General features: G+C 46.9%; 4 protein-coding genes and 2 long non-coding RNA genes across 10 annotated transcripts in view; 2 read left to right on the top strand and 4 right to left on the bottom strand.

The window, feature by feature from the left end:
* LOC135291232 (uncharacterized) overlaps window positions 1-2670 on the bottom strand; it is a 5563-nt gene extending 2893 nt beyond the window's left edge. Inside the window, exons 1-2 of the mRNA XM_064405263.1 lie at window positions 1680-2670; window positions 1236-1423 (exon numbers count right to left, since the gene is read on the bottom strand). Of these exons, the coding sequence (XP_064261333.1) occupies window positions 1236-1423; window positions 1680-2670 (1179 nt within the window). The remainder of the gene's footprint in view (window positions 1-1235; window positions 1424-1679) is intronic.
* A 23620-nt stretch (window positions 2671-26290) lies between these two features.
* On the top strand, window positions 26291-93811 carry LOC135290388 (uncharacterized). 2 transcript variants are annotated; one of them, XM_064404294.1, is made up of 7 exons: window positions 26291-26826; window positions 27456-27803; window positions 28646-28812; window positions 29804-29924; window positions 31015-31669; window positions 32026-32143; window positions 92765-93811. In XM_064404294.1, the coding sequence occupies exons 1-5, from the start codon at window positions 26316-26318 to the stop codon at window positions 31083-31085; spliced, it is 1218 nt and encodes a 405-aa protein (XP_064260364.1). In that variant the 5' UTR covers window positions 26291-26315; the 3' UTR covers window positions 31086-31669; window positions 32026-32143; window positions 92765-93811. The 2 variants fall into 2 exon arrangements, with proteins under 2 accessions (XP_064260364.1, XP_064260365.1); XM_064404295.1 differs by lacking the exon at window positions 92765-93811 and adding an exon at window positions 32495-32955.
* LOC135290662 (serine/threonine-protein kinase PAK 3-like) lies at window positions 42862-58499 on the bottom strand. 2 transcript variants are annotated; one of them, XM_064404597.1, is made up of 15 exons: window positions 58268-58499; window positions 57349-57386; window positions 56783-56905; window positions 52952-53086; window positions 52331-52675; window positions 51721-51888; window positions 51245-51416; window positions 49559-49622; window positions 49220-49268; window positions 48334-48446; window positions 47564-47681; window positions 46637-46736; window positions 45988-46184; window positions 44721-44858; window positions 42862-43367 (listed from the first exon to the last, which is right to left on the bottom strand). In XM_064404597.1, the coding sequence occupies exons 1-15, from the start codon at window positions 58344-58346 to the stop codon at window positions 43278-43280; spliced, it is 1929 nt and encodes a 642-aa protein (XP_064260667.1). In that variant the 5' UTR covers window positions 58347-58499; the 3' UTR covers window positions 42862-43277. The 2 variants fall into 2 exon arrangements, with proteins under 2 accessions (XP_064260667.1, XP_064260668.1); XM_064404598.1 differs by lacking the exon at window positions 48334-48446 and having other exon boundaries at window positions 47564-47683.
* On the bottom strand, window positions 69754-75577 carry LOC135290784 (uncharacterized). Of its 3 annotated transcripts, none has more exons than XM_064404721.1 (15): window positions 75219-75577; window positions 74917-74981; window positions 74759-74824; window positions 74336-74490; window positions 73889-74036; window positions 73508-73692; window positions 73281-73418; window positions 72726-72840; window positions 72181-72318; window positions 71740-71916; window positions 71454-71609; window positions 71216-71317; window positions 70707-70809; window positions 70373-70432; window positions 69754-70065 (listed from the first exon to the last, which is right to left on the bottom strand). In XM_064404721.1, the coding sequence occupies exons 1-15, from the start codon at window positions 75373-75375 to the stop codon at window positions 69917-69919; spliced, it is 1914 nt and encodes a 637-aa protein (XP_064260791.1). In that variant the 5' UTR covers window positions 75376-75577; the 3' UTR covers window positions 69754-69916. The 3 variants fall into 3 exon arrangements, with proteins under 3 accessions (XP_064260791.1, XP_064260790.1, XP_064260789.1); XM_064404720.1 differs by having other exon boundaries at window positions 69757-70065; window positions 73889-73994; window positions 74675-74824; window positions 75219-75576; XM_064404719.1 differs by having other exon boundaries at window positions 69759-70065; window positions 74675-74824; window positions 75219-75575.
* LOC135290786 (uncharacterized) lies at window positions 74797-79249 on the top strand. Its single transcript, XR_010353608.1, has 2 exons — window positions 74797-75791; window positions 77827-79249. It is a non-coding gene; the product is annotated as an uncharacterized LOC135290786 (long non-coding RNA).
* A 21370-nt stretch (window positions 93812-115181) lies between the features above and the next one.
* On the bottom strand, window positions 115182-117760 carry LOC135290950 (uncharacterized). Its single transcript, XR_010353781.1, has 3 exons — window positions 117551-117760; window positions 117098-117217; window positions 115182-115486 (listed from the first exon to the last, which is right to left on the bottom strand). It is a non-coding gene; the product is annotated as an uncharacterized LOC135290950 (long non-coding RNA).
* Between the last annotated feature and the right edge of the window lie 23730 nt (window positions 117761-141490).

Genomic DNA, 141490 nt, shown 5'->3' with positions numbered 1-141490 from the left:
TCTCCTGGCTGCCAGCACGGCTGTCAGCAAGGGCAGAGCTCGCTCCCAGCCCTGCCCTGTGCTGCAAACCCACACGCAAGGCACACATTTCTGCTGGGACTCTCACACCCCCACACACTGCTCAGACAACCCATCACACCGTGGTGCTTTTCGGAGCCCTCTGCTGCTGCCCCATGTGGAGGATCCAGGCAAGCATTTATGCACCTAGGCTCCTTCCAGGATCACATTCCTGACCAGTGGCAAAAATGTGTAAATCAGGAGGGCAGGAAAAAAACCAGCCCAAAAGACAGGAAAAGCCAGACAATCAAATACTGTTTCTATTCCACTGAGGAAGTCAATGTCCACAATGAAGCACCTGCAAATGCCTTTTGGGTAGACAGATATTCTCACTAGGACCAGTTCCAGAACATTCATCTCTTCTGCAATAGCCCGTCCATCAGAATCCTAAAGATTCTAAAGGTGGTTCCGAACCTGCAATGTTTCCTTTTGTTATGGAATAAAATGCTTCTGAAAGCTGCTATGTGTGAGTTTACAGAAGACAAAAGACGTCCCACTTGAGAACATGATAGTGGGAAATCCAAAAAATCCCACTCCCCTCCTTGAGTCTGCCCTGCCTCGATCATAAATGTACTGCAGGCACTGGGTCAGCCCATGAACAGACAGAGAGACATTCTTTGGCCAACACGTAGAATAATCTGCACAAGGACAGAGAGCTGCAGCTCCAGCCCAGCCCCACACACGGCTCTGGGAGCGCCCACACGCCCGGCAGGGCTCACACAGCAGCAGCAGCAGCTGCAGCCCAGCCCTGCTTTGCCTTGGCCTTCCCACCCAAAAGAGGCACAGCCCACATCTGCTGCTGGAACAGGCACCTCTGGCATGTCCCTCCCTGCACGGGACACTTGGCCTTCAGTGGCAATTCTCCAAACACTCTTCTCTTCCTTCCCAGCAAACAAAAATCCTGCAAACCATCACCGCAAATGCCCCTGTAGGAAGGATTCTTCCCAGGAAAAGGAGCACTCAAACTTGGCCAACACAGGCTCACAACGCTCATCCTCACTAAGGGGGGGAGACTTTTTCATTTCCTCTTCTTTTACAAATCTTTCTTTACCAAGAACAATTAAATAACTAAGTAATAACAAAATAAGTTCAATTAGAGAAGCCTTTCCTTCTCAGCTATGTAACAATGATCAAAAGCTCACAGTCCAGCCCCTTTGCTACCCATCCAATGGAGTTACCTGAGCAGAGGCAGACCTTTCGGGCAGGGATCTCCTGATCTCCTGGATCATTTGCAGTACAGCAAGGCCGAGATCTGCTGGTGGCCATCCCTCTGCCCCAGGTGCGTTGTGTCCTGAGCTGGAGGCCGTCGATGCTGCACAAGCAGCACTGCCAGCTGGAGCGCTGGGTGCAGAAGTGCCCGGGGTGGCTGCAAGAATCCAAACACGTTGGTCAGGCTCCACAATGTGGCTCTGGGACACAGATCTCTACTGCTGCCTTGGATCAACCATCATAGGTAGCATGCAGGAAAAGCAGGCAGAGAATTTTTTGGCAGCCTTCTAGGTGCTGCTTCCTAGCAGGCTTTACAATTTCTGACCGAGAAAGACAGAGCCTCGTGGAAAAATACTTCAAACAGTCACTTTTCAATACCTTTTGGAAAAGCAAGGCTACAACTGTTCTCCTACCTCGTGGGTCGAAGGCCGGGGGCTGCTGCTCCCTGTGCAGCTGATGGAAGCAGCAGGGCTGGAGCCGGAGCACCTCCCGGTCGAGAGGAGGCAGCTGCCCCCCGTACAGCTCCTGGAAGCGGCTGGGGGGTCCCTCCCGCCCGAGCGGCAGCAGCGGCTCCCCGTGGAGCCCGAGCAATTCGCAGGGCGGGATCCCCAGCACCTCCCGCTGGGCGGGCGGCGGCCGCTCCCCGTACAGCTCCTGGAAGCGGCTCGGCCCCTCCCGCCGGGCCGGCACCGGCCGGTCGCGGTGCAGCAGGTGGAAGCTGCAGGGCGGGCGCCGGGCGAGCAGCGGCCGCTCCCCGGGGCGCTGCTGGAGGCGGCCGGGCCGGGGGCTGCGCAGCTCCCGCCCGTCCGGCAGCGTCCGCTCCCGCTGCAGCAGCAGGAAGCCGCTGGGCGGGCGCCCGGGCGGCAGCGGCGGCCGCTCCCGGGGCAGCGGCTGGAAGCGGCCGCGCCCGTGCCGCCCGTCCGGCAGCGGCCGCGCCCCGGGGAGCTGCCGGGAGCCGCAGGGCGGGCGCCTGCGGCCCTCCCGGCCCGCCGCCGGCCGCCGCCTGTCGGCCGCGCTCCGGCGCCGGAGGCGGAGCAGAAGGTCGGGGCGGTCGCGGCGGAAGCAGGGGCTGCTGAAGTGCAGCCAGCCCCCGGCATCGCCCGGCGCAGCCGCGCCGAGCCAGCCCGGCACCCTGCGGAAGCCGTAGCGGTACAGCTGCCGGACGAAGCTGCTGAACTGCGTGGCCCTGAAGGGGCGCGGCACCGGCCCCGCCCCAGCGCCACCGCCCCCGGGGGCGGGGCCCGGGCCGAGCAGCTCCCGCTCGAAGAGGGAGCGGTGGACGAGCAGCCCCTGGGCGTGGCTGTCCCAGCGCACGGAGCGGACGCGGGGGCTGTTCACCAGGCGCCACAGCTTGGCGGGGAAGGCGCTGGCGCTGAGCCCGGCGGGCAGCGGCAGCTCCGCCATGGCTCCGATCGCCGCCTGTGGCCGCAACGCCCGCGGCGCAACGGCCGGAGGGGGGCGCTGCGCTCGCGCCCAGCGCGGCCCCGGCGCGGGCCGGACTTGGCGGGGACGAGCGCGGCGGAGCCGGGGCCGCGGGCACAGCGCGGGCGGGGCGGCTCCCGGCGCTGGCCGGGCTCCGCACGGCACGGCACGGACGGGCAGGGCAGGGCATGGCGCTGGAACATAAACTTGGAGGAATTTAGACATTTTAGAGGAGCTAAGATTTTACTTAGAGATAAGCTTGATTGGAGTTAAATAAAATAAATCCGGTAGGCCTTAATGAAGTTTAGAGTTAGTAGTCAACTAATAATTGATTGCTTTTCAACACAATGTTGGGTCAGCTGGGTTTATAATGAAGAATATAGAAACTGACAAATAGCTTTTAGTAACATAAGACAGTTTTGGGCCTCCTCTGTTCTGAAACCAATTGAAGACAGGGAATGGGAGTTCTGCCAAGGGTTCCTTTGTCATGTTTGCATTGAAAAGGTAGAAGGGTGGTCAGAACAAGGCAGAGTTAGTTTACTTCCTCATTTTGGGACCCCTCCACATGAAAGGGACCACTGGCCCATTTCAAGGAACAAACTACGCATGCTTAATAGCTTTTGAACTAACTAGCATATGAAGCAGCGAATGGGATGTACCAAAATTATGAATATGTATTGGTATTTTGGGTATTCAATACTTGTACAGATAAAACAGCTCTGTGATCACCTGTAAAGTGTGGTGTGTATTTGGGAGCTATCCCACACGCTGCCCAGCGTGGCAATAAACATACACTTTCTCATTTTAAACTGTTAGAGCGTCTGTGTCCGTCACAGTTGCATACCGGTACTAGATCAATATCCTTATTTTTCCAAGAAATCAGCACGACAGGCAGGGAAGGGCAGGGCAGGGCACTGGGAGCCCTCCAGAGCAAGAAGCCACTCCTGCCCAGGGCGGGCTCTGTCCCCACACTGCATCCCTGGGTCACCATCGGTGACAGAGAGGAAGGACATTGCTCTGGCTTGGCTGGGGAAAGGATGAAAAGGGGGCATTAGAAAACATTCATTTGGTCTCCTTTTCAGCAGACTGGCTCTTTTTATCTCACCGTGTCTGCCTGTCTTTGGCAGAGTTGGCACACTTCTCGTGATTTGGAGTCAGCTACAGCAGCAGGAAGGGGCAGCAGGTTTGTCAGCATTGTCATCCAAGCTAAAGTGCTGGCCTATGGATGGATGCTGCTTTACCCAAGGAATTATAATGCCTGGGCAAGAAGACAATGTTGCCCCATCACCCTCCCTGGTTTGCCCCCTCCTACTTCGCTTCTTTTTGGTGGCAAGGCAATGAGGAAATGCTTGAGCTATGCTAAAAGCTGTAGCTGTGCTGAAAGAAGCATTTCCTTTGTAACAGGGGATGGGAATGAAGCGCTTTCTAGAAATCAGCACATTTAGCAGAACAAGCTGACTGCAAATGGTAACCACTTGGTGTTTGAGCAGACAATCTCGTAGACTGTGCAGAAATGAGAGGTGAGAAGTTCAAGCCCGAGGAAGCCTTCTGAGCCTTCATCCAAAACGACCAGCAGGAGAGTGATGACCACCTCGTGCAGAAACTGCAAGTGTGCCACGAGGGCTTTTAAATCCTATAATTAGAAAATATGCTGCAAGATGAAGGTTAGGAAAGCTTAATGTGCCCATTAAGTAAGAAAAGTATAAATCTAGTACTGTGTGAAGAATGGGCGAGTGAGTTTGTGGTGGAGCTATCCCCCTCCCTGCTGGTGATGAACAAACCAATACCTGCCCTGTGGGCCCCACACTATGGAGCACTGTTTTAGTACCTACTTTTTGGGCACCAATTAATGGCCTAGAGTTGTGGGGGACTCATGCTGGTGTCTTCCCAGATGGTTTGCACTTTGCTTTCCTCCGGAATCGCCTCTTCTTCCCCCCATCTGGGGAGAGTTCCAATGCAAATGCCTCCTGCAGCCAGCTCTTGTCACTGTAGACTGACAAAGGAGACCTTGCAATGGAGAGAGACTCCCTAGAGCTGCTGTGGAGAGCTGAAGGGGGAAGCTTTGTCCCTCAGCCTTGAAGTCTTGTTGGGGAGCTGCCTGTGCTCTGGGGGACGCACACCAATGATGTTTATCCAAGCCCTGCAGGTTCATTCCTGAGCTTCCTGACTCGCCACAGATACTTTGGGGCTGTCACATTGGGACACAAATTTCAGTCTGGGAACTTTTTGAAATGCCCCATTGTTTTTTTTCCCTCTTCTGCAGAATTAGTGCCATAACCTTTTGTTTCCAGAGAATCTTTTCCATGTCTTTAGGAAACTTCCCTCTGCTGGGCTCCCAGATCAGGCCATTTCCCAGGGCTTCTTCCCAAAATGCAGAGTAGCCCATGGGCTCCACTCTCCAGCTGGAACAGAAAAAAGCAGAGAGTTTGCTGTTGTGGGAGAGGACTTCTCTTTCCTGCCTGCTTTCCCTTTGGTGTGTGTTCATTTGATAAAGGCAGGTTTAAACTCTGGAGGAGTTGTGTTCCAAACTGCTCCCTCCTCGAGCCCTTATGTGCGTATCCTTGGACAAAAGGCCACTTGGTGGGAGCTCCCAGTGTCAGGTTAAGGAAGGAGGTTGACATTTCAGGGCTGTGACTGCTGAAAGCAGCTGGTTTCCAGAGGTGTCCAGAGCTGGGAGTGGCTCCTTTTCTCACCCACCTGCAGAAAAGGAAGTTGCCAAGTGGGAATTTCATTTGCAGAGATAGCCATTAGGGGTGTTTTCCAAGAGATTGGCTGGCAGAGAGGCAGGTCTGGTGCTAAACTGGCTGTGTGTTTGTTTTGATGGTGGGGAGGGTCAGAGATGCAGACACAGACACCAGCTGGAGGAATAGTGTCATTTACTGTAATGCAAAAGTGCAAGAAAGTCAGAAGAGGAGAAGCCAAGCAATGCACCCCAGCATTATTACAAAAGGTTGCCTCTAGTGATTAAGAAAGATACATCAGCAGACACCCCAATGCTTTCCCCTTCATCCAGAGCCGCACATCAGCTGGGGGAAGCTGTCCCAGCCAAGCCCTGGAGAGCCACGGCCGGGAACTGGGAAATCCTGCGGAGCCTCCACCTTTGCCAGCCACGAGGCTTCCGACTGCGCTGTGAGAGCAGCCCGGCTTTGACAGTGCTGCACAGGCACCGTGACAGCTTCTGCTGGGGGACATCTGATTTCATTCTCCTCTTGGTTTTCTCCCCGAGCCTGCCCAGGGCTCAAGGAGGAGCCAGGGCCAGGTGTGGCCTTGTCCATTTTCCTACTGCAGAAAGGTGCAGAGGTGTTTCCCCAGTGCATTGATCCTTTTGATAGCAATACTTGGTTAAGGAGCAGATACACAGAACATTTGGTTGGAAGGGTCACCTAGAGGGCAGCTTTGGCTCAGGTCCTGTTGTTGAGGCTTCAGCCAGGGTCTGAAGTTTGGCCTTCAGTCCTTCAGTATTTTGTGGTGCAAATCAATGCTGTGCAGAGTTGGAAACAAACAAGTCTGTCTTTAGCACATTTGAGACAGGGAACAGGATTAGCCCTGCAAGGCCAGGCTAGGGCCAAGAGCAGAAGGCCAGCAGTCTGCATTTGCCCCCAGGGAGCCCTCCAGAGCAAGAAGCCACTCCTGGCCAGGGGCTGAGGTGCCCGAAGCTGCCTCCCCGCTGTGCAGCTCTGCAGAGCCCACGCAGCGCGGGGTCCTGGGCAGCTGGGACAGCCCGGCTGCCCTGGAGCACAAGGAGTGTCCCAGAGAGAAGCTGCTGCCCTTTGCTTTGCAACTGTTTCACAGAGTCCTGTCATTAATCCAGAGTCTGACATGTGTCACCATGATATTTTCTGAAAAATCCCTTTGCCAGGATTTTTTCTCCTGAGAAGCTGAGAAGCCTCAGAAAAGAAATGTAAACAATAATTATTGATTGCTTTGGAATGTGGCCTGGAGGTTGTTTACCAACAGGTTCGTCTTTGATTGGTCCCATGCGAATTGTGTTGACTTAATGACCAATCCCAGTCCAACTGTGTCGGGACTCTGGTCTGTCACAGGTTTTTATTATTCATTCTTGTCTAGCCTTCTGATGTATTCTTTTCTCTATTCTTTTAGTATAGTTTTAGTATGTAATATAATATAATATAATATAATATAATATAATATAATATAATCAGCCTTCTAAGAATGTGGAGTCAGATTCATCTCTTCTGTCATCATGGGACACTTGCAACCACAACAGACATGTTTTTCTTTCCTCTCACAAACTTAACACAGATTTTTGAGACAATTGACTGATGTAGCTTCTGCTGGTGGTGGTGCTTTTGTCTGCAGGTGAGGGCAGGTGATTTGAACCAAGGATGGAGACCACTGTTAACACCCCAGTTTGGCCAAGTAGAGGAAACCATTCACAATTGGGCTACTGATGCTGAGCAGTAGGATTTTTTCCTAGTTTTTGGAAAGCTATGACCTTAAGAAACCCAACAGATTTTCCTCCATGAGGATACCAGCAGTAGCATAATGCCAGTTTTCTCACCTCTTTTCTGTGTCTTTGGTGCTTTTAAGAGTTTCTCAGTGCCCAGCAGGAATGAAAGGACATGTGATAATGTGATTTGAGGGCTCTGTGTTGTTCCTTGCCACATGAGTGTTCATGAAAAGCTGGACATCCCACTTGTGGCTCTGTCGAGTTAAATTCATCCCAGTTCTGTGCAAACAGCAGCCCTGAAGTGCTGAGGAGAGCAAGGACAGTGGGTGGGTGTGCATGCACAAATCATGAACTGGTACAGGGGCTGGCACAGGGGCTGTCCTTGGGCAAGGCAGCTGTGCCGGCAGGGCCCGGGATCTGTGCCGGCTCTGCCGGGCTGCCGGGGCTGCGGGACGGTCCCGCCGCGGCTGCGCTCACCACAGCCCGGCCCGCTCGGCTGCTTTCTCTTTCTGACCCTCCTGGGGAGGCTCTGACATTTCCTCTTCCCTGATGGAAGTGCAGCTGCTGCTAAGGGAAACGTGCCCCTACTGACTCAGTGTTCCCTTTGCTTCCCAGATGTCCCATCTGCTGTCCCTGTCCAGGAGAGCTGCTCTGCCCGGGAGGAAGAGGCCGCAGGAGAGGCTTTGAAGATGGGGCAGCTGGGATCCCTCTGCTTGGAGTTCTCTTTAAAGATACGTGGACTTGCACGTGGACAGCGATTATTAGATAGACATGTACATATGTAGGCTGCTATTTGTAGGCTATCTGTAGGCTGCATATTTCTCTATGTCCCTTATATTTGTGGATGTATGCTATGTATATATATATATATGTTTCTTATTACCTAGATGTGTATATATGTATCTAAGTGTACTTGTAAGTTTTATATCTGGTTTTAGTTCTATTTCCTATGTCTACACTTTGGTTGCCATCTATGTCTATTGACGCAGTCATAGAGCTATGGCTCTTTATATAGGTGTATTGGTATTTGTATAGGTAGATATGTCTATTTTTATGGGGGTTTTTGTATATTGATCCATTTCTGTGTGTAATTATTTTTACCTATGTATCCAGATGTATAGCTGCACATTTGTATTGATGCATTTGTGTGAATATTTAGCTTGGCACAGTGATATTTGTATATTTATAAATAGGTTTGTGTTATATACCTGTTCATATATATAGTGTATATTATGTGTTATTTCATTTCTGTTGACATCTGTAGATTGTTAGATATGTATTTTATATATATATTTCTGTGTGTGTGTTTAGTTCTATTTAAACATGTATGGAGTCATATAGTTGTACAGTTCTATCAATAAGGTTCTTGGTACAAGGTTCCTTGGGAGGGAATGCATATTTTTGTATTTCTATATGGGCTGTACACTTGTAGTAATATGTGATAAATTAGGTTGTTGAAGTCCTAATTGATCTTAGTATCTAGTGAGTTGTAGAGGCTGGCAATAAATTAGGTTTTTTTAACTGAAGTTGGTATTTTTATATTTTTACATAGACTGGTTGTAGTAATCTAATAAATTCTTGTTCTTAATCCAAATTGAGATTTGTGTAGTTCTGTATTGTCAGCACGGGTGCAGCAATTTGAAATAAATGATGTTTTTCAACGGAAATTGATTCTCGTGAGTTGTAGCCGCAGCTCTCTTCACAGAGAGCAGCAGCTACATCGTGTGTTTGTCCATCAGCAGTGTGGCAATCTGCAAGAAATGCCATTTGTCAGCTGCGATGGGGGTTTTGTGATTTGTGCTACCCCAAGCCATGAGCAGATGGAAATGCTGCAGGATTTGGGCCATGGAAATCTCCGGCCATGGCCAGCACATGCCCCACCTGCACTCAGGCTGGGCAAGGGAAGCGCAGATTTGGGATGGCAGCAGAGCCACACGTTGGCTCAGCACTGGCTGCCAAGGCCTGCTGAGAAAGCTCCGGGACTCCACTGGGAGCAGAGCTCCTGCTCTGTGGATATGCAGATAATTCAGTCCATGTTTGGTTCTTTACAGACAGACACACACAGAGAGCTGTAGGCAGCGCTCAGTAACCCGTGACATACTCGATTGTGGGAACTGAAATGGATATTTCTCTGTTTAGAGATAGGGGCAGCAGAGTGGTGCCATTCTGCAGCCATCTTGTATCAGGCAGTGGTCGCTCTGTCTAAGCAGTGCAGTTGCAGCAGTCTGTAATGAATTTCCCTTTTCAACTGACATTGGCTTTGGGGCACTTCTCATTTCCGTGATGAGCGACCACATCAATGTTTGTCCCTATTTCTTCACTGATCCTGAAGCTTTGATGAGTGTGTGACAGGCCGTGGCACCCAATTCCTCACAGGTGTGTCCAGCTGTGGGTAAGAGACCTGTCTTGTCTGTGAAACATCCGTCTGAGGGTATTTGTCTGAGAGTTGTGGTCCATCTCCAAAACCCCCTCAGGCAGCACCCTGGCAAGGGAGGGGAGAAATGTAAGGGCATTTATGGCATTTCTTCTCTTTTAACATGTATTTGCACTAAGCTGTAGCCTAAACTTAGTAAAGCAAAGGATAGACTTTGTTTGGTCATGCCGTGTGGAGCAAATGGTGCAGGAACAGCCACAAGCCAAACTGCAGGAGCAGCTTCTTCTTGGTCCTAACAGGACATTGTGTACAAGAAAGCACCACAGTCTTACTGATTCACCTCTTAGGTAAAACCACAATGGTTCACCGTGTCAAACTAGCTGGGGATGGAAATAACAAACATCCCTGGGCTGGGGCAGAAGCCTGGGAGTCACACGCTTGGAAAAAGAGAGCTGGCAAAGCCAGCCCAAGGCGCAGGCACACATTTGGCTCCAGGCAAGAGGGAGCTTGTACTGCCAGCACGGCTCGGAGGGACTCCAGGCAGAGGAGCCGGCCGGCGGCAGGGAGCAGCTCCCGCTGTCACTGCCAGGGAAGGACTCGCAGGACGCAGGAGGAGCGGGCACATCGCGGATGGACAGCGGAGCCGCTCCTGAGCCCCGAGGTGACCCCTCCTGCTGCTGCAGTCACAGCACAGCCACCTGCCCTGCAGGCTCTCTTTGCCTTCCTAAGCCTCAAGCTGTGTCGGTGTTTTTCCTTTTCATGAACGGGCCGGGGCTGCTCGGGTACAAGACTTGAGCGTTATTGGCGGGATCAGCCTCGTTACATGGTTGAGACAATAGGCAGAGGGCAAAGCTCACGTACAGCCAGCAGCAGCCAAAGATTTCTTTCTTACAGAGCATCTTAAAAACTTTTTAGCCAATAGCATATTGCTAAAGCTTACAGACAGTTGTTTTAACCGATTACTAAAAGTACACGTACACCTGCTTCACACAGTGCTTGCGTGTCTTCTTTTTATTAACAGTACACAATGTTCCATTAGTAAGCTTAAAACTTTCTACTATTTTGCTAAGCATATTTTCCTGCTATCTTAAAGTCTATCTTAGCCAAGCCTAAGACTCAAGCTATTGTTTAATATCCTCACTTGCTCTACTATTGTAACATTTTCTACTTTCAGACTTTGCAGCTGCAGATAGCTCTAAGCGTCTTGGCTCTTTCTGTTTCCAAGGCCTGCTTTCCTGCTTTCTAAAGATCTTCTTAGCTTTACTAATTCCTCCACAACCCACTGCAGGAAGCAAACCTGATTACAAATGATAGCAATTATACCAGATCAAAACTTGTTGGCCCACTGCTAATACTGGATGTTTAATTTTTTAGACTGTCTCTGCATTAAGTACCATCTGTGTTTCCAAAGGTGGTGCTCCAAATTTAGAACCGTGCATTCTCTCCTTCAGCTGATACACACACATACACACACACACACACACACACACATATATACACACATATATGTTTGTAATTTTCTATGTTTGTAACATCTGTGTGAAGAAAGGGTAAACTTAAGAAAGTGTACTTGTTTCACAGCAGCACAGTTCCATAGAAATTTATTTGAATTTTTTTTCTGAGGTGCCCATATTATAAAGACACTTTGCTAAAACTAGTAAGGATGAGAGTTGCAGGGCTGGTTTAAAATCGAATCCAAATTTGATTTCATTCTCTGCAATATTTCCATTAAATCTGAATAATGCCCAAGACTAAAATACTAGAGTTCTATTTTTTAATTTTTTTTTTTTCCACAGGAAACATGGCATAGGTATATTTTTGATTTTTAATTTAAATAGAGTATTCCACTGGACTAATTGATACCTTGGAACTTCTTTATCATTTATAACTATCCACGACTCTCATGAACAGAAAGATTAAAGGAAGGGAGGAGAGCAAATATTTTAAAGCTATGACCTGAGAGTTATTGTACATCAATCTGGAGTTACTTTACATCACTTGGTTAAATACACCATTACCTAAAAATCATGTATATATGTACTTGGTAAGAAGTATCAACTTAATAAACGCTATACATAAACAAGTTCTCATCTAATTATTTTTTGCTAGCCTCATGTTCTCTTCTTATTTAGTAAAATCAGGAAGAGAAACACTGCTGTTCTTTGAAAAATTAATCTGTTAAAATATTGACAACCCTGATGTTTGATGTAGGAGTGTACAAGCAATAATTTTAATTGTCACCAAAGAAGAACAAAAGTGACACATCATCTGTGGTAAACACCAGACATTGTTGCCAGTAGGGTTGAACAAACTATCTGTATGATGTTGTACAGCAGTTAACGTGAAGATCTCATCAATGATGGAGATAAGAGACACTGACCCTTGAGGATTCAAAGAATCATTTGATAACAATAAGAAGAGCTTATCTTGCCCATCTTAGTTATACTTAAAATGTATTTTATATGAATCTGATTTATACTGATTGAAAACTCATCACTTCTTGTATGTTGCTGAATAATTAATGCTGATTATTTTAGTCTCAGCCCACAGACTTCAAAGATAAACACATTGCTAGAGCTTGAGTATGGAACCAGTATCACTTGATTTTGTCACTGAAGTATCAGGAAGTGTTGTAAATGACACAGACTGCCATGGCGAGGTTTTCCCAGGATTCGGTCAGCACTGCAAGTAAACATAGGTCTGATTTGCAGTCTGGCAGCAAATTTGCTGAGAGCAAACCAAATCTCTGAAATTGCCATGGCTATAAAGGAGAAAATGTGCCAGTAGAAAAAAGCTGGATAACAGATTCGGTAAGAAATCATAAAATGACACTTAAGCAACGCTATTGCAGAATTGTAAACACAAGTGGCCAGTATCATCATATCCTGTTTAGAAAGGCAGCAAAAGTCATAGTTAATCATTGCATAGTTAATTATTCTCCTCATTCATCTGGGGGTTGCTGAGGCAGCAGCAGCAATGCTGTTCCATATCAAAGACTTGTTATTGTTCAGACCACATTCTAAAATCTCTTGATTATCCACGTGCAGCATGATTTATTCTTTCAGCTTATATTTGTGCTCTTGGTAATAGGATAGTGCAGACATGGATCGGAAGAGACATTTTAGATCTCTGATTTTATGGTTTCCATCTAGGAAAAGTAATACTAAAAAAGCTTTAACATTCTTCACATTCCATTCTTTCAAGCCATCTAAACCAAGAATCACTTTTGCCTAAGTTTTTGTCTTTGCTCTTCTGGGTTGCTCCAAGATTTGCACATGAAGGCTTGCCAAGCCTCTGATAACCAGGCATCTAGAATTTACTCTTGTGGTCTCAGCACAGCCATCTAATACTGTTTTAAATGCAACATGTCCATAAAGAGCCTACAGATACCACCCAAGACCTGCAGAGCACACATGTCCTTTTGGACAGGCAAATAAAAAATGGCATCTCCCCTTAAAAATGCTCTCAAACACTCTTAGGCAGCTCCATAGTTTCTGTAGTGGGACTGCATGTTCTCTGCAGTCCTTATTTCCCCCACTAAAAAAGAGGTGTATTATTGTTGATATTTAATAATTTTGGGCTGTACTTTAGTTTCCATGTGCCTGTGCCTCCATAGGAGCTGGGTGTCCAAACTGCCTGTAGAGCTGGTGGAGATCTCATCCTCAGTTCAGGTGCCTTCAAGTGGGCATCTTGTTCAATTTAATCTACCCTGTGGGATATGTTGTGCCTCATTTGCTGCTCCAGAAGGAAAAAGGTCTCCCACACCACACACCCACCCATGCACACCTCTACAGACATGGGGTTCAGGGCAGGGGTCTCAGGTACAGGAGATGAGCTGCTGAGGCTGAAGGTACACTCATCTTCTTTAAACAGATAAATATTGATTAGATATAGATATAGATATAGATATAGATATAGATATAGATAGATAGATAGATAGATAGATAGATAGATAGATAGATAGATGATATAAATATATAAAGATATAGATAGATATATGAAAATCTAGCTCAGCTCAGAGGCATGAGGGGCTGCAGGAGATGTTGGCAGCTGCAGATGTGCTCAGCTGGCACTTCTGCTCTTGGCTCCCAGGATAAACCCAAGAGGCTTTGTTGAGGAGGTCTCCATTGGTGGAAACACAGCTTCATGAAGGGCACTGACTTTGGGAGTCTGACTTCTGAAACAAATGAATCCCTTTCCTGAATCACTGTGATATTTGGCAGGTATGAATGGTTATAGTGACACTCACTTAAGGAGAGGGTCACACATGGATGTGATGTAGCAATAAAAACAAAACAACCACACAAGTGGAATGCACTTTCTGACTCTTTCCTGTGAACTGTCAGCACTTTTGTCCCTACTCATGTGACTGCTAGAAGAATAGAAAGGAGAACAGCAAGTTCAATCTGAAGAGTGGTGTGAAATACCAAAATAAGACTTCCAGAGAGCAGAGGAATGATTGTGATTTATAAGCATGTATCTCATTTTTACTGGAGAAAACAGAGACTGATTACAAAGGATATCCAGATCACTTTAATGCTCTCTCTGTCATCTTTTCACAAAGCATGCAATTTCCAACCCACTGCAGTCAGTGAGACTCTTTTCACGGACCTGAACAGGACAAACATTTTTATCATAATAGAAGGCACTTATGCATGGATATTTAGAGATGATAGCCAGATGTGATAGCCAGACTCGTCTTTCTTACATTTGTTCTGGTTTTCCTACCATTCCTTTTGGTCAGCAAGTTACTAGCAGACTTCAGATATTGCTTGACATAGTTTGACACTATTTGATTCTGCCTGTATTTAACAGCACTCTGTGGACAATATTAACTGTACTTCGTGTTTTTCCCTACTTTATTTGTACAGCCTTATTTAAAAATAAATGTGAAAAAATTACATGAAAATTTGTACAACTTGGAATAAAAGTTACAGAGTCGTAGCCATTCAGTGTATCAAAAGGGTTAATGTTTGTAATATGTGTTTCTGTGTTTTTATTCTCAACTTACTCTAAGTTTCCTTTTGATCCCTAGATTGCTTCCTTGTCTTCTCTGAAGTGCAACTTTCTCAGGCAGGTCTAGGGAAATCCTCAATGTAAACACTCTTTTTCTCTTTAGAAAACGGACATTTTTCCTTACCTGCAAATCACAGATCAAGTCAGGAGAGGATGTTTTTCCAGTATCCTCTAACTGCTTTATTAAACACCGCTCAGAGTATTTAAGGATTGCCATCTAACACGTGAAATGCAAGTTGGTCCGTCCAGGCTTTACTCATTATGCAGCTCTTGAGGCTTAGAGGGATTATCCACCAGTTCCTGAGGAAAGCAGCTCTTGACCACGCCAATTTCCAGACCAAACAGCACCGTGGAAAATTATGTTCTCCCGTGTGTTTGGTATGTCTGCTTCCCCTGAAAGACACAAAATAAAAACGGATCTTTCAAGAGTTAAGTTTTAATAGAAGTGAAGAGCTGTTCATGTTGGTTATTGCTAATTTTGTCCATCCGTTCAGGATGGTAAGGGGAAGGATTTGGAGCTGCTGAGAGCATTCAGCTGTTTATTGCAACTTGCAGAATGAGCCGTCAGATGGGAGAGCAAATGTTTACGTACGCAGACAGGTACAACAGGCCGTTGCTACATTTTGTAACTTCATAACTCAGCTTACAACTATTTTCTGTTATATATATTTTTAGGCTGTGTTTAGTGGAACCTGCAAAAAACCCATGGATTATTAAATGTGGTAATATTACTTGTAAATTGTTTCCCTATAGAGAAAATACTTTTGTACTAGATTGGGGGAGGTTTGTCTCCTCAAAAATTATAATGCAAGAATTCAATTGGGATATAGGCAGGTTGTCGTAACGCAATTGTTTTGACTTCGTACTCTAATTTCTTATTTTTGTAATCCTTGAAAAATATTGATTGATCGATCAATCTATTGACTGATTGCAGAAACCTTTGAAATGCTTACCAGGCTGGCTGAGAATTCACAAGCACACCGCTCTGCAATGTGTGCACAACCACGGCTGCTGAGGCTGCTGTGAATGTGCAGGAGTTTTTCACAGGTGGTGGGCTCCTCCTGTCCGGCACAGCCCTGAGCACAGAGGAATTTGGGAAGGGATGTTGTGATGCCTGTTTGCAGCAGTCTCCAGCCCGGATTAACCCTGCTCTGACGGACAGGTCCCTGCAACGTGCTGGTGCCCGCAGGCGGCAGGAGAGACCCGGGCCCCTTTGGCATCGTTCCCAAAAAGGCCGCAGGACAACGGGAAGGTCGCTGTGCCCCGGGCGGCCTCTGCCGCGGGCTCTGAATTTGGGCATTGCAGGATCTCTCCAGCAGGTCCCCCGCCCTTCTCCGCAGCCGGCACGGAGCTTTGCTGAGAAGGCGGCGCTGCCCGGGGCTGAGCCGAGCCCTGCCCGGCCGCTGCCCCTGCAGCCCCGAGGCCGCCCGGCTGCCACAGCAGGAGCCGCTCCCCGCGGGCCGGGCCTGCTCCGGCCCTGCAGCAGCTCTCAGGAGCGCCGAGCGCAGCACACGGCATCGAGCCCGAGCTGCTGAGCTTCCATCCCTGCTCCTGACGCTCCGGGGCAGGCTGGGATCCGCGCGCCGGAATGAGCGCAGCAGCTGGGACGCCGCTTTTATCCGCGCTTGGGGCAAACGGGGCCGTAGGAAAAGTGTCACTGGCAGCTGTCATTTGTTTGGCCGTTTGGACCGTGAGGAACGCATTTGTTTCTAAGCGCAACCTCATTTGGCTGCGCCGTTTCTGGGAGATACAAAAAGTATTTTACATGAACCTAAGAAAATGGTTTGGGTGTTATCTGATGTGGACATGATGCTACATGTATGCAGTCCTTATTTTACATACCAGGGGCCTGCCTCAAAGAACCTATTTTTTGACTTTGCACATATTGTTTCCATAATTTTTTATCTTTCAGAGGAAGCAGCACAGTTCATCTCAACTAAGTCCTTCCTTACACTTAAGAGAAAAAACAGGTTGTATGAGAGCTCTGCTAGCTGGGAATGTGTGAAGGGAAGCATTTTAGGACACTGCTATGGAAAGTGCAGGCTGTTTAAGCACACTTTAGGGAAAAGAGCTGGTATATATGCTCATTTATGAAGGTAAGTACCAAAATCTGAATTTTTCCTGTATTATACTCAGCCCCCAATACGTTTTGTAATTGTACTTTTCTCTGTATCCTTTCATGCAGGCGTCACTGGCAGTGACATGTTCTGTGCTCAGTGCTGCTTTGGCTGGTTGGTTCGGGGAGATGCCTTTAGTTTTATGGCACACAGGGGTCTAAGGAGGGTGTGCGGGTGTCCCTGTGCTCTGGCACCAGCTGAGGTGCAGGAGCACTTCCAGGGCTGCCTCCAGGTGAGATGAGCTGGAGTTAAAGCTGTGCCTTCTGCTGAGCAGCTGATACGACCTCTGACCGTGAACAGCTGGGCCTGATATAATAAATAGAGGTCTCTTCCTTTCTTACTAAGACCCAGAGTCTGATAAAATGGGTTCTTCATCCTTCTGAGACCAGTGAATACCAGGGTTCATTTCCACAAATTCCCTGCTTTATCTGCTTTATACCTGCCAGCTACATGAGCCGTAATATCCTGCTGCTCAGCTTCCTCCAGAGACATGGTTGCTGCTTTGTGTGAGGAGCTGCGAATCTTGACTCCATGTTTCAGAAGGTTGATTTACTATGTTATGATATATATTATATTAAAATGATATACTAAAACTATACGAAAAGAATAGAGAGAAAAGGATTCATCAGAAGGCTAGAACGGACAGCAATGGAATGAATAACAAAAGCTCACGACTCTCAGAGAGTACGAGCCAGCTGCACCTGTGACTGGCCATTAATTAGAAACAACCAACATGCACCAATCACAGATGCACCTGTTGGTAAACAATGTCCAGACCACATTCCACAGACATCAGATAGTTAATTGTTTACATTTCTTTTCTGAGGCTTCTCAGCTAGAATAGGAGAAAAATCCTAGCAAAGGATTTTTCATAAAATATCATGGCTACAGAGAGAAGCTCTCATTTCTTTGGAGAAGGGCTCTTCACTAACAGTTTCACTCACAAGTGGCTCACTGATGTCTCTCTAACTCCCAAGTCGTTTCACACCTACAGTTGCCTTTCGGGGATATACCCTGATGCTCCTTTGATTTCTGTGGGATCCTCTTTGCCTACCACTTTCAGGAATGAGTTAGAAGAGGCACATAAAGGTTCAAGGTAAGGACTTGTGTTTTCTACTTCATCCTGGGTCATTTCATTTGAAAAGTTTTCGACTTGGATTTTCAACAGTGAATTGCCATTGGCCCAGACTTCAAGATCTCTCAGCACACTCCTGTTTTCAACATGAAAGTTTTTACACTCCAAAATAGTATCTTTCACTGAATTTTAATAAAAAATTGAATGGCTGAAGAACCCTCCACTTCATGGTTTTGGCTTCATGAAAATTCCATGTTGATCCAGAATAAAGTGGATTTATTTGGATACCCCTAAAAACTCCATGCCTTCCTTCTCCCCTTCCTTTGCTCAATGCAAGGAATATCACATTTCTTATGTCACGATATTTGCTGCCAATGTGTTTGTTTGAAGATCATGCATTTAGTAATGTTATGTCAAAATCATCTGCTCTGGAATCCCTGCCCAACTTCAAAACCCACACACTCCATTTTTAAGTCCAGCTGCACCAGACCTAGACAGCTCTTTCACCTGCTTTCTCGGTTCTAATTGACCAGTCCTTTCTCTCTTTGATCACCGATTTGGTCCAACAAGACTAAAATGCAATCATCCTTTGAAACATGGTGCCCTAGTCGGCATATTTCATGTTTTCCCATTTATTAGGTATCAAGACTTAATTCTGACATGGTATCAATACAGACCTTCAGCTTTAAGAGGCAGAGAACATGAATTCCATTCAAATTGGCTCATTAATATTTATTTTATCTTCAGAGTGACTCATGAACTGTTTGGAGTTTGGATAAGCAATTAATGTGTCAGTGACTCTGACAGACAAGGAAGAGATGGTTGTGAGCACGCAAATAATGGCTTGCTTAGCCATGCAGCATTCTCTGCAGTTTTAAAGAGAATTTCATTACATTTTGTGAGCTTTAAAGAAGCAAACGGAGGACAAAAGTCTTTAGATGTTTGGAAGTATCATGTAATTTTGCAAGCATTAATGTGAGAATCTACAGAGGATCCAGCTTAATGATACATGTAGTTGTGGATTTTTTTTATTTGTTCACCGGTATGTTTGTGTAAATAACCACATGTAAAGGAATGTTTTTAAGGCTTTACAGGAATATTTAAATCTGATGTATATTAATGCTCTAAGTGCTGCCTGCTGTGGAAAGAACACAAATGCCTACACAGCATGATTTCCTTCTACAAAACTCTTTTCCCCTACTCATTTCCAACTTGTTCCCTGCTCTTCTTGGGTCAGTCATGGTCTCGATACCTGTGCATTATTTGCTGCCATTCTACAGAACCCAGTGGAGATGCGTGGGCTGCACAATCATGGGTGGATTTCTCTATTTCCACACCTACATATTGTCATGGATTTAATGCTGCTTCTGCTCCTCAAGTCTCTCTATGTCCATTTATCTACTGCTATTGCTCAGGGCGCAGCGTACCTGGATCTTTTCAGCTGCAACAGAATTGTCTTAGCAAACATCCGTGTGAATGCTGGTGCAGATACCCTGTAGTAGGGGTTTAAGAGAGCTGCATCATACAAAACAAGAACGGTGTGCATTTTTAGGAGAATCTGAAGACGAGGGGATGTAGTTCTTGCACACTGGACAGCAGCTCAAAGCGCCTATTGTTACAGAGCACTCTGTAGATCGTCCTGTGCTCCTTTGTGCTCGGCCTGAGGTGCCACGTGCTGGTCTCTGGGCTTGTACGTAGCCGAGGAGATTCCCATGGAGGGCACTCTACAGCTTCATGAATGCACAAGAACTTTGGGACACAGTTCAGCCTCACACACTTGCAAAAAACCCCCAAACTAAAGTGAAACACCATAACAAACCAAAAAGCCCCAAGCAAAACAAAAACCCATGGAAATGTGTTTACAAGTTATAATCAATTGTCTCGTGAAACCTCCGTTCTGTAAGCTAAACCACTGCCAACGTTCAGACAGAAGGACAAAGGGAGGGTTTAGCAGGCCTGACGAAGTTTTGGTATGGATGGAGCCTACTGTCCCCCCATGAGAGCCTGCTGGCCCTGCCTTTCTGTGTGGATGGACGGCACACCCCGGCCGTGCGGAGCAGCCTCCTGTGCACCTGCAGTGGGCTCAGCAGCAGCTCAAGCCACCCTCCCCCTGCACTGCCCAAGGGCTGCTCTGGCAGCGTCCTCAGCTCTCTCTCGGCCCCTTTCCCTCCGTGCTGCCCTGGCAGCTGAAAGCCCAGCTGGCCGAGGGGGTGCCTGAGCTGCCAGCCTCAGCTGGGTTCTGCTGCTTGAAGACTGGAGCTGCCACGCTGGGGAACCCACAGCTGAGAGCTTCACTGGAGTGCAACAAACAGAGGGCCTGACAGGAGGGAAGGGGCCCTGAGGTCAGGCAAGAGATGAAGGAAAAAGGGAACGGAAAAGAGAGAAGAGAAAATTCACAGGGCTTGATACTTAAATCTTCCCTGCAAACTTTGCACGCAAGTATTGTCCTGGATTCCCAAAAGATCAATGGTGTCTGAGTTTATTATTAAACAAAAGAGATGAAAAAGAATATTGATTAGTTGTTCATTGGCTGTTCTGGGCACTGACCATGTTGGGATCTGAAGGAAAACGGAGTCTGTGACCATGATCCTAAAAAAAGATACATATGCATATAAAAATGTGGGAATCAGAAACACCACATAAAAAAGCAAAAGATCAAACAAATTCTGGCATTTCCTCATGTTGAAAGTAATGAATCTGTGCTACAAGTTTGCTAAAGTTCCTGTAGGTACGTGAATATGCAATGCAAGCATGAAAAACATCAGAATGGCATTTTCAAAAACACTACACCTTCACCGTGTGCTAACAGTTTTCCAAACAGTTGGAGACAACAAAAATATCAAAATATCCAAAAATTCTGGAAGCTCTCAGATCCTTTCATCTCAGTCTAATCCTGAAAGAAAATCTAAGTTATGTGTCTCCTGAAAAATAGGCATATTTTCATTCTAGTAAATGAGACTTTTTTCTTTTTTTTTTTCTTTTTTTTTTTTTTTTTTTGCCTAACACTGGAAAGAAAGCAAGATCTTTCTTGTGGCGTAGAATGATAGCAGAAAGAGGAGTTTAATAGACTGTATTAAGAGCTTAATTTTTCTTACTTTTTGCTGGAATTGCCTAACGAAACAGCCAGAATTGCTCTAATACGCTGAATGTCCTCAAAGAGAGTAAGAAGGACAGGAAAGTACAGGTCAGTCAGCCTTGCCTCCATCCCCTGGAAAGGTGAAGGAGTAACTAATCCTGGAAACTGTTCCATACAAATGGAGAAGTTGATTGGGAGTAATGGTTAACCTACCTGATGCCCATGCTAGGACAGGCAGATTGATGGAAATGGGTGGAGCAATGGATGATGCCCACCGCAGCTTTACCCAAGCCTTTGAGACACTCAAAGCCTACAGCATCCTTAAACACAAACTGCCAAAATGCCCAGACAGGAAGGCTGAAAAACAGATGAGGACTGTCATCAGTGGCACAAAGCAGAGCTGGAGGCAAGTCGCGTGTGCTCTGACGCCCAGGGGCTGCTCCTGGGGCAGATACTCTTTGATGTCTTCATTCACGGCCGGCCTGGAGGAGCAGTTTACCCTCAGCAAGCCTGCAAACAAAGCAGAGCCCGAAGGAGCAGGGGATAGCCCAAATGCTTGTGACATTCAGAGGGACCTCGGCAGGCTGAAGAATTGGCCTGAGGGGAATCTGATGGAGTTCATGGAAGAGAAACGAGAAGTCTTGGAGCTGAGCAGGGATAACCGCAGGCATCAAGAGCTGCAGGAGGCTGACTGCCTGGGAAGCAGCTTCTTTGTCTTCCTTGCCTTGCTGGTTGGGGGCGTGCTGCAAAGCAAAGGCAGGAGGACGATGGCAGCCAGAGGCAGAGGGGGTTTGCAGCTGGCCGTGCCGTGCGGAGCCCGGCCAGCGCCGGGAGCCGCCCCGCCCGCGCTGTGCCCGCGGCCCCGGCTCCGCCGCGCTCGTCCCCGCCAAGTCCGGCCCGCGCCGGGGCCGCTGAGAGATTCAGCTTCGAGTTGTATTAGAGTGGAATCCATTCACTGAAGGTTTCTGGTGCAAAGATTGAGGAAAAAAGGAGAAAAGTTTAATTTCTGAAAGCCATTTAGAGTCCTGGAAGCCTTGTCTAGAGATCTATAAAGCTAAAGCCTCAGAAAACCTGAACCTACAACATCCCCAAATGGATTGATAAGGTATGGTGGGCACACCTCTGCTGTTTTCAGAGTCAATGAAACTGACAATGAATGTCTGGGAATTAGGAATGCCAGCCCAGATTTTATCTCCATTACTCTAAGAACACCTTAATGAGGCACTTCAGGAACTGAGCACTAACATTTTCACTCTGCTCTATTTACTTTGCATTTGAATACAGGCTGGTAGGAGAAGAGATCTGACTTTAATTTCTCCCCAAGTTACCTGTTGCACTTTCAGGTTAGGAGTACATGTAAAATGCAGCTAATCACTCCATCTATCCATGAATGTTCCACTGCTGAACTGACACACAGAAACATCCTTTTTCCTCTTTGTACCTTCCCAAGTGGTGTCTTAACTAGCAGGAGATTTGTGTAAATCACACAGAAAATCACCAAAACTTTTGAAATTAACACTCAATTCCATGATAAAAGCTTCTGAGAAAACGCTTGACAGGATCACTGAACAAACTGAAACTCGGAAGAGAAACATGCATTTTAGCACTGATCAAAGGGAAAGAAAAAGAAATGCTGTAAAATTTCCAAGTGGAAGATAAGGAGAAAGACAGGAAGCACAGGAAGAACAAGGCCCTGTCAGATGAGCTGTGGAAGGTAACTTTGTGCCCCAGCTCTGTCAGAGGACGTTCCCCGTCATTGGTGCAAGCAGCTGGAGACAGAAATACTGCTTGATTTGGGGGCCACAGTCTTGGGAAGTGCAGAGGTGGTTCAATAACGTGACATGAGGGAGTTCCCCCAGAGCAACTGGGATGCCTGAAAGAAGTGAACAGCTCACCACAGCCCGGCCCCTCGGCTGCTTTTCCTTCTGACCCTCCTGGGGAGGCTCTGACATTTCCTCTTCCCTGATGGAAGTGCAGCTGCTGCCAAGGGAAACGTCCCCATACTGACTGAGTGTTCCCTTTGCTTCCCAATGTCCCATCTGCTGTCCCTGTCCAGGAGAGCTGCTCTGCCCAGGAGGAAGAGACCGAGGGAGAGCCTGGGAACATGGGGGGCTGCAATCCCTCCTGATCTAGTTCTGTTTGTGGATGGGTACAATTAGACTTGGATAGTTACAAGTGTAGGGATATTTACATACATTGACTGATATTTGTGTAGACATCTGTCTATGTGTATTGTTATATTGATGCATGTAAGTTGATCTGTTTACATCTGTAGTTATATTTACATACTTGTACAGTTGTGTAGCTGTGTAGTTTTATTGCTGGGGTTGTATGGATTTTTTTATTGGTCCACTGATATTTGTATATTTATAGATAGGTTTGATATGTGTATATTATATATGTCATATATGTAATGAAATATGTAATACATATCTACATCTATATATTCTTATGGATATATATGTATTTACTTCTACTTAAATATATATGGAGTTGCATAGTTCTAAAATTGTATTTATTTAGTTCTGGATCTGAAATTCTTTAGAGAGGGATATTGATGTTTCTGTATTTGTATATGGGTTGTACAATTGTAGTAATAGGTAAAAAATTTAATTGTTATACTTCAATTCATATTTGTGTACAGTGAGTTGTACAGAGTTGCAATAAAATATTTTTTTTAACTGAAGTTGGTGTTTGTATATATTTACAAAGCACAATTCTCGCAAAAAATTACATTTTAAACTTAAATTGATATTTGCATGTTTATACATTGGCAGCACAAGTGTAGCAATTTAAAACAAATTTCATTTTTAAACTTAAGGTTTTTTGCATATTTGTACATTACTAGTGCAGGTGTAACTATCTGCAAGAAATGCAGTGTTTCTATTGAAAGAAGTGTAGATTTGTGCTGCCCAAAGCCATGAGCAGATGGAAATGCTGCAGGATTGGGCCATGGCCAGCACATGCCCCACCTGCACTCAGGCTGGGCACGGGCAGCGCAGGTTTGGGATGGCAGCAGAGCCACACGTTGGCTCAGCACTGGCTGCCAAGGCCTGCTGAGAAAACTCCGGGACTCCACTGAGAGAAGAACTCCAAGCAGGAGCCACCTGGAGAGGACAAATCCACCCCCCATCCCACGGGCAGCTCTTTAGGAAGAGCTCCAAGTGTCCCCCTGAAGCTCATCCCAGAGCCCAGAAGCCAACAGGGATCCTGAGCCAGCTCCGCTGCCTTTGGCACCACTTGGGCAAATGAGCTGCAGCAAGGGGGAGGCAGCAGTGACTGTGACTGCTGCAGGCTGGGGATGAAGGAAGGGCCACGGACACAAGTGCTGAGATGCTCCAAAATCCAGAAGGAGGCTGGAGAACTGGGAAGGAACAAGTTCTGAAGGCACTGAAACGATGGAAACCCCTTGTGTGAAGTTCCCTGAAGGAACTCCCAAGGACATGGATGCTATAATAAGTAGTACCAGAAGACACAAATGCAGTAACACCAGGAGATGGTCTGTATGACCCACAGGCAATGGCTTAGAAAAAGACCAAGTATATATTTTATATCTTCTGTTTATTATAGTATCTATATTAAAATATATAATATGTAGTATATAGATGATGAATTACATTTATCATAAATTCATATGTGTTGTGTGATACATTTTGATATGTTTTGATAAATATTTTTATTTCATATAGTTTTGATATATTCCTCCAGCCTGGAGAGTGAAGATGTACAGCAGTCCAAAACCTTCTGCCCACACAGCAGTCAGCCCCGGCTGTGTGCATGCATACCCACCCACTGTCCTTGCTCTCCTCAGCACCTCAGGGCTGCTGTTTGCACAGAACTGGGATGAATTTAACTCGACAGAGCCACAAGTGGGCTGTCCAGCTTGTCATGAACACTCATGTGGCAAGGAACAACACAGAGCTCTTAAATCACATTATCACATGTCCTTTCATTCCTGCTGGGCACTGAGGAACTCTCAAAAGCACCAAAGACACAGAGAAGAGGTGAAAAAACTGGTATCATGCTACTGCTGGTATCCTCATGGAGGAAAATCTGTTGGGTTTCTTAAGGTTGTAGTTTTCCAAAAACTAGGAAAAAATCCTACTGCTCAGCACCAGTAGCTCAATTGTGAATGATTTTCTTGACTTGGCAAAGCTAGGATGTCAACAGTGGACTCCGTCCTTGGTTCAAATCACCTGCCCTCACCTGCAGACAAAAGCACCACCACCAGCAGAAGCTACATCAGTCAATTTTCTCAAAAAGCTGGGTAACATTTTTGAGAAGAAAGAAAAACATGTCAGACTCTGTGGATTCATGACAGGACTCTGTGAAACAGTTGCAAAGCAAAGGGCAGCAGCTTCTCTCTGGGACACTCCTTGTGCTCCAGGGCAGCCGGGCTGTCCCAGCTGCCCAGGACCCGGCGCTGCGTGAGCTCTGCAGAGCTGCACAGCGGGGAGGCAGCTTCGGGCACCTCAGCCCCTGGCCAGGAGTGGCTTCTTGCTCTGGAGGGCTCCCTGGGGGCAAATGCAGACTGCTGGCCTTCTGCTCTTGGCCCTAGCCTGGCCTTGCAGGGCTAATCCTGTTCCCTGTGTCACAAAAGTTCCCAGACTGAAATTTGTGCTCCAACATGACAGCCCCAAAGTCTGTGGCGTGTCAGGAAGCTCAGGAATGAACCTGCAGGGCTTGGAAAAGCTGTGCGTCCCCCAGAGCACAAGCAGTTCTCCAACAAGACTTCAAGGCTGAGGGACAAAGCTTCCCCCTTCAGCTCTCCACAGCAGCTCTAGGGAGTCTCTCTCCATTGTGAAATCTCCTTTGTCAGTCTACAGTGACAAGAGCTGGCTGCAGGAGGCATTTGCATTGGAACTCTCCCCAGATGGGGGGAAGAAGAGGGGATTCCTGAGGAAAGAAAAAGGCAACACTGTTTGGGAAAACACCAGCATGAGTTCACTACAACTCCAGGCCAGAAATCCCTTGAATAAAGCAGCATCCATCCATGGGGCAGCACTTTAGCTTTGAAATCAATCTGACAAACCTGCTGCCCCTTCCTGCTGCTGTAGCTGACTCTAAAGCACGAGAAATGTGCCAACTCTGCCAAAGACAGGCAGACACGGTGAGATAAAAAGAGCCAGTCTGCTGAAAAGGAGACCAAATGAATGTTTTCTAATGCCCCCTTCTCATCCTTTCCCCAGCCAAGCCAGAGCAATGTCCTTCCTCTCTGTCACCGATGGTGACCCAGGCACGGGATGCACAGTGGGGACAGAGCCCGCAACTGCTCCCAGTGCCTTCGCCACGGGCTTCCATTGCCCTGAAATGCCGTGCCGGGCGCTGCCCTTCCGTGCCGTGCCGTGCCGTGCCGTGCGGAGCCCGGCCAGCGCCGGGAGCCGCCCCGCCCGCGCTGTGCCCGCGGCCCCGGCTCTGCCGCGCTCGTCCCCGCCAAGTCCGGCCCGCGCCGGGGCCGCGCTGGGCGCGAGCGCAGCGCCCCCCTCCGGCCGCGCGCCGCCGGCGCAGCCGCGGCCGTTGCGCCGCGGGCGTTGCGGCCACAGGCGGCGATCGGAGCCATGGCGGAGCTGCCGCTGCCCGCCGGGCTCAGCGCCAGCGCCTTCCCCGCCAAGCTGTGGCGCCTGGTGAACAGCCCCCGCGTCCGCTCCGTGCGCTGGGACAGCCGCGCCCAGGGGCTGCTCGTCGACCGCTCGCTCTTCGAGCGGGAGCTGCTCAGCCCGGGCGACGCCCACGGGGGCGGCGAGGGGGTGGGGCCGACGCCGGACTCCTTCCAAGCCACGCACTTCGGTAGTTTCGTGCGGCAGCTCAACCTCTACGGCTTCCACAAGGTGCCGAGCCGGGTTGGCTCATCTGAGCCCGGCGATGCCGGGGGCTGGCTCCACTTCAGGAACCCCAACTTTCGCCGCGACCGCCCCGACCTCCTGCTCCATATCAAGCGCCTGACCAGGGCCAACAGGCAGCGGCTGGCAGCGGGGCTGGAGGTGCGCAGCCGCCAGCCCAGCCGCTTCCAGCAGCTCCGCACGGAGCGGCCGCTGGCGTCCTTCCCTGCCGGGCAGCCGCCCAGAGCCGGTGAGAAAGAGTGGGAGCTGTGGGCGCGGAGGCTGGCGTGGGCTGTGGCCGTGGGCCCTGCCCGTGCTGGGGCTGCTCAGCGCAGCTGCCCCGGCTGGCACAGGGGCTGTCCTTGGGCAAGGCAGCTGTGCCGGCAGGGCCCGGGCGCTGTGCCGGCTCTGCCGGGCTGCCGGGGCTGCGGGACGGTCCCGCCGCGGCTGCGCTCACCACAGCCCGGCCCGCTCGGCTGCAGCTGGCCCAGCCGTGCGCCGTGGCTGGCGCTGCTCCTTGCCTGGCCCAGAGCCCTGGCCCAGTCAAGCGCAGCTGGAGGGAGCCTCCTGTCCCTGTAGAGCAGAGGAGAAAGCACCGGGCAGTTGGGTTTCTGGCAGTTGCCTTCTGCCAAGGAGCAGCAGTGGGACAGTTTTCCCAGACAGTTGAACAAATAGGGCAGAGCTAATTAGACAAGGAATTGTTAGTTGAATAGCCCCAGAACATGTGGGGATTTTTTTCTTTCTCACCCTGTTTGGGAGGATGGGAGCTTTTGTCTTTCCTGATAGAAGTACAGTTGCTGCCAAAGGAAACACACCCAAAGACCAATAGTGACGCGGCCTTCTCTTTGCTTCCTTTCTTCTTCCCTCACTGCTACACAGTGCTCTCATACCAGGACCTCACTGCTGCCTCACCTGAGGGTTTACAGCTGCCTCCAGGCCCTTCCAGGCTAAGCGCAGGTGCTCAGGAGTCTGACCTTTTCCTGACATCTCCCAAGAAAGTCTTTGCCTCATCTGGATTTCTTGGGGTTTCATCAGAGGAACCAGGCACCAGCAAATTTCATCTCAAGCGTGAGCTCATCATTCCGCTGGTTCCCATAGACTGCAGATGCCGCCCTGAGCTCACCGTTTCTCTGCGTCCCATAGACCATCACAGCCCTTCCATGGCCTCTCCAGAGGGAAGCAGCTGCACATCTTCAGAGCAGTATTTGCCAGCCTGCAGTTCATCAGGTAGGGAAAGAGTTTCTACCCTTGCTTTCCAAGCAGGTCCTGGTTAGTGACCCTTTAAAGAGTTTTCCTGCAGTGCTCTATCATGGGTAGATCTCAAGCGAGAATCGGGTAGAAAGTGTCAAGTCGCCTAGGAAGAGGGATCTTGAAAACAGAAGGATTTTCTGCCAGCTTTTCCTGTCCTTGCTGCAGATTTGGAGGGTGTTCTGGGCATTTTCCAGACAGCCCTTCTGTAGGGGTACAAGGGCAAGGCAAAAGATATTGCCTAACAAGTCATCAGTGTTAGGTGCACTCCCCTCTTTCTTTGAATGAAGCCAGACTAGGATGGTGAGAGGATATTGCAGAGCTTTAAGACTGTCTGCCCTGAAAATCAAGCCAAACCACTGAAATGAGCTCTGCCTGCCCCAGAAGAGTTGGAGCTGCAGAATACAGCCTCACCCACAAGGCTGGTTTTAGAAAAAACTCACAGTTTAATTTCAGCATGTGTGTCTGAAGATCTGGGCTCTTCCTGGGTGAATCCACTTTCTGTGGTCTTTTGTGATGAGAAACCAAATGTAGCCAAATCCCAAAGCTGCTGGGAAGATGCAAAAGGCTGTGATTATAAAATGTGTGTGTGTGTGTCTATATCCCTTTTACAATCCATGCTTTAATCTGTGTACATGTGAATTAGGATAAATATTTTTTAAGAGGAGAACTCACTCCCCCACTCCCCTGGCAAGTCTGAATACATTTCTGGAACTGAGGTTGCTCTGTGCTTCCTGTGATGTTTGATCCAAGGCAGCACTAGAGCTCTGTGTCCCAAAGCCACATTGTGGAGCCTGACCAATGTGTTTGGATTCTTGCAGCCACCCCAGGCACTTCAGGCCCCAGCGCTCCAGCTGGCAGTGCTGGTTTTGCACCATGGACAGCCCCCAGCTGGCTGTGGAATACTCCTGGGCAAGAGGAATTGCCACCACCAGATCTGGACATGGTGCTTGAGACGCTGGAGGAGATGTTTTCTCCCTCTGCTCAGGTAACTGCATTGGACAGGGAAGAAAAGGGCTGGGAGCTGAGAGCTTGTGAATGTTGTTGCATGGCTGAGAAGCAAAGGCTTCTTGAGTTCAGCTCAGTGAATGGACAGGAAAAGATTTGCTTGGTGAAACAAGACTTCCTAAAGAAGAGGGAATGAAAAAGTCTCCCCCTGAATAAGGATGAAGAGGTGTGAGCCTGTGTTGGCCAGGTTTGGGTGCCTGTTTTCCTGGGAAGAATCCCTCGTGCAGGGGTGTTTGTGGTGAGGAAGTGGAAGCTTTGTAGGTTCTAAGAGGCTTTGTTTGGTGGGAAAGAAGAGAAGAGTGTTTGGAGAATTGCCAAGTGTCCCGTGCAGGGAGGGACATGCCAGAGGTGCCTGTTCCAGCAGCAGATGTGGGCTGTGCCTCTTTTGGGTGGGAAGGCCAAGGCAAAGCAGGGCTGGGCTGCAGCTGCTGCTGCTGCTGTGTGAGCCCTGCCGGGCGTGTGGGTGCTCCCAGAGCCGTGTGTGGGGCTGGGCTGGAGCTGCAGCTTTCTTGTCCTCTGGGTAACCTGGTGCCTGCAGCCCAGTCTCCATCTGGGAAATCCTCAGCTGGGCAAACTGGCCAGTCTTGCTGTCCATGTTGCAGAGCTCAGTCACCTTGCTCTTGGGCAGCTCTGTGGGAAGAGATGTGTGTTCCCATGCAGTCCCTGCCAAGCTGCAGCCTGGATGAGACTGCTTTGCTCAGGGTTGTGGAGGAGGAGCAAATCTCTGTGCCAGGACTCCTTCCTTAGCAGCCATTCCATGTGTTCAGTGTCACCCCCACGTTCAACACTGTCAGCTTTGACAGCTTTTGGACTGTGTTTGAGAAGTGAAATTGTTTTGACTCTTGAAGGGCTTTGGGGCCCAGAGTTCTTGTTAGGAACAAGGGATTAAGAGTGTGAGGCATGGAGTTGTTGGACCAGGTGTTTGGTGTAACTGGTGAGAAGGGTTTCTTCCTTTCTGTTTCTCTTTCAAGGGGAATATTAATGTTGCCCCTGAGTCTTCAGGAGGGCAGCCTGTGGACAGAGCTGAAGCAGAAGGAGCTTTGCCTGGCACCAGGAGGTGCGGGAACAATTCCCAGGAGCCCGAAGAGCTTGGTAAGGACAGAGTCCCCCTTGGTTTAGAGAGGTGTGAGATGGCTGCTCCGAGCCTGCCTCTGGCAGCAAGGGAGATGAGCAGAGTTGAGCTCCTGTCTGCAGGGCTGGTGCTTCCTGGTGCCTTTAGTTCAAATCCTGCACTGGCACAATCTCCCCGAGCCCTGCCCTCCACGCTTCTCCAGAGGCTCTGACACTGAGTCCTCTGCTGTGGCAAGGGAGGAGGGAATAAAGCTGACCTTGTGGAGTTGTGTCACCAACTCGGCTGTCCCAGTTTTGTGCTGAAGTCTGTGGATAAATTTGCTGTGGGGTGTCAGTGCTCTGGAGGCAACACTGAGTGACTCTTGAAGTGAGAGAAAAAAACCACAAGAAAAGGTCAGTGTAGAAGTCTGAGCTGTTTGTCTCCAAGCATTAAATCAATGTTGTACCAGTCTGCTGGTAGGTGTAGTGAGATACATTAAAAATACAAGCAGCAGAAGCTCTGAGGCCAAGCAAATCATCAGTCACAAATCCAGTAGCTCAAGGAAAACCTGAAATTACCCCAAATTAGTGAGAACTAAAGGAGAGATAGAGCACTTTGGATCTGCATGCTTGAGCAAAGCTGGTGCAGCCTGCAGGCCTGCTAGGAAGTTCTTTCCCTCCAAGCTGTTCATCCCAGAGCTGGTGGTTGTTTTGGAGGAGCTGTTGCTCACTGCAGAGGGCAGGTTGCAGACGGCAGGGAACGGTGCTGATTCATAGCTCAGCTTCCAGCAGCCCTGAGCTTCAGCCATTTCAGTGGGGACTGAGGTCTCTCTGTCAGCACAGAGAAAGAACAAGGCTGGGCTTCTTTGTGGCAGCTGGGGCTGCCTGTGTTTCCAGCTCTCATGGGTGCCCTTTGCACTGCAAGGGTTTTGACTTAATTGGGATTCTTCAAAACTTCAGAAATTTTCAATGCTTGGATGGATTCTGACTCTTTAAAGAGCAGGCTTCAAATTGCCAAGTGAGACTCTGCCTTTCAGGCCATCTTTTACAGTCTTTGACACAAGGACAGTGACTTCCAAGAGGAAAGATGCACAGAGGCCAATATTGACCCAGTGCTCCCTTTGCTTCTCAGATTTCCACCTAATCTACCTTGCCAGGAGGGCTGCCCTGCGTGAGAAAAAGGATCGGAGGGAGAGCCTGTGACCATCGGGCAGGTGGAATCCCTCCATTTATACATAGATTTATAGATTTCCATAGTTCTATTTATATATCCATGTAGTTACATTTATTGATTTATACAATCCTTTTTATATATCCACATAGTTATATTTGTAGGTTTATAGAGGACATATATATATATATATATATATACATCTATACAGTTAAATCTATATATAGTTTTTGATGTGATAGAATTATATTTATGTGCATGTAGTTACATTTATAGATTTTAAAATTGATATTTATATACATATAGAGTAATAATATATTTTTAATATTTTTATATTTATAAATCTGCATCGATATGTAGTTAGAGTTATATGGATTTATAGATGGATAGATTGATGTTAGTGTAGGTCTAGGCAGTATTTTTACCTCTTTCCCCCTCGGCTGCCTTTTTCACCTCTGGCTTTTCCCCCTGTGCCCCCTGTGTCCCCTCTCCCTGGGCTGGGTCCGAGCTGGCGGCCGGGCCGGGCGCAGCAGCAGTTCCAGCCCCGGATGTCCCTGGAGCGGTGGGAGCTGCCGGTGGCCCCAGGCACTGTCCCCTGAGGAGCTGCTGAAGGACGGTGAGACTGAGGGGGCTGAGGGGGCTGAGGGGGCGGTGGCGCTGAAGGGACGGTGACCCTGAGCTGCTGCTGGGGCTGAGGGCTGTGGGGCAGCCCAGGGCCATGGTGGCACTGAGGTGACAGGCAAGTGGCACAGACTGAGGGCGTGGCGGGTCTAAGGGGACGGGATGGGTCAGAAGGGACTGAGGGGGGTGAGAGGACTGTGAGGGGCTGGAGAAGCTGAAGGGGGCTGGGGGTTTGGCGAGAGCATGGCGGGGCTGAGGGGATGGAGGGGCCAGCAGGGAGCACAGAGGGCTCCGGGACTGCAGCTCTGCCAGGCCTTGGAACCAATTCCAGAGCCTCCATTTTTGCCACAGCTGCAATGAAGACCTCGAGGACCGCCGGAGACTGCCGGGAGCCAGCAGGGAGAAGCCAAGGGCCAGCAGCAGGAGCAGGGAGCGGGGCCCTGCTGCTGCCAGCCTGGAGAGAGCCCGGGTGAGGCCCCAGGGCCGGGGAGGCAGGGTGGGGCTGAGGCTGGCGTGGGCTGTGGCCGTGGGCCCTGCCCGTGCTGGGGCTGCTCAGCGCAGCTGCCCCGGCTGGCACAGGGCTGTCCTTGGGCAAGGCAGCTGTGCCGGCAGGGCCCGGGTGCTGTGCCGGCTCTGCCGGGCTGCCGGGGCTGCGGGACGGTCCCGCCGCGGCTGCGCTCACCACAGCCCGGCCCGCTCGGCTGCTTTCTCTTTCTGACCCTCCTGGGGAGGCTCTGACATTTCCTCTTCCCTGATGGAAGTGCAGCTGCTGCCAAGGGAAACGTGCCCCTACTGACTGAGTGTTCCCTTTGCTTCCCAGATGTCCTATCTGCTGTCCCTGTGCAGGAGAGCTGCTCTGCCCGGGAGGAAGAGGCCGAGGGAGAGGCTTTGAAGATGGGGCAGCTGGGGTCCCTTTTCTTTCCGTTATATATCTGTTCATATATATAGTGTATATTATGTAATATTTCATTTCTGTTTACATGTGTAGATTGTTATACAGGTATTTATATATATAACAATATATATTTTTTATATATATAAATATTTCTGTGTGTGTGTGTTTAGTACTATTTAAACATGTATGGAGTCATATAGTTGTACAGTTCTATCGATAAGGTTCTTGGTACAAGGTTCCTTGGGGAGGGAATGCATATTTTTGTATTTCTATATGGGCTGTACACTTGTAGTAATATGTAATAAATTAAGTTGTTGAAGTCCTAATTGATCTTTGTATCTAGTGAGTTGTAGAGGCTGGCAATAAATTAGATTTTCTTAACTGAAGTTGGTATTTTTATATTTTTACATAGACTGGTGGTAGTAATCTAATAAATTCTTGTTCTTAATCCAAATTGAGATTTGTGTAGTTCTGTATTGTCAGCACAGGTGCAGCAATTTGAAATAAATTTTGTTTTTCAGCGGAAATTGATTCTCGTGAGTTGTAGCCGCAGCTCTCTTCACAGAGAGCAGCAGCTACATCGTGTGTTTGTCCATCAGCAGTGTGGCTGTGGCAATCTGCAAGAAATGCCATTTGTCAGCTGCGATGGGGGTTTTGTGATTTGTGCTACCCCAAGCCATGAGCAGATGGAAATGCTGGAGGATTTGGGCCATGGAAATCCCCAGCCACGCCCAGCACATGCCCCACCTGCACTCAGGCTGGGCACAGGAAGCGCAGATTTGGGATGGCAGCAGAGTCACACATTGGCTCAGCACTCGCTGCAAAGTCCTGCTGGCTTAGAAAAAGATCAAGTATGTATTTTATATATTCTATTTATTATAGTCTAGATATTAAAATATATATTATGTAGAATATTGTGGGAATCCTTAAAATCAGAGGGTTTTGGGGAAGTTGCTCCTCAGTGAGGAGAATTTCTAGCTTAGAGGAGTATAAAAATAAAAAAGAAGACTGCGGACAGTGCCATTGCCAGAGGCCCAGGCTGTTAAAAGGAGGAAGGGATCATTCCCTTCATCGTCTGTAGCTGATATCCTTGTAAGTAATAAGTAGCAACTTTAGGGGCTCCTGGGCAATGAGACGGAAAACCATCTCTCTAGAACAGAATGGGATTTCTTTTACTGGCTTGAGACAATTTTACAGGATAAAGGACATTCACACATCTCAAAACATGAACTAAAAGATTTATTCATCTGGGTCAAAGCAAATACTCCAATATAGACTTGAAGTCTGCTTTTACTTTGATTCCTGGAACCAAATGAACTGGGAAATTTACAATCTAGTCTCTCTCAAAAAGGAAGAGACTTTGGTCAAACAAATGCCTGTCTCCAGAGCTTTAATGGAGAGCTTTGAACAGAATGATCATGACAGAGACTTTCTGAAACACCAAAACACAGCACCTGGTTCAGGGTTCTGACACTTTAATTCCAGTCGTGCTGGGTCTTCGTCCTCCTCTGGGGGGATCTCAGGTTTTGTTCTCCTTCCCTTCTCCTGGCATGCCCGGGGTTTCTCCAGGCAGTGAGGTTTCTCCAGCCACAGTGTGGACCCCAAACCCCAGGAAGGGGGAATCAGATCCATTTCCAGCTTCAGTCGTGTCCTCTGTTTCTTCCAGGATTCCCTGTGTCACTGGTGCTGTGACAGGATGTCCTCCCATTCTCCATGAATCATCCACCCCCAGAATTCCCGGGAAAGCATTCAGGATTTTCGTTGTGTTCCTAGAATTTGGGGGATCTGAGGTCACGTTCTGGGGAGGTTGGGAGTCAAATGGGTCCGGGAGATGAGAGTTTGGGGAAACATTGCAAAACAGGAGCTGCTGTTTCTGTGCCCTCCTCCTCTTCCGAACAGGATGTGTCTGGATCTTGTTCTGAAGTTCTGCAGGCGGGCTCTGCCGAGGGGGCTCTGGATCCGCTCTGCCTGGCCGAGGGGCTGTGGGGGTCACCCCTGCCACTGTTTCCTTTCCCGGGAAGTCCCTTGGATCGGGCTCAGGCGGGCAGTTTGCAGCTCTGAGGACTCTTTTCCTACAGATTCCTCTGCCAAGCCTCTTCCGGGATTTTTGCCACTTTTGGCTCCCCAGCCTCAGATTACAGCAGGTGGGGGGGCTTTGGATTTGGCTCTGCCTTTGGGAGAGCGGGCAGGGGGGCGGACAGAGGCAGCAGGCGGCAGCCAGGGGTTGAGCAGGGCAGGGATGGCTCTGCCCAGAGAGATGGATGGGGATGCAGGAGGGAGAGCTCAGGAATGTTGCTGTAGAGACACAGGCGGTTCATTTAGAAGCCTTGAAGCCTGTCTCGTTCACTGCTGCGGGGGGAAAAGCATGCTGAGATCGCAGCTCAGACCTGAGAGTTTTCCAGCTGTATCCCTGTGGGCAGGGATACTGTGTGGAACCTGTAACAGTCCATTGGAAAGTATTGCAAATACAAATTTGGCATCTGCAGCTCAAGAGCAGCCAGATTTCTAGGAATCCAAAAAGATCCAGTTTAGTGAATTGAGACGTGAGTTAACAGGCTTTAGCAGGCTCTGGCTTTCTTCCTGTCACCAAGAACTTGGAGTTCTCCTCCCCAGCCCTTCCTGGCAGAACTCCTGAGAAAGTTTGTTGCTGCAGCAACACTTCTGCCAAGGAGAACGTAGAGCTTCTTGGCAGGGTTCCTGAGACAGATGATGACCGTGACAACACTACCTGTTCTTCTGTATCAAAAACAAGAGTGATGAGAGAGAGAAACAAAACTCAGTCTAAATCAGAGGTCCTGAAGGAAAGGCAGTGACAGTGCATCCTTTTGTTGTTCAGAAGCCTCTCACTGTGTAGAGATGTCCTGTCCCAATGAAGAGCAAAACAGGAACCTGCCACTTTAAAACTGAACTAGAAAACTGATCATCCAAATGGAATGATCAATGGCCTTTACCAGAGATAAAATTAAATATCCTTAAAAGATTAGTAAGGACACAACTACAGCAAGGTCACATCACCCTCACGAATAGTCCCTAGAATTCACCAGTATTCGTCATCCATAAGAAGACATCAGACTCCTAGAAGTTGCTTCATGACCTGAAGAAAATCAATGAAGTAATTGAAAACTTAGACTCCTTTTTTTACGTTATGAATAAGTCGTCTTGCCCCAGAACTCCAAAAATTTGCCCAGTATCTGTCAAATCTTTGTTGATTGGGCACTTCAACCTGTGTGACAACACTGGTCACACGTTCTTATTTATCATTACTGGAATATTTTGTTTCGTACCAAAACTGCAGTATCTGATATTCAACTACAGTGGCCCATTGATCATCTACACTCTTGTAGTTTAACTGCAGCCCCTGAAAAAATCCAGCATTCTGTGCCGTAGAAATACCTAGGCTGGCTCATCTCAGATGCTCAAACCAAGCCTCAGAAAGTAACAATTACTGCCCAAATAACCAATCTACATGATGCTCAGAAACTACTAGGAGATCTGCAATGGATTTGTAATATTGTCGGCACCACCAATGATGACCTGCAAGCCTTCCAAGCCTGGCTACATGGCACTGAAGCAAACAGTCCCCAAAGCTGTTCACCAGAGCAACAAGCTGCCCTAGGTGTAATAACTCACAGAATTCAAATGAAATGGAGTAGCCGTCGGCTGGCAGGTCAGCCACTGTCTGTTACTCTCCAACACCAGGACTTCTCCTCTTGCCATTATTTTACAATGGCAAAAGAAAAAAGGGGAGGATACGGCGATCATCATTGAATGGGTGTTCCTGGCAATGCAACCAAAACATTGCATTTTGAGTCGTTGAGAAGCATTGGCAACCCTGATAAGGAGAGAGAGGGACAGAATAATCGAAATTGATGGAGCTAAACCTGCAGACATTAGTGCTCCCGTCCGAGGAGAAGATTATGAATGGCTCCTGAGACATTCAACAGAAATACAAGAAGCTTTGATGGGTTATGCAGGAACTGTCCATAACAACAGGCCAAAAGGACTCTTTGGAAGCTGCTAGAACACTACCAATGGGTCAAAAGGCCGCTGTGCTCAGAAAGACCAGTCGAGGGGCCAACAGTATTTACAAATGCAGGACAAAAAATGCAGAAAACTGCGTGTGTATGGCAATCTGATAATCAGTGGCAGAACATGCAATCACCGGAGAACCAAAGGACAGCCTCCAAACCTTGGAGCTGAAAGCAGAGTGCTGGGCTCTGGAAGATTGGAATGACACATCTGTAAACATAGTATCAGACTCACTCTGTAAAGCTGGGGCAGTGCAGCGCATTGAAGATGCCTTGCTAAGGGAAACAAAAAATCAACATCTTGGTGAACTGTTTATGCAACTGCACAGTACCCATCAGCAAAGAAAGCGTGAACTCTGCAGAATGCATATCAGAAGTCATCAGTGGAACATTGGTCTTGGTGAAGGCAATGCTCGGGCTGATGTGTCAGTCATTTCACAGTAACACCTCCAGCAAGTAAATTTGAAGAAGTCTGAAACAACGACGAGATGTTCCACCAAAATGCAAGAGCATTACATCAACAGTACCACATACCCATAGCAGATGCAAAGAACATTGTTCGCTCCTGTCCTCAGTGTAGTCATCATGGGCCTGGTACAGGGTTAGGCACCAGCCCAAAAGGACTAAAGGCACTTCAAATTTGGCAAATGGATGTAACACATGTATCTGAATTTGGAAAATCTAAATATGTACATGTGACAGTCATACATACTCTCATTTTGTTGCGTCCACTGCACAGAGTGGTGAAAAAGCATTGCATGTGGAAAGACACTTGACAGCCTGTTTTGCTGTAATGGGAATGCCAGCAGAGATAAAAACAGACAACGGTCCTGCATACAGCAGTCAAGGGATTGCTAAGTTTATGACAAAATGGGGAATTAAAGATGTTAGGGGAATTCCACACTGCCCTACAGGGCAAGCAGTAGTTGAGAAAGCTAATTGTACGATAAAAGAATACCTGAAGAATCAAAGGATGCCTATAGAGACTGATGTAAACAAAGGATTAAACAAAGTGTTGTTTACACTGAATTACTTGTCCCTAACAGAAGAAAGAGAAGGGCCCCCCATTGTTGTACATCATCAAACCATTCAGGGACATCAAAAACAAACCACTCCTGAGTTGCAAGTTCATTATAAAAACATGAGTACAGGTAACTGGGAGGGACCTCCACCAGTACCGTTTATTGGTCGAGGATATTTTTGTGTTTCCACAGGTAAGGAACCTCACTGGGTTCCTAGCAGATAAGTACACCCTGCAGGTCAACCCCAGAAGAACAGAGAAAATATAGAAAAAACAGCGCTACATCCACCCAGTCTTCCACAAACTTTGTGCAGAACTAGGGCCAATCCCATCATCCACAGAAGAAGTGCTGTTGACAGGAGCAAGAGGACAATCATTTGGAGCACGAGCTTGTAATGCTGTGTTTAAAAGATTTTGTAATACCAAGAATGCTGTTTGTGCAAATTACAAGGAACTAGCAGAAATAGTATTAATTTGTGGTAATTTTAAGGAGAGTTTTATAATGCCAAAACAGCTTTACTAATTTTACTTTTGAAGATGCTTGCAGGATGTTTTTGAACCTTAAGCAAAATCAACCTTTTCCAGAAGTATGGACGCCAGAAAGTATTGATCTCAGAAGAGATGCTATTTCTTGGTAGGTCTTGCCAAAGCCTTAACTGTTGTTTTAGCTACAAAGAAAACACAGGCTCTTGGCTTGTGGTGCTTATCTTGTCAGTTGGGAACAAGAATTGCAAAATAATGAAATTGCTTGATTTGTTTATCAGGCTGGTAGGAATGATCAGCATGCCCTCACCAGGGGTGGCGTGAGCTCCTGCCCAACCACAAGTGAACATGTGGGTCACCTGGGCCAGAAAAACAGGGCAGGATTCACTTTGCTTATGGTTAGCTACCCCCTCTAACCCATTTTGTAGCTCTTTGATTGGGGTCCCTTTAAACCAGTGGAAGAATTTGGGCCCTGGACAAATGAGTAAGATATACTTTGATCACCCAGACCAAGCAGCGACTGACTTTTGTACCCTCAATAGTAGATCTGTGCAAACCAATTGGTGCAAATCACTTGGTATTCCGAGAAACCCTTTAGAGGCTCAAGCGTTCAAAATTGCTCAGGGGCTGAATGCTATAGGCATGAAGCCAAAGGTGCTTGACATCTTAGGATCCACGCCAGGAAACTACTGTTTAGTTTTTTAGTTTTTGGGTTTTATGAGAAAGACATTGATTCAGCTAATTTCAGAATCCATAAACCAAGAAATGACAGTACTTGGATTGCCCCTGGGTCCCCTGGGTATGACAACACCACTGCTTACTGTAGCAATTGGACTTGGCCTATTCCATGGTATGGTAAGGCAGCAGAGAAAGCAAAAATGTTGCCTCCAGGAGTGTTCCTCATCTGTGGAGATGGTGCTTGGCTTGCCATACCTGCAAAAGCACAAGGAGGACCACACTGCTTTGGTAAACTGACATTATCTGCCCCTACTATCTATCAAATGCTCAACAGAAGTCACAAATTTAAACACATCAGATGCACTGCAAATGACTTGGGACCTGAGAGTAAAGACAATGTTGAATTGTGGGAGCGGCCATCTGTCATTTCAGCCTCACTTTTTACACCACAAATGCTTCTGCCAAAGTCCTCACTCAGTTAAAACAATTGGCCTGTTGGACAGGAAAACAAATTAACATTACCCCCAAAGTGTCAGATGAGCTCACCATGATGTTGACAGTGTACGACATGCTGTATCACAAAACCGAGCAGCCATTGATTTGTTGTTGTTAGCACAAGGACATGGCTGTGAAGATTTTGAAGGAATGGGCTGTATGAATCTTTCTGATCATTCTGAATCCATTCACAAGAAATTTTCCCAACTGCAAGATCATATGAAGAAACTCACTGTTATTGAAAATTCTTTTGACAAATGGCTTAAGGGATAGGGAATCACTGGCTGGTTGAAAACCTTATTGATAGAAGGAATTTGCTTTTTTGCTATTATTTTTGCTGTACTTGCTGTTCTTTGTAGCATTCTTTCTTGTATGGAAAAGAGTTTAGAATCAATTGTTAAGTGAGCCTGGGTTGTCCAAAAAGAAAAAGGGGGAGGTGTAGGAGAATTCTTGGCAGAACAAGGGCATGCTACACCCCTCCAGGGACTGGACAACCCTGGCCTGCAGATTACAGAGTTACTCTGAAGACCATGTACCATCCTCGAACAAGAACAAGATAGACCATGTACAATCCTGGAATAAGTACAACCAAGAAAATGAGCACGGTGTAAAGACGAAGCCAGATGCCAAACACAATCTGAGAGCTGCTAATTTAGCACACCTTAGCTTAAAACGCTAATAGCATGACAACCAATCAGCAAATAACATGTATGTATGAATGCAGCCACTTAACCAAGGAGCATTAAGCAGCAGTGGCGTGAAACAGTGTATAGAGAAGCATAAACATGCCAAAGTTGCTTAATAAAGTAGGACGACATGTAGCCATATTGGTGTGGTTGTTGTTACTCGGCCAACTCTCCGTGGGACCCTCTTCAGGTTTGTATTATGGGCATTTCTTCCATGCAGGCGTGCATGCAAAATTTTGGGTCTACGATGAAGTCCTTTTATAAGGGACATGGAAGAGACTAGCCTTGGGCAAGCAATATGTCAGCGAGAGACAGCTACGCCATTATTACCGAGAGAAGAACAGCCCTGCAACACAGGTGAGAGCCCTGGCTGGTATGCAGTAGAACCAGAACTTGGGCAGGATCAGTTAGAAGGTACTGAAGAGAGAAGGGTCTAATCCTTTGACACAGTACTGTGTGGGCTTTGGGATCACTACTCCATTCCAAATGGCTTCCCCTTCAGTCAGAAGAGGCTTCCATCTCTTCCAAAAATTGCCTACTGAAAGTCTTCTGCTTCCTTCCAAGTCAGTTCACTTCTCTAGCACAACCCTTGAAGCACAGACAGATGACTCTTTGACTAATTATAGTAGGAGAAAGGGTATTTATTGCAGTGCTGGACACGTATGAAATAGTTTCCAAAGACATGTGCAAGGAGTGGCAGACTCCTGCTCTCTATTGATACAGAAAAGGTTTTACATATTCACACAGTTTCTAAGGACACAAAATACATAATTATTACCTGCCCTCTTCATCTTATAATCAGCTGAGTATCTATTACAGCTGTGCAATTGTACTCCCTTAATTGGGTTGGTGGGATTTTGAAATGAGGGAGTGGTCATATAGGAGGTAGAAAATCGTCTTCCTCATGGTGAACTCTTCACCCATGGCCAGTTGGCAAGACCTTTTGACCTGCTGGTCACAGTCCGTCCAAGCCACTCCTAACTGTTTGATTATTCTTAAGGCAAGGTATTTCTGTGGTCTCTGCTCCTTCACAATTGCTTCATCTATCCCTGTCACTGCTAGCTTAATGTATTTGGTTACTCTTCAAGTAAGATACATGATTTTGGCTAGCTGTATTACTAACTTAGCTTCTGAACTAATTTTAAAATCTTACCTAAAATATGCAGTCTACTATCCACAAAAAATTCCAAGCTGGCCCCTAGACTCATCTAAAATGTAATTATGCTAATTACATTTTTGTAGCTCTCGCACGCTGCGGTCCCTCGGAGCGAAGGGGCGCTGGCTAGCTGCTCCCTGGATGGCCGCAGAGGAGCGCTACAGGACTGGCCACTCCCGGGCTCTCACCGAGACTGCCCAGGGAGCGGTGACAGCTGCGGCGTGGGTGACGCAGGCTGGCGTGGGGTACGAGGTCCTGAGATAAAGGAGCGAAAGAAGGAACACTGGTGTAGCTTCCGAGGAAACTTTACTCCGAGGAGGGTCTAGGGACAAGTGTCGGGCAAGAAGGGTCTGGCTAGCCCTTATAAAGTGAGTGGGCGTGGGGTGTGGAGGCATGAGGGAACCAACAGGTGAAGGCAAAGGAAGGCTTACGTAACACAAAAGGCCCAATGAGAAACACATGGGGGAGGGAGGCAGCCTTGAGGACAGATCAGGAGCTAGACTCGGGATGAGTGACATGGAAGTCTCTCGAAAAAAGGAGGGGGAGTTAGCATGACAGACAGGGGCAGGAGGCAGCACCATGGGGATTGATGTAACCACATAAGGGCTTAAGGGGAGGAACAAGGGACTCCTCACTTTGATGGGCAGGCCAGTGGCGGGAAAAACAGGGGAAAAACAACTTTGGAACAAACCATCATAGGGGGTTTACACGGGGGGAAAAGGAACAAACCATTACTTAAACTAAAAAAGAATAATTAATTTTCATAACAACTTCAACTTATACTTTTTAAAACACGCAACGCCACACATTTTCAGCTAACCCCCCGATTCTCTCTCTCCCAGTAGCTCAGAGCGGCATTGCACAGCGCTTGCTGTGCTCCAGAGAGCACAAAGCAGGCTGGCCTGGTGGCCATGGATATTTCTGTAGAACACTCTGCATTTCACACCTTTACTGTGGCTCAGGGCAGAACTCCAGGCCTGCAGGCGCTTCCTGGCAGAGCTGTGGGAGGCTCTGGCTCCTGTGGATGTGAGCTGCCAAGCTGTCAGTGCCTCCAGTCTGGGCTGTGCCCAGCACGGCTACGCTTCCCCTCGGGAGCAGCCAGCTGCCACCTGGGCTCTGAGAGCGGAGGATTCGCCCGCTGCCAGGAAGAGGCACCCAGGGCCCGGCTGCTGCCTCTTGCAGCTCCCAGGGCCTCCTTCCAGCCTGCCTCTGCCCAGGCTCAGGCTGCTCCGGGCTCTGCCAGGCCTCTGCTGGGGCTGCACCCCGGGCAAGGCCGGGCCCGCTCTCACCTCACACTCGCTGGCAGCTCTGCACCAGAGGAGACCTTTCAGAGCCTCCTCTCTGATCCTTCTGCTTTCTCACTTGAGCAAGGCTCTCCTCCAGCCAGAGATTGCACTTGGGGATATAAATCCAAGTGGCAGGAACTCAAATGTTCTTGAGTCACAACTGAAAGCCTATAACCACACAGGATATTGAGGCTGCCCCATTCTTCCTTTGGATTTTCCTGCAAATGTCATTTTCTGCCTCAAAAAGATGTACCACAGCTGAACAAAAACAGACCAGTGGGCCATATTCCAAAGGCAGAGTGGTCTGGATAGGATGAATGAAGAAGAGCCTTCCTTACTGTCACGCCGTGCCAAAGACACTGTAAGGGTGACTTTCCACCTCAAATAAACAACAAACAAATCAAAAAGAAATATTGAGCTTATTCACAGAGTGAAAAAGAAAGGAAATTTCAAGGCAAGTTGTGGTTTCAGAAACTTTATTAATCTCCAATCCTACTCTCAACCCCTATTAGACAATCTTACCCTAATCCTAGTCCTAACTCTAACCCTAGTCCTAACCCTAACCCTAGTCGTAACTCTAACCCTAGTCCTAACCCTAACCCTAGTCCTAACCCTAACCCTAGTCCTACCCTAACCCTAACCCTAACCCTAACCCTAACCCTAAACCTAACCCTCACCCTAACCCTCACCCTCACGCTAACCCTAACCCTAACCCTAACTCTAACCCTAGTCCTAACCCTAACCCTAACCCTAACCCTAACCCTAGTCCTAACCCTAACCCCAACCCTAACTCTATCCCTAGTCTTAACCCTAACCCTAATCCTAACCTACAATCCTACTCTAAACTGGTTGAGGAGTAAATGGTCCTGATGTGATTATAACTTTCTTGTCTCCTTCCTCTTCTTCACTGAAACAATCAGTGGCACGAGGCTGGACGCAGGCTCAGCAGATGTTACAAATGGATGCTGCCCAAAGGAAAAAAGAAAATCAACAAAAATCAATGAACCATGACTTTCCAAGCTCAGTGCTTCACAGGATTCCCCTGGCTCCTAGAAAGATCCAGAAAGATGGACCATCTGAGCCTCCATCTTTATGTGCAGGACCTTGCCATCACAGGCAAACCTGGCCCAGAATCCCACTCATCCATTTATTCTGGTTGCTTCATCTTGCTGTGATTTTTGCCCTGCCAGTGCTCTAGAAATGGTACTTTCTGTCCCTGGGGTTTCCTCCTTTCAGGAAACTCCACTGACTCACATAGGTCTCTACCTCTGAAAGACAGGCACTGTGCTGATTTCCACAGGGACACAGAGCAGTGTCTACCTTTCCATGCCCTGCCCCTCCTGTGCTGGATGGCACCTTCCTTCCCAGCAGGGACAGCCCAGTGGCACTGAGTGCTGCACTTCCCTCTCTGCCACACAACCTGGCAGTAACCCTGGGCCAGTTCCTGTCTGCTTGAGCGTGCCAGGCAGCAGATGGGGCTGGGACAAGTCCCTCTCAGCTCTCCCTGTTTGCGTGCCAGAAACCTGTAAGGGTGGGGTGGGGGCACAAACCAGGGCCCCTCAGAGGCTCACAGTGAGCCCCCACAGCCCCTCCTGCCCACAGCCAAATCTCCGACCACTCGGCCAGGCCTGGCTTCCTTGGGTTCCTGCACCACCTTTGCATGTCTCTGTACCCTGCATTGCTCTACTTCAATTATTTTGCCATTAGATAAAAGGGAGCACACCACCAAATTACAAAACAGGGCAACAGAAACAGTGGACAGAGCATCTCTCTTCTGAGGACAGGCTGAGAGACCTGGAGTTATTCAGCCTGGAGAAGAACAGGCCCCAGGGAGACTTCATTGCTATGTTCCAGTATTTCAAAGGGGATTCTCAGGAAGTAGAGGACACCTTTTTTAACAGTTGCAATAGGACATGAGATAATATTTACAATATATAATGGGGGTTGAGTCATATTAGGTCTAAGGAAGATCTTGTTTACTTGGAGCATGATGCAACCCTGGCACAGGTTGCCCTTAGAGCTGGCAGGTGCCCCATCCCTGGGCAGGGATGGGACAAACATTCCAGGGTAGGTGGGAAGGGGCTCTGAGCAATCTGATCTCTTTAAAGATGTCCCTGCTCATTGCAGGACACTTGCCCCAGATGACCTTTCCAGGGCCCTGCCAGCCCAGCTCAGTCTAGGATTCTTCACCGTTTTCATTTGAAGAGCACCAAGAGTGGAGGTGAGGAGGAAGGGGGCTCATCTGATGCCTTGGACTTGCGTGGAGGAGGAGCCCATCCCTCGCACCCTGTTTCACCTGCAGCCCCTTTGCATTTTACCTGCAGGAGATCCTTGGCAGACCAGCGCCGTGCCTCATCTGTCTGCAGGCAGCAGCTCAGAAAGTCACGCAGGCAAGGAGAAAACAGGTTGGGCTGCTGCAGCTTTGGTATCCCTCGTATGGCTATCAGGAGTTGAGGCTGGGGAAAAAGGAAACAGGAGGCTCCACCTGCTTCTTTCCTGCTGTAACCGCTCTCCCTGAGCCCATTGTTTAAGATCCACTTTGCAGTGGCAGTTTCTGCCTTGGCAGAGACCCAGCCCAGGCACCTGGCTGCAAGCTCACCAACTTGTTACATCCAAGGGTTTGGCAGACAATTCCAACTGCAGTCAGAGCAAAACACATCCTAAACTTCTCCAGGCCACCGACACACATGACTGAACATTGTACAGATTATTTGAAAGCCTGAAAGTTTTGGAGACCTATAGGATTTGCTAAAGGTGCTACAGTATGGAGGAAAATAGATGTGCTTTTGTTAATGAAGGGCAAAGCAAGCAGAACTGCTTGGGCATTGCTTTGGTGTTTTTCTCCTTTTTCTTTTTCTTTTTCTTTTTCTTTTTCTTTTTCTTTTTCTTTTTCTTTTTCTTTTCCTTTTCCTTTTCCTTTTCCTTTTCCTTTTCCTTTTCCTTTTTCTTTTTCTTTTTCTTTTTCTTTTTCTTTTTCTTTTTCTTTTTCTTTTTCTTTTTCTTTTTCTTTTTCTTTTTCTTTTTCTTTTTCTTTTTTCTTTTTCTTTTTTTCTTTCTTTTTTTCCCTTTTGCTTTTCTTTTCCTTTTTTCTTTTTTTTTTTCTTTTCATTTTCTCTTTCTTTTCATCTTCCTTTCCCTTTTTCTCCTACTTTTCCTTTTTTCTTTTCCATTTTCTCTTCCTTTTCCTCATCCTTTTCAATTTCCTTTTCCTTTTTCTATAAAATTGAACCTAGGATGATTTAATCTCCATTTTGAAGTGTATGTATCACACATCCAACTATTGCACTGAAAAATTTCTTTCCTTCACAGACAGAGTTCCAACATTGTTTGAAACACAAATGAGAAATGTCAGGCATGCCTGGAGGCCAAAATGACAGGTTTCTGAACTGTTTAGGTGTCTGAACTGCTTAGGTTTCTGAACTGCCACTTCCCTTCTGATGCAACCAACTCTACAGCAGGGACATTTTTAGGAGGGGACCTTGGTGGAAGTGGTGCCAGCAGATGGCAATGGGATTTTGTCCAATGGCACACAGAACAGGGGACAGGTGAGAAAGACAGCGGGATCAGTGAGTATTTGCTCCTTACCGTGCCAGGAGTTTCATTCCAGTAAGGAACTTCTCGTTCCACCATTTCAATGCCCACGATTCCAAAAGACCATATGTCCACTTTGGGGCCATATGGTTGACCTGTCACCACTTCAGGCGCCATCCACCCAGAAGTGCCGGCCATGGAGCTCCGTCTACTCTGCTCAGGGGGGAGCTGAGCAAAGAGGCCAAAGTCAGCTGTGGAGGAAACAACAAACCATCAAAGCCAGCTCCAGTTAGGAAAGCAAGCAAAAGAATTCCCCACTCTCAGTCTAAGAATGCACTGTGTCATCTGCTGGAAATCTGTCCCTCTTCTATTTCCTCAGGGCTTTAGCCAAGAAAATAAGGAATTGGCCACTTCAAAAAAAAACCCCATCTTTTTTTATACTACCTCCAGCACTGGCCTTTATTCCCCTGGAGCTTTAGACTGTAGTTCACTCCCTCAAGAAGGGACACACAAAAATTAACAATTAAAAAATTGATTGCTTGTGGTTCCTTGTCATACCTCCGTGCACATTGCAGCTGTGCTGTCAGCTCCCAGCAGGGTCCCTGCACTGCCACCAGCACCATTTCTGGGGAGCTGGCAGTCACTCAAAGCAGCCCCACACCCACATCCCTGGAATGCTGCACCTGACCAAGAATACACTGACCCAGCTTGACAGAGCCATCGGTTCTGAGAAGGATGTTGTGGCTCTTCACATCTTGGTGGATCACATGGTTTGAGTGAAGAAAATCCAGTCCTTGCAGGCACTGAGAGAGAAAACAGAAACAGGAGGGAAAAAATTAGCACAGTGATTTTGTCACTCAAGAAAGGAAACAGCTCTAAAAGATTCCCTTTCCCCGGGGGAATGGGGAGTAATGGCAGAACACAGTGCCACTGAGAGGAAGAGCTTGTTGCTGCAACACTTGCAGTGCAGGACCTTTCTGAGGAAAGGCATGTCAGCTTTTGAAAGAGCAACAGCACCTGCTGTTGTAGACTGTCCCCTGCACATCAGCCAGGATGACTGCTGCTGCAGGGGATGTGCTCTCTCCAAACAAGGGTTTGCCAAGAAATAAAAAGTCCCTGTGGTGTGAAGCGGATCACTTTTGTGTGGGAGGCTGCATGACAAATGTTTTATTCCTGGCCTCAGCACAGGCTTGGAAGAATCATATCAGTCACCTTCCTGCAGCAAACACTAATTTGTGTGACTACTACTCTTTTCAGCTGAGGACTGTGAGAAATGAGTCTCTTTTTCTTTGCTGTTAATTTCATAACCTGCCCCCAGCACCTTTGCTTTTAGAGGCAAGGAATGCAGCACAGACAGGCTTGAGGTAAAGGTTTAGAGAGGCAAGGTGGAGAACAGCAAATACAAATACAAGAGACAGAGCGAGAACACAACAGAAGGAGATAAGAGTACAGGAACACAGTACAGTGAGTGCAGGGGCACTGGCAGGCATTTCACTTGAGATGCTTTTGCTTGCCCATAGCATAGCAGCAAGATAGAAACAAATCATTATGCATTAAATCACTTCAGTTCCAAGCCCCTGTTTTCCAGACAATCCTGCCCAAGCTCTCAAGCACATGTGGGATCCCTGACCTCCCGACTGACGGCTGCAATCTCTCTTTCAGACATGTGAGTCTCATTGATGACATCGCTCAGGGTGCCTCCGTCCATGTACTCCATAACCAGCCAGAGTTGTTCATCCACAAGGTAGCTGAAAGAAGAAAACAAGGGCGTGGAGATAAACATGCGTGGCTACGTTGCTGTTTGGAAACAACAATGGTTGTTTCCGGGTGCCTTTGTGATGAGGCCAGAATCAAAGGAATAGACATTCCCTCTTGGCTCTGCATTGTTTGCAATCTGTTCAGTCTCAAGGAGAAAGGCACAGCTGTGAAAAAGGAGATGTTTTAGATGGCCTGCAAGTGAAAAGTGCAGTTTGGTAAAAGCCCTGCCACACATGCTATTTCCTGAAATAAACACCTAGTCTTCCTGGCATGCACAGCAATGGAAAAGGGACAACAATCCAAGGGAAATCCTCTATAAGGTGGTTTATCAGAACTTAAAAGGTGCTGAGAGAAATTTGAAAAAATTAAGCTTCAAAAGAATGTGGAGGCAGGGAACATACAGGGTATTGAATTGGTAAGATAGCGCTGATCCAAGTTTTGAAAAATTTTGAAATTGTGTTTGCCAGGGTAGATTAATGGAGACAAAACACTCTCTTCCCATCCACTGGAGATAAGTAGAGCAATAATAATTAACCAAAAATTACCAGCTCTATTTTCTGCCAGTGACCAAAGTGGGTTTTTAACTTTGGATACTTGCAGCATGTAAACAAACATTGCAGGAATAAAACAACAACCACTCACCTCTTTAAATAATTCACAATGTTTGGGTGCTTATTAATTTTCATGACCATGAGTTCATTAAAGTTTACTTCCTTTCTGATCAGTTCTTGAAGATTTATTTTCTTTATGACCACCTAAAATGATGTTGAAAATCAGTAACAGTAAAAGCTGGTGTCATGAGAACAACTTCTCACATAGAGTAAGTGATTTTGCAATGACACAGCTGAGCTGTGCCAAACTGCCTTGTGATTAGGCACTGCAGTGATTAGGAACTGACATTCCAACAGCCCATTTCTCTGTTCCCTTGGGGGGCAGTTACAGGACATGTGGGGCCATTGACATTTTTCCTTGACCATTTGGTAACAGGGGTGTGTCAACCATCAGCCACAAACCTCTGACCACACTCTCTGCTACTTTGGATGGGATTCAGAAGAAGTAATCCAGGCCTTAATACTCTGTGGATACATCTTGAGGCATGGGCAGGGCTTAGGGCTTTTAGGGACGCCTTGCAGATCCTTCCCTATGTGCAGTTCCCAAGTGCAGCACTGCAGGTGGCTAAGGAACTACCAGGAACTTTCAGATGTATTTGCTGGCAGCCAGAAATGAGAATTCAGGACTCTGAAGCTGTAGCCCCAAAGGGCAGTGAGGTGCTCTAAGGCACCACCTTTGTTTTAGCCATGGAGAGCGAGTGGGCGCGTCCTTCTCTGAAAGGAACCGCTGCCCTCCGTGCCTTCCTTCTGGCAGCTGACAAGGACAAAGCCCCAAATGTATTTTGCAGGCTGGCACCAGTCTGTGCTTCTTGTGCCTTTTCAGCACAGCTCTACCCAAAGCTCCAGCCCCAGCTGCTCACACCAGAGGGGAAAGCCCCTCAAGAGGAGCAGAGTCTGCAGGGGCTGTTGACATTTACCTCTCCTCCTGTGGCATTGTCGAGTGCTCTGCAAACATCTCCAAAAGTCCTAGAAACAAAACAGCAGCAAAGAAAGGAGAAGTCATTTAGATCTTGCAGTGAAAGCCAACCCACACAGGAGATCTCAGCTGTAAATGCCTAAGACCTGCAGGATGCTGGAAACAAGGAGATGTCTTTGACAATGCCTTCTGACCACATTTACAAATTCTGATCAGCACTGACAATCTAAGCCCAGTGTCTGATCACATTGGTAGCTTGTCTGAATTCACACATGATAGCTATTCCACCAGCAAAAAACGTGGTGCATAGTTTTGTAAAATTAACATTTCTTGGACTCACCCACTGCCAATATATTCCAGAGTAGTGTATTTCATAATGGGATTTTCCATCTTCACCATTCTCCCTGAGGGAAACAAAATGCAAGATGCTCACTTGAAAGAAGAGATCCTACCTTCTAGGGGATACAAAAGGCAGTCCCACTGCTTGGGGCTTTGAGCCCTCCCTTTGTGGACAGATGGCTAACAAGAACAGGAACAGGAACAACAACAAGAAAACAGATGTTCTGCAGCACAGGTGGCTGGCACAGAGACTGATTTTCTAGTGTCCTTTGAAGAGAGAGACCTCTTGACAGCGGACACACAGGGAAGCACAGGGAGATAGATTCAGAGGAGACAGAGACCAGAAGAGAACAGATACCAAGGCAAGTAAGTTTGTCATCTAGAAACATTAAGGAGACCTTGAACTAATAGTGCCTTTGTTTTCTTTGGAAAAACACTGTGAGATTCAACAAAATGTTTTCTACTTGCTAAGATTAAATGTACCTTGACATCTAAAATCAATTCCTCTGAACAGATGCCAATTTCAGAACAGAAGGAATATTGCCAAGTGTTCCTATCTTTTCCACCTTGCAGCAGTTTACCAGAAGAATGCCTCTGTGTTTGTAAACCAGAGCAGCTCATACTATTACCAATCCCAATGGGGCTTTCATCATCAGGACCCTCAGCCTTTATGAGCAGGCTGAGCTCAAAGATGTCTTTGCCTGTGCCCCCGTGAAGAACCACACTGCTTCTCTTCACCCTGACAGCGCAGATCAGTCACTCCCACTGCACTCGCCCTCTCGGCACTGCACACATCCCCATATTCCCAACTCGGCATGGCGGGCATGGGCAGAGAGGACAGCAGTGCTCCTGAGGCACCAGCATGACACAGACAGCTGCCAGAGGAGATGCTGGCCCTCTCCTGAGGCCAGGCCGTGCGATGCAGAAGCCGGCCCAGACGAGGAGCTGCTGCCTCAGGCAGCTCCGTGCTGCAGTGCTGGGCAGCAGCAGGACTCTCCCAGCTAAGGAAGGCTCCAGCCTCTGCAGTCCCACCAGCCCCCAGGGACAGGACAGCTACCACAACAAGGCTGGCAAAACCCAAGCAGGAGCACTGACAAGCAGTGGGAAGAAGCCACAGGCAGCCTGAGCCCCGTACAAGCTGTTGCCCCCATTCAGGACACAACAGGATGGGCTTTGAGATCAGACACAGCGAGGTGCAGATCAATGCTCTTCTTGTCCCAACAGGTGATGGTAGACACAGAATCCACTGGGCTCTGATCTCAGCCCCACCAGGTCTTATCTGAGAGCACAGCACTGGCAGCTGTTATGGGCAAGAAGCAGATTAAATGCCTTCTGCTGCAGAATCACAAAGGGCTTGATGTGTTCTCCTAGAGACTGTCTGAGCAGGGCTTCTGCCAATGGGTAGGATTCAAGCAGTCACAGCCTTCTGCTGATCCAAGAACAATCCCTGCTTCTGTCTTCGGCAGAGAGGGAAGCTCAGGGAAAGCCAAGCCAGTCTAAGCTGCCCTCAGAGGCAGCAGGAACAGCCAGGTGCTCTCTCGCTGCCTCGGAGCACTGCTGGCACTTCTAAATGTGGGCAGTCCTAAATGTCCTTGTGACACCAAACTGAGGAGGACCCTTTGGTGCAGCTATGCTGACACATGCACACAATACACTGTCGCTCAGACAAGAAAGACACCAGACGTACTCCATTGCTCCAGGGAGTCATCCTTGATCTCCTGTTGCTGAGCAGCACCTGGGTCAGCACGGGAGATGAACAAACTGCCCCGGCTCCACTTCTCAGGTTGGGGAGCAAAGGCTTCTTGGGGCAGCACTGCTGCTGCTGCTGCAGCATCTTCAGTGACAAAGCCAGTGTGGATCTGAGACAAGAAATGAGTTTGTGTCAGGAAAGCGGCTGGCAGAGATTTCCCTGAGATCCCATTTCAAATGCAAGCCCTTAGGAAAGTGCTGTCAGCCACATGCAGAGCTCTTCAACTGGATTGGTTTGGATGTCCACTTGTGCAACCAAATGGTCAAAACCAAAGGCTGGTTTAACTCAAGTTCATAGCCAGTTTCATGTTCTGAAGCATGACTGCAGCAATGACCACTCCACTTCCTCCCAAGGACTCCTTTCCCCCTTTTAGGCCTGCAGATGCATTGCAGCTCCTCGTTCTAATGTTCTACCTCCTGCTGTGGAATTCTTTTTTCCTGCACCATCCTTGGGATGTGCTTATCCTGCAGCATCTCTGGTTGGTTTGGTTCCTGGGTCTCACTCCAGCCTCGGGGCTCTTGGTCTCCTGTCATTCGCTGGAACTCTTCAAAGGCTGCCGGGTAGGATGGCGACACTTCCACCTCAAGTCAAACAGAACAAAGCAGTCAGAGACTACAGCTTGTCCCTGTCAGCCAGGAGTCATCAACTCTGAGGAAAGGGAAAGAACAGGACAGGAGCAGATTCACAAGGATTACAGACAGCTTGTTGCTCCTCTGATTCAAAATCTGAGTGACCATGTTCACCAGCAAAAACACCTCAAGAAACAAGGTGACCTGGAAGAAGTAACCAGGACTTCTTTTGGATGACTTCTGATCAAGATGTCAAAGGACTAATCCCACTGTCCAAGTCAACATCTGAGATTCATCAGACCAGGAAGTGTCCTTCAGAGCAGCTGTGACAGAGGCCTCAGCAGAGTGGCACTCAGAGGCATCACCCCACCCCTCCCCTGCTGGACAGAGGAAAGGCAAGAATGGCAGAAACCACCAGTTTGGTGACTGCACAGGCTATTGCTATTTCACTCACTTGCTTTTCTAAAGCGTTTTGCTCCTGAAGGAGGAGTTTAATTTTCTTTCTGATGATTTTAATTCTTTCTTCTGTCCTCTTCTCCCTTGCCTTGATCCTAGCCTCAGTTTCCTGCAGCTCTACCTGCAGCTGTTTCTCAATGTTCTGTAAACAACAAAAGAGAGGATGTTTCATGAGTGGAGTGGCTGCCACTCTTTCACTCACTTGGTTTTGTTGATCGCCCCTCTGTTGATGGAGGTTCTTCTTCTCTTGAATTCTTCTCATGTCTTCTTCGTTTCTCCTCTTCACTGCCATGATGGGACTCTGAGCTTCGGGCAGCTCTGCTTGCTGTTCTGTCTTGATGTCCTGTACACACAAATGCAGAGCAAGTGACTGGGAGCTGCCATCAGGCTCAGCTTTTCCCTCTTGCAGCCTCAAAATCACATCTATTCAGCCACTTCTTTCTGCTTCCTACCCACATCTGCTTCCACTGCAAACCTTCTGTCCCAGTGCTGATCTCTGCAGATTCCAAGGCTCTGTGCTTTCAGTGCTTGTGGGACTCCTGGCCTCCTCAGGCCCAAGAGCTCTGTTTTATGCCCCTCTTCCTGCCCTTCCCTCTGTCACCTGGCCAGTCAGGCTTACCTGGCCATTCTGCTGTGGCTCTTCCACCTGCTGCCTGAGCTGCTCTTCCTGCTCTCGGGCTGGGAACAGCTCTCCCTGAGCCTGGCATGGCATCTGTGATAAATCAATCTGCTCCTGCTCTTTCTCTAGAAAGGCCTGCACAGAAAGCAAGAGAAGATGGGTTTCAACTTGCCATACAACATTTGTGAGCCAAGACTCAAAGGCTGATGAGCTCACACATTCCCAAAGCTCTGTGCTGCTGCTCTCTTGGGTCATTCTCTGCCCGAGGGGAGGCACAGATTCCAAAGTGACCCTGGCACTACAATCAGGGGCCATCTGGCACTGAAGCTCCAACAGCCTGTCAGGCAGCTGACAGGGAAGGTGTGGCATTTCTCAAGGCTCTGGTGAGGGCCTCCCTCTGCTTCTGCCATGTCCTCTTTGTCTTTCAGTAGTGACTGACACCCAGCCCTGTCCCACAGCTGCATCCTGGCTCTGCAGGTGGCTTCCTGGCTGAGCTCACCCCTTGTGAGAGACACTTCTGGAGTTCACATTCTCTTGAGGCCTGCACCACCATCCCTGCCTTTCTGACATCTACACTCTTGTTAGAAATCCTGTCATTCAGGAGATAAGGATGCCTGCAAAGATCCTCTGATGGAGGTCACAGAGCCTCTATGGCCACCTCAGTATATGAAAGGGGACCAAGGTGTTTCTTCTCCCTCTTTTGTCAACTGAGAATTGTGACCAGCAGTAACAGAGACTCTCAAAAGGCCCCATTAATGAATGCACTTACACACCCCTGGGGATGCCAGTGAAGGAAACCGTGTGTCATGTAATGCATGTATGAGCAGAGTCATCAAACACGACCTAGAGCATGGGATAGTTCCACCCCCTTAGGACATGCAAAAATTTAAAGATAAAAAGGAGGCTTCAGTGTAGAAAAGGCTGGAGGAGGAAAATATGAGGGGAAAAAACTACCATCTCTGGAGGGGGAAACATCTCTGCCTGCTCAGGATCAGTCAATGGAACTTGCCTCTACTCCTCTCCTGAAGGGATGCCTTTAGGTGAACTTTGCACCTCCAACTACTTTGGAGAAGAGCCAGAAAGATTCAGATAGATAGACTGATAAATAGACAGATCTCACTTTTATAATCTCTCTCTCTTACTATACTTTCTGTTGCTACACACATCAACACTTGGTAGCCATTGCCCTGATCTGCAGCAATCCTGAACTTGCTGTCCTGTTGCTTCAAAAAAACACACTCTTGTGGAATCTGGAGCATGCAAGTCCTTATGGAATGCAATCAGACCCAGAGCATTGCACTGGGAACTGCACTCTTTGTGCATCTGTGCTCAGGCAAGTTCTTCCCTTGGACTCCACCACAGGGACGGTGCTAAAGTGGCTGTAATGAGAAATGCAGCCCAGCCTCTCCCAGCTCCTCTGATCTCTACCGATCAGCTGGAATTCAAGGGCATTGATTTCCTGCTAAATTCATAAACACAACACACACTGATTCCTGGGCTTCCAAAAGACACAGGAGCTGTTAACCTGAAAGTGATGTACAAGCCCTACTGGCTGGCCTGGCAGCAGAACAGCTCCTTCTGCACCAATACCTCTGAGCCAAACTATGTGTTCTTGTGCAAAGATACTGCATTTTCCAGAAGTGTCTCCTTGCAAACTAAAATACTAACAGAATCTCTGCCAGTGCTGGAAGAAAGCTGGAAAGGTTGAAAAAATGTTCCTTTGCTGCCTGGAGAAAGAGAAATTACACAGGGCTCCTCCTTCTAGCAAACAAACAAACCAACAAAGGATGAAAGTGTCACCCACTCCAGTGTCCAAAGCACTTGGATGCAGTGAGGGCGTGTTTGACAGGGAAACAGCCCTTGTGCTGAGCACTGTCATGTAGGGATGGATGGAAGTCTGCCTGAAGGTCCCTCACCAGCCTCCCATTGTCCAGACTAAAGCTCCCTCAGGACCTCCTCCCTGGCCTTGTGCTCCACACCCTTGGCCAGCTCCCGTGTCCTTCTGGGCACACGCTCCAGCCCCTCAAGGACTTTCTGCTTCACAGGGGCCCACAACTGCACACAGCACTCACTGCAGCTGTGGCCGCAGCGCTGCCCAGCACAGGCCGACGCTCGCTGCCCTGCTCCTGCTGCCCCTCTGCTGCTGACACAGGCCACCCTGCCCTTGGCCTTCTTGGCCGCCTGCCCACAGGCTGGCTCTTGCTCAGCTGCTCTGGACCGGCAGCAGCCCTGGCTCCTTTTGACCCACGCAGCTCCCCAGCCACCGAATTGCCCATTTGACTTCAGATACAGCATCCTCCATTTCTAGGTATACATCCTGGTTTTTGCATTACAAGACAGCACTCAAGGACTTGCAGCTTTGCTACCACTCCAGACTCCAATGCAGTTTTCAAATGCAGTTTTCAAAGCAGACTACACAATAGAAAGTATCAACATACACATGCAGGCTCTGTTTTTTGCTTGCGATGAATGGTTCAGAACTTTGCAGTTTTTTTCTTTTGCCACACAAGACAAGAATGGCCCCCTACATCTGCATGGACAGCACAGTCATCTCCTTGCAGCTTATCAAAAACCAAAAATCAGGCAAACTAAGAGCACCTGTCTGCTCTGCTGCTGACTGCTCTGCCTGAAGAGGTAAAAGAGCAACATAACAACAAAGGCACCAAAATCCCTGACTTCAAGCAGCAACTCTACATCCCCAGTGTGTCTCTGAAATACTCCTGTCATGAGTATTTTGGTAATTAGTGCTCATTGAGACTGTATGTGTATATTGATAATTTGTACATTATGAGTATTCTGTGAGATGTGGGATGAGTATTATATAGGATATAGTATGATTTCTAATAAAACAAATCATGAAGAGCACACTAGCCAGAGACAAGAAATTGCTACAGGGAGTGACAAAACCACAGCTGGCAGCAGAGAAAAGGAATCTGAATTAACACACAAAAAAGACTAGCCTGAGATAGGAGATGGGTGTTCTCTCTGGAATGAACCAGGAGCCACCCCGCGATGATGGCCCATGAAGATGTCTGACCTAGATAATCTGAGCCATCAGAAACTTACATCTGAAAGACATATTCCAGGAACTCTGCAGCGAAAATTCATCCATTCTGGGGACAAGCTTTGTTGGACTTTTGCACAGAGAAAAGAAACTACATGAATATGGGAGAGTCCTGAATGGAAGATAAGAGACTCTGCCTCAGGCTAGAGAAACTGTATTTAAGCAGGCTCTACCAGGCTCTCTTTGTGAACACTGGGGATTCGCTGCTAGCGAGCTCAGAGATCCCGGGGTCACTGCTGTTCCTTGACTGTTGGCAGGACTGTAAATCGATCTTGAATAAATTCTATTTTTATTTTTATTTTTATTAAATTGGCTGGATCAATTTTTTACCTATAACACTCGCAATTAAGCACACCCAAGAAGTCTGTGGGTACAAAGCACCACAAAGAACTTGTGTGGTGACATCAACATTTTTTGTGACTGCAGCTTCTTGGCCATTCTGTGGAGGGGGACAGGTCTCTCCATGCCACAGTGTCCCCTGAGTATACAATGAGGCTTTGAGCACAGTGTCTTTGACATGCTCCCTCCTCTGGGAACAGAGAGCCTTCATGCTTCAGGCTGGCCCCTATCAGAATGCCCGAAAGCTGGGACCTAAACATTACAGATCAAAGCCCATTTTCCAGCTGTCACAGGCTGGGGGCAATTTCTAGATCCTGGCAGGACTCCAGCACTCAGCATTCTCAGTCAGCAACAGCAAGTGCTGGCTGGCCTGAAACTTGCAGCTCTGCCTTGCACTAAAGATAGCACAACCCACAACTGGAACTTACAGGCTTGGAATATTCAGGCTCTGGTGTGACCACTGATGGAGGCTTGTGGTCATTTTGTTCCTCTTTGGCTTCTTCTCCAAAAGCAGAGGAAGCCAGGGCAGAGACTGCTGTTGCTTCTGTGGTCTGTGGACAGACAGCAGTGAGAGGGACAGAAAGTAATTATCATTTATAATCTTATTTCTATTCAGCTCTGTTTCTACAACCAGCTCTACTAAGGACAAGTCAGAAACTTTGATAGCAATGGGATTCTAAGTCACTGCAACTAAATTAAAATGGGCCAGCTCAACAGAACTACACATTTTTCTGAATTAGATATTCCACCCTGGCTACTATCAAGAAGCAGCATTCTCTCTGAAAATCTGGGATTTTACTTCTTTTAAAGACCTGAAATGGAAAATTAGGAAATAGCCAGCGATGCCTTTGTTATTGCTGCTGCAGACATGGAAATGGATTTTCTTTCAGCCTACCCAACTGGCCCTCTATACTCTACTGCCACAAGGCCAAGCTCACAGTTTGTTCCATGATTCTTAAACATGAGAAACACCAAATGTTCCTTTCTGACTCACCTCATGATCAGCATCTCTGAATACATGCCTCAGGTGACCTGTAGCGGGCAAGGAAAATTAACAATACGCTGTGAGAAAACTGCCTGGGCTGGTGAATCCCACAGAAGAGAACAAGCCAGCCCAAACAGAAAGTATTTTTCTTTCTCAACATCCCTCCAGGAGACACAGTTCTTTCACACAGCCAGCAAGAGAACAGGACAATAATCTTGTTTGTGCCTACACTTTGGACTCTTTAGCCACTAAATGACTAGAAACTAGATCAAGAAAATGCAAATCATTCTTTAACACTCAATGCTTCTGTTCTGTCCAACAGATAAAGCAGCTTTTGTTGTCTTGTCTTTCAGGTAGTTTTTTTAAAAAGAAGTTGCATGCACTAATTTCCATTAAGTTGTTGAAAACAGTCGCTCAGAAAAGCTCCCCCAAAATCCCCCTGAGCTCTGTCAGTTCTATTGTGAAACAGCACAGCAGCACCTCCAGGGTTCAGGAGCAGACATTCACTGCTTTGGAGTTTGCACTTCACTGCAAAGGGAATCACTATTTTAGCACTCAGTCAAGGGTCAAGAAAGACAGTCAAAATTTGGAATTAAAGAAGCTTTCCCTTAATTCTGGGGAAAACCACAAAGTCTTTAGAAGGCCTTCTGAGAAGGCCTCCCAGTCTGTATTTTGGAAGTTATCCTGCTTGATCCAGCAAACTGAGGAAATGACAGACCCTGCTGCCTCAGACAAGCCCATGGAGGGAACAGAATCCCTGCAGGTTCCCTTGCAAATGCTGCCCCTGTGGCTAAAGAAACCCTCCTTATACCTGAATGTGTCGACAGGAACCAGTGGCTCTTTCTAAATCAACTCAATCACCAAGAAAGAGCAGGAAGACATAAAAAAGCCATTGGTTAGGTTACACCCAGGGAAAACCTCTACTTACATGCCAGGTTACTCAGGTAATAGCTGAAATAAATGCTGCCGAAAACAGTGCAAACTGCAGCAGAAAGCTGCTGAATCATTGTAGCACCGCCATGCAAGTTTGCAGGCTGTGCTCCAACACTAGAACAAACAAGGCTCCTGTCAGTGTGCGGCTGCCCACTGACAAATGCCTCAACGCGCAGGGTGCTCCTGCTCTGAGCAAGCCCTAGGGCTGCTCTGACACTGAGGCCTTCCGTGCACCAAGGCAACCTTCTCATGTCACCACTATGATGTGGCAACCATGCCCTGACATCACAAAGCAAACGCTCCATGTTGGTCTGTGACTTTATGCAAAGCAATAACCAACCTTCACCACAGCAAACACAAAATAGCGTGGGAAGTTCTCCTTGGTCACAAAGCAGCACAAATTCCTCTCCTGGGCCAAACCCTGTTGTTCAAGGGATCCAAGAGCAACTCCAAGAGTGCCCCAAGCACCTACAGCCTGTAGCCCAAGTGAGCACTCAGATGGGACCCAAGCAAGGAAACCAGACCAAGAAAATGGCCCAAAGCATTGCACAGAACCAGGAGAGAAGCCAGTGTCGGCATTACAGCTGAAGTAATTCCTAACAAATCACTCCATATATTTGCATGTTTATTGGATGTTCCCAGTGCTGCTCTGTATGTACATCTCTTCCTCCGCTCTGCCTTTAATCCCCTTTGGAAGCAGTCACACTGGCAGCATCTGCCCACCAGCAGCAGCTGCTCCAAGCTGGGAACGTGACTGGAGGTGCTGATTTCCAGAGGCTTCTGTGTGCCAGGAGAAGGCAAGGCAGGAGGGGCTGAACGGGTGCTGGCGCTGCTGCTGCTCATTAGCAGGACATTGTCTTCCTGGCAGTGTCATTGTTCTTGAAAGAGATAAGAAAAACTGCCTAACCCCCAACAGATGGCAAAAAAGAATACATGCTTATTTTACAAGCCAGGACATTATATAGCCCATTAGCAGGACATTGTCTTCCGGGCAGTGTCATTGTTCCTGAAAGAGATAAGAAAAAACTGCCTAACCCCCAACAGATGGCAAAATAGAATACATGCTCATTTTACAAGCCAGGACATTATCCACCCCTTATTCTATTTCCATCTGTGTCACAATGAAATCTTATACTCAGTTTTCACTTAAGACCAGGTTTCCCTGTGGTACACAACGGGTTTCCCCATCTTTCTGCATTACCCACCAAGTGTAACCAGGTCCTTGAGCAAAAACAATCCCACGGATGGGTTTGTCTCTGCCTGAGGTGGGATTAATCCAGACAACTTTCCCTAAAATACCCTTCATATGTACCACAGGGACTTTATCTCCATCTATTGTGTGCAAGGGTTCAGACTGGGCAGGGCCAGCTCGATTGATGGACCCTCGGGTGTTGACCATCCAGGTTGCTTTTGCCAGGTTATTTTCCCAGTTTCTAAATATTCCCCCACCAAGTGCCTTCAGGGTAGTCTTAAGGAGTCCGTTGCACCGTTCAACTTTGCCAGCAGCTGGAGCATGATAGGGGATATGATATATCCATTCGATACCATGTTCTCTGGCCCAGGTGTTGATAAGGCCATTCTTGAAATGGGTGCCGTTGTCAGATTCAATCCTTTCAGGTGTGCCATGTCTCCATAGGACTTGCTTTTCCAGGCCTAAGATGGTGTTCCGGGCAGTGGCATGAGGTACAGGGTAGGTCTCTAGCCATCCAGTGGTGGCTTCCACCATGGTCAGCACGTAGCGCTTGCCTTGGCGTGTCTGGGGCAGTGTGATGTAGTCAATCTGCCAGGCCTCCCCATACTTGTACTTGGACCACCGCCCCCCATACCACAGGGGCTTCACCCGCTTGGCCTGTTTGATGGCAGCACACGTCTCACAGTCGTGGATAACCTGAGAAATACTGTCCATGGTTAGATCCACCCCTCGGTCTCGTGCCCACTTGTAGGTGGCATCTCTGCCCTGATGACCCGAGGCATCGTGAGCCCATCGAGCCAGGAACAACTCCCCCTTATGGTGCCAATCTAAGTCTATCTTTGACACTTCTATTCTCGCTGCCTGATCTACCTGCTCGTTGTTTCGGTGTTCCTCATTAGCCCGACTTTTGGGGACATGGGCATCTACATGACGGACTTTCACCGTTAGTTTCTCCACCCGAGAGGCAATGTCTTTCCATATATCAGCAGCCCAGATTGGTTTTCCTTTACGTTGCCAGTTGGCTTTTCTCCACCTTCCCAGCCAGCCCCATAGAGCATTGGCTACCATCCATGAATCAGTATAAAGGTAGAGCTTTGGCCACCTCTCCCTTTCAGCAATGTCCAGGGCCAGCTGAACGGCCTTGAGTTCAGCAAGTTGGCTCGATCCACCTTCTCCTTCGGTAGCTTGTGCAACCTGTCGTGTGGGGCTCCATACGGCTGCTTTCCACTTCCGGTTCATCTCTACGATGCGACAAGAACCGTCAGTGAAAAGAGCGTAGCGTGTTTCCTCTGCTGGTAGTTGGTTATAGGGTGGAGCTTCTTCAGCTCTTGTCGCTTGTGCCTGCTCCTCATCGTCAGTGAGACTAAAGTTTTCACCTTCTGGCCAGTTCGTAATTATCTCTAAAATCCCAGGGCGATCCAGGTTTCCAATACGGGTGCGCTGGGTGATGAGGGCAATCCATTTGCTCCATGTGGCGTCGGTGGCGTGGTGGGTAGTAGGAACCTTTCCTTTGAACATCCACCCCAGCACTGGTAGTCGGGGTGCCAGGAGGAGTTGTGCTTCCGTGCCAATCACCTCCGAGGCGGCTTGAACTCCTTCATAGGCAGCCAAGATTTCCTTCTCTGTTGGGGTGTAGTTGGCTTCGGACCCTTTGAAACTTCGGCTCCAGAATCCCAATGGTCGACCTCGAGTCTCACCAGGCACCTTCTGCCAAAGGCTCCAGGACAAACCATTGTTCCCGGCTGCAGAGTAGAGCACATTTTTGACTTCTGGTCCCGTTCTGACTGGGCCAAGGGCTACAGCATGAGCGATCTCCTGCTTGATCTGGGTGAAGGCTTGTTGCTGCTCAGGGCCCCAGTGGAAATCGTTCTTTTTGCGGGTAACCAGGTAAAGAGGGCTCACAATCTGGCTATACTCGGGAATGTGCATCCTCCAAAAACCTATGGCACCTAGGAAAGCTTGTGTTTCCTTCTTGCTGGTTGGTGGGGACATAGCGGTGATCTTGTTAATGACTTCAGTGGGAATCTGGCGCCGTCCGTCTTGCCATTTCACTCCCAGGAACTGGATTTCTCGGGCAGGTCCCTTGACTTTGCTCTTCTTGATGGCGAAGCCAGATTCTAGCAGTATCTGGATGATCCTCTTACCTTTCTCAAACACTTCTGCCGCTGTGTTCCCCCACACAATGATGTCATCGATGTACTGCAGGTGTTCTGGAGCCTCACCCTTTTCTAGTGCAGTCTGGATCAGTCCATGGCAGATAGTGGGACTGTGTTTCCACCCCTGGGGCAGTCAGTTCCAGGTGTACTGCACGCCCCTCCAGGTGAAAGCAAACTGAGGCCTGCATTCTGCTGCCAGAGGAATGGAGAAAAACGCATTAGCAATATCAATAGTGGCATACCACTTCGCTGCCTTGGACTCCAGCTCGTACTGGAGTTCCAGCATATCCGGTACAGCGGCGCTCAGCGGTGGAGTCACTTCATTCAAGGCACGATAGTCCACAGTCAATCTCCATTCTCCGTCAGATTTGCGCACAGGCCAGATGGGGCTGTTGAAGGGTGAGTGGGTTTTGCTGACCACCCCTTGGCTCTCCAGCTCACGAATCATTCTGTGGATGGGGATCACGGCATCTCGATCCGTCCGATACTGCCGGCGGTGCACTGTCGAGGTCGCAATTGGCACGAGTTGCTCTTCCACCCTCAGGAGTCCCACTGCAGACGAGTTTTCTGACAGTCCAGGCAAGGTGTTCAATTGCTTAATGTCCCCTGCCTCTACAGCAGCAATGCCAAAAGCCCACCTGAGTCCCTTTGGGTCTTTGTAATAGCCGTTCCGGAGGAAGTCTATGCCCAGAATACACGGGGCCTCTGGGCCAGTCACTATAGGATGTTTCTGCCACTCCTTCCCAGTCAGGCTCACCTCGGCTTCCACCAGGGTCAATTGCTGTGATCCCCCTGTCACACCAGCAATAGATACAGGCTCTGCCCCCACATGTCCCGATGGTATCAGGGTACACTGCGCACCAGTATCAACTAGGGCATCGTATTTTTGTGGCTCTGATGTGCCAGGCCATCAGATCCACACCGTCCAGAAGATCCGGTTTTCCCGTGCCTCTCCCTGGCTAGAGGCAGGGCCCCTCTAACACTGGTTATTATTCCTCTCCTGGGTATACATACTAGAGGTCCCTTCAAGGGGATCTGACAGATCGTACCCAAAAGCTTGGTCATGGGAGGTTGAGGCTACCTTCACCTTGGTGGAACTCCCCCGGTTAGAGTTTCCCTCCTTGAGTTGACGGACCCGTGCTGCCAGGACAGAAGTGGGTTTCCCATCCCACCTCCCCATGTCTTCCCCGTGGTCACGCAGGAAGAACCACAGATTAGCCCTTGGGGTGTACCCTCTCTCTCTAGCTGGGGAATGTTGGGCTCTGACTTTGGGGCCTGTGACTCGTACGGGTGCTGCATTAACCTTCCTCATTTCCTCCCTCATCTCTTCTTTGAACTCCTTAATCACAGCTGAGATATGAGCCTGCATTGGGCCATTAATCATACTCTCATAATTCCTAAGTTTGTTGGCAACAGAGCCCACTGTCTCTCGGTTAGTGTCAGCATCAATTGTTGCAATGAAAGTGGTGTACTGAGATGGCCCCAGATTTGCCAGACTCCACAGCATTTGCCCTGTGCACCTGACCTTGTCGGGGTCATTATTATGTTGTCCATCCCTCCCAAAGAGTACCTCTAATACTGCCACTTCCCTTAACTGTTGGATCCCTTCCTCCAGGGTCTTCCAACGCATTCTATGGTGGTGCTCCTGCATTCTCTCCCTGTGGACAAACCTCTCTCTGACACTTATTAAAAGCCGCTCCCAGAGAGAAAGGGATCCTGGCTCCCTTACAAAAATCTGATTCATACCTGAGTCCTGGGTTAAGGGTCCCAAGTTCCTTGCCTCACCACCATCCAGCTGCACGCCTGTACCCATAAGGTCCCAGACCCGGAGTAGCCAGGTAGTATAAGCCTCACGCCCTCGTCGCACAATGTCTTTGTGCAGATTACAGAGACTTTCGTATGTCAGGGACTCAGTGATGATCGCAACTTCTGGCTCCCCTGTGGGTTGTGAGGTTCCTCCATTCCTATCTCTATCTGGGTGCTCTGCTTTCATCTTAGACCTCCTTGTTTCTACCGGGGCAACTGCTGCTGGCTGTGACTGCCTTTGTGGTTCAGCTGGAACCTGGACAGTTGTAACATTTGTGGGTTCCACAGCTGTACTATTAGACTGTCCCTCTTCACGGCAAAGGGCGGGTTTCTCACCAGCTGGTGAAATGCACCCCTTCAGCATCGCTTGCATCTCCTGCATCTCCTTAACCAGCACCCTCACCCAATCTGGGTGGTTCATTTCTGAGGCAGGGTCAGGCTCTGGAGCAGTAGCACCTCCAGTCTCTGGGGTAGTGTCAGGCTCTGCAGCAGCATCCCTATTCTCTGGTGTAGGTGTCAGGGTAGTTATCCAGGTTAATCTTCTCTTATCTCTGAGTGCTAAACATAACAGGCATATCAGCAACACTACCCATTGTATGATATCATTAGCACTTAGAGTGGATCTTAACCCTTCGAAAACTGGTGGAACAGACCCAAAAAGATGGTTAAAAGGTTGGGAGAAAGTTTCCCCCTGTGTCATTTCCTCACAGTAGGTACCATTATTAAAGTAACTCCAAAAACATGCAGTTAGTGTGTGATAGCTCTGAATCCATGTACCTGCCATCCAGAGGAAATTAAAGATCCATGAATCCTTCACCCAGAGGACAAACTTGATAACAAACACAGTGGCCTTAGTTATAGGACCCATATTTAGATAAGGGCCTGTAAACGGGAAGTATACACTTGCGACCACATGCCACCCAAACCAGGGAAAACTAGACCACATGGCGGTACTTAAAAATTAAACTACCTAAGAACTGTTAATCCCTTTTTTCCTCAATGCCCTCGAGCCCCACGTTGGGCGCCAAAATCTGTCTTGGGTTGAAAAGACAGGAGCCTGTGAAGGAAGGCAAAAGCCTCCTGTGAAATGGAGAAGGTAAACCCCCTCCCTCCGAATTATCACAACTTCAGAATTAAAAAAAAAAGGCTCTCAGGCAAAGATATGGGAAACGGGAGTAACAGTTCTTTACTGGAAGAAAAAAAAACTAAATAACATGTAATTTAACACAAGCAAAACAACCACTGGCAGAGTGAGAAAAACCTGGCACCCTGAGAAGTCAGGGTGCTGATAGCAGTCCAGCCAAATGGTGGCTGCTCCTCCTGGAGCGGCGATCTGCAGAAGGGTGTAGATCCCTTCCGAAAATGCGGCGAAGGAGCAGCTGGGCCTCAGTTCCTGATTCCTCTCGGAAATCCAGCAAAGAAGGCTGTCTGTGGTCTCAGAAGTGCTTGTTTTATGGTGGCAGGGATGCTTGGCTCCTCCCTCTGGGTGGAGCATCTCCCAATGGGATGATGTAACTAATCTTACCAGCCACAGTGAGTAATTCAATAGCCCATTAGCAGGACATCGTCTTCCTGGCAGTGTCATTGTTCTTGAAAGAGATAAGAAAAACTGCCTAACCCCCAACAGATGGCAAAATAGAATGCATGCTCATTTTACAAGCCAGGACACTTCTGTGTGCCAGGAGAAGGCAAGGCAGGAGGGGCTGAACGGTGCTGGCGCTGCTGCTGCTCTGTGCCAGGGAGCCCCGGCTGAGCAGGGCACGGTGCCCTCTGCGCTGCGGGCTCTTCCTCCTGCCAGAGCTGGGCACACCTGGGAACAAGGCAGGACAACTTGTGGGAAACCAAGGGCTCTGTGGGACTCCTCTGCTCTGCACACACTCAGGACATCTGCAGCAATGAGCTCTGGAGCCTAAAAAGATAAACCAGAGGGAAACAGCTGGAAAAGGTTTCATTTCAACCATTCTTTTTGCTTCAATAGAAATGACCAAAATGAAAGTTACCAAGCAGGGCTTGATCCACACTGCCATCTCAGTGTGAGAAAAGAGGCATTACTTTATTTCAGTGCTGGTGCGTGGGGAATCACTCCCCTGAAACATGAACACCCATGTCTTAGTATCCATGGAACTGAGACATATTCATTACTTTGCTGAAACTCACAGGCTAAACATTCCCACAAATTATTTGACATGTTTAAAACACTTCCTCAAAATTACTGACATTTAGAGTAGGGGCCTCTTGAGGGTCTCTGGTGGTCATCTGGTGGTCATCCCATTTCTCAAATTCTCCTTCCATGGTTAAGAGCCTTCTTCTCCTTGAATGCATTGTAGCTACCTCCTCAGTAGGCCCACTGTCTTTATTCTCAAGGCTAAGATATCCACTTGCACACATTAACCACTGCTGTGAGGGAATGCACAACTAAGCACTGTCTGGTAAAGCTCTTGGAATTAATTATTTGTTGCAGGTAAACACTTCGCAAAAATCCTCTCACTCCTTCTCTGGGAATCAAACACAAGCATTTTGTGATCACTGAGCCCAAGGTTGCCTCCAACTCTCCTGTCACCCACCAATCCTTCTCTCTTCACAAACAGCAGGTCCAGCAGTGCCTTCCCTCACTGGCTCAGTCGCCATCTGTGTCAGAAGTTCTCTGTCACACACTCCAGGAACATCCTGGACTGTTTGCTCTCTGCTGCACTCTACTGGCAGCAGACATCCCCAGCCTATTCCATACCCCTTGCAGAACGCAGCACCTACTATCCATGGGAACCTGGGAAGGGAAGGCAGTCACACAAGAGATGCACCAGCTGCACTGGGCCCTGGGCAAGAATCAAAACCCTCTCGCGTCACAGCTGCTGGCCTGTATCTGCCACGGCTCTGGCTGCCCCACTCCTCACGGGCTTTTGGCTGGAAATGCAATTGCACTTTTTCCCTCATGTAGAAATACCAGGGCTGCACAATGGCCAGTAGGTCATATCCCAAAGGCACTGCAGCATGGGGTTGATGAAGGAAGAAGACCCTTCCCCAATTCCTAACCATACCAAAACCACCATAATTGGGACTTTCCCTCTTGCAAAACCAATGGAAAATTCAGAAAGTGAATGTAGAACTTATTCACAGGGTGACAAGGAAGTGAATCTTTCAGTGGAGTTGAAGTTTGGTAGAGTTTTTATTCTGAGTATTACTCAGGCTGTTGATTTGAAAATTTGTTTTAAAATGTTTTTTGAAAGGCTGTGCAGTCTTATGGTTTTGTTCTAATACCAAAATGGCTATATGAAATGTACTGGCATTTTAATTACATCCAAACTGATTAGTCTGTAAAAGCTTTCCTGCAGAATAACTGCTAAATAAGAAATGAAAAGGTAGTCTGTGGACTGCTGACTTTGCAAATTTCTACTAAACTTACCAGACAATGAGGCATTTTTAGTTAGATCATAGAGCAAATTAATTCCTATGGATTACTTGATTTGTATAGATCTGTTGATTTTAAATTAAAACTGCCAGCATGTACTAGTGGAAATCTGAATACTCACTTCTATGAGATCTGAGTTATTAGATACTCATTGTTCACCATATTAACAAAATTAATATTCTGGCTATTTTTTTACTTATAGTCATCTCTTCTACACTCTTTGTAGCACCAGAAATTGAGTTTGTAGCAATATGAACCATGAGTTAGTAGAGCAATGCAGAAGGCTGCTATGTCAGCACTAAATGTTCACAGTTACCATGGCATCACTTCTTGCCTTTAATTCCAAGCTACAGCTCAGTTCCTGCAGTATAGATTCACACTAGTAGTCTGATTTTGCAGTCGGTTCTTACTTCCCTGTGCAGAAAAAAATCATGCTTGGATCTCAAATCAAAGTAAAATGAGGAGAGAGTCAGGTTCTGGATAGGTATAGCAAGAACTAAGAGTTTTTTTGCAAATATGTTGGAAAAAATGCAAAAAATGGCAGATGAAAGACTTGCACGCTAACTTGCAAACTGAGGTTTGCCTGTTCTTTCTGGACTGATTTCTTGAGGCCAGACACTGAACCTAATCAGTAAGAAAAGCAAAACCACAGGAGTAGTTTGGAGAGTATAGTAAATTATTCTGTCATGATGCTTTTTGCCTAAATGTTCTGGCCATCATCTGATTGGGGTGATTAGAGGAGATAGAAGGAATCATACTGTGCCTGTGCACACAATTTCTTCCCAGGAGTAATCCATGAAGCAACACTGACAAATCCACACCAGCAGCTTGTTGCCACACAGTCGTGAAGCAGAGAATATGTATTTCTGCTACACTTGGACAGCTGAAGACGCTTCTGCTGAGCTGATTTTAGTCACTGCTCACCACAGATCAGACTTTGTGGTCAGTCTCCAGCAAGTCAGGGCAGTTAATATTCTGCCTAAATGAAGTTAGTCTAGTAATACATAGACCATGGAGCCTGAGGAAGGCCAACAGCTGTGGGAGATTTAATGTCTTTCTGTATCTTCCTTTTTACTAATTTATTGCAGTCTACTATTTAAATAATTGAAACTTTTGGCATACAATTGGCTGGAAGGTTGGTCAATCTTCCATTCATTACTCCTCTGAAAGCATCACCCCAGTTTTTTTTTTAATCAGTAACTCTTCCATCATCATGGCTCACACAGTATTTCCTGCAGCTCTGGGGCTCCTGGTCAGTGGGGGGATGTGGGGTCAGGGAGAGGCACCAGGAGAAGGGGGAGAAAGCTGCAGAAACTGTGTCAGAGAAAGAGACATTTGTTTCCTCTTATTTGACTGAGTGGCTTCAGGAACCTAGGTACACTGCTGGTAGGGTGGCCTTTAACAGGGCTGGGCAGAGTCTGGGGCCCAGGATCCCTCCTCTTCATGGGACACCAGGGTGTCCTTGGTAAGCAGCCCCAGTCCCAGCCAGGAGCAGAGGTTCTGTGACTTCTGCCCTGGGCAGAGGGACCTGCCACTCTCATGACCTCCTGCCGCGGGTCCTCCAGGGCAGGTCCTGCTCTGCAGGGGTGGGCACAGGTGGGGGATGGCTGCAATGGAGGGTGGCTTCCAGTGTGGTATGTTCGTCTTCCACATTGGAGCCAACAGGGCTTTTGGAAGGAGTCTCCTCTTGTGAGCTGCTGGAGCTGGCACTGGCCACAGAGCCGTTGTTTTCATCCCAGGTAGGACCAGAGCACCGCAGCCTCTGGGCCTCCTCTCTATACTGGCCCACAATGACATTGAGGAGGCCATGGACCAGAGGTTTAGTATGTATTTTGAGGAGAAGCTGCAGTACTGGCACCAAGATTTTGCCAACTTGACCATAGGCGCAGAGGGCATGCAGGATGCTGCTCTATGAATTCTTTAACCAGCCATCTCTGGTCCTGGCAAATTTGCTCCAGCTTCTGGTGCAGCCAGGGCCACCTGGCCACCATCTTTGGTCCAGTAGATGACATTGTTCTTTGAAAAATTTGGGCCACACCTTGGGCAGGAGGCCATCCACAGGCTCTGGTCCTGCAGGCCCCTGCTCAGCTGAGGACAGTGTTCCCTGTGGGGAAGATGGAGCAGCCATCACAGGGTGATGGGGGCTGTTTTCAGTGACATGGTCAGGCTCTCTTCCTGTTGGACTCTACCAATTGTTTGGGGGAATGCTGGCAAATTGTATGTAGTCCTGTTCATCCTATTCAGAAAACCTGACAGCTTCTATCCTTCTGCAGAGTGGGCATGCTGGATTTCTCTTTGCCCACTGCAGGATGCAGCCCAGGCAGAACTGGTGGTGACAGGGCAGAGAAAAATTCACATCCTTCTGAGTGACCTGGCACATGGGGTAGCTCCATTCTGTCCCCATGGCCATGTCTGTCTGTTGCAGTGGGAGGGAAGAGCTGAGGACCATGAGCTGCTCCCATTAGCAATCTTGCTTGGCAAGAGCCCAGGCTTGAGCCAGAGTAGTCCAGGCTCTGCCAGTGCCAAGATATAAGCAGAAAGGGATGTTGTATCATTCCTTGGTGAAGGAACTCCACAGCAGCCTCAAGAGGCACCTCAGACACTTAACAATCAAGGCAGCAACATGTGGACAGGACACAGATGGCAGTTAGTGGCTGGAAGAGCATTCGTATACATATCTCAAGGACAAATTTCCCAGGAACTCTCCACAGCTGTGGGATCTGCCCATCATCTCTGTCAGAAGCTTCAGCAGAACAACCAAAGGACTAAAAAGCAGCTTCCAGACACTTTTCCTACCATGCTTCCTAGGTAGCTGGGTTGCTTGCAGCAAAACACTATTTTTCTCCTCTTTCCCAATGCGCTGTGGATACTTGCAGCCAAAATAAAAAGCTCCTCACCCTCTGTGTGAGATGATAATACAGTTTTTATATTTCCATGCTGGGATGAAAGAAAGCCGTGGGTCAGGAGAGGCCAGGACCCACTTGGCCTTCCTGCAGGCTGAGGTAGTCCCAGCAGACAGAGCTGCTGGGATCAGCTCTGCTCACAGCTTGCGAAGCATGGCCAGCCACGGACCCAGGGGGAAGGTTATCTCCTATATACCCTGCACAGCTGGTCTTGTAGCAGCTGCAATGGGCCAGGCAATCTATTTCTTTGTGCAGTTCTTAGGCTGTGCAATGTTTGATCTGCCAGGGTTGAGACAGAGGGGCTGATGTCATTTGCCATGCCTAGAAGGGCTGGACAACAGAAAAACAGACAATGTCAGAACAGAGATCTGCTGAGTCCCTAGGAGCTCTCCTGCCATACCCAGGAGAGCCTTCCCATTCAGCTCTTCCCATGGCCAGGAGAGCAGGGGCTCATGAAATCAGCTAGAAGGTGCTGGCTACAAATGTCCCATATGCCCCTTAAATCTTTCTTCTGCCTGCACTGCACCTTGTCTGTACAGGGAACAGACCTCTTAAAAGCTGGGGTGGGAATTGAAGCTTCCTGGCTCTCTACTCCTCCCTGCTCAGCCCCAGATGACACCCCCCTGCCCTTGCTCACCGTCACAGATGATCTGGAACTCTTCCTGCCGTCGTTCCCTCATGTGCTGCCCGATGAGGCCTGGGAACACAGAGCCTGTTATGGCCCCAGTGACTCAGCTCCCCCACAGCAGTGCTGCCAGCCCAGCCACATGCCCTCCTCCCCTGGCAGGGTTGAGTCCAGGACCTTCTAAGACTGTGAAACCCCAGGGTAAGAGAGGGTGGCAGCAGCCCCAAGGGACTGAACCAGGGAGCCAGGGCTCTAAATTACTGGGCTAAATCCTGTTGCCAGCACAGCAGCCGGGGGTGGGGCAAAGCTGCAGTGGGACAGCAGCAGCCATGGGGCTGTGGCTCACCGATGAACTTGATGGCAATCTCTCGCATGGACTCCTGTGAGCTCTGCAGGTATGCCAGGGACTGGTGCCAGTACTTGTCTGTTGTGTTTCTGTCCTCTGCCAGCTGGAGACAGTGGCAGGAAGAGAAGGGTTGGTACAGACTCTGTGTCTTGGTCAGCTTGTCCCTGTGCCCAAGACTGGGCTCTCCTGCTCAGACACTCCAGCAGCTGGATGATGCCAGAGTTTGAAGGGAGCAGAGGGCTGGGTACTCCATAGTGAACATTGGTGCCAGTCTGCTGCCAAAGAACAGCTGGGCCAGGGCTTCATTGGCACCCTGGATTGTGGGGGAAGGAGTCTGGAAAAGAGTTTGTGAGCAGACAGGCCGATAGGAAGAAGCAGCATGTGGAGTGCAGGCTGGTGGCAGTGGGTGCAGGAGTGGGCAGGGGTACAGCTACCAGTCCCACAGGCCTTGAGTACTGGGGGCAGAAGGTTTGTTCAGGCTGTGTTTCGAGATTTAAAACCATCCATACCAAGCACTCACTACATCTCCACAGCTGGTCCCTCTCCAGAAGTCGCTTGAACTTCCTCTTCTTCAGAAACTTGGTCGCTTGAAGCAGGGTTTCCAGAGAGGCCTAAAGAGCAGCAGAGACCAGGAGATGGTACCACAACCCAGGGCAAGGACCTGTGTCCCTGCAGGCAAAGCCAGGAGGAGGCTGGAGAGTTGCAGTTTGTGAGTCACTAAAGCAGGAGGCAGCTTGGAATCCTCACCTTTGCCACATGCCGGTTCTCATCATACAGGTGGTAGAAGAGTGGAAGCAGACTCTGGCGCACACACATCTTCAGGGAATTTTTTCCCTCTTTCTTTAGGTAGACTATCAGCTCTCGAAAGAGGCAAATGGAGAGAAGTTGCACATGGCTGGTGTCCTTGTGGAAAGGAAGTGGGCAAGACCTCAGCACTGGCAATTCCAGGCCCACCTGGACAGGGGCCTGAAAATCCACAGGGCACAAAGTTTCCTGGGAGCACACAGCACCATGACAGAGGGTACAGTCTTACATTGTCAAAGAGTGGCTGGAGTGCCTCAGCCAGCTGCAGACCAATGGGGACAGCAATTGCCACTTTGTTGTCCTGGAGCATCTTGCTGAGCACAGAGAGGGTCAGCCCAACCAGCTCCCCATCCGCATCCTCCAGTAGTTCCATGAGGCTTTCAGGAAAGCTCTGTAACTTTCTGGCCTGTGTGGAACACAAGGCTGTATTGCAAAGCTATGGAAGGCTGCTCTAACAAAACTGTTCTGGTGGTGCAACCCCACGCTGCAGCCTTGGGACCCAGAAGGCAGAGGTCTGCCCCAAAGGACTTGGGCAGCTGAATGGTGAGGCAGAAGTGTTGGGAGCAGCTGGCACAGCCCTCAGAACCCAGCCACATTCTAGGTCCTGCATCACCCAGCATTCCCAACCCAGCCCCATGCTGCCAGCACATGTTCAGCCAGCTCTTCTCACCTTCCAGGGACTGTTGCACAGCACGAGGAGACCTCTGAGCACCAAGCGACGCATTTCTTTGCAGTCACTCTGCAGATGACTTGACATGAGCTGCAGGATGGTATCAACCATTTCCTCTTTTTCAAGGCATTGCAGAAACTGAAAGACACAGGTTGCATCATACAGTGATGGGATTGCCAGCTAGCAGGACCACAGCACGACACAGAGCAGCAGCAGGGTCCCAGGCAACCCAGCCCAAATGCAGCAGAGGCTGTGCAGAGACCCTGGGCTCCGTGTCCTCCACAGATCTCTCACCAACTTTGCTGTGCCCTCCAGCCCTCAGCAGCTTCAGATCCTTTCAGAAGCCATCACGGAACAGTGAGGGCTGGCACCAGGGTGGCAAGAAACAGAGGTGGAAGTGTCACCCTGCAGCAAGGGGCCAAGGGCACAGAGCAGAGCCTCTGCTCTGCCCCAGCTTCACTGATAGACTCCCCCCATAGCTGCAGCTGCAGGAGATAGAGTGTCAGGAGGCAGCTCAACAAGACAGAGCTTGCCATCAGGATCACCTCGACAAGGAATGCCATGGCAGGGACCCGCCAGCATGACTCCTCCCTGCAGAGCTGCATGACCAGGTAGTGTGCGATCATTTCACAGAAGGACTTGGAGACACGGTGCATCTCTCTGGCACAAGGAAGCAGGCAACATCAACCCTGAGCAAGTTGAGCAAGCCTCTCCCAACACTGACTCATACAGCCCTGGTCTTTCCATTCTACCATTCACCAAGAGAAAGGCAGTGACCAGCATCAGCAGGCTGCTTTTGGGTAAGACACTGTAAAAAGCCTCCAGGGAACCATGTCCACCAGGCTCTGTCACTGCCCCTCAGTGCATCCTGCCCTGCCCCAGCAGGCTGCCCTCAGTGGGGCTGTGTGCACTGTTTGTCCTGCTCTGTGCCATCACCCCAGGGGCCCCAGGAGCAATGTTGGTGCTTTGGGAGGTGGCTGCTCCTGTTCATCTGCTTCTCCCAGCCTTTTTGCCTGCTGAGCCATCCCTTGGTGACAGTGTGGGCTGCCACATCTGCAGGGGAGAAATGACAGGGGCAGCGAGGAGAAGGAGGCTCTCACCTGGCCAACAGACCCACTGCATAGTGGTGGGTGTCATTGTTGAGGAGTGCGTCCCAGCCTCTCTTACGTTCAACTGCCAACACAACATCCTCGAGCCACAGACGGCAGAGCAGTGCTTTCACTGTCAGCACCGCAAACCTGTGTGCAGAGCAAAGCTCAGGTCACACAGTAAGCCCTGGCCAAAGGTCCAGGGGCATGAGAGAGACAGAAAGACTGGGATGGAACACCTTTTGGGGTTGGTGGGGAGATGCTCTCTCTTTTGCCATCTCCTCCAGAGTACATTGATGTATTCGGGCATCTGCTCTGTGCTGCAGAAAACTTGGACCAGCAGAGCCACAAAGAGGGAGGGGGCCACTATGGTTGCCTCTGGGGACAAGGGCAGATGGATGATCTCCCACAGTGCCTTGGTTGCCTGCAAAAAACAAAACACCCAGAGACCATGCTTGGGCATTGCTCTGGGTCATGGAGGCACCAGCCTGGCTGCCCCTAAACTTGCCCCTAGCCCAGACTTCCAGTGAACCAAGGAAGAAGATGCAGAGGTGAGGGAGTATGGAGAGCTGACTGAACAGTGACCCTGGGGGCAAGAAAAGACCTGGGGAGAAACTCACAGCCAGAGCAAAGACTTTCTTTCTGTTCCCATCAGAGGTGCATGTGCTGTGCTCCGGCCAGTCCTCCAGAATGCAGGGCAGCTCCGATAGCACCATCTTTGCAGTCCTGCTCGAGGAAACGAGCACTTTCCACATGGTCAGAGCAGCTCTGCAGGCCCAGAGCTTTCTGTCAGTGGGGTCTCCGACACAATACTGTGGCCTAGGAAGCCACAGGCTGGCTCCCAGCTCTGCCTCTGCCCACAGCCTCTTGCTGGCAGCACCTGCCAGTAGGCAGGTGATCAGGAGACAGAGTCTTGAGGGTTAGGGAGGGAGCATGGGAGCAGGCTCTGTGACTGACATGCCAGTGCAGGGAAATGAAGTAGGTCCTGGAACTCTCCATCAATCTGACAGCTTACATTGGATGGAGTCTGCAGAGTGATGGGCTCTAAAGGCAGATGGGTCCCATACCTTCCACATGATGGGGCAGAGCACAGGAGGGTCACAACCACATCACTGGGGTGTGCATGGGTCAGCTCTAGAAGGGACTTGTCCAGTCTGTGCTCAGAAGACACATCCTTGTTGGACACAAGCCACTCGTGGATGAACTTCACAATGGCTGGCACCTGGAGGAGACAAGGAGGAAGAGCTGGGTTGCCATTAGAGTGAGCCAAATGCACAGGTTCTGCAGAAAATTGCTTTGTTCCCCACCACACTGTGCTGGCCTAAGGAGCTTTTGGGTGCCCATCTGACCTGGCTTCTGGAAGCACACAATCCCCAGAGGCTCAAGCCCTGGCCACAGCTACTTACATGCTTAAGATTGGAGGTTTCTGTCTGTGCAAGCAAATCCAGCACAGCAGCACAAGCCTCAGCATTATAGGGGTCACAGCGTACCATGCCCTCGATGGCTGAAATGGTGGTCTCTTCTCGTTCATCATTCTTGACGTATTTCCAAAAATTCTACAGAAGGAAGGGCCAAGAAGAGAGAGCTGTCCACAGTGGTGGTGCTCAGATGTACAGCAAGAGGACCAAGCAGGGATGCCTGTGGGTACCTGAGCTCTACGTCTGAAACGGCTTTGGGTGAACTTCTGGTCTTCTGTCAGGTCCTCAACTGGGTCTGGCAAAGACCAGGCACAATCAGAGCTAAGGAGCTGTGGGAAAGGCTGGAGAACACAGCTGAGCCTCCCTGGAACCACGCTCCCGAGGCAGGCCCAGCACAGGGAGGCTCAATGAATGGAGCACGACTGCCACAGGGAATTGGCCCCATCCCCTCTTCCCCCTTCTCCCTGGGGATGTCCACAGGGGATGGGATGGGGCCAAGATCACTGGCCCTCAACCCAGCTCTGCCACTCGCCTGCCCACACCGGCTGGAACTTCTCCATCTTTTCAGGAGGCCATTTTGGGCCAGCCCCAGGGCCTTCCTCTTCCTCCTCCTTCACCCAGGCCTGCCCAGGAACACTGGAGGGTTTCCCTCTGCCATCCTGCTGCCTGGTCTTGAGGGCTCTGGACATGGGGGCAGGAGAAATCTACAGAAAACACAAGGTCAGCAAGAAGGAAGGTGGCTGCTCGGGGGATCCTCACAGAGTCCTGTGCTGCTTCATCGTGTCCTTTTCCTGTTACATCCTTCAGGCACTGTGGGTGTTGCTGCCAGCACCCATTTCATGGTGGGTAGTTAAAAGCCCTGTGACACACATGTGGCATCCCATCAGCAGCATCTATGTCACAGTATGTCACAAAGGGCCCTGAAACCACAAGTGACCTGGTGCCACTCCCCCATCCCCTCAGTGCCTCCCAGTAGCCCAGTTTTCAGGGCCACCCAACATTTTGGTATCTTTAGTAATGGTGGAGATGTTTTATATGTTTCCTGAAGAGATATCAAATGAGTAATAGTATTTCTAAAGCAGTTAGTGGTGATTTCAGTCCTAAGGTAAATGTTGTTTCCTTGTAAACAGATTTTAAGACTGTTCATGCAAGATGTCTGTATGTTTAGATTATGGAGAAGATAATATCAGAACCATGCTGTCTGTGTGAACCATACGGTTTCCAGACAGAGTGGAATAAGGTGTGTTTGGAAATCAAACACACCATAAGGCAGGTTGGAACACCCTGAGTTTGCTGCAGTTGTGATGAAACTTCCCCAGGTGAACACACATCTGTGCTGGACTCCCAGTAAAAGCCAGCTTTGTTTCACACAACAAAGAGCACAATTCCAAACCTTTCCAGAGAGATCTTACTGCAACAGAGCAAGTAACTGAAGTAACACCATGGACAGGCTATGAGTCAGAAAACAAAAGGCAGCACACTCCAGTCTAAAGATGGGTTTGAAATAACTGTTATTAGTTCAAGGTATTGATGCTAATAAATAAAACAGATTGAAAGAAATTAAACTATCCAGAATGACAGTGATTTCAGGTTTGAACTTTGAAAACTGTTCTGCTGATTTCAGACCAGAGGAAGAGAACAACTCCATCATCCATCCTTTTTTTCCCCCACCTCTTTCAAATGGCGTTATAAAATTTTTGTCTTTTTCCATTGTCCTTCATGGTCAGACAAAGATTTACTACAAAAACATCAATTTACCCAAGCTAGCACATTCCCTTTTCCACTGCTTAAGTGAGGATGGTTATTGGTCTCCACTGGGTTCAGAATTAGAAGCAGATTGTCTGTGCGGCAGAAAGCTGGGCCTATGTGAGAACCCAGCAGCCACAGTCCTTGCTTTTCATGGTAAGATGGCTCATGCTCCTCCTTTCTCAAAGCATTTTCACCTCTTTCTCCTTGTAATGGTATATCTAATTATTTGTCCAGCAAAAATACAATTAAGATCTAAATCTCAGAATGAAAAAATCAGCCTTGCATTCTAATTTATCTAAAACAGACACATTTGATTGCAATTTCCATCATTTACTGTGCTGTCTGAAAAAAAAATCACATTCTGTCATCAAAATAATTTTGTCCAATAAATTTGCATAATTCTAAAACAATGTCATTGCTCTGACCCTAGCAGTGGTAATTTTGCATTTTGGCTTTACAGAAGCACATAGTCCTCAGCTGGTGACAGGTAGTACTGAGTGTGCCTCAGACCTCTGAATGTGTAGAGTTTGATTGCTGGAGTGCATTGTTTTAACAAACATCCCCAAAGTCCATACCTGTTCCCATAAACAGCAGGAGTTCCGAGGAAATGGCTTGTGCTCCTTTTCACCTGTTTATCTTCACCCACCAAAATACCTTGAGAATTATGACTACTCATCAGCAGACAAGGACCTAATATTTGGCTGATTCAGTACTGACTGTAATACCATATCTAAAAGTGATGTTTCCAGGAAAGTAAGGTACCAATTATTTTGCTAATGTGCAAGGGTAAAATTCTTGCCACACTAAAATGTCCCCCTTTCTTATTTATTCGGGTGAGAATTGAATCTTGCTACCTAGAATGGATGTTTTTCTTTTATGTTCAAAAAGAGGTCTAAACTGTCTTGTGTCAAAGGAGAAACATTATGGAAACAAGATTCTCCACCTACTTTTGGTTGGTTTTTTTGTTTTTTGTTTTTTTTTTTTTTTTTGGTTTTTTTTTTTTTTAATTTTTGGTTTTTTGGGGTTTTTTTGGTGTTTTTTTTTTTCCTGTTTGTTTATCTGTTAGTTTAGTTTGGGGCTGGGGATTTTTGTGGAATTTTTTTATTTGGTTGGTTAGTTTGGTTTGGTTTGGTTTGGTTTGGTTTGGTTTGGTTTGTCCGCTTATGGTTTTAGCCTGAGATGTACAGTATACAGAAAGGTAAAGTCCCTAGTAGGTGCACACCTGGAAAGCAGTTGGATGCAAAAGGAGGCAGACTTTCATTCCTAGCTTTAATAGAGTAAACCCTTCTTTATTTCTTCATTTATTCACGAGCCTTTTGCAAATATTTGCATTTCTTTATCCTAAATACTGGTAACATATGCTTTAATTTTTTTGTTCTGTTTTACTTCAGCTTAGGTCCAGAATGTCTTCAAGTTCCTCTGATAAGAAGACATTCTTTACTGAAGGACAGCAAACATATGACATGATGTTCTGAGTTTATGAAATGTCCTGGTGCCCAGTACTTCCCTGACATGAGCTGCAAGATGCAGATGGCCAAGGTGATATTCCTGGACAAGAAGAGGGAGATGTATCTTCCATTGCTCGGCAAGAAGTTTTTCCAGCAAGCAGAAGGACGCAGGAGGGCACTTGAACCCCAGGAGCCCTGCAGAATTTGTCTGCCTCTCTCAGGCAGTTTGTGTGTCACTGATAAACACACAGGCTCACAGCCACACATCTGGATGAGGAATAGTCCATACCACTTAAAGTCCACGCACAGTATTCCAAAATCACTTCTGAGCTACCTTAGGCAGTGACAAAACGATCTGTGACAGCAGCCAGAACAAGATGTGATTATTACTGAAAACTCCCACTAATCCCAGTTTTGTTCCTTTGCCACAGCACTCACCAGAATATTTCATCATGACCTTTAGTCCTCCTCGAGCTACCTAAGCAACAAATCCCACTTCCCCTTGGCAGAGTCACAGACAGCCTGAATGGGCAGAGATGATGAGAATTTCTTCCACTTGAGGTACCTGGGCTCTTAAATGTCCCTGACACACTTCCACTAGCTCAGCTCACTTCAGCGAGGATAACAATCCTGGCAGACAGGGTGACTCCAACCAGGGCATCACCACTTCAGGTTTAACAAGTCTTGTGCAGTCATCATACAGAACAGTTCATGGAGATATTCAGCTGAGGCTGGGGAATGTACAGAGAGATTTTAGGCAGGGGGGAGCAGCACAGAACAGCTTGAAGCGGTGTTTGCGGACAAAACAAATCCAAGTGAGGAAGCAGAGAAAGAGGCAGAAGTTGCCTTTAAAGTTCAGCAAAGAACAATTTCACACCAAGTTCATCCCAAAACTGACGTGCATTTTCAGAGCAGTTACCATGACTTTTCGCATGACTTTTCGGTTTGCAGTTTTGTTTTTTGTATAAAAGACTTTATGTTCTCTCTTGTTACACTCTGAAGTCCAGAGACTAAGGTGGCCCCCTAAGCATTGGTTTCAAATTCACGAGTCAAAAGCATGGCTACTCTGTAGCTGGTGTTTCAGGAAGATTGCTTTGACTGAGGGATTCTACCTCCTATGCAAAAATTTTTAGTTATGTCAAAGTAAAATTTGGAGTCTAGGTGTTCCTACACTGGGTTAAGACCACACCTGTAAAAAGGAAGAAAATGAACAAGATTCTCTTTTCCATTCTGTAGACAAGGAATCCAGTAAGTATATGCTAAATTCAATGACATAACTTGTTTCCCAGGAATCTGTTTGCCAGGAATTTCTCACTTTTATCACCCATGTAAGTCCAAATACAAGTAAATTGGTCAGAAAAATACACATTTATTTCCTCAGCTTTTACTATTCACGGTGCTGTGGGTAGACCAAGTAACCTAAAACATTGTCAGGAATACTCTTTGCCACAAGTATTGAATCGTTAAAACCGAAAATCATAGAGACTCTCTAATTAGTCAAAGTTAGAAAGCGGTATGTTTATTACGCTGGTGGGTGGCATGGACAGGGTCATTTCCAAAATGTGTGACCGCACCTTCTAAGGATTTTTGCCTTCTATTTATTTTCTAAAATAATATATATACACAACCCCAGCACCTCCCATCTCTGCTTTGTTTTAAAATGAGGTTATTAGTCTTCACGTGTGCACAAGTCTTCTCTTGAACTGAGTCGGTGGTCTCGAATTGGATCAGTGGTCCCAGGGATGAAGTCAGGAAAGTCTTCATCAGGTCTCTGTGACCCTCTGGCATGATCCAAGTCCCCCTGTTTCACGATGGATTGACACAGAGTCCAGGTGCTGGGAATTGTTCTGCTGGTTTCAATATGTTTCTATAATGGTTTGCTTGCTCCACTTCCTTCTACAAATGAGCTCATAATATAACAATTTGCTTTAGCTTAAGCATCTAATAATCATTAACCTATCCTTGGTGTATCTAACTTCAATATGAATTGGTCCTAATTCTCAGCTAAAATCTTAACCCTTTAAAATCATGTTTCAGTATAGTGCAGAAATAAACAGGAAAGGATGGATTCAGGACTACTCTCAGAAGATTAGGAAGTGTTTGAGTGCTGTATGCCCACCACACCTACATCACCTTAAGGGATACTGCTACCACAGGAGGAAAAATTGTCCAAGCATGTGAGATGAAAAGGTGAAGGCAGTGACATAGCTGTGTACACATCAGAAAATGAAAATTCTGTCTTCCTACACTGCAAGGAGATCTTACATGTTAGCAGTTGAGCTCATAGGAGAGTTTCAGCTAAAACACACTTATGTATGGCAGATATACTGCAAATATTAATAATTTCTAACAGCTTCTCAAAAATAAGTCAGTATAGACTGTTTCAATGTTGCCCCTGTTGCATGTAATACCAGGAGACTAGTAAAAAAAAGATATTTACATAAAACATATTTCACTTTCAGAACTAACTGTTCCTTATTAGAATTGGTAAATATTCACCAGTAGGAAAAAACACTAAAATTGCATTTTCAAAGTGGTAAAAACTGTGATTCAAAAGTTACAGTGTTATATAGGGAAAAAGGAAAGGTATGGAAAGATATAAGAAAGGAAAGAAGTCATTTTTAGAAAAAAATCTTAATCTAAAACCATATACCACAGTTTTAAGGATTTTTCTTTCCTAAAAATTAACAACCTTTTCTGTTAATTTTTAAACCAATTTTTGACCCAAACACCAAAATGTAATGTCCATTATTTACCTTGTGATGTTTGTAACTGACATAAAATTCTACCAGTACCACAGAAAATTGGGGAAGAGTCATGCTGCCAGACACAAGCACATTTCTTTTTAAGTTTCAGTGTCCTTAATACACAGCTAAGGGTAACTTTTCATTCTTAGCCACAGAGTATTGCGGAAAAGTCAATGTAACCATAAGTATACTGCAGGTGTGACTAAAGATTCCAATGGACAATCCACTTTTCAGCCACCTGCTTCCACATCCCTAGTAGGGCACAGGGCTAGTATTCATGTGTTTCTCACGAATAACACAGAGATGACTCACAGAGATTACAAAGGAAGTCTTCAAAATGAGGCTTTCCTTGATGAAGCACCACATAGACAGACATGTGGGAAATAAGGGCCATGAAACATGAAGAAAGATATCCCTTCTTCTCTGAACTCCTGTCTTCTCCTTTTTGCCTATTCATTAGAAATTGTGTTGTAATTCAGTTGCTGGGATAATTTTTGTGAAGGTTGTTACCTGTGTTTAGAGAAAGATAAACCCCATCCCAATAAGGTGGATAATTTGAAATTCAGGTTCTGTTTTAAGGTATTTAAGATTAATTGGAAAGACATTTTCTAAGTAGTGGGTGTCCATTTTTCTGAGAAAGCCAGCACACAGAGATGACAGAGCATCTTTAAAACAATCAGTCCAAAAAACTACTCCAGAATGTGATCAGACCAACAATCCTTGTGTCAGCATGTCACCCACAGGGCAGCAACTGAAGTGACAGGGCTGGGCTCCTCACAAGGGGACCTGGAAAGGAGGGCAAGAGAAGGCAGTGTCAGCTGGAACTTGAGACAAGCTGGATGTAAGGAGAACATCCACTGCGTGTGTGGGATGAGGTTCTGCCATACCACCAAATATACTCACATGAGCCCTCATTGTTAAATGATGTAAAGACATTTTAAAAAGGGCATGAACTAAATGAGATGAAAAGTCTATTTTTTTGTGCTATGAGAACTGTTTATAGTTCAAGAGAGAATTTAAAATAAAAAGAATGAGTGACACTAAGAACACATCATTGCAAGACCACCTTTGTTAGTTTACATTTAAAAGACTTGGCTGCAGGAGGGATATTTTGTGTTGTAACTCTTCCTTGATTGGGGAAAAAAAAAAAACCAAAACCAAAAACCAAAAACCAAAAACCAAAAACCAAAAAAAAAATCCCCCAACTTACTGAGGAAAGAAAAATGCAAAACCTCTTGGTGAAAACACCAGTGTGAGTTCACCATAACTGTAGACAATTACTCCCTCACATAAAGCAATATCCTTCCAGGGGGCAGGATTTCAGCTTTGAAGAAAATGCTGACAAAATTGCTGCCCCTTCCTGTTGCTGCTACTATCTTCAAAGAATCAAAAATGTGCCAAATCTGCTGAAGACAGGCAGAGACAATTGGCAGGAAAAGCAGCAAAACCAATGCAAATTTTCTCCTCTTCACCTTTTCCCCTTCTCCCATTCGACCTATCTGTTCTGAAGTGGGGAACTCTACAACCCCAACTAAAACACTGAAGATACTCAGTCTAACATCTTTCTCCTCCCTTCAGCCATGCAGAAATGAGAGTGATTTCACCTTTACCGGACAAAGAGCAAGACTTTCGTTCGACAGGATTCCTCAATTTCGACCATTCTGAAAGTTCCTGCACTTGCCTTGCTGGATGGGGGCGTGCTGCAAAGCAAAGGCAGGAGGACGATGGCAGCCAGAGGCAGAGGGGGTTTGCAGCTGGCCGTGCCGTGCGGAGCCCGGCCAGCGCCGGGAGCCGCCCCGCCCGCGCTGTGCCCGCGGCCCCGGCTCCGCCGCGCTCGTCCCCGCCAAGTCCGGCCCGCGCCGGGGCCGCTGAGAGATTCAGCTTCGAGTTGTATTAGAGTGGAATCCATTCACTGAAGGTTTCTGGTGCAAAGATTGAGGAAAAAAGGAGAAAAGTTTAATTTCTGAAAGCCATTTAGAGTCCTGGAAGCCTTGTCTAGAGATCTATAAAGCTAAAGCCTCAGAAAACCTGAACCTACAACATCCCCAAATGGATTGATAAGGTATGGTGGGCACACCTCTGCTGTTTTCAGAGTCAATGAAACTGACAATGAATGTCTGGGAATTAGGAATGCCAACCCAGATTTTATCTCCATTACTCTAAGAACACCTTAATGAGGCACTTCAGGAACTGAGCACTAACATTTTCACTCTGCTCTATTTACTTTGCATTTGAATACAGGCTGGTAGGAGAAGAGATCTGACTTTAATTTCTCCCCAAGTTACCTGTTGCACTTTCAGGTTAGGAGTACATGTAAAATGCAGCTAATCACTCCATCTATCCATGAATGTTCCACTGCTGAACTGACACACAGAAACATCCTTTTTCCTCTTTGTACCTTCCCAAGTGGTGTCTTAACTAGCAGGAGATTTGTGTAAATCACACAGAAAATCACCAAAACTTTTGAAATTAACACTCAATTCCATGATAAAAGCTTCTGAGAAAACGCTTGACAGGATCACTGAACAAACTGAAACTCGGAAGAGAAACATGCATTTTAGCACTGATCAAAGGGAAAGAAAAAGAAATGCTGTAAAATTTCCAAGTGGAAGATAAGGAGAAAGACAGGAAGCACAGGAAGAACAAGGCCCTGTCAGATGAGCTGTGGAAGGTAACTTTGTGCCCCAGCTCTGTCAGAGGACGTTCCCCGTCATTGGTGCAAGCAGCTGGAGACAGAAATACTGCTTGATTTGGGGGCCACAGTCTTGGGAAGTGCAGAGGTGGTTCAATAACGTGACATGAGGGAGTTCCCCCAGAGCAACTGGGATGCCTGAAAGAAGTGAACAGCTCACCACAGCCCGGCCCCTCGGCTGCTTTTCCTTCTGACCCTCCTGGGGAGGCTCTGACATTTCCTCTTCCCTGATGGAAGTGCAGCTGCTGCCAAGGGAAACGTCCCCATACTGACTCAGTGTTCCCTTTGCTTCCCAATGTCCCATCTGCTGTCCCTGTCCAGGAGAGCTGCTCTGCACGGGAGGAAGAGACCGAGGGAGAGCCTGGGAACATGGGGGGCTGCAATCCCTCCTGATCTAGTTCTGTTTGTGGATGGGTACAATTAGACTTGGATAGTTACAAGTGTAGGGATATTTACATACATTGACTGATATTTGTATAGACATCTGTCTATGTGTATTGTTATATTGATGCATGTAAGTTGATCTGTTTACATCTGTAGTTATATTTACATACTTGTACAGTTGTGTAGCTGTGTAGTTTTATTGCTGGGGTTGTATGGATTTTTTTATTGGTCCACTGATATTTGTATATTTATAGATAGGTTTGATATGTGTATATTATATATGTCATATATGTAATGAAATATGTAATACATATCTACATCTATATATTCTTATGGATATATATGTATTTACTTCTACTTAAATATATATGGAGTTGCATAGTTCTAAAACTGTATTTATTTAGTTCTGGATCTGAAATTCTTTAGAGAGGGATATTGATGTTTCTGTATTTGTATATGGGTTGTACAATTGTAGTAATAGGTAAAAAATTTAATTGTTATACTTCAATTCATATTTGTGTACAGTGAGTTGTACAGAGTTGCAATAAAATATTTTTTTAACTGAAGTTGGTATTTGTATATATTTACAAAGCACAATTCTCGCAAAAAATTACATTTTAAACTTAAATTGATATTTGCATGTTTATACATTGGCAGCACAAGTGTAGCAATTTAAAACAAATTTCATTTTTAAACTTAAGGTTTTTTGCATATTTGTACATTACTAGTGCAGGTGTAACTATTTGCAAGAAATGCAGTGTTTCTATTGAAAGAAGTGTAGATTTGTGCTGCCCAAAGCCATGAGCAGATGGAAATGCTGCAGGATTGGGCCATGGCCAGCACATGCCCCACCTGCACTCAGGCTGGGCACGGGCAGCGCAGGTTTGGGATGGCAGCAGAGGCACACGTTGGCTCAGCACTGGCTGCCAAGGCCTGCTGAGAAAACTCCGGGACTCCACTGAGAGAAGAACTCCAAGCAGGAGCCACCTGGAGAGGACAAATCCACCCCCCATCCCACGGGCAGCTCTTTAGGAAGAGCTCCAAGTGTCCCCCTGGAGCTCATCCCAGAGCCCAGAAGCCAACAGGGATCCTGAGCCAGCTCCGCTGCCTTTGGCAGCACTTGGGCAAATGAGCTGCAGCAAGGGGGAGGCAGCAGTGACTGTGACTGCTGCAGGCTGGGGATGAAGGAAGGGCCACGGACACAAGTGCTGAGATGCTCCAAAATCCAGAAGGAGGCTGGAGAACTGGGAAGGAACAAGTTCTGAAGGCACTGAAACGATGGAAACCCCTTGTGTGAAGTTCCCTGAAGGAACTCCCAAGGACATGGATGCTATAATAAGTAGTACCAGAATACACAAATGCAGTAACACCAGGAGATGGTCTGTATGACCCACAGGCAATGGCTTAGAAAAAGACCAAGTATATATTTTATATCTTCTGTTTATTATAGTATCTATATTAAAATATATAATATGTAGTATATAGATGATGAATTACATTTATCATAAATTCATATGTGTTGTGTGATACATTTTGATATGTTTTGATAAATATTTTTATTTCATATAGTTTTGACATATTCCTCCAGCCTGGAGAGTGAAGATGTACAGCAGTCCAAAACCTTCTGCCCACACAGCAGTCAGCCCCGGCTGTGTGCATGCACACCCACCCACTGTCCTTGCTCTCCTCAGCACTTCAGGGCTGCTGTTTGCACAGAACTGGGATGAATTTAACTCGACAGAGCCACAAGTGGGCTGTCCAGCTTGTCATGAACACTCATGTGGCAAGGAACAACACAGAGCTCTTAAATCACATTATCACATGTCCTTTCATTCCTGCTGGGCACTGAGGAACTCTCAAAAGCACCAAAGACACAGAGAAGAGGTGAAAAAACTGGTATCATGCTACTGCTGGTATCCTCATGGAGGAAAATCTGTTGGGTTTCTTAAGGTTGTAGTTTTCCAAAAACTAGGAAAAAATCCTACTGCTCAGCACCAGTAGCTCAATTGTGAATGATTTTCTTGACTTGGCAAAGCTAGGATGTCAACAGTGGACTCCGTCCTTGGTTCAAATCACCTGCCCTCACCTGCAGACAAAAGCACCACCACCAGCAGAAGCTACATCAGTCAATTTTCTCAAAAAGCTGGGTAACATTTTTGAGAAGAAAGAAAAACATGTCAGACTCTGTGGATTCATGACAGGACTCTGTGAAACAGTTGCAAAGCAAAGGGCAGCAGCTTCTCTCTGGGACACTCCTTGTGCTCCAGGGCAGCCGGGCTGTCCCAGCTGCCCAGGACCCGGCGCTGAGTGGGCTCTGCAGAGCTGCACAGCAGGGAGGCAGCTTCGGGCACCTCAGCCCCTGGCCAGGAGTGGCTTCTTGCTCTGGAGGGCTCCCTGGGGGCAAATGCAGGCTGCTGGCCTTCTGCTCTTGGCCCTAGCCTGGCCTTGCAGGGCTAATCCTGTTCCCTGTGTCACAAAAGTTCCCAGACTGAAATTTGTGCTCCAACATGACAGCCCCAAAGTCTGTGGCATGTCAGGAAGCTCAGGAATGAACCTGCAGGGCTTGGAAAAGCTGTGTGTCCCCCAGAGCACAAGCAGTTCTCCAACAAGACTTCAAGGCTGAGGGACAAAGCTTCCCCCTTCAGCTCTCCACAGCAGCTCTAGGGAGTCTCTCTCCATTGTGAAATCTCCTTTGTCAGTCTACAGTGACAAGAGCTGGCTGCAGGAGGCATTTGCATTGGAACTCTCCCCAGATGGGGGGAAGAAGAGGGGATTCCTGAGGAAAGAAAAAGGCAACACTGTTTGGGAAAACACCAGCATGAGTTCACTACAACTCCAGGCCAGAAATCCCTTGAATAAAGCAGCATCCATCCATGGGGCAGCACTTTAGCTTTGAAATCAATCTGACAAACCTGCTGCCCCTTCCTGCTGCTGTAGCTGACTCTAAAGCACGAGAAATGTGCCAACTCTGCCAAAGACAGGCAGACATGGTGAGAAAAAAAGAGCCAGTCTGCTGAAAAGGAGACCAAATGAATGTTTTCTAATGCCCCCTTCTCATCCTTTCCCCAGCCAAGCCAGAGCAATGTCCTTCCTCTCTGTCACCGATGGTGACCCAGGCACGGGATGCACAGTGGGGACAGAGCCCGCAACTGCTCCCAGTGCCTTCGCCACGGGCTTCCATTGCCCTGAAATGCCGTGCCGGGCGCTGCCCTTCCGTGCCGTGCCGTGCCGTGCGGAGCCCGGCCAGCGCCGGGAGCCGCCCCGCCCGCGCTGTGCCCGCGGCCCCGGCTCTGCCGCGCTCGTCCCCGCCAAGTCCGGCCCGCGCCGGGGCCGCGCTGGGCGCGAGCGCAGCGCCCCCCTCCGGCCGCGCGCCGCCGGCGCAGCCGCGGCCGTTGCGCCGCGGGCGTTGCGGCCACAGGCGGCGATCGGAGCCATGGCGGAGCTGCCGCTGCCCGCCGGGCTCAGCGCCAGCGCCTTCCCCGCCAAGCTGTGGCGCCTGGTGAACAGCCCCCGCGTCCGCTCCGTGCGCTGGGACAGCCGCGCCCAGGGGCTGCTCGTCCACCGCTCCCTCTTCGAGCAGGAGCTGCTCGGCCCGGGCCCCGCCCCCGGGGGCGGTGGCGCTGGGGCGGGGCCGGTGCCGCGCCCCTTCAGGGCCACGCAGTTCAGCAGCTTCGTCCGGCAGCTGTACCGCTACGGCTTCCGCAGGGTGCCGGGCTGGCTCGGCGCGGCTGCGCCGGGCGATGCCGGGGGCTGGCTGCACTTCAGCAGCCCCTGCTTCCGCCGCGACCGCCCCGACCTTCTGCTCCGCCTCCGGCGCCGGAGCGCGGCCGACAGGCGGCGGCCGGCGGCGGGCCGGGAGGGCCGCAGGCGCCCGCCCTGCGGCTCCCGGCAGCTCCCCGGGGCGCGGCCGCTGCCGGACGGGCGGCACGGGCGCGGCCGCTTCCAGCCGCTGCCCCGGGAGCGGCCGCCGCTGCCGCCCGGGCGCCCGCCCAGCGGCTTCCTGCTGCTGCAGCGGGAGCGGACGCTGCCGGACGGGCGGGAGCTGCGCAGCCCCCGGCCCGGCCGCCTCCAGCAGCGCCCCGGGGAGCGGCCGCTGCTCGCCCGGCGCCCGCCCTGCAGCTTCCACCTGCTGCACCGCGACCGGCCGGTGCCGGCCCGGCGGGAGGGGCCGAGCCGCTTCCAGGAGCTGTACGGGGAGCGGCCGCCGCCCGCCCAGCGGGAGGTGCTGGGGATCCCGCCCTGCGAATTGCTCGGGCTCCACGGGGAGCCGCTGCTGCCGCTCGGGCGGGAGGGACCCCCCAGCCGCTTCCGGGAGCTGTACGGGGGGCAGCTGCCTCCTCTCGACCGGGAGGTGCTCCGGCTCCAGCCCTGCTGCTTCCATCAGCTGCACAGGGAGCAGCAGCCCCCGGCCTTCGACCCACGAGGTAGGAGAACAGTTGTAGCCTTGCTTTTCCAAAAGGTATTGAAAAGTGACTGTTTGAAGTATTTTTCCACGAGGCTCTGTCTTTCTCGGTCAGAAATTGTAAAGCCTGCTAGGAAGCAGCACCTAGAAGGCTGCCAGAAAATTCTCTGCCTGCTTTTCCTGCATGCTTCCTGTGATGGTTGATCCAAGGCAGCAGTAGAGATCTGTGTCCCAGAGCCACATTGTGGAGCCTGACCAATGTGTTTGGATTCTTGCAGCCACCCCGGGCACTTCTGCACCCAGCGCTCCAGCTGGCAGTGCTGCTTGTGCAGCATCGACGGCTTCCGGCTCAGGACACAACACGCCTGGGGCAGAGGGATGGCCACCAGCAGATCTCGGCCTTGCTGTATTGCAAATGATCCGGGAGATCAGGAGATCCCTGCCCGAAAGGTCTGCCTCTGCTCAGGTAACTCCATTGGATGGGTAGCAAAGGGGCTGGACTGTGAGCTTTTGATCATTGTTACATAGCTGAGAAGGAAAGGCTTCTCTAATTGAACTTATTTTGTTATTACTTAGTTATTTAATTGTTCTTGGTAAAGAAAGATTTGTAAAAGAAGAGGAAATGAAAAAGTCTCCCCCCCTTAGTGAGGATGAGCGTTGTGAGCCTGTGTTGGCCAAGTTTGAGTGCTCCTTTTCCTGGGAAGAATCCTTCCTACAGGGGCATTTGCGGTGATGGTTTGCAGGATTTTTGTTTGCTGGGAAGGAAGAGAAGAGTGTTTGGAGAATTGCCACTGAAGGCCAAGTGTCCCGTGCAGGGAGGGACATGCCAGAGGTGCCTGTTCCAGCAGCAGATGTGGGCTGTGCCTCTTTTGGGTGGGAAGGCCAAGGCAAAGCAGGGCTGGGCTGCAGCTGCTGCTGCTGCTGTGTGAGCCCTGCCGGGCGTGTGGGCGCTCCCAGAGCCGTGTGTGGGGCTGGGCTGGAGCTGCAGCTCTCTGTCCTTGTGCAGGTTATTCTACGTGTTGGCCAAAGAATGTCTCTCTGTCTGTTCATGTGCTGACCCAGTGCCTGCAGTACATTTATGATCGAGGCAGGGCAGACTCAAGGAGGGGAGTGGGATTTTTTGGATTTCCCACTATCATATTCTCAAGTGGGACGTCTTTTGTCTTCTGTAAACTCACACATAGCAGCTTTCAGAAGCATTTTATTCCATAACAAAAGGAAACATTGCAGGTTCGGAACCATCTTGAGAATCTTTAGGATTCTGATGGACGGGCTATTGCAGAAGAGATGAATGTTCTGGAACTGGTCCTAGTGAGAATATCTGTCTACCCAAAGGGCATTTGCAGGTGCTTCATTGTGGACATTGACTTCCTCAGTGGAATAGAAACAGTATTTGATTGTCTGGCTTTTCCTGTCTTTTGGGCTGTTTTTTTTCCCTGCCCTCCTGATTTACACATTTTTGCCACTGGTCAGGAATGTGATCCTGGAAGTAGCCTAGGTGCATAAATGCTTGCCTGGATCCTCCACATGGGGCAGCAGCAGAGGGCTCCGAAAAGCACCACGGTGTGATGGGTTGTGTGAGCAGTGTGTGGGGGTGTGAGAGTCCCAGCAGAAATGTGTGCCTTGCGTGTGGGTTTGCAGCACAGGGCAGGGCTGGGAGCGAGCTCTGCCCTTGCTGACAGCCGTGCTGGCAGCCAGGAGAGCCCCTGGCTTTCTGCTGGCTGATTTCTCACAGCTCCTGAGATAAGCCAGGGTCAGAGCGTGAGGGCACCTCCCCCACATCCCCTCACTTGGTGCCTTCTGGTTTTCTGTGTTCATGTTTTGTCTCAAAGATCATTTTGTAAGAGCTTCAGTTTCACCTTGGTCACCCAAATCCTGAGTTTAAAAGGCTTGTCATGTGAACCATGTAGGCAGTGTCCCCCCCATGCTCCATGTCCTTTGGGAGTGGAGAATGAGAGTTCTTGTATCCCTGATGTGATTGCAGCCAAATAGTGAGTGATCTTTGGGTTCCTTTCTTTCTGTGGTTCTGCTCAGGATGATGTTAGTGTCGCCCCTGAGTCTTCAGGAGGGGAGCCTGTGGACAGAGCTGCAGCAGAGGAAATTTCATCTGGAACCGAGAGCTGCAGGAACAGTTCCCCAGAGCCCGAGGAGCCTGGTAAGGACAGAGCCCCCCTTGGTTTAGAGAGGTGTGAGATGGCTGCTCCGAGCCTGCCTCTGGCAGCAAGGGAGATGAGCAGAGTTGAGCTCCTGTCTGCAGGGCTGGTGCTTCCTGGTGCCTTTAGTTCAAATCGTTCACTGGCATAACTTCCCTGAGTTCCATGACCTCCATGCCCTCCATGCTTCTCCAGAGGCTCTGACACTTGAGTCTTCTGCTGTGGCAAGAGAGCAGGGAATAAACCTGACCTTGTAGGTGTTGCATCACCAAGCTGGGTGTCCCAGTTTTGTGCTGAAGTCCATGGATAAATTTGCTGCAGGGTGATGGGGGGGGGGGGCAGGCTGAGCGACTCTTGAAGGAACAGGGGAAAAAGAAGGAGTAAAAACTCATGGTAGAAGTCCAAATCAGTGCCTAAATGTAGTACCAGTCTGCTGGTATCAGTCCTGACCCACAAGCAAAACAAGGAGCAGAGCATCAGAGGCCAACCGATTGAAAAATCGCAGTAAATCCAGTAACAGAAGAAAAAGCTTGAATTAGCGAGACCTAAGAGGACAGAGGGAGCACTTTGGATCCATTCCTTAGCCAAGCTGGTGCAGCCTGCAGACCTTGTAGGGAGCTCTGTCCCTCCCAGCTCTTCCTGCCAGAGCTGAGGTCGAGTTGGAGCAGCTGCTGCTCGCTGCAGGGGGCACTTTGTTGGTGCCAGGTAATGGAGCTGGTTCATGACTCAGCTTCCAGCAGCCCTGAGCTTCAGCCATTTCAGTGGGGACGGGTCTCTGTCAGCACAGAGAAAGAGCAAGGCTGAGCTTCTTTGATGCAGCTGGTGCTGTGTTTCAAGCTCTCGTGGGTGCCCTTTGCACTGCGAGTGAGACTTTACTGAGATACTTCAATGTTTTGAAACATGCTTTTGAGCACTTGGAAGGATTCTGGCTCTTTGAAGAGCAGGCTTCAACTTGCCAAGTGAGAGTCTGCCTTTCAGGCCATCTTTGCCAGTCCCTGGTAGAAAAACAACTGCTGCCCAAGGGAAAGGTGCAGAGAGGCCAATATTGACTCAGCATTCCCTTTGCTTCCAGATGCCATCTGACCAACGTCTCCAGGAGGGCTGCCCTGCATGGCAGGAGGAGTCAGAGGAGAGCCTGTGACCAGGCAGGTAGAATTCCTCAGTTTGTAGATATATTTATAGATTTCCTTGGTTCTGTTTATTAGTGCTTACAGTTCCATTTATACATTATAGTGTTCTGTTTATATGTGCATATATTTATAGATCTGTATAGTTAAATGTGGATAAGTATACATTACAGAAGTGACATCATTATATTTCTATATATATAATTATATTTATAGTTTTTCAGAGTTAAATTTATATATGAGAGTAGAGTAAAAAAAAATACATATAGAAAGTTATATTTATAAATGTGCCTAGTTATATAGTAAGAGGAATATGAATGTTTAGGTGAATAGATTGATGTTGGTGTAGGTTTAGGCTGCATTTTTACCTCTTTCCTCCCTTGGCTGCCTTTTTCACCTCTGGCTTTTCCCCCTGTGCCCCCTGTGTCCCCTCTCCCTGGGCTGGGTCCGAGCTGGGGGCGGGCCGGGCGCAGCAGCAGTTCCAGCCCCGGATGTCCCTGGAGCGCTGGGAGCTGCCGGTGGCCCCAGGCACTGTCCCCTGAGGAGCTGCTGAAGGACGGTGAGACTGAGGGGGCTGAGGGGGCTGAGGGGGCGGTGGCGCTGAAGGGACGGTGACCCTGAGCTGCTGCTGGGGCTGAGGGCTGTGGGGCAGCCCAGGGCCATGGTGGCACTGAGGTGACAGGCAAGTGGCACAGGCTGAGGGGGTGGCGGGTCTAAGGGGACGGGATGGGTCAGAAGGGACTGAGGGGGGTGAGAGGACTGTGAGGGGCTGGAGAAGCTGAAGGGGGCTGGGGGTTTGCCAAGAGCATGGCGGGGCTGAGGGGATGGAGGGGCCAGCAGGGAGCACAGAGGGCTCCGGGACTGCAGCTCTGCCAGGCCTCGGAACCAATTCCAGAACCTCCACTTTTGCCACAGCTGCAATGAAGACCTCGAGGACAGCCGGACACTGCCGGGAGCCAGCAGGGAGAAGCCGAGGGCCAGCAGCAGGAGCAGGGAGCGAGGCCCTGCTGCTGCCAGCCTGGAGAGAGCCCGGGTGAGGCCCCAGGGCCGGGGAGGCAGGGTGGGGCTGAGGCTGGCGTGGGCTGTGGCCGTGGGCCCTGCCTGTGCTGGGGCTGCTCAGCGCAGCTGCCCCGGCTGGCACAGGGGCTGTCCTTGGGCAAGGCAGCAGGGCCCGGGAGCTGTGCCGGCTCTGCCGGGCTGCCGGGGCTGCGGGACGGTCCCGCCGCGGCTGCGCTCACCACAGCCCGGCCCGCTCGGCTGCTTTCTCTTTCTGACCCTCCTGGGGAGGCTCTGACATTTCCTCTTCCCTGATGGAAGTGCTGCTGCTGCCAAGGGAAACGTGCCCCTACTGACTGAGTGTTCCCTTTGCTTCCCAGATGTCCCATCTGCTGTCCCTGTCCAGGGGAGCTGCTCTGCCCGGGAGGAAGAGGCCGAGGGAGAGGCTTTGAAGATGGGGCAGTTGGGATCCCTCTTCTTGAAGTTCTCTTTAAAGATTGCACAAAGGCAGTGATAATTACATGGATATTTACATATGTAGGCTGCTATTTGTACAGCAATATTTCTAGATGTATGTTGTTATATTTATGGATGTATTATGTATATATGTATTCATATATATACATGTGTTTGTAATTACATCTATGTCTATATACATATCTAAGTATACATGGATGTTGTTATATCTGTGTTTAGTTCTATTTCCTAGGTTTTTAGCTGTGTGGCTATCTATTTATATTGATGCAGTTATAGGCATATGGCTCTTTAAATAGTTATATTGATATTTACATAGGTATATATGTCTATTTTTGTATGTATATTGACCCATTTCTATATGTAATTATATTTACATAAGTGTCCAGATGTATACCTGTATATTTGTATTGATGGATTTGTATGGTTATTTAGCTTGGCATAATGATACATAACAAACAATCTATACATACAAAAATATCATTTTATATGTATATGCTATTTTAAATCTCTATTTACATCTGTAGATATTTATATATTTATTTATATGTATTTATGTATATATAGATGTATTTCATTTTATTTCAATACGTATGGAGTGGTATATTTGTATAATTCTATCGGTTCTATGTATAATTCTATGAGTACTTGATACAGGGCTACTTAGAGAATTCATATTTTTTGTATTTCTATACGGGCTATACCTGTCTAGTAATATGTAATAAATTAAGCTGTTCAACTCCTAATTGATCTTTGTGTATAGTGAGTTGTTTTAAAGGTTGGCAATAAATTAAATTTTGTTAATGGAAGTTGGTATTTGTATATTTTTACAGAGACTGGTTGTAATGATATAAAAAATTCCTGTTTTTAAACTAAATTGAGGTTTCTATAGTTCTGTATTGTCAGTATGGGTGTATCAATTAGTAATAAATGTCTTTTTTATCTGAAATTGATCCTCATGTATTTGTCCATCAGCAGTGCAGCTGTAGCAATCTGCAAGAAATGCCATTTGTCAGCTGCGATGGGGGTTTTGTGATTTGTGCTACCCCAAGCCATGAGCAGATGGAAATGCTGGAGGATTTGGGCCATGGAAATCTCCGGCCATGGCCAGCACATGCCCCACCTGCACTCAGGCTGGGCATGGGAAGCGCAGATTTGGGATGGCAGCAGAGCCACACGTTGGCTCAGCACTGGCTGCCAAGGCCTGCTGAGAAAACTCCGGGACTCCACTGGGAGCTGAACTTCAAGCAGGAGCTACCCTGGCAGGAGAAATCATTCACAATGAAAAAGAGAGAAAATGTGGCAAAGCAGATGTGGGGATACTCTGTGAGATCAAATGCTCTGAATCACCACTGCCTAGGCACGTCTTCTGCAAAAGTATTTTGTTAAAAACTGAACACCTCCCATAAAATACAGATTGCACTTTTCCCTTCACTTGCCTTGCTGTGTGAGTGGAGACACTCTCTCCTTATCACTGAGAATTTTTGCCCTTCAGCAGCTGACATGAAATCAAAGATTATGCACCACCACTTGGCACCATCAATAGAAACAGCCCTGCCCTTGTGACAGTGTTTGCAAAGTCTTCCCTCCTCCTGTCCACATCTCACAGAGGGAACCATCCCATTCTGTCCAAACTGTGCCTGAGGTGAGTGAGGGCTCCAGGAGCTCAGGAGGGTGCAAGAGCACCGCAGGTGGGAAGGTTTTGCAAAGCTTCCTAAGCACCAGTAAACTCTGGGCTTGCCAGTCTTCTCCTGCAATATTGTCCTAGTCAAGAATGATCTTGGAGGACACTGTGCCTCCAGCTCACTGGAGTAAGTTTGTTTTCTTCAAGGCTTGAATAGAGGAAAATGAAAATTGTGATTTTTACAGTGAAATTTGGGGTTTGGTGCAGGTGGGCTTGCTCCATTATTTGATGTGGAAAGTGGGCTAAAAGTTTTAAATTCCCAGCAGAAGCTGCCTACCAGCCCACACTGACCTGAATGAGGCCCAGGTGTGCTTGCTGCACGCTGGTCCAAGGGAAAAGCTGGAACAAAGTCCCCTTTTCTTGCACATGGAGCCTGTCTGTACTGTTGTCTCCGGGGCTGTCTGTGTAAGACACAGCAATCCAGCCAGAAACTGTGGATATCAGAGTTCCAACAGCAACCTGCTTCTCCAGGGTGAGGGACGAGGCCAGCCTGAAACCTGAAAGGTGCTCTGGGTACTGCAGAAGGCCAGGCTGTCCTTGTGCAGGGGTGGCCTTCACAGGGGACCTCACACCTTGTGCTGCTGACAAAGGGCAGCCAGTGGCCTTCCACAAAATGTTTCTTTTGTCCAGCACTTGGAAACATTCCAGTCAGCAACAATTCCTGCTGCTCACACCAGCCCTTTCCAAGCAGGAGGAATTTGTGTAAGCAGCCTGACAGCTTAGTGGCAGGAGAATGAAATACTCAGCCGAGTATTATCAGCTGTCTGCCAGAAGCCACATCCTCAGCCTCTCAACTCCTCCAGTTGTCTCAGACGTGGAGGAAGCAGCAGGAAATCCTGAACCTGGAGGGGAAAGCAGAAGGAGGAGAGGCAGTGGCTGCTCCCTGGGGCCTTTGGAGCAGTGAGAGCCATCCAAAATAGGACCTCTGTTGGGCTGTGGAGATAAGAGTGATGAACCATCAATGCTCTGCCTGAGCCTGGAGCCATCTGTGAACATGGGCATGGAAATCTGACCTTGCAAAACAGAGAAAAAGGTGTCCTTGGGTATTTGCCAAAGCTTGGAGGGGCTCTGATCCACCTGGTCTAGTGGAAGGTGTCCTTGTCCATGGCAGGGGGGTTGGATCTTGAGGGTCTTTAAGGTCCCTTCCGACTTAAGCCCCACTGTGTGTCTGAATTAGAAACCCACAATGACAAAGAGAATGCAGCAAACCTGGGTCCCGTTACATTATTGGAGGTTACTGCAGTCACTTGTGTGACCTGGAGACTGATTTGTATCTGAAAAATTAAATTAAATTCTAATTCCATCTTCACACAAGGTTGTGTAATCCATCAGAAATATTTAACACGGAGCCATATTAGCTTTGGGCTTGATGGTATGGGTGTTTAAAGTGTGTGATGAGTAATGGTAGCTCTAACAAATACCCATCTTGTTAATTTGGGTCTGTCCTTTATCAACCCTGTTGCATAGAAATCACTTGTTTACAGCAGAAACTAAATGAAATTACTTAATACAGATGAGAATTGTGCAATTCAGGCTGATTAAGGGGGAAGTTTTCTGTTATTGTGAAAACACAATCTAGATAGCCTGTTTGCTGTACATCCTGGAGGGTCTTTGCAGTTAAGAGTGAAAAAGACATTTCTCTTAAGAAGTCTTGAAAGTGCTTTTTCTATTACCAGAAGCAGCTACACTGATATTGATGTCCACAATTATAAATGCATAGCAACCACTTACATAACAATCTGGCCGTGATTTTTAGCTGCAATTCCAAAATCTCATTAAATATGTTGCTGTCCTTTAAACAAGGAAGGAGAGAAGAAATACCCACATTTCTGATCAGCCTTCTGGGTTGGAAAGTAACCATTTAATTGATACTCCCTTAGCTGTCAGCCTAAACTCTGCTGTGCAAACTTTAGGTCTATGTTGGACCTTATAAACTTCTTTAGCACCAACTTAGGTGCAAACCTGCTACAAAGCCCTTCAGGCATCATCCCACTGATTTAGAGTGGCAGGACTTCACTCTTCCAGCACAGAATTTACTTTACTTGTTCCTGCAAGTCATTTCCACAGTGGAAGTGAAATCAGTGCCTTGCTATGTGGATGTGATAGGATTTTCCTCCTCTCCTGACAGACAACAGGGAAAACTATTTGTTTCTATTTTACCATTACATCTAAATCTTTGGTTTGAGAGCAAAAGGAAAATGTTACTTTAAGAAGTAATTTCTGCCTGGACTTTTTGGCATGGGGACAAACTGTGGTGTGCTGGCAAGAGCAGCACTGTCCCTGTGGGTACAAATCCCCCTGAAGGATGAACAGTCTGCTGTCACAGGGGTCACACCTGCAGGATGAAAACCCACCGTGCCGTTACCTCCATGCAAACTAAACACAAGTGACACGGCTCTTCATCCTCAGCAAGGACTTGCCTCTGCAGAGATGCTAGTGACAGACTCAGCTCTTGTTTGCAAGTGGTGTTAAATTGTCACACAAATCAACCACCCCTCCCTCTCTTGTCCGGCTGCTGAGCTGTTGCTGAGAAAGAAGAGGCAGAGTCCTTCAGGGGAAACAGGGACTTTCCAATGGGCAGAAACTTCCTCCTTTCTTTTGTTTTCAGTGCCAATAGAGGGCTTTGTCTTCAATCTCTGTGTCACCAGGGAAATTGTGCCTGCCCATTATGCCAAGGATCTGAACAACCTGGAATTTTATTGGTGTAAAACCCAGAGTGACCTGACCTTCTGCAGGACTATGGAGGGAAGAGTCAAAAGGGATTCCTGGAATGTTGCAATAAGCAGATAGTGTTATTAAATACATAGAGATAAAAAGGCATAAAAGCTCATAAAAGCATATGAAACTCACATAAACCTAATCAAAAGAGAAGAAGTTTATTATAATAAACAGTGAGGATTGCAGAGCATGGAAAAGAAGTTTGCAGGAAAAGAAGGTTCAGTGGAGGAACACTGGTTTTAAAGGTAGGACCATCTCTTGAGGTTTGATTTGTTCCCTCTTTCAGATTACAACGAAGTCATGGTGTTCCAGAGCAGAATCTAGTGCCAAAAGTTCGAGAACAGGGCGTGATAAGACCACCAGAGTATTTTATCTGTATCTAGGAAGAAGCCCTGCAGAGCTTCTCTTTGGCTTTGACTGAAAGTAGAAGTCCTGTTTTTACCATAATTTTGATCTCTCGGTGTTTTGGACAAAGAAAAAGAAAATCTTGTAGATAAAAATTGATCCAGCAAATTTTAATAAAAATAAAAGGTAAAATTTTTTTGTGACCGATATACAGCCAACAATCAAGGGCAGCACTGACCCCGGGATTGAAGCTGGGTGAACTCAGATCCAGCCTCTATCACATGGAATTCCCCTCTGTTCACAAATGCTGCTTGGCAGAGTCCAAGTTTTATACTCTTTTTCTTGACCACGGTGGAGTCCCTTTGTCCTTCCTTGGAGTTCTTCATATTCATGCAGTGTCTATTCTCTGTCCTGCACTGGACAAAGCCTCGTCTGGGAACTGATGTGTATCTGCTCCTCGGTTCCCAGAATCCCACATTCAGATGTATGTCCTTGATGGTCCTGTCTATCTGAGATGAACATCTTCACGGGCCATCATCGCTGGGCATTCTCTCGTTAGTGCCAGCAAGAACGCCCATCTCCTGTGCAGGCTAGGTTTACTTTGTATGTTAATGACACACCTCCTCCTCGGCTGCCAGCTGCAGTTTTCATCACCCTCTGAAGCAATCCCCTTCTCCCCTGCTGGTGTGATTTTAGAGCTTTATATTATACTATCTGAACAATCATATTCTATCAGCACAAATTACCATGATATCCATAACAGAAAACAACAAACAACCCAAAGTCTGCATTGAGGTGAGATGTATCACAGAGGGCTAAGAGCTCACCAGGGCTAGAGATCCTCCTGTAATTTAAACTGTTCTTTCAAAAAAACCAATAATTTCTCAGTACATGTTGATTTCAGCAAGCACCAGCACAGTAAGTCAGATTCACTTTTCTTGTTCTGGCCTTTCACATACCACTAAGGAGAGGTGAGGCTGTGTCATTCTCAGCTGGATTTTTCATTCTTCAGAAGTCAAAACTGAATTCAAGTCATGTTCATTAACACTGACATGCTTCTGAAATCTTGTAGCCTTTTCTATTTGCCTGGAGATTTGAACTCGTTCCTTGACAAGAAGAAAAGACTACATATGGGACTAATCCTTTTTTGATATGAAACAGTTTTCAACAGAAAATGGGGAACAAAGCCTTTGAACACTTTACTTGGAAAAAAGGTGGCTGCTGCAGCAAATATGTTACTGTGTGTGCATAAAATACTGTCACTAAGCCTCTATAGAACACACAGTGCAATGGGAATCTCTATTTAATCTCCTCATCAGTACAACTTATGCTGGATTCTGAGAGCCCTGTTTAATTACTATAATGCTCTGACAATTCCTGTGAAGCTTCAAAAGCCATTAACCATAGCACTCAGTCTCTGGCAGATATTCGGTCTTGAAAGAAAACTTTTACTGATTTTTTCTACCTCTTTTAAAGCTCACTGGGTTCAGTTAATATCAGAGCTAGAAAGCCATAGCATGTGGGAAAGCACAATTTATTGTAGCGAACATCTATGTTGTCAGAAAATGTCCTTTAGATAAAATTAGAATTTCCAAGCACCCTATCCTCTCCCTCTCTCCTTTTCTCTTTCCTTTTCCTCTTTTTTTACCTTTCCCTTCCCCTTTCCCATTCCCTCTTCACTCCTATTGTCTCTTATTTTCACAGAGAGGGATTTTTATAACCTGCCCCTTTCGAAGGGATTTACCACCCCTTCATTAACTCTGCCAGATACTGTTTGAAGGTGTTCTCTCCGTTCTCTGAGAGGCATCTCTACACCCTGCAGAGGCTCTGGCTTGGTGGCAGAGGCTGTCACAGCACTGCCAACAGCAACTGTGCAGCCAGAGCTGCAGAATTTGTCACTGCTGGCCTGAAAGTGCCAGCCCTGGATGCAAATATCACCAGGAGCTCATGCTCTGCTTCCCCATGCTGACAAATCCCTGGAATCCCTCCTGCTGTGCTCTGTGGCAGCACTGCCAGAGGAGGCAGAGGATGTGGCACATCCTCAGGGACACCTCGGGCTGGCTCTGGGCAGCAGGACATTCCCTTGGCCCATGCTCACTTCTGCAGACAGCTATGGCCATGAGCCTCAAACACTCCTTGCTTTTTGGGGCAAATCCCTTCAGCTTTGCTCATTTAAGGCTCTGAAAGGGGCCAAAGACCCACCCCTCTTTTTCTGGAAAAGCAGATGGTGGGCAGTTCTTCAGCCCACGGAATTAAATTCTTTTGACCTAAGTAGCCTTCAAGCACATATTTTGTGAAGGAATTTCCCACACATGGTGCACTTTCCCTGCATTACTACTAACAAAATCCCAGTGTTTGATGCAAACAGTCCCAGGATATTTTCATGAATAGCTCATCAAATAGCTCACAATCAGCCTCTTGAGAAAAGCAAAGTGTGTTTTCTAATGTAAACCAGTTAGTTTGAGTTTTGAATGTTTTGCATTTTTAACTGAGGCCCTGTAAGCAATTCTAATTGTTGTCAGTAGGCGAGATACTTCTAAACAAAGAAATAAGTTTTACATGGCATTTCCTAATGGATAATGGTCATACAAAAGAATGGATGTTTGGGGAGTGTGTTATTATAATGTGGTGTGTTCAAAGTGTGACACACAAACACACACATACACAGAGTGTACAACATCTCTCCTTTATACGTTTGTTTTATAAATACATATTTCTAAGAATTAACAATTTTTATTTGGCTTAAAATGTCAAAGACTCAGTAGTAAACACCTGTCAAGCCTCCTGGACCTCCGTTCTGGCCATCCAGAGCCGTAGGGTGCTACTGCAAAAGATATTTTTCAGTCAACAGTAGCAGACATAGGCCCCAAGAGACCAACCTGCCCTCTTTGTGTATCATCATCAGAATAGAAATTAGTTTTAAATTATTAGAATTTTCAATTCCCAAATGTCAAAAATCATGTATTTCTGCATGCAAACTATGATGACTTTTGCTGATGTTTGTAACATTTCACAGGGCCAAAGATGATTCAGATTTCTGAAGTTTTACAAAATAGAGATGCAAATGTCACAGGAAGCACAGGAAGGATGAAGGTTTAATCACCCTGAAAAAACCCTCTCTTACTGAAGTGTCCATAGAATCACAGCTTGATCCAGAGTGCACCGATAGCACCTTACCCTGTCCATGAGCCATCCTGGAAATGCAGAGCATGCCAGCCCTAAGTCTGGTTCTAGTGCCCGTTCTTATGCACAATTGTCTCCAAAATCTGCAGCAGCACAAGCCAAGGTGAGGGCAAAGCCCATTCTGAGGATGCCTTGGGGACCCTCCACGCCTGTTCCAAGTGCAGGGGACAGAAGGTTCTGCCACAGCAGCAGGCTGCTGAGTCCCACGTGCCCTCAGCCTCGAGCTGCCCCTGTCCTGCACCTTCTGTGCACTGAGCCCAGGAAATGTGACACTTTGGTGCTCAGGGACACGGGGGTTTCTGCTTTGGCCGGACCCTGCAGCGTCTCCAGGCTGTCCTGGGCTCTGTCCAGCCCAGGCCACTCCAGCCTGGGGCAGCTCTCTCAGCAGCAGGAGAGCACAGCCCAGCTTGCTGCAGCTTCTCTTCAGCTCACACTGCCAGGAGGTGTTTGGTGTGGGGTGAAGCCCCACGGCTGCACCGGCACTGGGGCAGAGTGCAGGGACAGCACGGGGACAGAGGCCAGCCTGGGCACAGGTCACTGCTGGGTCCCTCGGCCACGGACGCTTCTGGAGGCAGCAAAAACCCAGGAAAACTGCAGAACTGGCAAAGGAAAACAAGAGGAACTCAAGGGAACAAAAGGAAAATAAGAAACCAGTGCAAAGTAGACATTTAAAATCACACTTGCTCCAAAATTGCCTGTTTCTTGTCAACCGCTGGCACATTCAGACAACCAAAGTTATCCAGTACATAAACTTCTAAAGCTACATCTCTTGAAAGGCCTCACTTCTGTTTAGTTTCAGATTCATCCATCATGAGGAAAAGAATTTTATTTCCCTTATCCTCCTCTCACTGTAAGTCAATTTCCTGAACTAAACAGCTGGGAAATAAAAATACAGGTAGCCAAACCAGAGCAAGTCACAAAAATTAACTTCCACATGAACTCTAGAAAAGCCATAAGCTTATTCAGCATGGTCATAATTAGTGAAATGGCTGAGGAAAGAAGGGGTTTTGCAAAAACTCACACGCTTCTGAAAGATTATATTGTGGCACCTGTGTATAACAAAAGTTGCTTTTAATCTCTGCAGATGTATTGCATTAACGCTATTGAACCTTCAACTCAATGTACAGAGAAATTTTATAGAGCTTTCAATTCAAACCTATCACTGTTAACAAGACCAACCACCACAATTACAGTGTCTTGAAGTTAAACGATTAAAATAATTTAATTATTAAAAATAATTTATTAAGAATAATAATAAAATTTATTTTATTTAAAATATTTTTTTTTCACTGAAAGACCAGGTAAAATTGTATCTCCTATGGAAGATAAGGAAATGCATGATTACTACCATAATATTTTCTTTCTTTTGCAGAATTTCAGAAGAGTGACAGGGAGTGAGGAAGGATTATGGAAGAGTCTGGGAACTGCTTTCCTCAAGGCTCAAAAGATTCAGTATCCAAACTTTTATTTCGTGCTGGGTAATACTGGTCTGCCTTCCTTGCAGCTTCCCTGCTACTCATTTTATGAGGCATTTGGCAGTTGTATGAATTATTCCTTTATTTTTGCAGTTTTGGAACTTACTTAGCAAAATTGGATGGCCATTAAGTTTATAACACCACAATATACTTAGTCTGCAGATTGTAACTCTTACTATTGATTTCAATGAACAAGGAAATCTAGTGCAGGGAGGCCCAGAACTTTGTATTTCCTTATCTCAAAATTCCTACAAGTCTACCAGAATCCAAGTCCTTTTTTAAAAGTCAGTGTGATGGTCTGAATTTGAAACCCTGCCTCAGAAATTCCTAAGTTTCTGTACGGGGATGTGTGGCTGCTGCACAATTAAATCCGGCAAGCTCATACAGCCCTGGATTATTTTAAGAGAGAGCTAATGAGACAATACAAGAACTTAGTTGTATTGTTTGTTGAGCAAGCCTTTAAAACTAGGCAAGATTGGCGCCAGATGAGATAATAGCAAAGTTTCCTCCCCATTTGAGTGCTGATTTTTTTGTTCAGAGTATGAAGCCATTGTTCCCCCATGGCTTAATACTGGGGAAAAATATGCACGTTTGGACCTCTGTAATTATTATTTCTTAGGCATCTTCCTTACGCTTTGAAGAAAAAAAAAAAAGACATTTCCTGAGAATAGCATTTAATGTCAGTCACCAGCAACCACTGATGTCTCCAAGACCAGCAATTCAAACTCTGCAGAAATAAACCAAACAGCTCTGTCACAGAAACACTTAAAGTAGCTTTTCCTCTAATTTTAAACCAATGCAAGCCCTACATGGCTGTGAGTCTGGGTCATCCCAATGAGAACATATTCATCTGCACCCTACAATTATGCATCAGACAACCAAAGCAAATACATAACAAGTCACATAAAGTGGCAAAAAACTTAATCACAAAAAGTAAAACAACTGGGTTTTTTTCAAACTGCTGTGTAGAAATGGTCTGCACCTTCATGTATTTGTTTTGGCCCTGAAATATATGCAATAACAATACTCCATTCTAAACCCACTGTAGTCAACAAAGGAACTGTTAATTGTATAACACTGACCACAGAGGAATTACCTGTTGGTTAATCCCAAATTTATGGTAGTGAGTTTATAAAAAGTCCTGTCCAAAATAATTTCTAAATAATGGCCACAACACAGCTGGCCATAGGTTCAGCTGTGCTTGTTCTCCATTCTGTATTTGATGCCTCACTGTTATTTGAATGTCTCTGTTAATCCCCAGCTCCATGGTGCCTGAAGGATCTAGTGTGCAGAGTTTAAAGAATCAATTTATAAGGTGATATAACTTGCTAATTTCTGCATTTTTGGCTTATGACTATAACTGCTACATGGGGAATTTTTTTCCTGCATAAAAACATTTCTGTGCTTGTTCTCTCTAATGAAGTTTATGTAATCTTGTTTATAAAATGACTCTCATGTCAAAAAGCCTGCTGGCTTTAGTTAATTTTTCTTCCATTAAAATTGCTTCCAAATTTCATTAGAGTGATAATTGTTGTGCACATTAACAGCAAATTATTTTAATAATACAGTTAAGATTTTGCATTGTCTATTTATATTCTTTAATACTTCCGCAATATTAAAGAAAGAAGATTCCATGCTGTCATTACTCTGCCTGTCCCGGAATACTCGGCACTCAAATGCTTTGTCAGCTCAGAGACAGATTAACTGAGTTCAGCTAAACTGGAGACTATTCAATCCCCAAACATTAATCCTCTTTGTTCAACAAGGGCTTTAGAATGAAACATAAATACTCTGCTGCAAAAAGCTGTGCATGGAGTCCAAGTATGACAGACCACATCCAGACCATCAGGGTAATTATTTAAAAGTCAAAACTCAAAGTGAAATGGTGAAGCTTTATCTGCCTGGGCCCCTGCACAGCACAGAAGCACAGAATGGTTCAGGTTAAGAGAGATGCCCAGTGGTTCCTGTAGCAAGGTCCAGCTAGAGCAGACTACCAGGGATTCTGCCCAGTGGATAATCTGCAAGGATGGATATTCACCACCTCTCTGGGGAGCTTCTTCCAGTGTTGATCACCCTTGAGGTGAAAAGAACTTTCAGTATATGCTGGTGGATTTCCCATTTTTTTGATGAATGGAAGTTGCCTGTAAGATCCTGGCTCAGCTCTTTTTCTATCATCCCATGTTTGCCTTTCTTAGTCTCAGGAAACTGCTCCAACCTCCAGAGCATTCCAAAGACCTTCCAAGAACACAATCCAGCCCTCAGCACTCTCAGGTGGCTGTAACTCAGCCTTGCTAACCCTGCATCTCTTGGCAAACCCTCTTGGCTCTCCTCTGGGCAGCAGGCACAGCTGCATTGCCCAAAGAGCCTGTGTCCCTCCGTGGCAGTACTGCAGGCAAGCCAGAGCTCCACATTTCTGTAACCAGAGCTCTGCAGCTCTGCACAGGTTCCCAGTTCCCTTGGTTTGCTCCTTGCATTGCATGCATTTGAGATGTCCTCCTGTCACTGCTGCTCCTCAAGGGAAGCTGCACAAGCTGCCCTCCCAGGCTCTCTCCCAGCTGTGTCTCTTCTCTGGTCACACAGTGCGATGGCTGACTTCATTCTGGTCTCTAAACCAGGAAGTTTGTCTCCCTTCTCTTTCCAAGATGGATAAGGCTTCTAAATTAATGAGTTGTATGAGGTGCTGTGGAGGAGAGTGGATTCAGAGCAAACTGATAGTCTGCTGCACTTCCCTATGGAACTGGGAGCTTTTGTGTACCTCATTCAGACCAAAGGGTGCCCTTTTATTCCAGCTTGGTTCAAGACACTTTCTCACTTTGCTTCTTCCTAATTATCATCTGCAGTTTCGATTTCTGCCCAGTTTCTCCTCTTTCTTGCAAGAAGGACAGCTGAGAAGGACAGGATTTTTCTGACAAAGATGAGCTACTTCAACTCACCTCAGTTGTCTGCTATCCTAATCTCTCCACTTCCTTAAATCAGCCACTCAAAGTCAAGAGACTGAAATGCTAACAGATACAGAATAAAGAAAAAAAGAGCCCAGCACACAGAACAATAGTACAAAGAAAATAGATTGATATGTTAAAAAAAAAAGCATCAACTCAGCCTATAGAGTCAGGCAGAAATCAGCAAGATGTAAGCAAAATGTATTTCAGAACCGAAATGACAACAAGGCAGAGCAAAATGTGCTTCTCAATCTGTACATTCAAGGCAGTTTTACTTAAATAAAAGGAAAGTATTTATTTGTACTTTGTTGTCACCACTGTGTAAAAATAAACTGATCTTAGCCTTCATGTTCAGCACCACATTAATCTAATTTATTAGCTAATTTCTGTGTAGTGTCTAACGCATGGTGCAGTTTAAGATGTCATTGAAATAGAAAACTCAGCTGCCACACAGTTTTTAGTTTAAATTGTCAGTGTGGTAGTGTATCCTGTTCTTTTCCTGGGAGTCAAACACAGAGATGCACTTTTTTCTTTGCTGTTGATCAATTAAAATCGCCAGCACTGCTGGCAACCTTGGAAGTGTTATTTCTCTTCCTAAGCTTCATGAACTTGATTCACCCATTTGTTTAAAGGTACAACAAGCTAACAATGTGAATGTTTTCATTATAAGTACCTACAAATACTCAAGAAACAGTCCCTGCTCTTGCAAAACTACTGCAAACAATGCTACCTGCTAAAGAGCTACTGCCTCCAGCTCTACAAGTAGAAGGGAGCATAAATCCACGTGAAATTCTTTAATTGCTAGAACAATCTAAACCTTTCAGCTTGCTAATTAGTTCAACTCATACTGTCTAAGGCATGACACCTGTGGCTTGTTATAGGCAAATTTTAAAGGTGTCTCAAATCTGTGCAAACAAGCCATAAAGTTGTGCTGCTTTCCCCCGCATGTAGGAAGTAATTTTTGTAGCACATTTTGTTGTTACCCACATTTGATTCTTAACTTAAAATTATTGCACTTGCTCTTCAACTTTCCAGTGATGCTGAGGTCATTGTCAGGTTCTGATTCTTAGGTTCAAGAACCATCATTAAGCAAGCCTTCTAAATAATATTGGCAGAACAGGGAGAAGCGCAGTGTGCTGGAGGTCAGACAACAATGCAGACTGGTGGACCCATATGCAACCTGCATATTCTAATTGTTGATATTTATGACAAGAACCCATCAGCAATTTAGAAGCCTCACCCTTCTCTCATAGGCGAAGCTCTGATGCTAAATGAATTGTCCATGATTGTGCTCCTTTTTCTTGTCCTAACCTTGCAATAGAAATATAGAAACACTGTTTAAGGGTATCTTTCAGAAAGTTACAGAAGAATGACTATCCCATTTCATTATGCCCTGAGATCCTCACTATTATTCACAATATTTAAGGCAATCATAAAATAAATTGTTTGAAAGCTCCTAGAAATTGCTATAATTGGCAACCCTGGTCTAGCACAGCCAAGCAATGCTATCAATTCATTCATACCATACACACGCTCATAAGTAACAACCTGTGGCACAGGCATCACAGTTGCTACTTCCCCATTTCTAAGGGGAATATTGTCTGATCTTTGAAATGCATAGCAACTTACACTTCCAAAATCCTCCCCTGTATTCCATCCTCTTGTGGTAACAGTCCCTTGTCAAGTCATACATGTTGAAACTTTTGAACCCAGCGTGTGCTGGCTGCGCATTTGCTGTTTACTGCCGGGTGCTGCCTGGAAGCCAGTTCTGCTCCATCCCAAACAGACAAGCAGGCTCAGCCTGACATCTCCCCTTGCCATGCACAGCTCTCACTGGAAGCAGTTGTTCAGGCACAGCCACATCAAACCTGGCCAGATGAACTTGAGCCGCCGTGACCTACACGCCAAGTTCCAAAGCCTCCTCCTTCATGGGGCTCTGTCACAGCCATGCTGCCTGTGACAGACCTGCAGTGAGGCACCATGGAGCAGCCAGGATCCCTGTCTCACATTGCATGGATGCAGCAGGGAGGAGACACATGCACCCAGAGTTGAGCACATGGCACCTGTCTTTCTTAAAGCTGATTATCTGATGGGGTCTGACAGGAGCTCCAGCAAAGCCGTATCCTTTCCAAAGGCTCCCTTGCTGCATGAAAAGTCAACAGAAGAGGCAGTGGAACAGCATTTGGAAGGACTGAGAATCCAGGCAGGAAAATTATTCCCTCCCTGCTCTGGCACAAACACAAAGTAGTCACCAAGTAGAACCTCCTGTAAGCTCAGATCTTTGGAGAAAAGAGTTGAGCAGCAGGAAAAGCCAGAAAGGGAGAGTCGGGAATTTATCATTCTGGCTATGAAATAAACTGGGAAGGAAGCACATGCCAGTGCCATCAATCTATCATGAACTAAGTGATGGAAAACAGACACCAGCACTGCCGAGCTGCTGTCCGAGGTTTTCTCTCTACTCCCCCGAGCGGGGGAGGAGTCTGCACTGGCCGAGCTGTGGCACAGCAGCTGACAGCCGGGGGGGCACTGCCCAGATGCGCCGGGGGCGTCCGGGGAGCGCCTCAGCAGGAGGCAGCTGTGATCAGCAGGAAGGCGAAGTAGAAAAGAGGGACTCTTCTCAGGGGCAAAGTCCAGAGTTTAATGTCTCCAGGGGAAGCCAGCCGAGTCGGGACCATGAGGTGGGGGGGGGGGGGGGGGGGGGGTACAGCCGATTATAAAGGGGGCGGAACATACAATACATCAACCAATGAGGGAGAACTTGGGAGGGAACAAACTCGTGAGAAACATGCCGGCTAGCCAATAGGGAATGTGACAGGGAGGGACTCTTGTTCCCGATCCAATCACCCACCGAAGAGGGGAGAACTTTCTGGAAAGAGGGAAGGGGACAGTGGCTGATGGACAGGAACTCAGGGAGGGATTGACAGAGGGTAACCAGGGGAACAGGGGTGGAGGCAATAAACTGACACTCTCAAAAGGAGGGGCTGCCAGGGGACGGTGGGGGGGGGAACCCCAGGACCAAACCATTATAACTTTAGGGGGAAACAGAACAAACCAAATGAACCATGCACCACAACATCTCCCTCTTTTTTGTTTAAAATAAAAATAAAACTGAAATTGTTCTTAAACTGGCGTAGTAACTGAAAACCAAAGAGAGGATTGAGGGGCTTGCTCCCAATGCATTTTCTCACAGGAAGGTTCTTCAGGGATGGGAGCAGGGTCAGTGGGAGCCTCAACATGGTTGATTTGGGGGGTTGTGGCAAACAAAATTCTGGTCAGTAACTTATAGACAATGCAGAAACCAAAAATTAAACAGAGCAAAATGAAGATAACAACTAAAATGGTACGAATGATGGAGCCCACCCAGCCTGCCACTCCCATTTTGGATAGCAAGTCCCCCAACCAGTCCGAGGTCTGTTGTCGGATGTTGTCTACGTCCTCGGACATCTGGCGGATGGTGCGTCTGGCGTCCTCGGCTCGTGACGACAGGTTCATGCAGCAGAGCCCCTCGAACTCCTCACAGTGATGGTTGTGGAGTAACAAAAGGAAATCGATTGCCGCCCTATTTTGGAGGGTCGCTTTCCTCGTTGTTTCCTCGTCAGCTAGGAGGTCCACTAGGGCAGCTGAGGTCAAATTTGCTTGCTTCACCACCCAGCACTCGAGGTGTCCCAATTCCCCTAGTGCCTTTGCTGCGGCCACCCATGGCAAAAACACCGAAACCACAATGTTTTTGGGTTTAGACCAATGTACAATTTCGGTGTCATACTCCGAGTCAAATTTGCGGTGTCTCTTCTAATTCGGGCCGAATTCTGTGTGACATTTTTATTTTTCCAATCTAAAATTTGGGTGTAGTTGGGTGTAAGCAGCTTCAACCGCCCGAAAGTGCAGGGCCCTCCAGACAGACGAGAGGGAATGCCAGCCCACGCTCGGTCCCTGCACATCAGGAACAAGCCCTTAGGGAGGATTCGGGGTTGCCCATAGAATGTGGATGGAGCTCTGATTGCTGCAATGTGGTCACACCAGTTGGCGGCAATATACTTCTTGTTTCCCTGGCGGACCTCTTGAAATGGGCTCTCCCTGGGGTAGGGAACAAACTGAAGGCATAGGGAGGTGCGGGCGGAGCCGAGCAGATAGATTTGTGTGGGTTCTTCGGGGGCGTGTTGGAGTACTGTAAGGACCGCACGCCACAAGATTCTAGGTTCGGGACGGGGATCAGGAGCATATTGGGGGAGTAAGGATTTTAGGGTGGAGAAAAAGGGAGAGGGAAAATCATCAACCCCAAATGGGATTCCCACAAGGCAAGTTGAGAGGGGGTCTGCTGCAGAGGTCGTGGACAGGCACAGGTGGTCTTGTCCCATTGCCTGAGCCAAGGTCCGCCAGACGTTCGCCTTCGGTTGGGGAACGATCCATGTGTCAGCTGGGTGGGTCATCAACAGAAGTTGCATTAGGATGAGGGAGAGTCCAACTGGAATAAACGGAGAAAATAAGTTAACAAAGAAGGCTCTGGTGAGAGAGGTTCGGTCTGGGGGGGGCCGGACAGCGGGACCTTTTTTCTTTTCCATCGCCATGCTGCCTCTTCCACCTGTGTAGTAGTGCCGATGTTGTGGGCTTTTCCTGGAAGGTAGGGCTTCACCCATTTTGAAGGTACCCACTTTAATCCTGTGGGGGTGGACACGCAAGCGTATCCACGACCCCATGTTACTAGGTCAAAGGGGCCTTCCACCTTCCAGGTTTCCGGATCTTTTACTAACACAGGGCGTTTTGCCCTTAGGTGCATGTCCTTGTAGGTGTTAAAGTGTCTTGTGATGGGCGGGTTCAGGCACTCAAAACTGCAATTGAGAAAGTTGATGGTAAACAGACCTCTAGTTAACTGGATCTGAGGGGACTCCACCTTCATAGCCCCTTTTTGATGTTCTAAAGTCCTTTTGAGGCTCTGGTGGGCCTGCTCCACCACTGCTTGTCCTGTGGGAGAGTAAGGGATGCCTGTTTTGTGGCTCACCCCCCACTCCTGCAGGAAGCTCCGGAATTCCCTGGAAGTATACCCTGGCCCGTTGTCAGTTTTAATCACCTTGGGGATGCCCAGCACGGAGAAGGCATGCAACAGATGCCTTTTGACATGTGCAGTCTTCTCCCCTGTGTGGGCAGAGGCGTAGATGGCCCCAGAAAAGGTGTCCACGGAGACATGCACAAACCTGAACTTGCCAAACGCTGGGATATGTGTGATGTCCATCTGCCAGATTTCACAACTTTTGAGTTCCCGCGGGTTGGTGCCGGTGGCTAATGCTGGTAACTGAAACGCCTGGCACTGTGGGCATGTGGCCACAATCGCTCTCACTTGGTCCCTTGTCAGTTGGAATTGACGGACCGGGCCGGGAGCGTTCTGATGAAATTGTTGGTGGCTGAGCTTTGCCTGTTGAAAGGCATCTGGGAGTGGGGCCATCTCAACTGGGGCGGCTAGGGCATCAGCACGCCGGTTGCTCTCCGCGATGAACCCCGGTAGGTCAGTGTGTGACCTTACATGCATCACATAAAAGGGTTGCTCTCGCTGGGAGACTAGATCTATCAGTCTCGAGAGCAAATTGAACAGAGCCACGTTGGAGACTTCCAACGTTGAAGAATCGTGCTCTCCGCTCTAGAAACGACACCGGCAACATAAGCAGAGTCGGTTACCAGATTAAATGGTTGAGAGAACCTTTCAAAGACCCTGACCACCGCAGCCAACTCGGCAATTTGAGGTGAGCCCTCAACCTTTACAATATCTGTCTCCCACTGCCGAGTTTGAGGACCCCGCAAAGTCACCACGGACTTGTGGGATGTGATTTCACGCGTCTGTGAAAACAATTAGAGCTTTCAAAGGCTTCTGACTCTGAATGGTTTTAAGTGAAAGCTTAACTGACATTTCTGAATTAAACAATTTGTGGGCCAGTTTGTGAATAGAAATTTGTCTGGTGAACGAATCTAATGCAAATTGAAGAGCCTCATTCTCCAAGCGTAAATGCTCCAACATGGCCTTTGTTAGCTGGCCCAAGTTCAAATTGATAGGAATGTGAATGCATGTAAAATCAACTCCAGCCAGTTCCCGGATCCGGAGGCGAGCCTTCCGGATCAACTCAGCTACCAACTCTTGTGGTCGTGTCATCCTCTTGGACCTATGATGGCTGAGGAAAACCCACTCTATGATTAAGAGAGGGTCCCTCGAACTTTTGTCCTTAGATGTTTTTGTGGATGACTCCCACTGGAAAATCAACCCATGCGGGTGTGGCAGCTTTCCCAGGATGATATAACTGAATGGCAAGTCTGGATTGTAACGGTGTGCCTGCCTCTGTGACAAGATGTTTTGCACCTTTTCCAAGGCTGTGGTGGCCTCCTGGGTAAGGATCCTGGGAGAACTAAGCTCCTCTCCCCCTTTCAACAGATTGAAAAAGGGGGGTAGGTCTTCCGTAGGAATACCCAGCCAAGGTCTCACCCAATTCAAAGACCCACACAGCTGGTGGACATCGGCCAAGGTTTTAATTTGGGTATTAAAAGCCAATTTTTGCGGAACAATGGTCCGCTTAGTGATTTCCAGGCCACGGTATTTCCAGGGTGGCATCCTTTGAATCTTTTCTTCCTGGAGCTCAAATCCTGCAGAAGTCAATGCTTCAATTGTCAGGACAAGCATGTGGGTAAGTGCGCTGTCGTCAGGTGCACACACCAAGATGTCATCGATGTAATGTAATATGACAGAATCTTTTGCTGCCTCTCTGACAGGGGACAGCATGGAAGAGACATACCATTGGCAGATCACAGGGCTGTTTTTCATTCCCTGAGGAAGGACCTGCCAGTGATACCTCTTCCTTGGGGCTTCCTGGTTGATGGTGGGAACCGAGAAGGCAAAGCGCGGGGCATCATCAGGGTGTAAGGGAATTTGAAAAAAGCAATCTTTTATGTCTAGTATGGCCAATTTCCAATTTTGGGGAGCATGGTTGGGGACGGCATCCCTGGTTGGAGAGCGCCCATGTCTTCAATAACATTGTTAATTTGGCGAAGGTCGTGTAAGAGCCGCCATTTGTCTTTGTTGGGTTTTTTAATGACGAAGACAGGGGAGTTTCACGGTGACGTGGACTCCACGATGTTACCCTTATCTAGCTGCTCCTGTACGAGCTCCATGAGTGCCTTCAACTTCTGTTTGTTGAGCGGCCACTGCTCTACCCAGATAGGTGAATTTGATTTCCAAGTCAATTTTTGGGTAGGGCACTCTTCAGTGGCCACTACTGAAAAAGCTGAGGAACCTTAGGCAAGTTAATTGTGGCACTCCATAGGGCCAAAACATCTCTACCCCACAGGGGTTCCGTATAATCCAAAACGAATGGACGAACAGAAGCCAATTGCCCATCCGGCCCCACACTCTTTGATTGTCGGGCTAATTGAATGCCGCCTATACCCTGAACTCGTCCGGCGGCGTTTTGCAATTCCCATTGTGACGGCCATTCCCTGGCGGGAATGATTGTCACATCTGCCCCTGTGTCCAGCATTCCGTTCACCCTGGTGGTTTGGCCATCCCTGCTCACGGTGCATGTCAAATGTGGCTTTTCATGCCCTACCGTCTGTGACCAATTAATGTTGTAAGCTGGTAAAGTGCCATGCGGCGGTAGGGGTCTCTCACATTCATAAAATTCAGAGAGAGACACAGGAATGGCCTGGGCGATCACCTGGCCTTTGGCCAGGGAGACTGGTGGGTGTACGCAGAAAAACCCGATGGCAAAGTTGTGAATACTGGACGGCAGCAACCCCGGAATGATAGTAATTTCTGGGGGTGTGAATTTGGTGTCTCCTATGACAACACACTTACTTTGGATCCGGTACCAAGTACCTGGTGCCTGAGGTGCTACCATCACGAGGTGGCACTGGGAGTTCGTGATGTTAAGGTCCTCAACAAGGTGCAACCTGAAGGGTGAAACCAAAGAAGAGATTGTTAGCGATGGAAAAGTTAAGGTTGATTGTGAAGTCAAGTCCGGTTTAGATAGTCGTGAAATCGGGTGGGCAGACTGTGATCCCCTCCCCAAATCCCCCTTTTTTGGTGGTATTTCACCCGCCCTATTTTTATCATCACGCAGGGAGGTGCTGCGCTCATGTTTTAGTTTTTTGGATTTTGCTGGAGTCCCTCCTGGGATGCTGTCTGCTTTCTTCAGAACTCATAGAACTGATCCCGAAGCGGACAGTCTTGTGGGAACTCAGTACATCACTCCGGATGTCCAGAGCTACCGAGACAACCCTTGGGGGGCTCGGAGGCCCTGGAATGTTGCCAAAAGTACCTGGTTGCTTGACTTTGATCCTTTTAAAGAAATAACACCTGAAGGTGAGGAGATGAGAGAATTTCAGGTCTGAATGGTGAGGGGATGTTATTCACTTGTTAGAACTTAAGTTAGAATGCACTGTACAGGGGGGTTTTATGTGTTGTACAGGGGGGTCTAGAATTCTGTGCATGGATCAGGAGTCCCAAGATGGAGGAATTTGGGCGTGCCCTGTCCTTCTTCTTTCTTCTCCTTGACATCCATGTTCAGGATGATGTTGGCATGTGTGGATTAGTTCATAGAAAGAGTACACTTGCCAACAAGGGCAGAAAGTATTGGGAATTAAAGGTAAATATCTAATACGTAATTTTCATTATAAAAGAGACAACCGCCTCGTGGGCGGGGGAGAGTGCCTTTAGCTGTCTTGCTGATCAGACCTCGGCTGGACAGACAGAAAATCTTTGTAGATAAGAAATAATAAACTTGACTGAAGACCTAAAGCAAGAGTCCAGACTCCTTCTTCGAGAGCACGGCCTACCCAGAACCACTTTTTCCCGTGCTGGGGCAGAGACAAGCAACAGCCGACCCTGGCAGTCTGGCATCCAATGGTTCAAGTTTCTGCACAGGTGGCATTGTCCGTGAGGTGGAGGTCTTCCCTGGGTGGGAGTACGCTGGGGCTGTGCAGGCATCACATCTGCGAAGGCAAGTGAGTCTGCGAAGGACACTCGGCGGGACAGTGGTTTACTTCCGGCGTCTTCCTTGGTGATAACTGGAACCTTCCTCTGGCATACTTCAATCATGGATTGAATTGTCGGAGGAGGGTCCAACGGGAGGCTCAGAATGGCTGCCTTGCAGGTGGTGTTTGCATTCGCAGCAGCCATCTCTAGCAGCACCTCAGGTCGGGCGCTCTTGCTTAGGACCTGTTGATCGATGGCCCTGCGAAGACAAATATTATAAAAGGTTCCTCACCACCTTGGATAATCTTAGAAAATGTTATAGTGGATGTTACTGTTTTTAAAGAAAGGAAAGCCTTCTCTGCCACCTTAGCACTTTCCCGAAGCACAGCGTGGGGGATATCCCTGGCTTGAATCGCCCCATCGTCCCAATTCCCAAGTCCAAGCAGGTGTTCTGTGCAGACTGCTTCACCACCAACTATTGTGCTGGTCTTGGCATCCGCCCATAAATCTGGGAGGATGTCCCTGACCCCCTTTTTCCATGCCTCCTCCCATACCAGGAACTCGGTCGGGTTGAGGAGGCATGAAAAAAGCATCCACAAATCGGCGGGAACAACATTAATTTCTAATAAAGAGGCCCGAAGGAGTCCCCGGAAATATTCACTCTCCCGGGAGAACTCTTTTTGAGCCTTGCACAGCTCCTTGATGGTGGAGTGGGGGAATGGGGACCACTGCGCTTTAACAGGTCCCTCTCCCTCCCGTTGGTATGTGACAGGGGCTGCAGTGATCACTGGTGCAAGCCCTGTGTTCCGGTTCTCCAACTCCTGCAGACTCCGCAGAGCGTCTGTCCCGGACAGCCAGCCGCAGCTGCCCTGCTCCCCTTTCATCAGATCCGGGTGACACCCACCCACAGCCATTGAAAAGGGTCATTCCCAACCTGGGAGCCAGGCGGGTCTAAGCAGTGAACAGTGATGATCATTAGAATCACCTGAGTAACAGCTGAGGTGACTTAGCTCCCTGCTTTGGACAGGCCCCTTTGGTGTCCTTGTGCAGTGGGGCAGTGGCAGGGCTGGAGGGCAGCTGGGAGCCTTTCGCAGCGCATGGCAGCTTCTGCAGCTTTGGCAGCTGGGGCATGTCTTGTGTCTTCTGGAAACCTGGCACCACAGGAGGGATCCTCAGGTAGCCTCAGGCTGGCATCTCTGATTTTTTTTTTTGCAGTTCTTTTGTTTGTCTTAGGTCTGAGATCAACAAAAGGGCTTTTTACCCCCACTGCCAGTATAGCAGAAAGTGCTCAGGCCACTCTTCCCTGTAATCCTGCCCTGCAGAGAGACCTGCAAGACCTGTAATTAGTATTCAAAGTACTCTCATTAGCGTTGTCTATTGACAACATTTCCATACAAATAGGACTGGGTTGGGTTGTTTTTCAACAAGCTCACTGTGTTAACAGAGATTTCTTTCTAAATTCTTCACTAAACTTTTTATTGTGAAGTAATTCAGGAGAAGTTTACCCATCTTCACCTCCACAAAGACATACCCCTTGCCTACTTCAGTGATAACCATGAACAGAGCAAAAAGCTTCATAAAATGTAGTCTCAATTGCCCAGCATGACTGGCCAAGCACATTCAAACTGCTTGATGCCTGTGCCCTTGAGTATCTGAATTTGTCACACAGGACAAGATGAAAATGTTTCTTTTCCACCTGCTCAGCTTCTGCACTACCCAAACGTTTAAAATGACGCTTCTTGCCACAGGACACAGAACTGCACTTAAGCAGCTCACAAATGCCAAGGTTAAAATGGGGAAGAAGGCAAATTCCTCATGAAGGTCCTTAATGAGCTAAACACTCTTGAATACCATCACAAAATGTACCTGGTGCCTCTTATAGTAGATGATGTGGCTAGAAGACAACAGAGACACAACCAGATACATGCATGGTACATGCATACAGATTTGTTTATCATCTAGATTAGATTTTTTTCATTTCTGATCTGAAAAACAGTAATAAATCAACACTTTTTTTTGGGATATAGAAAGACGGTGTTATAGGCAGCAACTAGATAGGGCCAAATCAATAATTTGAGAAAGCCAGATTAAAATTCAAAGAAGATAAGATTTTATTTCGCTAATCGAAATACAATCTTTGCCAGCCACAATCAAAGGGACAGCACTGAGCCCGGGACTCGACACTGGGTGAACACAAATCTGATCCCCTTTCACATCAGATCTAGCAAGTTCACAAAGTCTGTCTGGTGAGCTGTGGTTATATACTGTTTTTCTCACCCAGAGTGACTTTTCTTCTGTTTCTTTCTCTTTGCCCAAATATTCATGCGGTCCTCATCCCTTGTCCAGTGTTGGAAAATCAGAAAATTTAAGAAGTTTAATAAAGGACAATAGGAGATCAGGACCACAGATTAAAGGTTATTACGGCTAGATGCATGTGGGCACTCAGCCAAGCCATGGTGTGTGTTGCATAAAGATTGTTCATATTCATAGACTCTTATGCATAGTAAACTTTTCCCCTAAACTAGTTTACATGTTCCAATTGTTTAGCATGGCTGCTCCTTGGGTCTGTCTTTTTGGAGCATGTGTATTCCTTGGTTGTGGTTTTGGTCCATTCTTACCACCTCCAGTTTTTGGGTCTTGGTCCACACCATCTTCAGACAGTGAGTGCTGACAGCTGACACATCTGTAGCAGGTGTCTTACTACGTTCATGGGATGTTATCCCATTTAAGCAGGCATTTGAACACAAGCATACTTATATCAGCTATTTCACTACTGTATCTAAGCTTAATTAACAACAGAAATAAAAACTATATCTTTATAAGAAAATTACGTTAACATCACTCATAGAGAATCCATTTTAATATATGCAAAAAGCCAATATTATAATATTATATCTATAAGAATCTATTTGTAATATTGCTGAAAGAAGGCACACTTTTCTACATACCTAGTGCCTTTGGTAACCGCTAAAGGAAATGTAGATTGGGCTGTACTACTGTTTACTCATCTTTCTGTTGCACAGAAATCTTGGATACTTTAGTGTGTACATCTGTAATTCTGACATTTTCTGAAATGAAAGTGAGAGGAGAAATGGGCTTAATTGAGATATCTGAAGTTACATATGAACATTTGCAGGGGTAAATCAAAGACACAAGGAAAGCTTTTCTATGTGAATAACACCAGAGCAAATTAAAATATGTATTAACAAGAATAATCAACACACTATAAATGAAGAGCACCTGCACCATGAGAAACACTCTATAAAATCACACTCTGCATCAAGAGAACATAATTTCTATTTCTAGACACACTTGTCCATTTGCACACCCCTCTGCCAAGTGCAAGGGGCCTCAAGGACTGAAAGGAGCACAGGGAGCCAAAGGGACACAGCTGCACCTACCTCACTGGGGGCTCCTGGGGAAGCAGTTTCCTTGTGAATCAAGCTCCTCTCCTCCAAAGGCACTTCCCCAAATGTCTGCATTTCCCAGAGAACACCAGCACACTTCAGAAATCCTGGCAAGGCTGAATTATTTCTGCTCCTTGCAGCACAGGCACTCCAGCTCGAGCTCATCTTCCCTCCCCCAGGTCTGTGTCACTTCCTTCCCCACGCCCACGTGTCGCTTTGGGCACGCAGCCCCGGGCCCCTACAAACACGAGCTGCCCGCTGCCTCTGCACGTGCCTGAACTCCTGCTTGCGGTCAGGGCAGCAAAAGCAGGCTGTTCCCAGCCAGGGAGCGGAGCCCTGTTCCCGCAGGAGGCTCTGGTCAGCCCCTTGCAGGACGCTCCGCTGTGCACACAGCACTTCTGCCCGCCCAGAGCGCTCCTGGCACAGCGGAGCACAAGCTGGCCGGCTCTGGGCTCAGCACACCCCAAACACGGGCACAGGAAGACGCAGCGGCTGTTTTGCAGCCATGCCCAAGAGAGCTGGGAAGGTCCCCTGCCTCTGGTCTCACTTGGTTGGCTTTCTGACTGGGCCTGAGGCAGGGGCTGCAATTCCTCACTTGTGGGGAGAGCAGAGCTGCCGGAAGCGCACCCAGCCTGCAGGCACTGCCTGACAGCGCTGCGGCCACTGGGACGCTCGCGCCTCTGCTGCTGCTTCATTTGCTTTGAGTCACACCCAGAGCTCACTGTTAGGCCACCATGGTCTCTGGTTCTGCCCTCTTCCTGTCCCTGTGTATGCATGGAGCATTGCTGTGCTTTCAGGAAGCTCTTGGTGAGAACTTCCAGCATTGCAAGGCCCTTTACCCTCGGTGGATGCTTGCCATGGAAGAACATACTCAAGCTGGCTCTTCTAAAACCCAGGGTCCTTGTTCCATTCAGCGTGCTCAGCATGACCTTCAACTCCACAGTGCTGTGCAACTGGAGCAGCAGTGTGGGAACTCAGTACATCACTCCGGATGTCCAGAGCTACCGAGACAACCCTTGGGGGGCTTGGAGGCCCTGGAATGTTGCCAAAAGTACCTGGTGGCTTGACTTTGATCCTTCTAAAGAAATGACACCTGAATGTGAGGAAATGAGAGAATTTCAGGCCTGAATGGTGAGGGGATGACATTCACTTGCTAAAACTTGAGTTATAATGCACTGTACAGGGGGGTTTTATGTGTTGTACAGGGGGGTCTAGAATTCTGTGCATGGATCAGGAGTCCCAAGATGGAGGAATTTGGGCGTGCCCTGTCCTTCTTCTTTCTTCTCCTTGGCATCCATGTTCAGGATGATGTTGGCACGTGTGGATTGGTTCATAGTGAAAGTGCACTTGCCAACAAGGGCAGAAAGTATTGGAAATTAAAGGTAAATATCTAATACGTAGTTTTCACTATAAAAGACACAACCGCCCCGTGGGCGGGAGAGAGTGCCTTTAGCTGTCTTGCTGATCAGACCTCGGCTGGACAGACAGAAAAACTTTGTAGATAAGAAACAATAAACTCAACTGAAGATCGAAAAGCGAGAGTCCAGACTCCTTCTTCGAGAGCGCGGCCTGCCCAGAACCACCTTTTCCCGTGCTGGGGCAGAGACAAGTGACAGCCGACCCCGGCACAGCAGTACAGGGACCTTTGCACCCTGAGCTGCCCTTGTTCCTCTCTGCCTGTGCACAGACGATGGCGTGGAAGAGAAAGGCAGCAGGGCCCTGTGTGTCCCTGGGCTCAGGATTTGTGCCACTTTAGCTCCACGGACAGAGCTACGGGTCAAGTGAAAAAGCCAAACCATTTATTAAGGGAAGGCAAAGTGAAGGGGTGAGTTGAGAGGCAAAAAGGGGGATGGGCAGAGCCTGGAGGCTGGAGGGAGGGAGCTGTCAGCAGGGAGGGAGATGGCAGGAGCTCCCGGAGCTTTCCACAGGCTCAGCTGTGACCGGCAAGAGCTGGGCCTGGAGCTGCAGCTGGTCCCCTCTGCTCTGCAGGTGCTCCCATCTTCAGTGGGAACTGGGGGTGGCCAAAGGACACCGGTTCTTCTGATCCTGCAGATTAAGTTCAGCTGATCTTGCCTCGAACGTCAGCTGGACAAATTGGTTTATGAAAGATGGGCACTCGTATTCCCTAAGGGCTTGAAGGGCTGGAAAAGAGAGAAACAGAGCCACGGTCAGAGGCCCGATTGCTGGAATCCAAGCAAAGCCTCCTGCCAGGGCCATCCCAGCCGTCTCTTTCCATGGCCAGAAGGGAGCGGGAGACAACGGCTTTGGGCGGAAGGTGCTGCCCTCGCATCCCCCACGTGTCCCTGAAAGCTCTCCGGGCTCTGCCCGCACCGCCCCTGGTCCCCACAGGGAGCAGAGCCCTGGGCAGCCCGGGCAGGGATTGTAGCTCCGGGGCCAGGATGCGCAGCTGCCCCCGGCGGTCCCCGCTGGCACACGGCTGCCCTCACTCACCCTCACTGAGGGCCTGGAGCTCCTCCTTCTGCCCTATCAGGAGCGCTCCGACCACCCCTGGCAACACGGAGGCTGTGGCGGCCCCAGGCGGCCCAGCTGCCCGACACGGACGCTGCCAGCCCCGGGGCCGCACGCCCTCCTCCCCGGGCAGGGCTCAGCCCGGGCCTGCCGCACGCTGCCGCCCGAGGGAGGGCACGGCTGCGGGAGGGCGGCGGCAGCGCCGAGGGCGGGCGGGGCTGCAGCGGCCCGGGCGCGGCTCCCACTGCCGGGGCAGGGCCGGGCCGGGCGGCGGGGAGGGACGCCGCTGCCCGGTGATCCTGACGGCCGCCTCTCGCAGGGGCCTCTGCGGGCTCTGCAGGCACGGCGGGGCCCAGCGCAGCGGCTCGGCCGCTCGGCTCTCGTCCTGCAGCAGCTGCGGGGAGCGAAGGCTCGGTGCAGGCTCTGCCCCTCGGCCGGGCGCTCCCTGCGCCCAGCACCGGCCGAGCCGGCCCGCACGGCCCAGGGCAGGGAGCGGCGTGCGGGGCGCAGGCTGGCGGCCCCGGGGGCGGCGCTGGGCAGGGACACAGCTGCCAGCCCCCCACACTGGGCACCGGGGCCAGGGGGCTTCTCCAGCCCGCGGCTGGCGCTTCCAGGCTCTCTCCCGTGAGCAGCGCATTCCGGTTTGTCCAGCTGATTCGGGTTTGTCACAGTGGTGGGAAACGCTGCACTTCCGTTTCCGAAACAGAAATTAGTGGAGACCAGGGTAGGATCAGGGATGACTTCAAGTCCTGCTCCAGTTTCTTCTGCCATACTGCAGGGAGAATGTGGGAACAGAGAAATGGAGAGTAGGGAAACACAGCAGTGGTTCACAGGGCAGTCCAGAGAACGAAAAGACTAGCCTGAGCACATACAGTCTCACAGCTTCTCAGGCAGGAATCCTGCAAAGGTGTACCTGGATTGATGTACTGTTTGCTTTTTAAAATTTTCTGGTCTCTTGGTAACTTAAGAGTGTCAGTCTATCCCTTTTTTACATTTGTTTGTTTGGGTTTTTTGTTTTTCTGATCTATGGAAATCTAGAATCTCTCCTCAGCTTTTTGTTTTGTTTTTGTTTTTGTTTTGTTGTTGTTGTTGTGTAATCTACATTATGACTGCTGCAGTAATTTATTCACCAGACAACAAAAACCCTATGCACTTTGTGTGTGCACTGCTGGAACCTGTGTCAGCTGTGTCATGCTCCTTGTGTGCCCATAAGATGTGACGAGGAGCAGCTGTAGTGGATGTCAAAGGAGTGCAAAGAGGGGTGGAGGAATCAATTTGCATTCCTTAGGAAGAAGGGAAACAGAAGTACTGAGATGGGTTTACACTACTTCTGCGATGGGTTTCTGGCATATTGTAATACAATTATCTACAAGCAGGAAATCAGCAGGCTGCTAAAAAAATTACAGCCGAGGGCTGAATACCCCTAGTGCTGAAGGGCAATGGATTTAATTTGTCCCTAAATTGGTAGGGATCTCATTCTGTGATAAGGTAAATAAACAAATTGCAGGTAAAATAAATCTGTTCGCATCTGTGTTGAGACAATCTGACAGGCGAGGTGTCTGGATGTTGTGTGCATAAGAATCTCTAACCAAATACCAAATTCTAATTGACTTTCACAAGTGAATTCATACTGGATTTCACAAAGGCAGTTGTCAATGCTCTGCAGGTGAACAGCTTCTTGAATTAGGAGAGACTCGCTCACTATTCTGAGCAGACTGCATTCTGAAAGTGCAGGTGAAAGAGCCAAAAAATCCCATCAAATATGACTTAGCAGAGAAAGGATTTCTAAAAATTGCATTGTAAGTAGAAGCGTATTGTTCTGATTTTACTTTCATTTTTCTGTAAAATTAAGATGACTTTCATGAATAATGAAGAAATTAATTTCTGTTTATTGAACATAAGAAATTCTTTTCTTCTTTACAAATGGCTGAATAGATTAAATACTATTTCTATATTTCAGAAAGGTGTGGGAGAGCTGTGGAGAGTTGTGTTTAAATGACCCCAAGTGATTTCTAAATCACTTCTAAATTGTTTAAATAATTTCCAGCCCATAAGATAGGGAACTCTTTTTGTTAGAGAAGCAGCTAACCCTGTCTTTTCGTATTTGAAATATCTGATGCTTTGAATAATACATTTGAATGCTGATTTTGCACTTGGGACCCAGATCATCTACTAATCTTTAGGGATATTGGGACCTGACATCCAGCTCAGCAGCTTGCTTTATTCAGTAACCAGCTCCAAGCAACTTAAAAAACATCAGTTGTGAGAGTCACTTCTAAATCTTCCTGTCTCCAAAGTTAGGCTATTTAAACAAATACTGTAGATTTGCAGTCAGATGAAAAATGTATGTTTAAGGAAGCTTTCAGAATGGCTTAGTGAGATATAAATTGACTGTGATTGACTGGAAATGCAGCTAGGTGCTGTGATGGTACCTTTTTGCTATGGAACTGTGAGCCTGTTGTTACTCAGGAATGGCAGACTTCATTGTCAGGAAAACAAGAGGTTCCATAGAGCAAGGAGTTTCCAACAGTACAAACCAGCACCAATCATTTTGCAAGTCAGGACAGCCTTCAATCATGTTTGTTGCTGAGTTTCATATTGGATGCTCTCATGACTGTTTTCTTTTCACGGACTCATCTGGAAAATGTGGAGATCCTGAGCAGTTTACACTGACTAATCCCTCAGGCTAGAACTACAGCAGAAAACAATGCATGTGACAGACTCCTTAATCCTTTTATGATCTCCATCTTTAATAGGCATCAGGATGGCACACAAGAAACCTGACTGCAGAGTAGTCATGCATACAGAGCACATGTCACTAGTTGCTCAAAAGTGGGCCTGTGGGTATTTCAGGCTGAGTGGGTGAGTGTTTTATATATCACATGCATGTGACAGCTCTCTTCATGTAGTAGGTGAATGCAGTAACTGATGTTCTACCACTAACATTTGTTTAATGTAGTCAAAGAAAAGAATTTTTTTTACATTATTTGTTTTTATGTATTCTACTCTGCATCATAATGGATTCTGAAGGCCACAGTGACTTTTTCATCTGTTTTTTTTTTTTTTTTTTTTTTTTAAGAGGTCTAATAGCACAGTTAACACAGTTGAATTATTTCACCATGTAAGACATTTCACTCCAATTTCCTCTTTTCACATTCATTCAATTAATTTTCATCAAATCCCATCTTGCTGTCCGGCAAACCAATCTCATTCCATGTTGATTTGTGATGAGGGAACAGGGCAAAAGAAAGCAAAATGAATGGGAAAAAAGTAGCCAAAAAAAAGAGAAGCCCTTAACCTCCTTCCTTTATGTGGCAGCCTAGTTGAGCTGAAAGATGTGTTGTAGTATAGATGAAAGTAATTCCTTTAATACAAGAAGTATAAATTTATTTCTAGCTCCTCTCAGTGTGAAATTGTGTGCTAGATTTGGATAGTTAACACTTTGTGACAGGAGTCGTGATTCAGCAGAAAATATTTTCTAGTTGAAAAACTCGCATGACTGATAGCTGGTGAAAACCCAACACAAGCAGAAAGTTTGTTTGGCCACCCTCTCACTCCTGATATGGTCCAGGCTCCAGCATTCAGCCCATGCCTCTGTTCAGAATGGTTTGAGCCTGTCCTGTGCCTGTTTACACACTGTTAGTACAATGCTCACCCTCTGCCAAGGATGAGTGATTTTCACCAATGCTGATTTTGAGATGCTCTTCAAAAAAGAGATTCTGTTCGTCACAGCTACTGAGGGCAGGTGTCTTACACCATGTCAGAAACACATTTAACACACTTGAGGGCTTGAAACATGCACCATTTGGATTCATGTTGATTTGTAATGCGGTAAAAAATCACTATCATATAAGAACCAAAATTGCAAGATGACCTTGCTATAATTGCAGGCAATTTATGTGCAGAAAGTCTAATGTGGGGAGCAAAAGATCATTTAGAAAAAAGATGTTAGGAGCAGTCAGCTCTTTACTTTTTGTCTTCTGATGCATGTGCTTACATCTGTCTTATCATGAAATGCTGTCCAGCAAAACATTTTTCTGGACAGGACTTTCTAAGATGTTGATTTATAAATCAGATACAAATTCAGATACAAGATACAATCAGATACAAGATCACTCTGACTGAGCTTTGAATCTGACCTAAAAGTATTTCTTGTCATATGGAAGCAAATTATGGTGGAGCAATAAAACAACAGAAACATTGCTGAGATTAACATTGGTGCTGTTCTTGGGCACTGGGTTGCCACTGAAAGTCACAAAAAACTGACAGATCAGAAATTGGTGTCTAAAAGAAAATAGGAAACCAGTAGCTTAGATTCTCTGTATTTGTGGAAATCCCTAAAATTAGAGGGGTTTGGGAAAGCTGCCAAAGTCAGGCCTCAGAGACAACGGAACTGTGATTAGAGCTAGCAGTAGGCATAAGATTTGTCAGCAGAAAAATTATATAAGGTGTAGAAAGTAAGGACAAATAGAACAATGGTCTGTGTATTAACACTTGTCTAGAATAACTCCCTAAGCTACCTAGCTAAGTATACCTAGTGGGATATTAGGGAGTTCTAAGCTTAATAATGGAGCTCTGTGCATTGTGTTTTAAGGCTTACAAGCAGGTATTGTATTCGAAATAAGCAAGCATTGTTTTAACAAAAGGTAGGTGTGCTTATAGTAGTTGGATAGAACTACTGTCAATATGCTTTGCTTTGTGTGATTGGTCAAAAAACTTTTAAAGTAAATTGTAACATTAAGTTCATTGTCTGCTGCCTGGGATGTGAGCTGCTGGCATCTTCCCATTGTCATAACCATGTAATGAGAGTGATGCTGGAAAACAAACAGCTTGAGGCATATTCCTCAGCAGTTCATCCTGTTCGTGATTTGTACACAGACCCCTGGTCGGCAATAAATGGTGCTCCTCATGTGTGAGGAAGATTTCTAGCCTAAAGGAATATAGAAAATTAAAAAAAAAAAAAAAAACGAAAACCAAACTGTGGATAGTTCCATTACTGGAGGCCCAGGTTAGGAGGTTGGGAATAGAAGGAATGGATCATCCCCTTCATGGTGTATAGCTGATATTCTTGTAAATAATAAGTGGCAGCTTTAGAAGCTCCTGGGCAACTAGATGAGAAAGCATCTATCTAAAAAATAATGGGATGTCTTTTACCAGCTTTGTTAGGAAGGATGAAAGCTTGACAAGAAAGTTCCACAGATACAGATGCTTGGCAGAAGGATTTTTGAATGTAGAATCTGAAGAAGGAATAGAAATGAAATCAGGTTTTGATATGGAAAAAAAGAATTGGTGAGCCAGTCTTACTGGATAACTGAGAAGGCAAATGGTATGTTAGTTAGAAGGGGTTTTTATGACTTAGAGCAAAGGATAAACCCACCTCAAACAAGAAGATATTTTTACCAAGCAGAAAGATAGCACAGGCAAATGAGTCTGACAATGTTGCAATTAATAAAAAGGTCTCAGAATTTTCCATTGCAAGAAAACTGAAAAGCAACTTCTAGCTTAAACTGTAAGGTACTGACTTCTAGTGATTGGAGAATAGTAACATGATTATGGTAATCTGTATTAAGATGCTCAGCAAAGGAAAGTATATCATGCATTGTAACCAAAATTAAAGGGTCTCCAGGGTTGTCTGCAGCTGGAGCTGGCAGCTCTAGGCACAGGCTCTGTCACCCATGACCCTCAACTGCTGTAACAAATTGGATGTAATATACTGCATTTTGAAAAGCCACATCTATCATTCAGGCTCTTACTGGCTTGAGACAATTTTACAGGATAGAGGATGTTCAGACATATCAAAACATGAACTAAAAGACTTATTAATCTGGGTCAAAGCAAATATTCAAATATAGATTTGAATCTGCTTTTACCTTTGATTTCTGGGACCAAATAAACTGGAAAATTTACAATCTAGTTTTTCTCAAAAAGGAAGAGACTTTGGTCAAACTACTGCCTGTCTCCAGAGCTTTGATGGAGAGCTTTGAACAGAATAATTGTAATGGAGACTTTCTTGAACACCAAAACAGAACAAAAGTCCTAGTGGTTTTGGGACTTTAATTCCAGTCGTGCTGGGCCTTCGTCCTCCTCTGAGGAGATCCCGGGTTTCATTCAAGATTTCTTCCCTTCTCATAGCATGTCCAGGGTTTCCCCAGGCAGTGTGGACAGCACCTCGATCCCCGGGAAGGGGGAATCAGATCAGTTTCCAGCTTTGGTCGTGTTTCTTCCAGGATTCCCTGTGTCACTGGTGCTGCAACGGGCTGTCCTCCCGTTTCCATGAAATCATCCACCCCCAGAATTCCTGGGATTTTTGTTGTGTTCTGAGAATTTGGGGGATTTGAGGTCACGTTCTGGGGAGGTTGGGAGTCGAACGGGTCCGGGAGATGAGAGTTTGGGGAAGCTTCGCAAAACAGGAGCTGCTGTTTCTGTGCCCTGCTCCTCTTCCGAACAGGATGTGTCTGGATCTTGTTCTGAAGTTCTGCAGGCGGGCTCTGCCGAGGGGGCTCTGGATCCGCTCTGCCTGGCCGAGGGGCTGTGGGGGTCACCCCTGCCACTGCTTCCTTTCCTGGGATGTCACCGCCTCGGATCGGGCTCAGGCGAGCAGTTTGCAGCTCTGAGAACTCTTTTCCTACAGATTCCTCTGCCAAGCCTCTTCCGGGATTTTTGCCGCTTTTGGCTCCCCAGCCTCAGATTACAGCAGGTGGGGGGGCTTTGGATTTGGCTCTGCCTTTGGGGGAGCGGGCAGGGGGGCAGACAGAGGCAGCAGGTGGCAGCCAGGGGTTGAGCAGGGCAGGGATGGCTCTGCCCAGAGAAATGGATGGGGTGGAGGTGGGATTGCTCAAGAGAGTTTCTGTGTAGCCATGATATTTTATGAAAAATCCTTTGCTAGGATTTTTCTCCTATGCTAGCTGAGAAGCCTCAGAAAAGAAATGTAAACAATCTGATGGCTGTGGAATGTGATTGTTTACCAAGAGGTGCATCTGTGATTGGTGCATGTGAGTTGTTTCTGCTTAATAACCAATCAAAGATGCAGCTGTGTCAAAGCTCTGAGAGTCATGAGCTTTCGTTATTCATTCCTCTCCTGTCCTTTCTAGCCTTCTGATGAAGCCTTTCTCTCTATTCATTTAGTATAGTTTTTAGTATATAATTTTATATGATATTTATCATAATTTAATAAATCAGCCTCTGAAACATGGAGTCAAGATTCAGATCTCTTCACTCCTCCTGGGAGCCCCCATGGATTCAACCATAGTTCCTGTGGAGATATAGACAGTTCATTTAGAAGCCTTGAAGCCTGTATCATTTGCTGCTGAGGGGGAAAAAGCATGCCAAGATTGTAGCTCGGAGCTGAGTGTTTTCCAGCTGAATTCCTGCAGGCAAGGATATGGTGTGGGCATGCATTTCTATTACAGTACATTTATCTCCATAACTTATTACTCTATAACTTATTACATAAATTAAGTATAACAATTTATTACATTAATTAATAATTAATAACCCCGCCTACAAAAGCTAACTTTATTTATACAACTCCCCCCTCTAGGTCTTTGATTGGGCTTCAGCCCACATCAAAACTTTTTATTAAACAGGGCTTTTGTAGGCTTAATAAAACTTTCTGAATTTCTGGTACTTCTCATAGGTTCTTTTGGCTGCCTCCAGTTTTTTTTCTTGTGTATTTTCTTGTTCAGGGACTCCCTTTTTTATTCCCTTTTCCTCAGGTTTCTTTTCTGAACATAGCCATTTTTCCCTTACAGGGCATTCTCTCAATGGTTTTTGTTTATGATTCCCTAAGTTTTCAGAAAGCCAGTGGGTTTTGCCATCCTCTATGCAGGTTTTTAACTGTAAAAAGTCAGTACAGTTGGGACTGAGGTTTGCGTGGATCCTTAGGACAGCACTCCGAGGGTCTCCTGCATAAAGCGGGTAGTAGGACTTATCACACGGATCCATCCAACTTACCTGGATGTTCATTAAGAATGTTAGTATCAGCAGGGGTCTGGTATAGGGCACTTTCCCAGTTCTCATGTTTCCCACTCCCTTCTTATGGCAAGAGTGTAGCCAGATCAGTCTTGCCCCTTGGAATATGTGCTTACCGGTTACTTTGTTTTGCAGTGACTTACTTTCCTTCTTCTATTGACCTGTATGTTCCTTTTTGCAGTCTGATTGCTAAGTGGGTGGGAGGATGCTCTGTTTTTTGGGGTCTGAGGTCTTTCACTTTGTAATGAGAAATACTAGAAATTAGTTATAATAAATATTTAGATAAATAGAATTTTTAAATAGCAATAATAATTTATAAACAACATCTTGATCTGTAAACAACTTTTTAACTTTAACATTTAAAAATGGGTTATAATAAGTGTTTAAATAACAGTTCATAAATAACACCTGTGAGTTTAAAAACTTTGTCTTCTTTCTATTCTAGTTTTCCTGAGGTTTCTTTTCCATGGTTAATTTCATGTCCATTGTATTGACTACTGTCCGTACTGTGGGGGGTAGTACTGGACCTTTAACCCTGGTGACATGCGTCCAGTCTCCTTCTTGTGTTCTCACTGCAGTCTGGTGGTTAAAAGGACCTGGAAAGGGCCCTCCCATGTGGGGTTTAATGGTTGTTCTTTCCACACTTTTATTAAAACCCAATCTCCTGGAATGAATCTTAAAGTCAGTTGGGAGTGCTTTTAGGGAGGTATCCGTTCTTTCTTAATTCTTCAGAAGTGCTTGTAACAACCTGTGTATACTTCTTTGTGCCCTGTTCCCCTTCTTTGTAAGTCTCCACATGGCTTGAGACAGTTAGAAACAGCAGTCCAAACATTGTTTCATAGGGGCAAATGCCTATGTCTGCTCTCGGTTTTGTCCTTATTCTCATCAGTGCCAATGGGAGACACTTCATTTTAGTTTCTTCCACTAACTTGGTGAGTGTTACTTCCACAGTTTGGTTCATTCCCTCCCTCTCCCAGAGTTTTGGGGTCTCCACGGAGTGTGAAGCCTCTACATAATTCCCAATGCTTCAGCTATCTGGTGTAAAACTTTGGCTGTGAAGTGTGGCCCCTTGTCTGAATCAATAATGTTTACAATCCCATACCTTGGTGTGATTTGTTCAAGTAGTCTTGCTGACTACCCCTGCTGTAGCTCTGGTGGTTGGAAATGCCTCAACCCAATGGGTCAAATAGTCTATTATTACCAATAAATACTTGGATCTTTGAACTGGGGGAAGTTGTGCAAAATCCACCTGGACATTTTAGAAAGGCCTCTGAGCTAACTCTCTTCTGTAGTATTGCATTTTGTTTAAATGGTATGCTCTGTCTCACTCCTCCAAAATGTATGGGATATTCTAAACCTGTGGTCCTGCCCTGAACTATCATGTACCTGTAATCCCATTGGCACAAGTCTGATTCCGCGCCCACTTTGAATTCCCCTCTTAAGCTGTGCTAGTGTAATCAGAGGTCCTTTCAGCCTTTCTCCTCTCTTAGCCCTTTTTTCTTCCCTCTTGGCCATTCCCTAGGGTCTCCCTTTCCCTCTCCCCCTCCCTCCCCCTTTCCCCTTCCCCATCAGTAACCATGCTGTTCCCAGGGATGGGACCCCGAATAAACCCTCATTCAATCAGCACCCTCAGAAGCTGTGTGGAGTCTCTTTGCCTGCCTGCTGCTGCCAGCCAACACTTAGCTTAGGGGGCTTTCCGGGGACTCCCCGGGGAGCTCCCCTCCTTCCAAATGAATTACACCACTCTTCCACCCAATGGTTCTTTCTTCATTACTTTTCTGTTTATGCTTTGGCAGATCATAAGTCTGTAGTTATTATTTTAGCGATTTCAAATATTCCAATGCATACATACTCTAGTGGGCACACATTCATATTACAGCACATTTAACTCCATAACTTATTACTCTATAACTTATTACATAAATTAAGTATAACAATTTATTACATTAATTAATAACCCCGCCTACAAAAGCTAACTTTATTGATATCACTAATGCCAAGAACTTTGAGCTCTGCTCCTGCGCCCTTCTTGGCAGGGCTCCTGGGGCAGCTGGTTACTGTGACACCACTACCTGTTCTTCTGTATCAGATACAGGAGTGATGAGAGACAAAAAGAAAACACAGCCTAAAGCAGAGCTCCTGAAGAAAGGACAGCCACAGTGTGTCCTTTTGTTGTTCAGAAGCCTCTCACCGTCAGGGAAGGGAGCAAAACTGAAAGTTGGCCTGTGATGGAAACCACATCAAAACCTACCACTTTAAACCTGAACTGGAAATCCGATCATCCTCTTGTGGTATTCACATATTCTCTGGACAGAAAGAGACTTCATTCTCTGCCAGGATTTTCCTGAGAAGCTGTGAGAAAGCTCAGAGAAAACAATTCTTCTCTTAACTTCTGTACCTGTTGTTGTGCACATGTGGAATGTGTTATGGAGGTTGTTTACCAAAAGGTAGTTTCCTAATTGGACTCTGGTGATGGATTCATTGCCCAATTGGAATCCAGTGTGTTGGACTGCCGGGCAACGGCGACGGGTTTTTCCTAGTAGTATAGTGTAGTAGTGTAATATAATATAGTATAGCTTAATAAAGCAATTGTTCGGCCTATATTATACTATAATATAGTATAGCTCGATAAAGCAATTGCTCAGCCTTCTGCAATCAGGGAGTCAATGCACATTATTCCCCCAGTTTGGGGGCCCCCTGCCACAATAGTCCTATAAGGATTGATCAATGGCCTTTAACAGAGAAAAAATTAAACATCCTTAAGAGACTGGTAAAGGAGCAATTACAGCAAGGTCACATCACACCCATGAACAGTCCCTGGAATTCACCAGTATTCGTCATCCTCAAGAAGACATTGGGCTCCTGGACGTTGCTTCATGACCTGAGGAAGATGAATGAAGTGACTGAAGACATGGGACCTCTTCAGCCTGGACTTCTTTCTTTAAAAATGTCACATCAAAAAATGTGACTTTATGGTCTCATTTTTCAATGACACCCTTCTGAGAGAGAGCCTTTGTTGATAATAGAATGGGTTTTTCTTCCCTACAGGTTTCCAAAGACTATTTTTACAGTTTTAGGGATGATAGCACAAATTGTAATTAAGGCCAGAACAAGATTGTTCAGTTTAACAGGTCAAAAATTTGCAGTTACCTACTTACCACTGAAAAAAGATTATCTTGATTGGGCAATGCAAAATTCTGATGATTTACAATATGCATTGTTAAATTTTCCAGGTATTTGTTCTGTTCATTACCTGGCTCACAAATTATTGCAGGCAAAGTTGAGTTTTAGAGAGGAACCTATGTTAAGTGAAGAACCTTTAAATGTAATAATTCTCTTCACTGATGGATTTGGCAAAAGTCATAAATCAGTTGTAACTTGGTTGAACCAAACATCTAAAATCTGAGAATCAGATTTTCAAATAATAGAAGGATCTCCTCAGATTGTTAAACTTGCTGCTGTGGTTCGGGCTTTTCAGCTCTTCCCACAACTTTTTAATTTAATCACAGATTCTGCTTATGTTGCTAATGTGGTTAAAAGATTAGAAGGATCAGTTCTAAAGGATGTTAGTAATGACACTTTATATCATTGGCTTTCATGTCTTTATACATCTTTGCAATATAGAACTAATCCATACTTTGTTTCTCACATCAGGGCTCATTCTTCACTTCCTGGATTTCTAGTGGAAGGAAACGCATGAGCAGACAAACTGGGAATGGTTATTTCAAACACTTTGCAAACATTTTTGAACAAGCAAAACTGAGTTGTGCCTTTTGTCACTAAAAGGCATAAGCACTTGTGCAAATGTTTCAAATTTCTAAAAGTCAGGCTAAAGCTATCATCAGTACTTGCCCTGACTGCCAGCTTGTGCAGCCTCCTGTTTCTACAGGAGTGGTCAACCTGCGGGGTTTGCAGAGCCTGCAGTTGTGGCAAATGGATATCACTAAATGCCCTTCCTTTGGTAAACTTAAAAATACTCAGGTTTCAGTGGACACGTTCTCTGGTGCAGTTTTTGCCTCTCTTCACACAGGTGAAACAGGTAATCATGCCTGTCACCATTTTTTGCAGAGCTTTTGCTTCATTGGGTGTGTCCTAAGAAGTAAAAACTGACAATGGTCCCACATATATATATCAAAAATTTGCCACATTTTTAAAGAATTGGGGCGTTCATCACATCCTTGGTATTCCTCATTCTCCCACAAGTCAAGCAATTGTTGAGAGGACTCATTGGTCATTAAAATGCATTCTTGATCAGCAGAAGGGGGGGAGTAGAGGTCACACCACAGATGAGGTTGAACAAAGCTTTAAATGTTTTTAATTTCTTGAATGGGTCTGTTGCAGAACCTGATCCACCAATTTTTAGGCATTTTTTTCAAATAACACACAGGCAAAATGGAAAGAAAATCCCCCTGTTTGAATTAGAAACCCTGGGACAGGACAAATTGAAGGTCCTTTCCGATTAATCACTTGGGGCAAAGGGTATGCTTCTGTCTCTACAGGTGCAGGAATTAAGTGGGTCCCAGTGAAAAACATCAAACCATATCACACCCCAGAAGGTGTTGACGAGTCTAGGACCATAGAAGCAAGTACACAGACGTGAGCTGAACAGAGGGATCACGGGTCACACCTGACGTTCCTTGTTCATCAGTGGAACCTGCAAACTCTGATTTTATGCTATTTATAAATCTGTCAATTGTTGGTTTTGTAGAGCTTTTTTGGCAAAAGTGGGATTTTTGTTGTTATGTTATAGATCCCCTCTATTGGGTTTTCAAAGGTGAAATGTTTATTAAAGGTCAAAAGCAAAGTTTTTAAATTAATGTGTATGGGAGGATCTTTTGCCAAAAATTAGCTCACAAAAAGGATGGAGCAAAATCAAATGTTACGATGGCATTGGTTGGTTTTAATGCCTTCTTGTAGTGCAGATTTGCCTGTAGTAGATTTGTAGTGCAGATTTGCCTGTGGAACAACCAAAACCAAATGTTTGGCTGACTTTAGCCAAAGCACAGGCTCAAATACCATATGTTTGTCTAATTCAGACCCAGAAAAGCCTTTCCCAACCTGTCTAGTTGGTGTGCCAGTAAAGGATTTACCCTTTATCAAAAAACAATTTAATTGGTGAAATTGACAATGGGAGCAATCCTGTATTGGATTGAAACATTTGGGCCAAAGAACTTCCCAAAGCAGGATCTGAACACCAAGAATTAGAAATCCTTGGTCCTTTAACAATGGATTTCTGCCTTATGTTTACAGCTAATGATTGGCAAGAAGATGATCCTCCAAAGTACACTGTTACTCCCCATTATTTTGCATACAGCAATGCAGGTTTTTGGTGTAATTAGTCAAACAGTTGGGATGTACTTTCCAAGGCTGACCAATATCCACGACAATTGCCAAAAGGATGTTGGTTCATTTGTGGAGATAGGGCTTGGCAGGACATCCCATCACGCCTTGAAGTTGCCCCATGTAGCATTGGAATGCTCACTGTGATAGCACCTACTGCTAAAGCAGTGATTAAGAAGAAACAGGGGAACAAGATCTGCTCATCATTATGATGAAAATTGTAAGAGTGATTTCATGCCTTGGAATGCTGCCAAAAGGGTTTCAGCAGATTTGTTTTCACCCAGCTGGCTTCAGCAAGGGCATTGAAACAATTAGATCGGGTTGGATGTTGGCTGAGTAAACAAACAAATGCCACATCCACTGCAATCAGTGATATGCTGACAGATGTTAATATTATTGGGCATGCTACCCTTCAAAATAGAGCTGCAGTTGATTTTCTTTTACTGGCACATGGACATGGTTGTGAGGAATTTGAAGGATTGTGTGCTGTATGAACTTGTCTGATCATTCTGAATCTATCCACAAAAACATACAAAAGCTGAAAGATTTGACAGTTCAAATTAAAGATGATGGTTAGATGATTTGCTCAAAGAATGGAGCTTTGCACGTTGGCTAAGAGAACTTTATAAAACAGGTCTATATGTGTTAGACAAAACTAACAAAATTTTTATCATACAAGAGAGAGAGGGAGGAAATGGATTCACCGAGAATTCTCAAAATCTCACACAAATAGTGGATGTAGGTATAGACACAGAGGAAGGTTTTGAATTAAGACCTTGGAACAGGCAAGATGTTTTTGAACAATGAATGACTTATAATTGCTATCAGACATGACTTATGCCCTTTGAACCAACTGACTTTCACAGCATTAAAATTGCTGTGTTGTAAAATAGCAAGGCTTAATACAAGGAAAAAAAGATGCTTTAAGTAAGTAATAAGCAGATGTACTATAGTAAAGCTATGAAATACAAGGTAGTTAATAAATGGTATTGTTACAAAGGTTTATTTTTAGTTGCACCGAGAGGGGGAATTGTCAGAATCCTTAAAATCAGAGGGTTTTGGGGAAGCTGCAAAAGGCAGGCCTCTGAGACAGCAGAACTGTGGTTAGACCCATAAGATTTGTCAGCAGAAAAATTATGTAAAAAGTAGAAAAGTAAGGAGAAACAGAACAATGGTCTGTGTATTACCACTTGTCTAGAATAACTCCCTAAACTACAGAAAAGTATATCTAGCGAGATATTAGGGAGTTCTAAGCTTAATAATTGAGTTCTGTGCATTGTGTTTTAAGGCTTACAAGCAGGTATTGTATTCGAAATAAGCAAGCATTGTTTTAACAAAAGGTAGGTGTGCTTATAGTGGTTGGATGGAAATACTGTCAATATGCTTTTGCTTTGTGTGATTAGTCAAAAAACTTTTAAAGTAAGTTGTAACATTAAGTTCTTTGTCTGCTGCTGGGGATGAGAGCTGCTGGCATCTTCCCATTGTCATAACCATGTAATGAGAGTGATGCTGGAAAACAAACAGCTTGAGGCATGTTCCTCAGCAGTCCTGTCCCATTCATGATTTGTACACAGACCCCTGGCCCGAAATACCTTGGATAACTTTCTTGTGCAGGAAATCAATGTTAATTTAAGACAAAATAAAATGCTCTTAAAGTTATCCTCACTTGGGAAAACTTTCCTAAAAAATAATTGTAAGTTTGCACATGTATTTAAATATTACATTTAATTTGACTTTAAGCCCACATTTCACCTGAAGCATATGTTTAAGTGCATTGTGTCAATGAAGGTAGACTTAAATATATGTTTAAATTCTTTCCTGAAATAGAATTTATGCCACAAATTATGCCTTAGATTATTACATTGAAACAAGTCTCTAATTATAATGTATTACCAGTTCTGTTGTGTATTTTCCTGCTCCATTTAATCAGTCTGAAAAGAAAGCTTCTGTAGTAATTTCATCTTTTTTTTGTAGATGGATGGAAATTAGAACAGAAGCCATAAGCAGCTGTACAGTGGGAAAATCAGGATTCAGATCCAGGAGCATTTCCTCTATGTTTTCCAGATTTTTTTTACCTCTTGTAATATCTGGTTCTAGCAGTTACATGCTAATCAATTCGTACTGGTCACTTTTGGATGCCATCATCCTCATTCCCTTGTTTTTGGAACAACCCTTATATAGTGGTGTTTTCCTCTTTTCCTGCTTCCTTAATGACATTTCTGCCCATAGATCTTTACCATAATAACATTGGAGCCTTCCTTGTACTTTGGTTTTAACCAGCCAAGTCATTTACATTGAACTGTTAATTCAAATAAGCAAAAGGAAATTACACTGCACGGATGACAACCTTGAAATTAAGGACTGGGAGTAAAGAAAGCCTTGAATTGAAAACCTTAGCCATTTCTCCTTAATGCACAATGAATTAAGGGCTCTGGGTAAATGGTATCAATCTAATTAGGAAGCATTAAGTGATCTTTTTCATTAAAATCAGCTCTTTAGTGATTTTCTATGAAATTAGTATTGAATTTTGTATAAAAGCAGTCTTTTTCTTCAAATTTTTCCCAGCTGCCTTCACAGTGACCAAGATGGATCATTTGCTTACATGCCTGTACATCCAAACATATGCACATAGCTACTTTTCCACAGCTGCATAAATCAAAATAGGGAAAAGGAGATGGATCCTGTGGCTAACCCATGTCACAGAAACCATGGCATGACACAGAGCACATGTTCTTTGCCAAACATAGCCATTGGATTCCAAATCTGGAAAGGTTCCCAAAGGAAAACAAGTCAGTTTGGAAAAACTCCTTCCTGAGCTCTCTGAGTCAGAGGAGCAGAGAGGGTGAGTTGTGATTGTCTGCGAGATTTATCTGGGTGTGGATTTGATCTAGGATGGCTCCCCATGCTGCACCTCAGAAAGCATTAGACAGAGGTGAGGCACAAACAAATATGCTCTTATAATTTTAGAAAAAAGCAAATTCTCTATTCATTTCTGAGTAAAGATTTTACTAGTTCTTCCCTGCTGCTGTCAAGTTTTTAAAGCTTAATTCATTATCTATGTTCATGGAATCTTCTTTCCAAATTGTACATTCCAAGTTAAGCCATATCCTTTAGGTAAATAACTCCTGTCACAGATCATTGCAGTTCATGTGCTTATGCATATGGATAAATACCCAAATAAATCAGATATCAGAATCTGCAAATGCCTTTTTTTATCTCTCCCTCAAAGTTTCCATATATTGTTGTTGAGGATTTTTTGCAAGTTGAGGAATTTTTGGAAGATAATGGGCATATTCAGCCAATGCACAATCCAGCCTGCTGGTAACAATGGATAATGGATAATGAATAATGGACATATGCAGAAATGGGGTCAGTACATCCTTGAGAAAGATACAAGAAGAAGAGCCATCAAGACTCAGCAAGTTTGTCAGCAAGTTTGAGAAAGTGAGAAAAAAGAAACAAAGGGTGGGCCAGACAACCACAGCAAAACGCGTGAAAAATCAGATGATCCAATCAGTATTCTATTTTAGAGTGTGAACAGCTAGGATTAACCAATCATATATTAGCTAGAGACACATGAACAATAGAAACTTATTATAAATATAGCCTTTTGGGGATAATAAATTTGGCTTCACTAGATCACATTGATCATGGCATGATGTCCCATTCTTGATCCTCCACACTGCATTTTTTCTGTAAAAAGCTACATAATTTGACCCAGATCTACAAATCACTGGATAAAGCTAATCAAAGACTCTGACTAAATGGCAAAATGCAGTTTCACCAACTTCTTGTGTCAGATGATTGTTATTTATGTCTGAATCTTAAAAAAAATCTTGTCAGATAAATATTCAAAAATTTTATTTAACTTTCTTAATTTGACTCATTGCTTTATGTATTTTTTCTCAGGTATCCACCAATGACATTTTAGTAGAAAAACAATAAACCAGGATTTAGCACTACATGATATATAAAAATAATAAGCATATTTATTTATTTAATAAATAAATAAATAAATGTTATCTATCACATTTTGTGATTTAACCATAAGTTATTTTTTCTCTAGATTGGATAGGAATAATCAATATTCATCTTTTTCTTATCTACATAGCCCTGTGTAGGTTTGCACCAAACTTCAGTTTAAATATGTTTAGGCAAAGCGCTGCATTTGGACTGGCAGAGAAATTCTGCCATTTCAACATTAGTTTCCATTTAGATTGCAACGAGAGTTTAAAGGAGAGGATGAAAATTCAGAGAAATATTTTATAGAGATGTCAATGCCATGTTTAATGCTGAGACGTTCCAGTATGGAACAGCCATTTGCTAGAGGATTTTAGAAAAATGGCCTTCCTAGTTTGGGAAGGAAGAAAGGAACTGACACTAACTCCCATATGCTTTGATAATGTGTTTGTTACAGAGTAGATTTTGCAGCATCTACAAAATGGTTTAACTGCCTGGATCCAATTATCTTTCTCAGTGCAATTAATTGGGACAATAACATTAGGGAAGGGGCCTCCAGCCCAACAGTTCCCATGCAATTCATTTTCCGTAGGAAAAGGTCCACAGCGGTTGTCCTTGTGCAGCTGGAAGGAGCAGTCAGCACAACTGCAAATGTGTGAAATCCACAAATGCTGAATTAAAATCATCAGTGGGGGCAATCAGCTGGTCAAACTCTGATTTGCCTCTGAGATGAAAACAAAGCCCTCAAAACAAAACCAAGCTGGTGTTTGGAACTGGCAGGGACTGTGCAGCACATCCCAGGGAGCAGAATGTGTGCCTGAGAGTTGTCTGCTCCTGGATGTTTCCATGAGCAGCACACCAATGTGCACTGACAGCAACACAGTGGAAAGCATCAGCCCCAGGGGAGCAGAATGGAGCTGGCTCTGAATGCACAGGTGTGAACTCACCTGTGTGTCTGGGGAGAGGCTGCTGGGCCCAGCAGAGAGCAGCAGCATGTCAGGTACCTGGCTGAAGGCCTCAGACACATATCACCACCTCAGGTGAGACTATCATGGCAGGAAGTGCTTTGAGATTTATCAGCACAGCCATTCAATTATCCTAAATTTTACCTGGCAACTTTTCCACTGTTGAGAAGAAACCATTTATGGCAAACAGAAATGTAGTTAATTTGAAGAACATAACAGAGTCATTGTTATCCCAATTCTTCAAGTAAATTAACAAGTTAAAGCATGCTAAATCAGGTAGTGACTGAACACATGGTTAAGTTGGGTTAAGTGCTATGATAACTGTTTTCTAATTGAGGCCATTAAGAATAAATAAAACCAAAGGATATAGGCAAGCGAAGACTACTAAGGGAAAGCAAGATGAGGACAGAAAGAATTTGTTAAAAACATACTGAAGACTGAAGAAAAAAGCTTCTTGAACAGAAGTGTCTAAACACTAAACAGTGTCTATTCAGTAGAAAACGAAGCAAAGATAAAGGAAAAGTACTTCAGTGGGGTACAAAAAGAATCAAGCTTAAAAATGGACAAAATGCAGAGCAGAATCAAAATCAAGCCATACTTTTGTCATTACTGACAGTTTTTATTTAATCCAGCCAATTATCTAAAATGGAATTCAAGCACACTTGACTTCAGTGAATTGCCTTCTATAACACTTTTATGTGTATCATTCTCAAAAATCAAGTGTGCACTGATTGCACTTCAGACAATCAGTTACATTTCTAGAATGCTGGAGAGAGGAAAAAGCCCCACACATTTAAACCATCCATTTAGCGTGAAGTTACCTGGAGTTTGCCCTGCTCTCCTCTCACCAGGCATTGCCGTGCTCACAGCTGGATGCACTAGGCTGGAGCTCAGGGCAGCCAGGTCTGCTGAGCTGCCTAGCCCAAGGTCATCTCCTCTGCTGCTGCCAGTCAGTGTGAAGAGAGCTGGAAGAAAGAGCTGGCCCCCGTTTTCCCTCAGGAGCTGCTTTTAAGCTACACTGTCCCAGCAGCCTGTCTGTGATCCTGACCCAGGCTTGCCACCACACCTGTCTCCTCACTAGAGAGGCCACAGCTGCCACTGCCAGAGTCACACTTGGCTCCTGGCTCCCTGTCCCTTGCAGAGTGGCCATCCTTGCTGCACCCTGTCAGCAACGGGGCCTTTTGTGACGTTAACAGCAGACCTGCTCACACTCATCTTCGAGAGCCCAGCATCTGCATAAAAGCACTGTGTGTCATGCTGATGGCCTGCAAAGTTTCCAGGGTGACTTTGTCCAGAGGTCCTGACTGCCATTAACCCTGGGCTCATCCTCCTCTGACCTTGCAGCCACAAACAATCACCCTGATTGCTGCAACAAGGGCAACATCCAGAGTTACACTCATGAATTACTCTCCCTTTTTGTCCAGGTAACAAGCTGGAGGCTTTGTGAGGTGAACACTCATTCTAACAAATCTTTGCTTTGATGCCAGTCTTAAAATGCCATCAGATCAAGGCATGAACTTATGCCATCAGATCAAGGCATCAACTTATCATCAGGGATCTCCCTCCAGCCTGCTGCTTCGAGTGCTTGGGCAAAAGGCACTTTTCCTTTGCTGAGAGAGGAACAGGGCACATAACCATCAGACTTCTGAGCTGGGGCAGCATTTTCCAATGCACAGCCAGCATGTCACAGGGTGTCAACAGAGCATAGAAAAAAGTGCTTGTTATGTGATGTGGATAACAAGCTGATGAAATACCAAAGTCGTTGAGAACAGAAATCTGAGGATTAAACTGGGAAATACTGGAGCATCTCTGTTGTTACATCAGCAAGATTTCCTCCACCTTCCAAATTTTAGTAAGGAGGACCTGGGAAGAGCTGCCCATTTCCCTAAAGGCCATCTTTCAGTTGTTGTTGGGAAGCTATTAATGGAAGAGGGCTGTGCTTTCATTCCAGCTGGTTTTGCCTCTGAAGGCGCTGCAGGTGGCAATGCTTTGTGTCCTTTGCTGAGGGAACAGACAGTGGCAGGTGTCCTGTGGCTCCCACTTGCAGGAAGAGCACAAAACCAAGGATCAGCCTGCGCCTGCTTGTGCAAAGTGCTTGAGGAGCAGCTGCCAGCAGACACATTTTGATCAGAGACGATGAGGGAGCACTTCCTAACGCATTTTCCCTTGGGGATCTGTGAAGAAAATTGTCAAACATGCATGGATTTCCTACAAAGCCACTTGTGCTTCTTTCCTCCCTGCCCCATAGCCGGTATTCCTACAGGGAAGCCCGGGGTGGGAATGGAGCGTTCATGTAGTCAGTTCTGTAGATAATTGGTAGATATCAGGAAATTAAACTAATATTTCTAGCAAGGCAAATGACAACAGGAATTTGACATTTGGGTTTGAAAGATGGATGTAAACTTCAATAAGATAACAGCCAGTATTTTTCATAATGACTTTGCACCCTTCATTTCAAGGGCCAGATTCCAGAGATATTAAGGCATTTGTTTAAAAAAAAATAAAAATACAAAATTAATTGAAATCAGACTCCTACACATTACGTCCACAAGCACATGGTAGTACATTAATCTGAAAATACATCCCAGGGCTGCTGGGACTTTTCCCATAAGTTTCATATGGATGACCTATGGATGCTTGGATGTTTAGCCTTATAAGGCTATGCCACATTTTTCTTTCAAGTGACTTTACTTTCTCTTCTATTTCTGGGATAAAACATTCCATCATTTTTACTATTTTAGTTTAATTTAGGTCAGAAGCATCTTTCTGGCACCTAATTCTTATTTCAAAATGTGAATGATTTTTTCAGACAGATGGGAGTTTTTTTCATATGGTGACCACCCTTTCTTGGGTGAAATTATTAACAATATCATCTCTAACAATTAGGAGATTTATTTTTATGTCTCTCTGACAGGAAAATCAAACTTCAGGTACTAAGATGGATGTCAAGTTCAAGTGATTATGTGGAGGATTTAATTCACACAAATCTAATCACTTTCTCTAGGTCACTTTTTGAACACTGTGTGCCAAGTCTTGGTTTCAGTGTAACTCACATTTTCTGAATTCTTACAGTCTTGTTCCTGTGCTTGAGATGTGTATGAAATCATATCCTAGGACAAGCATTCTTCAGCCAAAAGGCCCCATAAGCCTAAATATTTGACCAGGAAGAAGGAACAAATTTCCTCCCAAGAAGAACAGTCCTTCATTAATAATTCTATATTGGGGAAAT

The sequence above is a fragment of the Passer domesticus genome, chromosome Z (genome assembly GCF_036417665.1).
Source record: "Passer domesticus isolate bPasDom1 chromosome Z, bPasDom1.hap1, whole genome shotgun sequence".
In the NCBI taxonomy this organism is placed as follows: domain Eukaryota; kingdom Metazoa; phylum Chordata; class Aves; order Passeriformes; family Passeridae; genus Passer; species Passer domesticus.
This window is presented reverse-complemented; position numbering and strand designations above follow the sequence as displayed.

Excerpts from the sequence above, each read along its gene's own strand:
- LOC135290784 (XM_064404719.1), bottom strand. The coding sequence starts at position 75,375 with ATGTCCAGAGCCCTCAAGACCAGGCAGCAGGATGGCAGAGGGAAACCC. Across the intron at positions 74,491-74,674 it reads AAACCTCCAATCTTAAGCAT|GTGCCAGCCATTGTGAAGTT; the intron begins GTAAGTAGCTGT and ends TGTCTCCTCCAG. Across the intron at positions 73,693-73,888 it reads AGAAAGTCTTTGCTCTGGCT|GCAACCAAGGCACTGTGGGA; the intron begins GTGAGTTTCTCC and ends TGTTTTTTGCAG.
- LOC135290662 (XM_064404597.1), bottom strand. The coding sequence starts at position 58,346 with ATGATTCAGCAGCTTTCTGCTGCAGTTTGCACTGTTTTCGGCAGCATT. Across the intron at positions 57,387-58,267 it reads TTACCTGAGTAACCTGGCAT|GTCACCTGAGGCATGTATTC; the intron begins GTAAGTAGAGGT and ends TGCCCGCTACAG. Across the intron at positions 51,889-52,330 it reads AAAACGCTTTAGAAAAGCAA|GTGGAAGTGTCGCCATCCTA; the intron begins GTGAGTGAAATA and ends GTTTGACTTGAG.
- LOC135290388 (XM_064404294.1), top strand. The coding sequence starts at position 26,316 with ATGGCGGAGCTGCCGCTGCCCGCCGGGCTCAGCGCCAGCGCCTTCCCC. Across the intron at positions 26,827-27,455 it reads CGGGCAGCCGCCCAGAGCCG|TGCTCTCATACCAGGACCTC; the intron begins GTGAGAAAGAGT and ends ACTGCTACACAG. Across the intron at positions 27,804-28,645 it reads GCCAGCCTGCAGTTCATCAG|CCACCCCAGGCACTTCAGGC; the intron begins GTAGGGAAAGAG and ends GGATTCTTGCAG.